The 127351-nt window shown below is 54.2% G+C and overlaps 3 protein-coding genes and 1 long non-coding RNA gene across 7 annotated transcripts; all 4 read left to right on the plus strand.

Annotated features, from left to right (window-relative positions):
- The first annotated feature begins 41625 nt into the window (after window positions 1-41625).
- RPL38 (ribosomal protein L38) lies at window positions 41626-48545 on the plus strand. Of its 4 annotated transcripts, none has more exons than XM_032319566.1 (5): window positions 41626-41695; window positions 41911-41949; window positions 42115-42175; window positions 47292-47414; window positions 48471-48545. In XM_032319566.1, exons 2-5 carry the CDS (start codon window positions 41947-41949, stop codon window positions 48494-48496), a joined length of 213 nt encoding a protein of 70 aa, XP_032175457.1. In that variant the 5' UTR covers window positions 41626-41695; window positions 41911-41946; the 3' UTR covers window positions 48497-48545. The 4 variants fall into 4 exon arrangements, with proteins under 4 accessions (XP_032175457.1, XP_032175458.1, XP_032175459.1 ...); XM_032319567.1 differs by having other exon boundaries at window positions 41667-41728; window positions 41909-41949; XM_032319568.1 differs by having other exon boundaries at window positions 41670-41756.
- On the plus strand, window positions 44081-45526 carry LOC116576972. Its single transcript, XR_004280347.1, has 2 exons — window positions 44081-44223; window positions 44423-45526. It is a non-coding gene; the product is annotated as an uncharacterized LOC116576972 (long non-coding RNA).
- Window positions 48546-53575: 5030 nt separating the features above from the next.
- TTYH2 (tweety family member 2) lies at window positions 53576-91007 on the plus strand. The gene is made up of 14 exons (XM_032319537.1): window positions 53576-53772; window positions 61217-61389; window positions 66165-66276; window positions 71133-71353; window positions 75313-75408; window positions 75952-76024; window positions 80282-80351; window positions 80612-80667; window positions 80896-80988; window positions 81216-81308; window positions 82870-83012; window positions 83641-83826; window positions 84298-84376; window positions 88651-91007. Exons 1-14 carry the CDS (start codon window positions 53644-53646, stop codon window positions 88729-88731), a joined length of 1605 nt encoding a protein of 534 aa, XP_032175428.1. The 5' UTR covers window positions 53576-53643; the 3' UTR covers window positions 88732-91007.
- Window positions 91008-96982: 5975 nt separating this feature from the next.
- DNAI2 (dynein axonemal intermediate chain 2) lies at window positions 96983-124464 on the plus strand. The gene is made up of 13 exons (XM_032319526.1): window positions 96983-97076; window positions 103094-103287; window positions 104685-104846; window positions 105863-105984; window positions 108761-108903; window positions 109870-109983; window positions 113398-113537; window positions 114617-114739; window positions 116961-117184; window positions 120328-120463; window positions 120952-121098; window positions 121883-122110; window positions 123168-124464. Exons 2-13 carry the CDS (start codon window positions 103105-103107, stop codon window positions 123252-123254), a joined length of 1809 nt encoding a protein of 602 aa, XP_032175417.1. The 5' UTR covers window positions 96983-97076; window positions 103094-103104; the 3' UTR covers window positions 123255-124464.
- Window positions 124465-127351: the final 2887 nt, after the last annotated feature.

Raw genomic sequence — 127351 nt, forward strand, 5'->3', positions numbered from 1 at the left:
AGACGGATGTGTGCAGGGATCCCAGGGAAAAATCCTCCCCTTTTTCCCTTCTCCAAGGGCAGGAAGAGCAGTCATCAGAGCTCTTACTCAGGGGTCCACCAGCCTGGAAAAGAGCTCACCAGGTGTAAAGAAAAAGCGCATCTCTACTTACCTTGAGACGGCGGACCTTAGAGATTAGGCATGGGGGCCCACCCGGGGTCAAATTCTGCCCCCTTCCCTAGCTTTGCAAACTTCACAGGTTTAACTGTGGTGAGCCTCAGTTTACTCATCTGCAAAATGGGAATGTTGATACCAAGCTGCAGGGTTGTCATAGAAATTACATGGGATCATGCTTGTAAAGGAGATGTCCACAGTGGTTGGGGTCACTGTGGCAGAGCAGCGAGGGGTTCTCGGCTGCATCAGGCGCCCCCCACCCACCCACTTAGGGACACAACATGGAACAGCTCAGTCTCTGGGTGGCCCAGTCTCCCCAGAAGGCATGACCTTGTGAAGCTGGTTCTGGCATTGAGGGGGGAGGCGCCTGACCCTGGCCATGCTGCTCTCGCTCCCCAGCTTGGTTCATGGACACACAGGGCCTGAGGCTGGGGAAATGGGCCATTCTTACGTGGTCTCTGCATGCAGGAATTTCAAGCTAGAGATGGGGAGGACCAAGGACCTCCCGACAAGTACCATAAAAAAGGGGCTCAGGGCCCTGGGAACTCAGAGAGTGAGGTCACGTCCAGCTGAAGGAGACTCCCAAGGGGCTTCCTGGAGATGAGCCGAGGGTAGGCTACCAGAAGGGGGAGGGGTATCAGCTTGCCACCCTGGGTCCCATGCAGCACAGCAGCGGGCAGGGATGTCCCCATCCCTGGGCGATGGCGTGGGAACCCAGCTCTGTGGCTGTGAGGAAGCACCTTGTCCTCACTGTGGGGAGCCGGACCCCACCACTAAAGGGTGGTGGCCCCACCCCCAGAAAGGCCCAGCCTGGCACCCACGCCCACTTCTGTCCGCATAGCACTTACCACAAGTGTGCATACCCCTGGGTGGGGAGCCTGTCCCCAGATCAGGCCGGCTGGGGAACACTGAGCACGTGCAGAACAGGGTTAGCTCTCAGGGCTGGGATCAGGGTGAAGGCCAGAGACATGAGGTCTGAAAGTGCAGGCTCCCATCACGTCTCTATTTAAATTTTGATATTTTGTTGGTCATAGCTTTGGAGGGGCATTAATTTTGGCTCTTTAAAAACAATGACAGGAAAATAATATTTATGGTGAGTACTCGTCTTGGCACACCCTCTCCTTTTATGCCTAGGGGGTGCCTCCCCCACCTCCCCCTCGTCCCTGCCCTCCAGAGGCCGCATTTCCCCGGACCAGCTTTGCATCCCTTCTCCAGCTGGCTCCAACCTGCCGCAGCTGTCTGCCCAGTCTTCTGTCTTGGGTTTCAGGGCTCCAAAACCCCCTGGATCATTAAGAACCGTCATATCTGGTGGTGTAGGAAGTGGGGGGAGGTGGACATCGCCGAGAGATACCTCCCCCCCCACCACCCCCCACCCCCGCCAGGCACTGCCTGGTCCCACTGTCAGCCCCAGGCTGCCCTCACTGACATCCAGCATTACCTCCGTCTCCCCAGATGGACAGGAGGCAGCATTTATCCCATTGGACAGGTGGGGACCCCAGGGCCCAGAGAGGTTACCCAGGGTCACACAGGTGGTGATCCGTGGTCGGGCTGGAATGGGGCCAGAGCTCAGAGCCCGAAGGAAAGTGCTTTTACGCCAGAACCCAGAGTCGTCCCTGGAAGCCACATTCCACGAGCCTCACGGTCAGTGAAGTTTACCCCGCCGGAAGGCCAGGAGACTACCGGGTACATCAGCAAGTTCAAGGTTTGTGCAAGTGTTGCATTTTTTAAAAATTATTTTGTCGAATTCAGCCTTTTCCAAAATTATTGGCTCCAAATTTTTTTTTTCTCCCCACGGAGCACTTCCTGGGGTCGGTGTTCTGCCTTCTGCTCCCCAGGAATCGCTGGCCTGTGTTTAGTTTGAGAGTTTCGGGGCAGGTCGAGGTGACCCCCGCCAGGATCCGTGCCTGAGCCCTCACCTCCACGCTTCACCCCTGTTCCCGGCTCAGTCTACCCAGCAGACGGGGAAGGGAAAGGTGGGAGGGTGCTTCAGGAGAAGCCAAGGGTGGGCTTTCAAGTCTTGCATTAAATTTTTCGATCCTGTTTGACCATCTCACAGTGGGCATGAATACTTCGGTGAGGAGGGAGGCGCGGAGTCGGGAGGAGGGAGGCAGAAGGGACAGAGGGAGGGAAGACGGGACACGCTTCCAGCCCCTGCTGTCCGTCCTCTTGAGCCAACGCCAATCGGGCAAGGCCAATATCAGGAAGAAAGGGAAATCCTCCAGGCAGTTGCCTGGGCTCCTGCCCCTCCCACCTTGCCCCACAGCCTGGCCTGCCCAGCCCCAGGGCTGAAGCCCCAACACACATTGCCACCCATCGGAGGCACAGGCTAATTAAAAGTCCTTCCCCGGCAGAGGCTGTACCCCTGCCCTGTGCCTCCGCCACACCAACCTCAGCAAGTGAGAGTCTCCCCTTCTCTGCCCAGAAGGGGGAGGGGTGCATCAGGGTCCTGGGAGCCTCGGTCCCCGCCCCCCCACCGACTCAGGCCCAGGTGCCATTAGTATTCTGCCTCTTCAAGGCCATGGGCCCTCTTCATGCCAGTTTGATTTTATTATTATGCCAACACACTTGCTTAATTCTCTGCTGTCTTTCTTCTGCACTGTTGATTTACACTGTTAGTGTTTTAATTATACAATTCAGCACTCCTTAAAACATGAAAAACTGCTCAACTTTTCAAGCAATTAAATGGCAGCGGAGTATATCAGCAGATCCGAGACGAGATAAGTAAATCAAGCAATTAAAAAACTCATTTGGTGAAAATGCAGCAAGCCACCCAAAATGGGTGAGGTTTCCGGGGACCCTCTTGACGAGAACTTCCAAAAGAGGCCCCTCCCCCATCTCACCTTGCTTTTCGGGGCCTCCAACCTGCTCCCCCTCACCGACCGCGTCCCCTCTGCTCCCGGGACCCCCACCTGCCAAGAGGCCTGAGCTGAGAGCGGCTCAGGGCCGAGAGCCAGGACTGGGGCAGCCCAAGTCCAGGTTCCAACCTGGCCCTGGGGCAGCTCGTAAACTTGGCTGTGTCGTCCCCCTCTGGGCCTCTGTTTCCCACCTGCCAATGGGGGCTGCCTCGCTGACATGGTGTTCTGTCTTTGTTTTTATTTTGATCAAATACACATAACATAAAACTTACTGTCTTGAGCATTTTTAAGTGGGCAGGTGGGTGAAACTAGGCGTATTGATACCGTGCAGCCGAGGCCCCTACCTCCAGAACCAGCTCCGTCTTGCAGAACTGGAGCTCCACACCCATGAAACAGGAGCTCCCCAGCACCAGCTTCCTGCATCCACTAGGTTTTGAACTGGCCTCTGAGGAGATCCAGGGGAGCATCCCAAGCTCTGGAGGCTGCCTGGGAGGGAGCAGGTCAAGGGCAGGATGAGTAAGCAGGGCTCTGTTCTAATAGAAGTGGGCAGGCAGTTCTATTTCCATCCATTTATGCTACCGGGTTTCTGGGTTAGGTTTCATTTGCGTAAAGGACTGCAGATGATTTTGTGAAGTCTGGAGACAACGGACCTCGAAGCTCTCCCAGATTGGAAAGAACCCGACTCAGGGGCTTAAGATTCTCTGAAGGAAAGCTCTCTCCCCTGCAAGGATCTGGGACCTGCTTCTCGGGGTCCAGAGCAGACCAGAACAAGTCCCCCAGAGCGGGCTGGCCGCACTCCATGTCTTCGCCTATTGCATTCCCCACACGCACTTGGCATCGTGTCTCCAGGCTCCGTGGGACCCGTGCAACCTGTGACTTACCACTGCACTTGGGAAGTGAAGGTGGGATGAGGTAGGAGTGGGGACAGGAGGGGCACAGCCCACTCATCCATCACACTGGAGCCCGGAAGGCCGGAGGTGCCCCGGGAGGCTGCTGGGAGGACGCTGGCCAGGGCGAGAAGGGTGGGGAGGTGGGGTGTGCCCTCGGGCAGGTGCTGGAGGAGGACATGGAGAGGCAGCATCTTCGGCAGCATCTGGTCCAGGACAGAACCGCCCTGGGTGGACGTGCTTTCCCCATTCCTCAACCTGCACTGACAGGATTATAAATGCCCAGTGACAGTGCCTGGAATCTCAACCATGTTGGTCTCCGCAGGAAGAGACAAGGCCAGTGACCCAAGCATTTGGCTCTGCAGCTGGGGTTCAGGACTCCTACAAGAGACAAACACGCCCCAGAGAAGAGCCTAGATCCAGCCCTCCCCCAAATCGTCCCTGTGAAGAGGAAGCTAGACGGGGCAGCCTGGGTTTCTCTCCTTCGAGGAAACAGCTTTGCCACCACTCTTTTCAGGCTGGGTCCCCTCCCTTCCACAACAGCCCAGGGACCAGTCAGTCAACCTCCGCAAACATCGTTGCCCTTCCAGACGAGGTGGTTTGCTGCCGTCGGTGTCTCTCCTCGCCAGGTCTTTTCCAGAACCGGATCCCCCGGCCACCGAGTCAGGCCTTGCTGCCACAGGTGGGAAGCAGGCCCAGGGCACGACCAGACGCAGATGAGCGAGGACAGGTGCACCCAGAGGTCCAACTTTGCTGACCCGTGGCAACCCCTCTGGCCCTAACCAGGTCCACACCTGGGCCCACCTTCTGCTGGGCCCCTGCCCACTGCTGTCCCCGACCACAGCTTTCTTCATCTTCTCTCTCAGGCACTCAATGGGTCCCAAACTGTCCTGAGGCCAGGCCCACACTCTCCTCAAGGTTATTCCCCCTGAACTGTTTCTGTCCCGAACTGTGCCTACTGGTTGCTCTTGGTAATTCCAGAACCCCCATTAATCATTCTTAAGCTCTCGGAGTGCAATATTTGCTCTAAGAATGGAAATTCCTTCACAACTCTGCACCATCCCGCCATCTCCAATTACCCGCTCTCATCAGTCATTAACATATAGCATTAGCATATCTGTGACTTCCAGCCACCTTGATTAATCTGGCTCCCAGTTTTCTGCGGGGGAGCCCTAATGGGCTGAGGAGTGACCAGGTCTGGGGGAGGAACGCATGTGGGGGAGGGTTAAAATATTAGAGCACAGAGTCCTGAGGTTATTAAAACCAATTCTTTCTTTTTGCAGACAAGGGAACTAAGACCTGAAGAGACAAAGTAGCATCCCTCCTCCCTCCCCCTCCGCCTTCTCCCCCTCCCCCTCCCTCCCACTCCCCCTCCCTCCCCCTCCGCCTTCTCCTCCTCCCCCTCCCCCTCTTCTCCAGGCAGCATCTCTCCTCAAGTGTGTTTCCTACAAAATAGCTTCCAGGGAAGCTCCGCAAAAAGTAAAAGTGGGAGGAGACAAGAGAGTAGGTAGAGCCCAGAGGATGTGCGCTCAAATAAATTTTGGAAAGTCTAAATATTACGTCACCCTCTTGGATATTCATAACATGCGGTGGCATAATAAATGATTTTGAGAAGTCTCACGGTAAAGAAATCTAACTTTGTTTAATCCTAAACACCTTTAGATACTATCCATCTACCTACGGATATATATGAATACAAATATAGTTCTCTACTGCTGTGTAAAAAAATTATCCCCAAACTAAGGAGCCAAAACAAACCAAACATGTATTATCTCCCATAACAATGTAAGCATCAGGAATCTGTGCATGGCTTAGCTGGGTGGTTCTGCTGAGTCTGGTGGGTCTCTGGGAGCTGACTGGGTCATGGAGGTGGGGTTTTCATGAAGGGTATTAGTACCCTCATGAGTCACCAGAGAGCTCATCTCGGCCTTCTGACCTGTGAGGACTCAAGGAGAAGATGGCCATCTGTGACCCAGGAAGCACGCCCACCCGACACCAGCTCTGCCCGTGACTTCACGGTGGATTTCCCAGTCTCCAGAGCTATAAGAAATACATTTCTGTTGTTCATAAGATACGCAGGCTGTGATATTCCATTTTAACAGCCCAAATGGACTAAAATAACTATACTGTATAATTTACATGAAATTCTAGAAGAGGCAAAGTGATGTGACAGAAAGCAAATCACAAGTGGCAGTAGGAGTAGGAAGAGCATTGACTAAAAGAGACACAGGGAACTTTTAAGGGGTGATGGGGATGTTTTATATTTTGGATGTGGTGGTAGTCACATGCATAATTACATCAGTCAAAATTGGTAAAGTGTACACTTAAAATGGGTGAATTTCATTTTGTACCATTTATACTTCAATAAGCTCACTTTTAAAAATCTGTGGGATACCACTAAAACACTGCTTACAGGGAGATTTATACCTTTAAATGCCTTTATTAGAAGAAGAAAAGTTTAAAATCAAATATCTAAGATTCTACTTTAGGAAGCTAGAAAAAGAAAAGGAAATTAAAACCGAAGTAAGCAGAAGAAAGGAAATAAAAAAGATAATGAAATATATAATGTAATAGCAGGAATCCGTGAAATAGAAAACATTTAACAAGGTACAAAATTGGTTTCTTCTAAAAGATTGATACAGGGCATCTGGCTCAGTTGGTTGGGCGACTGCCTTCAGCTCAGGTCATCGTCTCAGAGTCCCAGGATCAAGTCCTGCATGGGGCTCCCTGTTCAGCGGGGAGTCTGCTTCTCCCTCTGACCTTCCCCCTCTCATGCTCTCTCTCATTCTCTCTCTCTCTCTCTCTCTCAAATAAATAAATATTTTAAAAAATTTTTAAAAATAAGACAAATAAAAGATTGATACAATTGATAGTCTGCTACCAAAGCTGATGAAGAAAAAAAAGAAAACACAATTTACTGATATAATGAGTAAAAGAGAGGACATCACTACGTATCCTACAAAAACTTAAACAGTAATCATAAACAACCTTATGAAAAATATGTATCCACTTACATAAAAAGGACAAAGTCTTTCAAAAACACAAATTATCAAAACTAACTCAAGAAGAAATAGAAATTAAAATAGTTATATACCTGTTTAAGGGGTGGAAATCCTTCTAAAAAAATATCTTCCAACAAAGAAAACTCTAGGCCCAGATGACTTCACTGGTACCAAATACATAATAAATAAATACCAAATTTGGTATTATGTACCAAATACATAATAAAAGAAATAATATCATACATACATAAAATTTTAGAATATAGAAAATAAGGGACATTCTTTAACTCTTACTATGAAAAGAGCATAACCTTGTACCCCAAACCCATAAAAGGCAATATGAGAGGGAAAATTATAGATCAATATACCTTATGAAGATAGTTTTAAAAATTAAAACCTATTTATAGATGTTAGCAAATGAGGGGCACCCAGGCAGCTCAGTCGGTTGACAGTCTGCTTTCTGCACAAGTCATGATCTCAGGGTCCTGGAATCAAGTGCTGCACCAGGCTCTCTGCTCAATGGGAAACCTGCTTCTCCATCTCCCTCTGCCACTCCCCCTAGTTGTGGTCTCTGTTCTCTTTCTTTCTCTTTCAAATAAGTAAATAAATAAATATTTAAAGAAAAAATGTTAGCAAATTAAATACAGCAATATATAAAAAGGTATAACGCATTTTATGTATATAAATGTATAAACTCAACAAAATATAATTTATCCTGAGAATGCAGGATTGGCTCAACATTCTAATATTAAGCAATGTAATTCAGTATATTAATGAATCAAAAGAGAAAATGCACAAAATCTCAAAAGATTCAGAAATCTAACTCCCACTCCTGACATAAAACCCTCAGCAAACTAAGAATTGCAGGATAAATACTTCAATCAGATAAAAAGCATGTGCAACGAAGCTACACCTACAATGATACTTAAGGGTAAAATGCTTTCATCCTATGATAGGGGAAAACACAAAGATTTCTGCTCTCAGCACTCTGACTTAACATTGTACTGGAAGTTCTAGCCAGAGCAATATGGCAAGAAAAATAAATAAATAAAGTACATACTTCTTGGAAAATAAGAAAACTCTTTTTCTTCTCTTTTTCATCTCAATTGAGATGATTGTTTACATTTTTAAAAAACTAAAAAAATCTACTAAAGAAATACTGGAACTAAAAAGTTAATTTAGCAAAATGGTAGAAAACAAATCAATATACCAAAATTTGTTTTTTTCTCTATATACCAAATAACCATTAGAAAATGAAATTTTAAAATCCCATTAATCACATCCAACTATGGAAAGTACTTAGAAATAGTTCTAGCAAAGCTTTGCAAGACTTTTATATTGAAAATTACAAAACACTGCTTAAAAAAATTTAAAAGACCTAAATAAATGGAGTAATATACTATATCTGTGGATTGAGGGCTTTGAATTTTAAGATGGAACGTCTCCTCAAATTGATCTACAGATACAAAAGAACCTCTGTAAAAATCCCAGCAGGCTTTTCTGTAGAAAATGACAAGATGAGTCTAAAATTTATATGAAAATGCAAAGGAGATAGACTAGCCAAAACAATTTTTTACAAGGGATAAAATTGGAAGAACCATATTACATGATTTTAAGACTTGTGTAAAGCTACAAGACAGTATGTTATTGATAAAGGGTCAGACAAATAAATCAATGAAATAGAATATAGAGTCCAGGAATAGACTCACACATACATAGTAAATTGATTTTTGAAAGACACCAAGGTAATTCAATGGGGAATATTTTTGACAATCATGTTAGAATAACTGGGTATGTATATAGGAAAAAAAAAAACCTTGACACCCCCCACACCATACACAAAATTATTTGAGAAGTTTTACTGAAACACAAAAGATAAACTACAGATCTTAGAGGAAGAAATCTTCTGTGAACTTAAGATAGGCAAAGATTTCTTAGAAAAGACACAAAAAACACTATTTTTTAAATGATCAAATTAACCTTAACAAAATAAAAAAATATATATATTGCTCATCAAAAGACACCATTCAGAAAATGGAAAAACAGTCATCACAAGAAAAAAACTGCAACTACATGTGGTGATGAATGTTAACTAAAGTTATGGTGGTGATCATTTCACAATATATTTATCAAATCATTATGTCATACACCTAAAACTAATACAATGTGATAGGTCAGTTATATCTCAATTTTAGAAAGAAAACGAAAAGCCTAATCCTCCCTCTCCTCTGCCCCTCCCCCCACTCAGATGCTCTCTTGCTCTCTCTAAAAATAAATAAATAAACCAAAAAAAAAAAGAATTGCAAAATAAGCCTGGGAGAAGATTTTCAATATCATGAGTCATCAGAGAAATGCAGATTAAGACCACCATGAGCTGTTACCACACATTCACTAGGACAACTAAAATCCAAAGAGCAATCACCAATGTTGACAAGAACGTGGGGCAAATGGGACTTTCACACACCAATGATGGAGTTTTATAAAGTGGTCTGATCTCTTTAGAAAACTCAAGCATTTCCCTATCCAATGGACCATCATCCCAGCATTTACTAGGACAAACGATGACAAAGGTCCACAAAAATACTTGTACCAGAAAATGCATAGCAGCATTACAATGGAGGAAACAACCCAAATGTCCATTCACAAGAGCCGAACTGACAAAGCGTAGAGTGTTCTTGTGGTGGAGTAGTACGCAGCAGTGTAAAGGGTGGAACTACTAAAACCTTGCAAAGTATGCATGAGTCTCATGGGTCTTCTCAGTGATGAAGAGAAGACAGATGCAAAGGAGTACTTAGAGTAGGATCCCGTTTATGTCGAGTTCAAGAACAGGCAAATCTCATCAGTGGGGATAAGAAGTCAGAGCCATGATCACCTCTGGATGAGCTAAGTTTAACTGAAAGGGGGCGTGAGGGAATTCTTACATTCTGATTGGAAAGGGGTTCAGACACACCAGTATTTTCGTTCATCAAAACTCATCAGACTATACACTTAATATCTGTGCATTTCCCCCTTATGTAAATTTTACCTTTAAATTTTCTTTTTTAAAAAATCACACATGAAAGAACAAATGGAAAATCATAAACTCTGCCTGGCCTGTCTGACCGTACAAGATCAGGCCATAACTAGACACGGGCTCTGTTTTGCATAACTCACTCCTTCACTCACCCTGCTCTCGCCCAACCAGGCTTCCTTCCTTCTGGTTTCACATACGCAGCAAGCTCAGACCCCCCTTAGCACCTTTGCATTTGTGTAGCCCCAATCCCAGAGTTCTGCCCCAGACTTTTGCATGACTGTGTTCCTATAAGAAGTACCATCAGTCAGATTCCTGACAAAAAAAGAGGTGGCACAGTCAAACTGGGTAAACTGGAGGCCAGCTCAGTAAGAGGACCATTTCCGAACCCAAGGGTGTAGGAAGATCGCCAGGTATAATGCAATGCTGGGTACTAATACCAGCCTGGGGCCTGACATGGGGGGCAAGGAGATGGAACCATTTCCAGAACGTGTTGATCTGCCAGGGTGAAAGCCAGGGGATAAACCCAGCTTCCCCACCACCTTACTCCCTCTCTCATCCTTGTCCTTGTAGTGCTCCCCACGGAGGAACTCAGCCCCCTGGACAAGGAGGGGAGAGAGAATCCGGGGAAGCAAACAGAGACCATCCAACACAGACACTGTTCCCGGCTTCTGACCTAAACAAGCTTTCTGTCCATTCCCTGCTTATTTTCTCCATAGAACATTCCACGATCCAAACTCTTCTTATTTATTTATTTGGTTACTTGCTAATTGACAAACTCCCTTCCTCTGAGTGTAAGTTCCAGGAGCACAGGGACTATGTCATATTTATTACTGTCTCCGTAGAGCCTAGAACAGAGCTTCCCATTTAAAACCAATGTGGAGCACTCCCACAAACTCTTGAGAGAAAACCAGTGGGCAGGTTATGCTGCCCCCACCAGGCTGGGATACTCTTGTAGGCTCCTACATTCTTTCCATCATTTTTTTTTTTTCCAAAACTAATAAACTTTCTTTCTTTTTTTTTTTTTAAAGCAGTTTGTAGAAAAATGGATCAGAATGTACAGAAAGTTCTCAAATACCCTCTCCATCCAGCCCCATAATATTCCTTATTCTTTATATTTTGTATTAGTGTGGTACTTTTCACAATTAATGAACCAAAACTGATACATTATTATTAACTAATGCCCATAGTTTATATTGGGGTTGACGCTCTGCAACAAATGTACAATGACATGTGTCTCTCACTACTGTCTCATACAGAATCAATTCACTGTCCTAAAATCCTCTACACCTCACCCATTCATCCTTCTCTGCCTCCCCCAAGCCCTTGGCAACCACTGACCTTTTTACTGTCTCTATCTTCTTGCCTCTGTAGAACGTCATATACTTAGAATCCTGAAACATCTCCAGGGTTTTTGATCTCCATGGCCAGGCACCGCACCTATCCCGCAAGTGCTCTCCAAATACACAAATGAATGGATGAAAAGACTCAGGGATGCCCACATCCTCCCCAGGACTCTGGGTACGTCAGGAAGGAATGAGCCCAGGCTCCTTCCCTCTTTGGGGTGAGAAGCCTCCATTCCCATTCCCTTTTGCCCTGCCCCTCCCCCAGCCTCACTCTATTCCCCATCTCCTTTAAATTATACAGAGATTTCCCCGTATGAAAGCTAATTTAGGCGCCATAACAGAGACTATATTTAATGTAAATGGAAGAAGTAGAAGCAGAAGGATTTATGGTAATAATAACCTGCTTGTAATAACACAGAGTGGGTCACCTGCTTAAGATACAGTGGATTAAAAAGAAGGAAATTTACCTCCCCAAAGAACATGGTGTCACCAGAAAACTGCAGTAGAGCAAAGTCTTGGATAATCTTATTAAATCCCATAGATCTTATTATGCTTTCCTACTGGAGAAGGCTACTTCTTGCCCTGGTTCAGGAGAATGGCCAGAGTGAGGCCTGAGTGGAGCTGGGGGCTGGAGGGTAGAGAGAAGTTCCCAGAAAGACCTATTGGGCAGAGGCTCCTGTCTGCATAGAGCCCATGTGGAACACCATGCTGCTGGGCACAGCACAGTCCTGGGGGTGAAAGGGAAACCCCTGGTACAGGGGCTCGGGAGAGCAGGGGAGCATGCAGAAAGCAGGAAGCTGTCATTTGTGAGGTTGGCTCCGACGTCATGGATCCAACCCTCTTGGGGCACGGGTGACAGGGAGGCCATCAGCAATCTTCCAGACAGCAAATGCAACAAATGCTTCACCCCCAAAGTGTTTATCCATAGCAGGAGACTGCGGGGAACCAGTGAGCTCTGCATAGTTGAAGACACTTGGATCCAAATTCCAGCCCCCTTGTTCACAGCCTGGGCAATGCGGAACAAACCTAGGCTTGCTTCATTCGTTCCTACCACTGGAATTCTCAATCAAGGTTCATTCCCCTTTGGACACTGGCCTGGCGTCAGGTCTGCCCTAGCCAGGAGGCCTGGTTCAGAGCCTGGATGTCTTCCTGGCGACGGTAGGACCAGTCAGCCCCTCCTTGCCTCATGAGAGCCCTCGTCCCCAGGAGAGATGCTAGCCCCTCATCTCTCGCCTCCTCCCCACATTGGAGAAGCAGTGGAGGGTGCAGAACCCCATCTGCTGTTAGCTTGAGTTGTGCAGTTGGTTGCCCTTGCCTCAGCCCCTCCCTCCTCCTTCCCTCTTCCCCTCCCCACCTCCTTTCTGTGTTAATGGTTTGTTAGGAAATGGGTAATCTGGGGAGGATCATTAATGCAGTGAACAGAGATATTGCACAAAAGGATTATGGCAGCTTCCCTAGTGCACTGCGGCTTTTTTAATGTGTTTGCATGAAATCACCCCATTACGAGAATGTCCTCACGGGGGACGATGGGGGAAGGGGCACCAGGCCTGAGAATGGAGGCAAAGCCACATGTGCTGAGGGGAAGGGAGGCTTCCAAGAGGCCCCAAGACTCCAGTCTGAGACCCCTTAAATGACCATGTATGTTTCTGAGGTCTCATGGCAAGATGGATGCTATGACATCCCAGACAAGAGACTGGTCATCTTCCTGCAGGGAAAGGACCTGGACGTCAATGGACCTGACCCTGGAACTTCCCTTCCCAAGGGACTGAGTAAAGATGGTGGGGGTCTGAGATATCATTTCCCCATAAAAACAAAGAATGGACCACCCCCAGAGCTCCCATGGTAAGCCCCAACTCACCTGCTCTTGCCCACGTCTCTCCTTCCTGAGTCTTCCCCGACTGCTTATTTAATCTGCACCCCACCCCCCACCCACACCTCCCCATCTTCCCACCCGCCTTGGTTTCTGCTTTTTCTCTTCTTCGTTGGCTTTCATGGCCTCCTAAGGTACTATGAAAGCTACTCAGATGTGACTGTCACGTTCAGCTCCCCAGAAGAAGGTAAGCCCCCTGAAGGAAAGCGCTGTTACCTGCTTTGTCCATTGAACAGATCTCCAAGGACTACAGTCATTTCTGGAACATAGGAGAAGTTCAATAAATGCTTCTTGAGTGAATGCATGACTCGGGCCCCTAAGGAAAGACGTGGGTTGTTGTCCCACCTCATTTGCTTCTATTCTGCATGCTCTCCAGGTCTCCAGAGTAAGCCAAACCTAAACCACATCTCTGGCCTAAACAGCATAGGGTCCCTCCTAAACCTGATGAGTCACCTTGAGAAAAACCCAGCGTTTGCTCAGATTCCAAACTCCGCTATCAGGGCGCCTGGCTGGCTCAGTGGGTAGAGCGAGCGACTCTTAATCTTGGGGCTGTAAGTTTCAGCTCCATGTTGAGCAGAGAAATTACTTTCAAAAACAGAACTCTGCTGTCTCACCTGCCTCACTTTCTGGGGTGGCGTCCTGCCCCACCCCCCATACACCCCTGTGAGAGCCTCACCGGCTGCTGGACACACATCCCTCTCTGACCAGGACGTACTTTGTCCTGACGTTTAGATACTTTCCCTGTCACTTCCCAGCCAGAGGGCCCTGCTTTCCCCAAGAAGAATGACCAAAAGGATTGGCTTGCCAGGACCAAGGAGGTTCCAGGATGGGGTCATCCCATACCCAAACCAGGAAAATCCCAGGCAAACCATGTTGGTCACTCTATTTCTAGGTTAATAGGATACCCTTCCCAGAATAGCTAGAGGCTATCCCAAAGACCAGGTCATCTATTGCTACATGAGGGGTCACCAGCCAGGAGAAGGAGCTGGATCTACATATGACTTGTCATTGAAGCACTGTCTGCTCCTCTGGGTCTTCCCCCAACCCACTGATGGGCACCACCTTTAACCAATCATTCAGGCATGAATGAGCAAAGCATCCTGACTCCTCCTTTTCTCTCATTGCTCCCCACAGCAGTGCCTTGCCTGTTCCATGCACTCCCTACCTCTCTCATCTGCTCCCTCCTCCCTGGCCATCCTGTATAGCCACCATATTAGACTCTAGGCTAGGGGAAGTGAGAGTAACACATTGGGTCAGCCCAAGCCAGCCCAGGTACAAATGCCAAAGAGTGTTACAGGTTGAATTGCATCCCCCAAAAGATACAGTGAAGTCCTGGCCCCCAGTATCTGTGAAACTGACTTTGCCTGGAAATACGGTCTTTGCAAGATGTGACCAAGTTAAGATGAGGATATTAGGATGGGCCCTAATCCAACATGGCTTCATTCCCTATGCAAGAGGGAAATTTGGATGTAAATATACACACAGGTATAAAATGGTCAGGTAGAGATTGGAATGATACACCCACAAGTCAAAGAAGGCCAAGGGATTCGGAGAAACATGGGCAAAGGGAGAAGGCAAGTAGTGATCCTTGCTACGGGTTTAGAGGGAGCGCGGTCAGCTTGACTTCAGACTCCCAGCCCCTAGAACCATGAGACAACGCATCTTTGCTGTTTCAAGCCACCCCGTCGGCAGTTCTTATTCCAGCAGTCCTAGGAAACTAATGCGCTGACAAAGGAACAGATCAGACTGAGAAACCAGAAGGAGAGTTGAAGCCAAAAGAGACAGTGGGAGCACGGGAAGCCATCCTGGCTCAGTGTCCCCACTGGACCACGACCATGTCCCAGAGATAAGACTCGGCATGTTCTCATGCTTGTCCAGGCCGGAGTGTGCCCTTCCTCCACAGCCCTGCCTCTACAACATCAAGTAGCCAGGCCGTGGGCCACCCCCTGTCCCTCCTGAGCCCAGGTCCAGAGGTTCAGCTCACTGTCACTAAATTAGGAGAGCCAGGTAAGGTCACTACACACCTTTTCAACTCCTGCTGCTGCATTGCCCTGTAAGAGCATCCCAGCCCAGAATGATAATTGACCTGGACCTCAAAAACCTTAGCTCCTCTCTATTGTTGACCCTCTGAAACGTAGGAGTCTTAGCCTGGGTTCTTCCAAAAGCAGAGCTAAGATGAGGTCTTGAATGCAGAGGTTTTATTTGGAAGATGGCCCCAGGGAGCAGGAAGGAAAAAAAAAATTGAGGCAGAGACAGACTAAAGCAATACAAACAAAGCAGGCTACTGACATCAGCAGACCTCACCGTCTCCAAGAGGTCCTAAGAATGGTACGGGCTGCCCCCTGGGGTTGTGCCCCAGTAGCACTAGTGGCCAAAGCTTTGCTGCATTGCCCTAGCACATCCCCAGCATGCTCCAGCAGGAAACAAGTCCCTGCAGAGGTCTGCTGGGTCTGGCATCCACAGCTTAGCAGCCCTGGGGCAGAAATCCTGATCTGTGCCCTTGCTTGAGGCATCACAGCACAAGGAAGCCTGCCGGGACCGTCTCCCGGCTGGTCTGGATCAGAGGTGGGGCAAGTGGATGTGGGTCAGGTACCAGACTGCGTGCTCATTAGATGAATCTTCCTCCAGACCTCTGAGGAATGACTCATCACTTCTACCAGGTGGAAAGTTTGTCTTCCCCTTCTGGGTCTCAGGAAAGAAAGAGAGAGAGAAGCGGGTACAAGACAGAGCCTCTTTCTCTTATTTCCCCGTGTTACGAGCCCAAGGAAACCTCCAGTGGCCCGTGGGCCCACACGGGTACAGAGCAGGGGAGCAATCCATCCGGGAGACAGCTGAACTTGGAACAGGGGTGCCTGGAACAGTGAACTCAGCAACAGAGTAGCTGGACAGGAGAGATCCTGCAGGGCCGAAAGCCCCACTTGCCTGTACGTGTCTGTCTTTCTGAGCCCAGAAGCCTGTCTGTCCCCAGCCTGGAAATAGGCTGGGCTCCGACAGTGCTTTGAAAAACCTGCTGTTTGGAGCTGGAATGCTTGCAGCACATCTTCCCATCAAAACAACAACATGCAAGGTTCCTAGGGCCCAGCCCTGCTCCCAGAAGCCTAAAGAGCATGAGCCCCCAAGTGCAGCACCATCGACAGGTCAGTGCGTCCCAAGGTCCCAGAGGAAAGCCCAACTGGGGCTACAAATGGGGGAACCAGAGCACAGTCCCCTGGGCAGCGAGGTCAGGGGTTCTCCCCTCCCAGCCCCTTAACCACGGACAGCAGAACTAGGTAGTTTCCAAACTCCAGATTTCCGGTCATGAGTCCTAGGGCTGGGGCAAGCAGTTCAGCAAACGGGCAGGACGAAGCTGGTGGAGACTGAGCCTCTCTTGAGGTTAGCAATAATCTGGGACTGTGGGCACGAGGGAGAGTAGGGGAAAGGTGACATTATGACCTCTTTCTAGCCATGTCCAAGGCTGATGTGGGCAGCCCCTCCCCCAGGGCTAATAATCACCACACAGTCACCAGCTCCCTGGGGCTGATTCTGACTCCCGGGCCTCCTGGAGTCTTCACCTTGCTTGCTGATCTTGGCTCCTTCTTTAAGATCTAAAGAGTTCCTTCTTTAAGGTTGCTGTGCTCCATTGGGATTCAGTCCCCACACACCTTGCTTCCCCAAGCCCCCAGCATAGCCTCCACTTTTCAGATGGGCAAACTGAGGTCCAGAATTAACCAGTAAGTTGGCCACAGGACCTAGACTAGGACAGAGAGCAGGAAACCCCTAGCCAGTCTCCCTGCTCACCAAGAAGGGGAAAGGGGACCCCGTGGCCATGAGGTAGTAAAGGCAGCTCAGCCTCTGTCTTGGGACTGTCTCAGGAAGCCTGGAGCACATCTTTGAGGAAATTACAGGTATCACTTCATTTTCCAGGGGAAAAATAACCGTGGAAAGCGTCTGCAATTACAGCTCATCACTGCTGACTATGTAACCTGCAATCTAAGAACCGGGTAATCAGAAGACCGGAGACAATGAGATTTTGGCTTTATTTAGCACCTTTCCTCTCCCCTCCCTCAGGCCTTCCTGCGTGATGTGACAGAAGGAGCTAGGTTTCTCAAACATTCCATGCAATCTACCCCCCACCGACCGGACCCTGACCCCCACCCTACCCCTTCTCTCTATACAAAGATCAGACCACTGACCCTTGGCAGTGCTCAGAAATTTCAACTCCTTTTCCTTCCCCAGCAGTCAGGCTGAGTGTCACTGGGCCACTTGGCCCCTCTCCACCCCCACCATCCATCACTCACGGAGAAGGGGGACAAGTAGCGCAGCAATGGACAGTGGACATGCCCGGCCAGCCTCGTCCTGATACAGATGATAATCTAGGCTGGGAGACAGACCACATGACTGTATGACTACAGGAACCACAGCACGTCGAAGAGCATGAAGAAACGCAGGGGTGGGGAGCAGAGGGTAACGCTGCAGGGACCTTTAGGTGGCATCGAAGCCACCTCCAAAAAGGTGACATGTGACTGACACAAGAAGGATGGAGAAGACCCAGCTGTAATGGAGCATAAAGGAGCAACAGGTGCAAAAGGCAAATAAAAATAAGTTTACAGGCAAGAGCAGCAGCCATCGTGTGCACCCCCAGATCCGCTGTGTGGTATTCACAATAGCAAAGATGCAGAAACAGCCAAAGTGCCCATCGATAGACGAATGAGTAAAGAAGGTGTGGTCTCTGGGCGCCTAGGTGGCTCAGTGGGTTAAGCCGCTGCCTTCGGCTCAGGTCATGATCTCAGGGTCCTGGGATCGAGTCCCGCATCGGGTTCTCTGCTCCGCGGGGAGCCTGCTTCCTCCTCTCTCTCTCTCTGCCTGCCTCTCTGCCTACTGGTGATCTCTCTGTGTCAAATGAATAAATAAAATCTTTAAAAAAAAAAAAAAAAGAAGGTGTGGTCTACATGCACCCTGGAATATTACTCAGCCATGAAAAAGACTGAACCCCTGCCGTCTGCAAACGTGGTCATAGCATCCTCACAGACCTGCAAACACAACAGCGCCAGTCAACCAGCGCCCCCTAGTGGGGTCCGAGCCTGGCTCCAGGCAGCCTCTTCAAGCTTCCAGGGTCAGGAATCCCCAGCCTCCCCCACTTTGTGCTGTCAGCCCTGGAAGCCATGGCTTCTCTTATAGTTACTATGTCCTTGCTACTCCAGTGTTCTTTCTCTTTTCAATCTTCTAATGCATGGGTAGCCAATTCTCCACATTAAATTCCTTCTGCTAAAAGAACTGACGTAGTTTCTCTTTCCCTGACCTGACCTTGACTGATACCAGCAGACAACAGTAACTTTTTATTATAAGCCTCCTATACAATTGGATTTTTTTTTTTTTTACCTCTAAACAGGTGCAACTAGTTGTTAACCTCTTATAACTCTGTGATATAAGTGTTCTGAGAGTGCAGCACCGTGTAGAAGGAAAACCTTGTGTACCCTGGATGGGTCACGGAAGACTTCCAGGAGGAAGTGACATCTAAGCTAAATTTGAAAAATTAATTGGATCTTTGTAACCTTGGTGAGGGGCTAGGACATTTTCCTGAGGACTGTGGAGACCGTTCAGGAGTTTTCAAGAGACGAGGGGTGCAATTGCATTTGCTGACAGCAGACATCCCCAATGTCATTGTGCTGACCTTGGCACTCACTCTCAACCAAGTCACATCTGCCCCATGTGTTTGCCCAAATTCCAAACCTCTGTGTCCCCCCAGGTACCTCCTCAAAACATATCAGTGCTGTGTCTCTTCCTCTCAGGAAACTTGTTAGGGCACTAGTTAGTGTGATAAACTAATTCACAGTGAAGTGTTAGCAAACAAAAAATGGTTTATCTCTCCTCGGGGTATTTTCATTTTAATGGAGACTCAGTTGACAAATATTTACTGAACGGTCTATTACATGCAAGAAACTATGTAAAACTCCTGGGGGAGGTAAGGGGGTGGAGCTTGACCTAAATAAATCAGTCTCTAATAATAGAACTCAGGGCTCCTAGGGAACATATTGTAGGCAGCAGATAACTTTCTTACCTCTGATTAAACCACGTAAGCATCTACTGGGTGTACCCCAAGTTGTCCCAGTCACTCACAATGGAGGTGACGTTTACCACCTAAGTGGTGTTGAGTCATCGCTGCTATTCTGGGGACTCAGGAGCCAATCCCTGCCTTCTGTTCCAGAATACTGAGGTCTACCCCCATGCACTGAGGGGCTCACCTCCCATTCTTGGCCACCTTCTGCCTGCTCCTTGATCCCTCGGTCTTCACAACTTCCACCAGGACAATTACCAAGGACTCTCTGGGCACCCAGCACCATGACAGGTCTGAAGGACATGGAGGGCATGGAAGGACGGATCCCCAAGATAAATGAGACGCAGACTGCATTTAATTCAGTATAGGATGGAGGAAAGTAGAGCTTCCTCAAACTGGCTGGCTCCCTTCTCTCTCCTGCTGCCTCCTTAGCCACACAGACCCCCTCCTGGTCTTCCCACTCCATAGTAAGACCACCCTCACCCCTCACCAACGTGGCTCACCAGTACCATCCCTCCCCTCTAACATCTTCCCACTCACATGTCGCTGCTCCCTTCCTAGGCAATCCTGTAGAAGAAGGTGCTGAAGGAAGAGGCTGAACCTAGGGTCCTTTGACTCGATGCGTGTTATCCAGAGAAACCCTTATTTATGTCTTGGCTGTGTTCCCTGAACTCACTGTGCCCATCTCTAAAATGGGCACGACTCAGACTGTCATCCTCGAAGACAGTCTAGAGCCTCCCTCTCCAGCATCCGCCCTCCAGACTCCCACCCTCTATCCATTAAGAAACACCGCCATCTAGTGGTTCTGTGGGGGACGTGCAACACACAGTCGTCCTCCAGGTAGAGGGACTATAGAAGTATCTAGAAACAGGGAGACCCCTATCCCAGGCTTCCCTCCGCAATTTCCTTCCCCAACCCCCTAAAGTGCCCCCTAACACCCCCAGATAGTGTAAGAGTCAAGAACCATTGTTGAAAAGGCCTTGCGTAAAAAAAGAAAAGAAAAAAGACATGTGAGGCTTAAAAGATGGCCAGGAAGCATCCATCCTGGGAGGCAAGGAGAGACACTTGGATGGAACAGGCCATGGGTAAGCCACAAAGTGAATCACAGGAGCTGAGTACAGGCCAGATTCCAGGAGCCGCGCAGGGGCCCCACCCCCTGCCGCCGTCTCAGGGAGAGCCACGGACAGCAAGATGGATGGAAGCAGCTCTCTTGCCAATCATTCATCTGCCTGCCGCTCCATCGCGGGGACCACAGATGCTTACTCAGCAAGCGCAGGTGCCCAGCGCCATACCAGGCAGCTGAGTGTGTGTGTGTGTGTGTACGCACACGCGCGCACACAGGCACACGCTGAGCAGCAGGTGTGCTAAGGAAGAAGACGCACACAGTGTGAAAAACTGGTCGACCTGAGCAGGTGAACCACACAATAATCTAAACTCACTTATTCAACAAATGCTTTCCAGGCACCTGCTGTGTGTCAAGCATAGTCACCTCCAGAGCTACAGAGGGCTCCCACCCCGCCACCTGCTGGCTACCTAAGCTTCCCCCTACATCCTCTAACTGACCTACTTTACATAAATGCAAGACAACTTCACCATTTTCTTTCATCTCTGAATCCCCAGAACCTAGCACACAGGCAGTGCTTAATAAGTGCTTATTGAAACCATGAGTCTGGTACAGCCTCCTGCCCAAAGCAGGAATGCTGTCTGATAATGTCACTGAAGGTTGCTTACCCAGCGTCCCTAATGCTGCCACCGATGGCTACTGATTAATTCATATACTGAAATATACATACACTGTATGTCTCATAGACTTATATGCTGTTCGGCCATCAGTGCTCCGTGGCAGTGGACAGAAAAGCAATTCAAACTCCCTGGAGCAGAGAAGGGGGCGGCAACGGCCCCCACAGCTGTGTGGGGAAATAAACAGTGGAGTTGAGTGTGGGCAGGCTGGATTCGGGGAGGATGGCGTCAGGTTTCTCCCCGTTTCTCTCAATCTGTCTTTCTTAACCCCACTTGCCACATCCCCCTCTTGCTGTGATGCAATATGGTGGAGGGAGATGGTCACGGGCCTCTCTAGGCAGGCGTGATCCTGGCTCAGGGTCCCGGAGGGCTCTCTCTCCCTCTCTTACGGAAGATACCCTGAGGAATACGTCAGGGGTGGCTCTGAGGGGACCGGCTCTGGTCCCCCGCCCTGGGATGCTTTCCCACGGCCTGGGAGACAGGTTCAATTGTCCAGGCATCACACGTCTGCCCTTGCGGCCAGGCAGATGAGGAAGGACACCAGTAGTGACCGCCCACCAGAATCCTGGGCTACGGGGGCATGGGATGGGTGATCCCCAAATGAAGGTGGGTGAGTTGCCAAAAAGAGGCAGGAAGAGATTATAGAAGGAGGGTGAATGGGACAGCATCCTCTGTCCGGAAGCGAGAATGTCCTGTCCTCTTCAAGGTCCTTGTAGCCAGAATAAGAATCAAGTTGACACGAGACAGATTAACAGGAGAAAATCAAATTTAATAGCATACGTGCAGGGAATCCACACAGACACGGACATTCCAAAGATAGTCAGGCACAATGAGGTACATATGTCATCCTGAACGAAGGAGGAGTGGGGAGGGCTCTGGGACTTCAAGCAGAAGGAATGCACTTCACAGGAAAATGAAAACCAGGAAATGTTTGTGGGGCCACTTGGAAACAATGGGACAGAGAGGACTTGGATGCACCAGACCTTGCTAGCTTCCTCCCTGCCTAGCCTCCCTGTTCCCATCCTAACGAGGTTATCCATGCTGACAGCTCTGTCCCTGGAACAGGTCCTCTGCCCAGGTTCTTTGGTGGGAGAGGAGGGAGTAAAGAGCTTTGCTTGAATCTGCTGGGTTTTGGTAGCGTTTTAACTCAAGCTAGTCTTCATGCCAAAACAGCCCCTCTGGGGGCAGGGTTGCCCTCACCCCTATACCCCTAAAAAGTTGTGTCCCCCTGGAACCACAGAGTGTGACCTCATTTGGAAACAGAGGCCCAGATCACTTCCCAAAGCCATGCCCACTGTCTGTGGCTGGATGCTGGACTGCGGGTCAGGTGACCCCTTCCTCCCCTGTGTGTGTGTCCTGGGCATGCACAGGTGTGACGCGGTCGAGAAGGAAAGGTCCTAGGGGTTTTCTAGTTTAGTGCCCCACCCCCAACCATGGCCACAATGTGTAAACTGAGGCCCACAGAGACTAAGCAGCCTGTCCACATTCAGACTGCTGAATAAAGAGAAGAACCCTTGATAAGTGAGCTATTTCTTTGTTTTTATCTGATTAATTAGGAGAGACTGGAGTGTTCGCTAATCACTGCTGAGAACACTGGACTGTCAGAAAGCGAAGAGCTTCTGGGTAGCGGCTGAAGTGCTGGAGACACCGCTGCCTGTTCTTTGGCCTCACAGTGTGACGGGGCCAGCAGGACCTAAAAGCCCTAATGGGCTGTCACCCTCCCTGTTTAATTATTTGGATGTTGGAGACTGCAGTCACCGTCTGGTCCGTTCTTCTCCTGCCTGAAATTCTTATTCCTAAAAACATTCCTCTCCTTGATAAGGTTTCCAGACCTTCCATCTGCTGGTTGGCCGTTTCTGTCTCCCTGGCTCAGGCCTCCCTCCCACCACCCAGGGGGCCAGGCTGGGGTAGGTGGGGAGTACAGATGAGGGACAGGACAGCCTGGAGGCCCAGGGAGGGGTGTACTCCATCTTCCCCATCAGACAGGAGCAGAGATGCGCAGGAAGCTCAGTCCCAGCCCTCCCCACTGCCAAGAGGGACCCCAGCCTCCCCCAGCCGCGCCTGGACAACAACTCAGAACCACTGACCAGCAGCAGCTTCTCCGAAGCTGGCTGTCCCACCGCCTGATTCAGGACCTCTGATCTGCTCCTGGTCCCCAGTTCTCGGGGCTTGGAGCTGCTGAAGAGGGGACCCCCGCGGTGCTGTCCTCTCTCTCTCTGATCACAGACGTGGCAGAGTCCAGCTGCTTCTCGGGCCACTTGGGACGCTTCCTAGGAAACGTTCTGAAGCCTCTTCAAAGCCAGCAGCATTGTGTACAGTCACCAAGTGGCGGAAAAGCCCTGCCTCCCCACCCCGGGACACCTCCAGTTACCAAACCCCAAGGGCAAATAGCAGCCCCCGTGGCTCACTGCGCACTAACCCTCAGGGTGACAAAGTAGGGCCCGGGCCCCGCGTGGGTGGGGTCAGTCCCTCAGGGGCAAAGCGAGAGCAGAGAGACTGTGATTTCAGGAAAACACGTCCAGGGGCCCTTTCTCTGAGGCCAAGCTGCCCCAGTGGTGGAGGCGCCACCCCCTCCAGTCACCCTCCCACCGGAGCCGGGATGCCAGGAGTTTCTTCCCAATAACAAGCAATTTCAAAAAGAACTCGCTCAGGAGCTCAGGGCCAGAAAACCACACCGTGGATCTGAGAGTTACTAAGCACGGGGTGACTGAGTGCTGCCCAGGCGAGGCCCCCAGGAATACAGGCATGCTGTGCCTGGCTGCGCTCCTCTGTGCCTCTGGCTCGGCCCCTGAGCCCCTCGGTGGGGGGGCCTCTGGTTCTGGCAGCCTGGAGAAGGGGCACAGCTCATTGATTCCACCACAGCCCAGCGAGGGTCTCTCGCAATGGCTCCTCACCCAGCCCCGCCCCTTGCCTCCGCCTCATTCCCCCAGATCCTTAGTTAGGAAGATGCAAATACTCCTTGTCCATTAGCGGGGATAATTCCAACAGATGCCCCCCCCCCGCAGGGCGAGCGCCCCAAGCCTCCTCCTGCCCACTCCCCAACCCCGGACAGTGAAGTGTGTTGTGCAACTGTATAAGGGGGATGGGGGGGACCCAAGAGAGCACGGCACCCCCGAGCCATCCCTGACCCACCTGCCCCCTTAAGAACCAGAGCCCCCTCCCCACCCTCGGGCCTTGGCTTCAGAGCCTGGGGCTGAATCTCATCAACAAGAAATTTGAAACCATTAAAATACAATAAAAGAGAAATTAAATGTAATCGCTCTGTAAATTATAACTAATTGAAACATCAATTGTGATTTTTATGATCTGCATTCGGAGTGAGTGATGCTGCCGAGCACGGAAGGAGAGTTAAAGGATGGTGGGATGTCCTGAAATGCCCCCCACCCCCAGCCACCCCTCTCCTCCTGCTGGCTTCCTTCCCTTTCTTCCAGACCCTGCCCTAACGCTCTCTTCCAGAAGCTTCCCCAGTGTAGCTGGTCTTCACGCCTTCATAGGCTTCGGTTTGTTCTTGTTTGGAAAACTTTCTATGTAGGGCCTCCATAGGCCCCCATGTTTCCCTGAAAACCCATAAAGGACTGGGTCTTCTATGTCCTTCCTGGTTGCCCACATTTGAACCAAGACCCCGGTTCCCACCCAACACACACTGGGTAAGCAGATCCCGAGCTCTGCAGTGAAGAGAGCGTGCCTGCCAGCCAGACATTCTCCCAGAATTTCCTTTGTGTCAGTCTCGCTGCTGCAGACTCAAGTCCAGAGGGACTGTCCGGCCATCAGGTCCCAGCTGGGTCCTGGGGGTGTTAGCACCGGCGCTGGCTTCCCTCCCCTAGGTCTGCCCAGGCGGGGCCGTGGCAGGAAAAACGTGAGTGACCCTCCACGGGCGTGGACACCCCACAGCGTATGGGCGGCCCTTCCTGTCTGTCCCCCTCTGCAGACTTGCTCCCCTCCACCGGCTCCCAGCCCTCCGCTCAGTGCGCAGACACAGGAGGGCACAGCAGGTGCAGGGGTGTGGTGAGCCGCCCTGCGTTCAGGGCTTCACTGCAAGGTTGCTGTGGGAGGCGCACAAGCCACTTAGCTTCCCTGGAAAACTGGGTTTTCTCGGGGGACCCTAGAAATAGTAACACCCACCGAGAGGCTTGGGGGAGCTATGACAGCATTCGTAACGTCCTTCGCCCAGAGCCGAGCCTGAAGCAGGCGCCCACAACTCCAGCAAGGCTCCTCGTGACCACTGTCGTCATTTACCCCGGCTCCAGACTGATTCCGTCCCGCTCTGGGACCGGCAGACCAGGTGCTGAGCAGGCAGGGAGCCCTGACCGTGGTGCTGCCCACACCTTCTCACGCCCACAAGCTCCTCTGGATTGGGGGAGCCAATGGAGCCCCCTCCAGGCAGGGAAACAACAAGCCCCTGGTCTCCACTTCTGTGAGACGGAGGGAACCAGGTCTCTGGGGTGGTTGACTCCCAGCTGAAGAGGCAGGAGAGATACGGCCCCTCCCCTCACACCTTCCCCAGAAAAAGCCTCTTCCTGTAGAGGTTTGCTTTGAGGTGTTTCCGGGGTGGGGTGTATGGGACAGACTTGCCGAGCTACAAGGACACCTTTGTGCCTCACTGTGGATGAGCCGACCGATGCCCAGAACCGCTTATCGCAGAGCAGAGCAGACATGGGCTGAGCTCCCCACTGGAACGCAGGGACCTGGGTGCCCACCGGGACTCCCACTGGGATGAACCTGGGTCCCTCCTCCCCCTTGGCTGGAGATCAGTGTCCTCATCTGAAGGTGAATTAGGTCAGTACCTCTCAGCCACTGGTCGTACAGGATGAGCTTTTCAGTGGCCAGCCCGTGGGGGATCAATACTTTAGAAGAAATTTTGTAAAGATTTTATTTGTTTGTTTGTTTGTTTGAGAGAGAGCAAGAGTGAGAGATCCCAAGCAGGGGGAGCAGCAGGCAGAGGGAGAGGGAAAAGCAGGCTCCTTGCTGAGCAGGGAGCCCTAAAAAAAAAATTTTTTTAAGCTATAATTCACACACCATGAAGTTTGCTCTTTTGAAGCGTGCATTTCAGGGGTCCGTGGTCTCTTTGCGAGGCTGTATGACCCTCACCACTGTCTAATTCCAGAACGTTTTCATCGCTCCGAAGGAAACCCATTCCTCATTAGCGGTCACTCCCCGGCCCCCAGCACCCACTAAACCTGCTTTCTGTCTCTAGACATTTGCTGATTCTGGACATTGCACCAAACTGGGATCCTACATCGTTGGGGTCTGACTTCTCTCGTGTAGCAAAGGATGTTCAAGCTTCAGCCGTGTTGTGGGAGTAGTTGGGGTTCCCTTCCTTTGTACGGCTGGAGAATATTCCAGAGTACACAGAGACTGCATTTTGTGTATCTAGAAATTCCTTAGCTGATGGACATTTTAGATTGCTTCCCTTTCTAGGCCATTGTGAATAATGCTGCAATGAACATTTGCTAACGATGTATATTTTCAATTCCCTGGGGCAAATATAAACCTAGAACTGCCGCATCATATGGTAACTTTAGGCAAAGGGGTCATGTGCCTAACGTTTTTAGGAACCGCCTAACTATTTTCCAAAGTGGCCGTACCATTCCTACTCTGTACAAATAATATAAAAATGAGTTGCTAGAAAAATAACATTTAAGTAACTCCCAGAAAAGAAGCCTAGTTCCTGTTACTGCTGAGTCAACAGGTATAAAATCACCTTGTTGAGGGCTATGGAAATTTCTAGACGCTTCCTCTCCACTTCTGCCCTTCCTCGGTGGTGGAAGGCCAAGGAGGCACTCTGGGACTGGCCCGGCCCATGGCCACACCCTCCGTCACGGCTTCTCTAGCCTTGCCTTAGATCCGTGCCGTCCCCAGGTGTCTTCATGGTCTCCTTCGTGTGTACCTTATGGTCTAAGCCAGGACATTGCTTAGAGTGAAAGGGACAGCCACTAGTTATAATGCTGGGACACTAGACATCAACCAGACCCTTCCTGGGCAAAAGAGGACGTGCAGTCGCTCCATCAAGAAACCAAACCCCTCGCCACAGGGAGGGTCTGTGGAAAGGAGGAGACAAGAAAACAGGGGACACTGGAGAGGCTTCGAGCAACGGGTCCCCTCACTCAGGCCCCAGCTGCTCCTCTGCAGGCCCTCGGCCCCGGTCCTGGTCATCCTCCTCGGAACCCCTGCCCCTGCCCCCTTCTCTAAGTGTGGAATGTGTCCCGCCTCCTAAGCGGTGTCACCGAGCCCTACCTCCTGGGAAGATATCCTCCTCCCGTCTCAGCTGCACAGTTCCAATCGTCACGGCCAAGTCTTGGAGTCATGGAGACCCCAACAGAAGAGAAGAGGGGACCTCCTGGTGGCCCTCTCTCCTGAAGGGGGGCACGAGGGCATCACGCACCTTAGCATCTCTCCGAACGGAGTGTTTCCTCCATGTACGAGCGAGCGCTCCCTGAGTACCAGCCACGTGCCTGGAGGGAAGGAACCTTGATGCCCCTACAGCCACCAGTTAGACGTCCTCGAAGCCCAGGATGCTCAGGCTTCTCCGGGGCCACGGGGGGCGGGGCGGGGGGTGTCAGTCTGTCAGCCTGGGACTCATCTTTTCCTGCTGAAAACTGGAAAAGAGAGCAATGAGAAGCAAAAACGGTGACGGCAAGAGCTCCCCACGCTCCCGGGTTACGGAGTGGCAGGATCTCCCTGGGGCTGAGATTTGTGGTTCCTGGTTAAATGCCGGGGTTTAATGGGCTTGCTAGGGAAAAATATTTTTTAGTGAGCGGTAAATGTCTCCCCAGCGCTTGCAGCGGTAATTACTTCAGTGGGACAATCGCTCCTTAACACACGCTTAGCGGGCAGGTGGGGAGGGGCTCTGGATGGAGGGACCAGGTCAGGCGGCTGAGGGCTCCCGCACACAGGGGCCAAGCGAGGGTGACATTGGCCTGGGGAACCAGGGTGTGGGGCAGCCAGGGTGGGAGCGAGCTCACGTGTGGGAATGCCTCCGGCTAGGTTATTCAGTCATTCAACAAACTTGAACTAAGCTGCTAATAATAACACAGGTCAAGCCCCTGGGGGCCAGGCACTGTGCTAAGTAGACACTTTATAGGCATTATTAAATTTATTGCGGAAAAAATATTTTAAAACCGTATGCAGCAAATATCATTATTATCACCTCCTTACAAAGGAAGAGCTGTCTCGGAGGGATTAAAGGTTCCAGACAAAAGATACAGAGGATGTAGAAATAAGTGAGACAAAGTCTCTCTCTGGGTGTGGTTAAAATCAAGGGCAGAGTGGGCCAGAATGAACAGAAACCAGATCTTTTTGATCCTTCTGTTGAATTATAAAATACACGCATACTTTGCATAAGACACGCAGAGCATGGCACATTTTTGCAAAGCAGACAGTTCTGCGAACCAGCCCTTACCCCCAGGAGCCCAGAAGCCCCCTCTTGACCTTTTCCATCACCGCCTTCCTCAAAGGTAACCATTGTCTGGATCTGTGTCATTATGAGTTACTATTTCCTGAACACTAAGGTTTTGTAGGAGATGAGAAATGGTGCAGAAACCATATGCATGTGTACTCTGGAGGGACGGGGCACATGTCCCCGGGCATGAAGACTCCGAGGATGTGATGTCTGACCCAAGTCTTGAGCAAAGGGTATGTGTGCCCATCCAAGTCTGTTGGCTCCAAATCTCTCACCTCTGGCCACTAATGTCCTTTCTGTTCCGCAGAAATAGATGAGTTCAAGCAAGACTGCAGTCTGTGCAAGGTCCCCCGACCCCCACACTACTTACTGACACTTGGGGCCAGATCACTACTGGTGATGGGAGCCATACTGGACCCTGCTGGGTACTTAGCAGCATCCCTGGTTCTACCCACTAGATATGAAATATCCTCCCAAGGTGGGATACCCAGAAATGTCTGCAGTCACTGCCCACTGCTCCTGGAGGAGGGGGACAGAGCCGGCCACTCCTCGTCGAGAACCCGTGGGTGAGCCAGGGAGAACTGTCCAGTGGCCAACAAGAGCTGGGAATAAGGGACCTAGTGTGCACTCCCAGAAGGACTGTGCCTGGATGAAGGGAGATAAACAAGCTTAGCTTAGCTTTGGGGGGGGGGTGTCCCAGCACTGGTCTGCATCTCCCAGCAACCACAGGGCACACGGGAATTCACAGGGGGTCAGCCCTAGAAGCAAATGTCCCTGAGCCGGCAGCCAGCCAAAGGCAGGATTTGCTCTCTGCTCCAGGGAGATAAGAGGAAGCCCGCCACTCAGAGGAGCCTTCCCGCTGCTGGGATCGGATTTCAATTACAGTGATTAGTACCGTTTATTTAGACTCCGCATACAATCTACTGTGCATACAATCTACTCTGCTTTATGGTGAGTTTAAAGAAATCACGGAGGGGTGGAGGGGGTGGAGGGGAGGCGATTCAGCCCAAATTGAAAAAGTCCTTCTGTAATTACGAGATTGGAGAATATCCACTGAGGGGATCAATAACAGGAAATCTAAGTGCCACTGTTTGCGGAGATTACAGTTTGTGAATCGCTCCTTCTTGGATTTTAATTTTCTCTCTCATTGTCATGTTACCATGAGCAGTGATTCCAGCCTCATCTCCTAGCTTGAGAGAGGCGGGCCATGGGGCTGGATGCAAAGCAGGGTCCAGCCAGGCGTGTCTGACCCTCTGTATGAATTTCTTATGGCTGTGTAACAAATTGCCACAAACTCAGTGGCTTAGAGCAACACACATGTATTGTCTCACAGTTCCCGTGGGTCAGGAGTCTGGTCATGGTTTAGCTGGAGACTCTGCTCGGGGTCTCACCAGGCTGCACTCAAGGGGTTGGCTGGGACTGGGATGTCCTCTGAGGCCGAGTCCTCTTTTGGACACATGTAATTCTTAACAAAATTCACGTTCTTACAGCTGTAGAACCCTGACAGTTTGCTTACACAAAGCCAGCAAGAGAGAGGGCTCCTGATTCTCAGACTGGTTCTTAAGGAGTTCCCCTGATTGGGGCAGGCCCACCCAGGATAATCTCCATTTTAATAAGCTTAAAGTTAGTGGTTTAGAGACCTTCATTACAACCACAAAATTCCTTTCACCTTTGCCATATTCTATGGGTTATAAGCAAGCCATAGGTCCCAGCCACACTCCAGGGAGAGGATTATATAATAGTAGGGTCAGTGGAGTCATTTTAGAATTCTGTCTTGCACACCTACCATCAGAGCTTGCTCTCCAAGCTCTACAGATTCCCAGAATCAGGCCAGGGAAAGATGTCTCACCCTGAGCCAGCCTCACATCTGCAGGCCTCCCTAGTCCTAGCCTGAGGGACTGCCCCACAAACAACCCACCAGCCAGCCATGACTGGTAGAAAGCCTTCCCACATGGGAGAGGAAGTGGAGAACCCAATCTGACTCCCTGCCCAATGCTCTTTGTTGCAGACCAGAGTCGCAACTCACTGGTCTCTAGTTCTCCCTATATCCCAAACCCCAGCAAGGATTCTTAGCTGCTTGACCCAGCAGCCTTGGCCAGCTGTCTTCCTTCTGCCAGGATGCCGAGCACAGGACAAGGTGCAAGCAGGTCCTCCAGACTGGGAGAGAGGAGGAGCCCAGGATTTAGGAGCCCTGTCACCATTCTTACAATTACCACACCATACTACTTCTCACATGCTTCCATCCCCCTGTAAGACCTAGCTTAGATGTTACCATGAATTAACCTCAGGCAGCCTGCTCAATGCTAGCTTCCACTGTTTGCATTGTGCTGGTTTGCTCTCTATTTTTATGTTTGAATCTCTCTTTCACAGTGGTACATATATTACATAAGATTAGGTTCAGCTGATCATTAAAACTTAAAGTAACAGGAAAAAGAGAGCTTTATTTCTTTCTCCCATTGCAGTTGGGTTGTTAGCAGCCCAGATCTGGTCTAGAAGGCCTCTTCTGCACAGTCCTCAAAAGACTTAGCCTTTTTCTGATATGTTGTTCCAAGCTGGCTGGCTTTCAAGTCCAAGAAGGTTGCTCCAACTCCAGCCATCACCCCCATAATTCAACCAACAGGAAGGAGGAACCGAAGGAAAAGAGCAGGAGAAAGGCATGCTCTCAGCCTTTACGCCAGTTGTCCTTATACCTCATTGGCTACAATGTAGTCACATTGGCTACAATGTAGTCACACTGCAACTAATTGCAAAGAATGCTGGAATGTGTAGTTTTTATTCTGGATAGCCCTATATGATGGAAGAAAGGGGGAGTGGGTATGGGGATTTCTGGAAATCTCCATTCTAATTTCCCTGTCTTGTGTAGACAACCTAGGGGACAGGATGTTTCTTTTGCATCCAAATCCTTACCCACCCCTTCAATAGCCTGGTCATGATTCTAGAACCATTGATTGATTTTCCAAACGCTTTATTCATGCATTTTTTCCCCTTTCTCTTCTTCTATTTATTCATTTATTCACCGGTCCATCCATTCATTCATTTCTCAAGAAACTCTCTCACGGCTTACCGTGCTGGGCATGTGGTCAGTATTCAGGAGATGGAGAGGATAATACATACCCTGCACTCAAGTTGCTTACAAACCGGAAGGGAAAACAGCCAAGGAAATGTAGCACTTTAGCATATTGCTGGCGGTGCTAGGAGAATGTGCAAAGTTTGCCATCCAGACACTCTGGGCCCTAACCCTAACCCACGTGGGACAGCATACAAGGTGTCCAAAGAGAGATGACCGGTCACCTGAGTCTTGGTAAAATGGGGAGCAGAAGCAGCATGAAGGACATTCCCGATGGTAGCCTAGAACAAAGCTGTCCCCTGTCCAAGGTGCTGACCCACCGGCCCAGCCAGGAGCCCTGTTTCTAGGTGAGGTCAAACAAGTCCCTGCTTCCCAGCTTTCCCGGACCCTGGGTTGACACTGTGGGTGGGCAGGTGGGAAGGCAGAGGGGTGGCGCTTAGCTACACACTCATTTTCAGAACGACCTTCCCGTCTCCCCTCTCTGTCTCGCCTGTCAGTCTGTGACCATTAAATCTCTCATTAGTGAACCAGATTTGGATAGGCTCATTAAGATGAGGGATGGCCCCAAGCTGCGGCTGGCTAGGGGATAGTTAGAGCTCCTCTTCTCTTTGTTTATCAGAAAATAATACACCTCACATTCTGCGTCCCCTCTCCAGGCCTAATACCAGGCTCAGACACCCTAGGGGCTGCTCAGGGGACCATTTTAAAGAAAGGTCAGATCAGAGGACAATGAACAGTGTCCAGCTGCTGATTCCCACATACCCACAGTCACCCACAGTCACCCACAGTCACAGTCACAGTCACGACCACAGTCATGAGAACCTGGGCTTCTGCACTTCATATAGAAACTCAGACTCCCGAATGAAACATTCCAAATCCTTCCCAATCACGTCTCAGTCCTCCCCTCCATCCTCTCCTCCCACCCACCCACAGGTGCCCCCAACTTGGGCAATGGCCCATGACCTCATGTGTGTCCTGCTGGAACTGGCCTGCCCCAGCTCATGAAAGCTGCTGCCACACATTCAAAATTCCACATCACACAGACAGCTTGAAATCAGTCATGGTGGGAGTATTTACACCATAGGAATTGGCAAGTTCTATGGATTAAGAATTTTTTTTTTTGGTCAGTAAGCCAGATTTTTAAACACCTGCCAGCCTACCTGTCAGAAGGTCCCTGGGCATGTCTTTAGTCTCTCCCCATCCTTGTATGTCCGTCCCTCTGCTGGATTCTCCTTCCACTCCCTAGCCTCCTGCCTCTCTTCTCTGCCTGCTGAGATCCTGGTCACCTGCTGAGGTCCCCCAGGCAGGATCCCAGCCCTAGTCTTCTGTGACCCAGCAGTACAGGGATCACAGGTCCTAACCAGGACTTCTATCTTAAGGACCATTCAGTTTCTAAAAGTGGGAACCAATTCAAAGCAGTTGCAGGAAAAGGTAAAATCATGTGGCGGGGACCTCACAGTACCAGGGGCAGAAAGTCTTCCCCCCAAAGAGCCATTTGCCTGCTCATTTGCACAAAATCCCAGACCAATCCACCATAGACTAGAGCGTCTAGATTTTGTTTCCAACCCCAGGATGGTCCCCAGGTAGTCCAATTGTCTGAAGCCACAGGGTACAGTCACGTAGTCACGGGGAGTAGAGCACAGCTACCCACACCTCCTCAGCAGGAGCCCCAGGGCTGGCTCTGAGAAGGACAAAGGGCAGCAAGGCCATCTCCCAGGCTGGAGGGCAAAAAACGTGTTTGCGCCTCTCTAGAACACCAGTTCCAGGGCCAATGAGGTGCTCGATAAATATTTGCAGAATAAATGAATCGTCTCAGTTTCGGCCCTTCTTCAATAATCTGTGACCCACGTGGTCCCTGGAGAGAGAGGCAAAAAGGCTTTCCACAAGGGACCCCTCCAAGCCCAAGCAATGAGACATTCTTTGGTCCTCTCATTACTAGCTGTGTGACCTTGGGCGAGTAGCTGAACCTCTCTGCGCTTCAGAGGCTCCATCAGTAAAATGGGGATTGGAATTTCGCTGCATGGAGGGTTGTTGCAAGGAAGACAGGAGTTGATCTTCCTGGACCAGCTGGTATGGCTCCTGGCACACAGTAGGTAGTCCACACTGTGGTAGCTTTTACTGCCTGGTCTACCTGAAGCCACAATGAAGGTTCCTTTCCAGTAACCCACACACAACCAGGCTCTTCCAATCCAACCCAGAACTCTGCTCTTAGAAGGCTAAATCCAAGGGTTGGACCATGATGACCATGGACTGCGGCCACCCCGACCCTCTCCTGGGAGGTCCGGGCTGAAGATGTCAGCCGCTGTAATTAACAAGCCAACTGCACCTGTCTTGCTCCATTAATAGATCAGCCTGTCGGGCAAGGGCCCAGAGGGAAGTTCTGAACGGGAAGATGGGAAAGAGTGTACAGGAGCTGGAACATGACCAGCCAGCCTCCAACCCCCTCCACCTCCACTCCACCCCACCTTCTATTGCCTTCTGTCCCTCAGCCCCTGAAGCTGCCTCTTTCCAGAGGCTATGGGCTACATCTAAGGGAAGGAATGACAGAGTGAAGGAACAACGTGTCCCTTCCCCAGGTGCTCAGCGAGCTGTGGGGTTGGGGAGGAGAGAGGAAGCAGAGTCGCCACAGGATGTGGGCAGAAACCTCTTCCCAGAGACTCAGCCAGGCAGGACGTCGGTCAAGACCTTTTCTGCCTCTATCTTTCCTTCTCCAAAGATGCTGGGATCCCAGTGACAGGGAGTGTGTGGCTGCCAGGAGCCTCTGGGGAGAAGATCGTAGCAGAGCTTTCTCACCACGGGACCCCTGCCTGTTGTCTCCTCCTTCCTCACGAGGACAGGCCACTTCCTCCAGCCCCTGAGATCAAGTCTGGCTTTGTACAGACTGTTTTCCCTGCCCACACACCCCAGAGAGGGACCCAGGGAGGACATGGGATAGTGACCCACTTCCCACCCTGCCTGTGGGGCTGCTGGCCTCCATGGCTGAAATCCTGGTGTCTCCCCTTCCCCCACCCCCGATTCTGGCTTCCTCTGGGGGACTCTCGCCCTCACTTAGAGCTCACGTGCTCCAAGACAGGTGCCATGCGCACACACACGTGGTGCCTCAGACACAGGCAGCCCACAGACCCAGAGCCCCCACTTCCCGCCGCGCGGTGGCCTTGAGCGTTGTCTGCAATCTCCTCACCTTGGGAGGCATTGCGCCGCCCCGGTAATTGCTTCTGGAAACGCGGTCACCAGTTTAATTGGTAGAACTTGTCCCGGGTGATGTAACGCTGGGAAGCTTCGGGCCTGTTTCTCTGGAAGCGCAGGCGGCTGGCTGAGTGGCTGTGCACGCTCGCAAGCGTGGCTGGGCGTGCTCGCAGGTGCACCTGTGCGCGGGAGGCATGCGGGCGGGCTCACCTGTGCGCCGGCTGGACGGCAGTCACTGCAGGTCCGTGCCTGCTGACGGGCACATTAACCTGGAGACCCGGCCTGGGTTTGGGAGATCAGGGAATGTGGGGGCTGTTTTGGTGATAGGATAGGAGAGAGAGCCCCAGGGGCTGGGTCTGCCTTGGGACCACGAAAATGACAGATGGTGACAAGGCCACGTTAGGTCATATGGCCACCCCGGGGTGCAGGTTGATCTCTGGGGAGGAGTAGTGGACGGGGTATCTTGCACTGTCTCTAAGTCCTTACATCCACCCTGCTCTGTGCCCCAAGGAGGACCACCATGACCTTGCAGGGTTCAGCCAAAAGGGTGGCCTGGCAGGAGACTGGAAAGAGGGAGGGAAGAGGGAGGACCAAGGGGAGGAGAGACTCATTCTCCAGCTCTGTCCGAGGGGTTGCTGCAGGTTGAGCTCTTTCTTGGGCCAAGCTTGGCTGAAGGTCTGAGCCTGTCGGTCACACAGCCCCTCCCTCCACACAGCCCCATCTCTAGTAAGGTGACACCCCCTCCCGCCTGTCTCCCTCCTGGTTTCATGCACCTGCCCACACTTTCCAAACCAGTTCCTCTATTAAAATTATCCTCCAATCACCAGTCATGCTGCACCTGTTTCCTGTCAGGACCTAGAAGGATGCAAAGGTGTGGGGGGAGGAGGCCGGCGTGGGCAGCGGCCCTCTCCCGGAGCCAGCACCGGTCTGCTTCCCACACCCCACACCCCATGTGGGCCTGACTCTGGGTTTTTCTTTTCTGTCAGCCCTCCCTGGGCAGGTGAGTCTTGGTGGGGGGGGAGGGGTGGCGGGGGAGCAAGTGTGGGTGGGGAGAGGCAGGGGTGCAGGCACCTCGCCCACTAGCTCCTGTTCTTCCAGAAGTCCCCAGAGCAGCTGGCCAGCTCTGGGAAGGACGTGAGGACATCCTCAGGCTCCCCCACAAGCTTGCCAACCGAGGGCTGGAAGGAGGGGCTGAAGCAGCCCCCAGGCCACGGAGGAGGGGAGGGCGCACGGCAACCGTCTCTGGGGCTGAGGGGAGAGCGGGCACCCAGCAGGCAGAGCACAGACTCGAAGACAGCAAGAGCCAGAGAAAGAGAGAGACGAGCAGGCAGACAGACAGGGACAGAGAGGGGAGGTGATGCTGCGGGGGAAGCCAGAGCTTCACGGGAGGGAGCAGTTAGGGAGCAAAGCGCCGCCCCTGCCCGTGTGCAGTTCTGGCAATCCACAGGCCTGCCCCCGACCCAAAGGACCCCCGCACCGCCCCACCCCAGGATATGGGGGTATCAACAGAATCACTCGGCCTCCTCCTCCCTCTCCCCCACCCCGGGCTCCATTAATGCCGCTAATACGAAACGCCTGCCCCCCCCACCCCAGGACCCCCACCTGGCAGAAGGGGCCCTAGACCCAGGGCTCCAGGAGATAAGGGTCTCCTGTCACTCACACCCGGGATGCTCCCTGGGCCTCAGGATTTATGGACTTTAATTTCCCCAGGTCCTCCGTGGCGTCCCTTCCTTCCCTCTGGTCTGTCAGGGTGTTTATCTCCCACCCCTCCAGCCCCTCACCCCCTCCCCGGGTTTTTAATTTGGAGCATCCGTCTGGAGCATCCCGAGATGGGGACATCTGCCGTGGGAATGCACTGAACCGCTGACAGCTCTATTGATCTTTCCTCTCCCGCTGCATAATGCGAGATATATACAAGCCGATAGGTTGGCCCCTGTCCCTTACTTTGAAGGGACCGTGCCCTTCCTCTTTCTTCCTCTAACGTCCCCTCACCCTGGCACACACTGACAGATAGGAGAGGAGCTCATCCTCTAAGCTCGAGATGGATTCCCCCCGCCCGAGATTGTCTTCCTCACCAGAGCACGGTGTCTAATCTATCCTTTTTATGGTAGCAGAGGGGACACCGTCAAGCAGCTCGTGGACCGAGAGGGGCCAGTGGAAGGGAGCAGGGGAGGTGATGAGGTGTCATCAGTCGTTCCCCCCTCCCCCTGCTGGAGAAGCCCAGGTGGGATGCTCTTCCTTAGCCGGCCTCGCCCAGCTCTGGGGAAGAAGGATGTCTGCCCCTCTCCCCCAGGCTGTGGCTCTGCAAACACGCCGGCCACTCCTGCCTGGGACTCACATTTGATGACCAGTTCCAGAGCCAGCTGCCGGGCTAAGCACGTTCTGTTCCTCGTGTCTTCTGGTTTCTCCAAAGCAGGGCAGCCACAGATGGTTGCATAGGCTATGCACAATGGGCAGAAGGCCCAGAACTTGGAAGGAGCGAATAAAACCCCTCCAAAACAGAGAACTACCCCGAGATCAAAATATGAACTGATATCAAGAGTTGGACACTTAACTGACTGAGCCACACAGGTGCCCTGAAACAGTTTTCTTCCCACGCTATATCACAAGGTCTCCTCCAAGAAGACCTCCTGGATTGATGCCCCCCAAGTCTGATTGCTTCTTCCTTCTAGCCACCCCGGAACACATCTGCCTTTGTTTGCACATTCTGGCAGGCTGCTTTGAGGGTGCGGCGTGGGGTTCCTCCTTTGGGAATCAGCATTGTGGTACTTCCTCTTGGAGGGCTTCCCCAGGCCTGCCCCATCCCCAACCTGGATCAGGCCCTCACGGCCCCCACCTGGTCCCACTTACTGCAGACACAGTTGTGACTCGCCACTGCCTCCCCTGCCAGTCTGGGAGTTGCTTGAGATGAGGACAGAGACAGGATCTGGTTTCTGTGTCGTCACATGTGTGCAGGGCCTGGCACAAAGCTGGAGCGCCGCAAGGTGGTGCTGAAAGGATAGCGCCCAGCACGGTGCCTGGCTGACAGCCGGCTCACTCGCTGAAGATGGCTGGACTCCATGTCATCACTGAGCTCTCAGGCCAGGGGGCTGTTTGCCTCTTAAGGTGGTGGGGAGGTGGGGGGTGGAGCCTTTTCTCCCACCCCACCCACCCCCTACACCAGGCCTCCAGCCCACCGAGGAGGAGAATCCTGGTCCTTAGCTTCTGAGTGTCTGGCCCACAGGCTGCCATGTGTTCCCTGTGACCACCTGCCCACACCTCACCCGCCGCAGACCAGAGCCGGGAGCAGAAGCAGCAGAGGGAGGAGGGACCAGTCCTTGGAGCAACCCAGACAGAGGGCTAGCCTCCAAAATGAGAAATGACTGTGGGGTGCAAAGACAGTGGCCTGTGCCCAGAAGTGACCTGGCCACAGGCCCAGACGGACCAGACGCCCATTATAATAAAGAATATTCTGCTAGTCTTGTCATTCTTGGCCAGCGGTCCTCAACAAGAAGTGAGGGGACATTTGGTGATATCTGGAGATGTGCTTGTTTGTCAGGATCGTGGAGGTCTGGCCGCTGGGGCGGGGGGTGGTCAGGGACTGTAACCATCCTACAGCATACAGAGCAGCCCTCCGCCCAGCCCCAAAGGTCAGTAGCACCCAGTTTGAGAAACCCTGTTCCAATTTGACCAGTCGTGCTTTGTGGCTTTTAGCCCAGGCCCTGAGGTTCTCTCCGACTGTGAGGGAGTGGCTAGAGGAGGGGAGATACCCACATTCCTTTAGTCTCACCATCTTGGGTCCCCCCAAAAACCACCAGTCCCAATGCCCACCCCAGGCTCCTTCCATCCCTCCGCATCCTTTTTCCAGGTAACCGTGTTCAGCCAGAGGGACTGAAGACTGATCCCCACTGAAAACCGGCAGGGTTTAATACAACCCCCCACCCAAGGTGGCTTGAAGGCCAGTCCGGCCGGCAACCAAAAGCACGGGCCTCCTGGGGGCCGCTTGGAGATTATTAAATGAGATAGTTGATATGAAAGCACCCCATCAGGTATTAAATACCATACAAATATTACTTGTCATTTATATAGGTCCTGGCCGCCTGGGATTTCAGAAGGCGGCAAGCAAGGGGCTGCACCTTTGCTTTCCAGTCGGGGCCTTGGCGCCCCCTTCTGTCCACTGTTGGGCACTACACCCAGGGCAGGGGGCTGTTTCCAGACCTCCTGGGGCAAGTCAGGAACACGGGGCAGTTAGCTTCTTCCCTTATCCCTTGGAGGCTTCCCAGCAGCCCCTGAGGAAGCAGAGAGGTAGCATAACCCCACACGCATCGCATTAGAAGCAAGTAAGTGAAGGAGGCAAGACTGGAACCGGCCACGGGCCATGTGCCCTGATGCCTACAGTGAGCAAGTCCAGGGTGCCCGGCAGACGCACAGAGCAGCTTGGGGAGCCGCTCCTCTACCCCCCATTCTCATGCAGACCACGAGCTCCCCCACCAAAGCCCCACGAGGGCCCCCGAGGACCTTGCTCACCATCTTACCCCTTACTACCACCCTGGGTTCTCCGGATGTGTGTTGGATGCAACGCCAAAACCCACCAGCCTTTCACGGCCGACACGCTGACTTCCGCTCCAAGTGGGTCCAGCTTACTGACTTCCCGCAGGTCTGAAAGGCCCCCGAGCCCAAGGTGTGCATCTGGAATGGGAGAATGTCTGGGTCCCCAAGGATACAGGTAAGACTGGGACGAGACCACCAGAGAGCTTAACCTTCCCTGTTCCATGCCCCCTCCGACCTCTTCTCCCCACCCCCACCCCCAGAGCCTACCTGCCACAACGGTCTATTTCCAGAAGCCGTGCTATGGCTGGACCATGGGAGCCTGGCTTTCAAGTCTGGGGGCCTTCATCTCCTACAGGGAGGGCTTCCTGTGTTGTGTGTATATCAGCACCATCCAGGAAGGCTCTGTCTAGTGCAGCCCCGGGCTTCCCCTCAGAGATGCAGGCTTTGGCCACACCACGGTATCTGGGGCTCACCTGTCCATGAAGCATGGCAGATGTCCCTCTAGGTTCCTTGCTTCACCTTTCAGAGGCTGCGGTTTATTTTACTATTTGTGCCTCTTGGGGAGTTGGAGAGAATTTTTAGTACTTGAGCAAATTTGCCTTTGTGTTTTGTTAGTACATGTCTGTGTTCTCTTATTATACAACTCAAGAGGGTGAACAGCTGTCTCTCTGGGATTGCTGCCAAAAGGAAGTTGTAGTCCCTCCCCCGTCCCTTGTCCCTCCCTGTCTTGTAGGTCCTATAGAGGGGAGAAGCACCAAGCATTCATTTAACAACTCTTTTGTAGATCTATTATGTGCTTTGTGCTAATTAATTCATCCACCCTTCCCCCTCTCCAGCCCTTGGTCCATCCACCCTTCATTTAGTGAGTGATCTCAGATGGAGCGTCCAGTTTGAGAACCCTATAATGTCAGCAGGGAGTACCTGTGACAGCTAGATAGAAATATTGAATTTCTAGAGTTATCCAAAGAATGCTGAGCCCCATTCTTGTCTTCAAAGAAAAGTTGGCACAAATGTCTCAAAAGTTTCACACTGTCACACAGTTTATCGGGAGGTCTGTACACGTAACGGCTGCACAAGTGACCAGTGACAGGAGTCAGAGGTGAAGGGTCCTGCCCCAGGGGGAGGTGGAAACTGGGCGGGACTTAGTAGTGGAGGGGGACAGTGCGGGCAAGGAAGGACATGCAGCCAAGAAGTGTCAGTGGGTTGGGCTGAAAGGGTGGCTGCTTGTGGCTGAGCAGTGGTGGACCAAAGACCAGAGAGTCATCAGCCTGGGATGGAGGACTGACAAAGTCAGACTGAGGAACTTCGGGATGTTTTTCTCAGGTCAGAGCTAAGGCTCCCATGATTCCCAGATGGGACCCCGACCTTCAGGCTCCTACCAATTAACATTTCCTTCTGTTAATACCCAGATCCATCTGTAGTTAGCACACGCGGTTTGGCTTCTTTTAAAAGGCTCCCTGCGCAGTTGGAGCACCGTGGGATCTCCCAGGGGCAAGGATCACCGGATCATCCCTCCCTCAATCCCCAGTACTCCTAGGAAGCTGGGCTCCTGGAAGGGAAGGAAGGATGGGGGCAGTGAGTTCACAGTGAAGTTCGAAGTTCGTGGCGACGCACTCTGTCTCTTCAGGTAGGCTGTTCTGTGATAATAAACACATGGCAACTACTTTCTGTTGTGCAGTTATTAAATTTGGGGGGAAGAAATATAATAAAATGTAGACATTTGTAGAGAGGTTGAAAATAGAATAAAAGTGGACGATAAAAATAAAATCGATAACCTCAGGTGTCCTGGAGTCTGCCGAGAGTAAGCAATGTCAGGCACAGGGTGGAGCTGGGAGGAACCACAGGGACCAAGGAATCATGGCCTCCTCCGAAAGCAGGGGCCACCTGCCCCGCCCGCTGGGTTCAAATCCCGACTTCGGCTCTCCCTGCAAGCACAGTCTTCATTCTCAGCTCCCCTCCCCCTGGCTCCGATTAAAACTGGGGTACCCACAAGACCGATCTCTCCCAAGTGCGCCTAAAGATCCGAGGTCCCAGGGGTAAAATGCTTAGCACAGGGGATGCCCCATATAAGTGCTCCTTAAATGTCAGTTGCTGGAAGTATGAATTTACCCTTATGTGCACCGGTTTTTAAAGGAATTGGAAGAGGCAAGTGGAAAAGCCCCAGTAACTGGAAACGAGGGCCTTACTCATGCCAGATTAGATGTCCGCGGAAAAGGGGACCAGAAGGACGTGTGAGAAACCCCCACAAAGAGGTTCTAACATGTGCATAGGAGGAGTATCTCTGCGCAGATACTCAATGCACACATCTAAAGAAAACGGTAGGTAATAAGTGTTCGGTCTTTAAACTGGATCGGAGATGAAGCTCAGCAAAGCCAAGGTGGGGGTTGGGCGTGGGGAAGGAAAAGGAAGTGGACGGAGGTGGAAGGCGGCCGGTTTTATTCCCGATCCGCACTATTAATCTGGGCCAGGAGGGGGCAGAGGGCTGCAATGGGAAGGACAAACGCTTATGTAATTCTTGACCCTTTGCAGACACCGTACCCAGCTTCCTTCGGGGGAGGGTTTAACTGAGCGGAAACGGAAGTCTCGCTCTTTTCCGGCCTCTTCCTTACGCTTGCTGTGAGTGTTTCGCGCGGTGAGTGGGGCACTGAGGGGGTAATCCGGGGTAATCCACGATTGGGTGAGATCTGGGGACCTTGGGTGTGGACCGAGGGTGCGGGAGGGGAGGATGGAGTGCGAAGGAGTGGGCATTTCGGGGGGAGGGTGGGGAGGAGAAGCGGGGGTCGTCGCCACTGCCCGCGCCCCGCTGACGCTAACATCGGTCTTCTCCGCAGGTGCCGGCCGCGCGCTCCCCTGCTCCCTCCGTAGCCATGGTGAGTATGACCCCTGCTGGGGCTTTCTCGGGGGAGGGCAGCGGGGGCGGGGCCGCCTTTGCGCGTGTCCCGGCTTCCTGGGCATGAGGGGCTGGTGGCGGGGGTCAAGTCACGACCGTAAAGAGCGTGTCAGTGCAGCTCACGGGCCTGTTCTTTGCGTTGCAGCCTCGCAAAATCGAGGAGATCAAGGACTTCCTGCTCACGGCCCGGCGAAAGGACGCCAAGTGTAAGTGGTGGACCTGGACTGCAAGGGTCGGTGACGACGGTCGCGTGCGCCTGGAGAGGTCCTTCCCTGAGCCTTCTCTGAATCTTCCCCTCGTCCTTCTCTAGACCTTCCCCAGGTCCCTCTCCTAATCCTTCTCTAGACCTTCCCCAGGTCCTTCACCCTTGATCCTTCTCTAGACCTTCCCTTGGTCCTTCTTTAGACCTTCCCCTGGTCCCTCCCTGATCCTTCTCTAGACCTTCCCCAGGTCCTTCCCCTGGTCCTTCTCTAGACCTTCCCCAGGTCCCTCTCCTAATCCTTCTCTAGACCTTCCCCAGGTCCTTCACCCTTGATCCTTCTCTAGACCTTCCCTTGGTCCTTCTTTAGACCTTCCCCTGGTCCCTCCCTGATCCTTCTCTAGACCTTCCCCAGGTCCTTCCCCTGGTCCTTCTCTAGACCTTCCCCTGGTCCCTCCCTGATCCTTCTCTAGACCTTCCCCAGGTCCTTCCCCTGGTCCTTCTCTAGACCTTCCCCTGGTCCCTCCCTGATCCTTCTCTAGACCTTCCCCAGGTCCTTCCCCTGGTCCTTCTCTAGACCTTCCCCAGGTCCCTCTCCTGATCCTTCTCTAGACCTTCCCCAGGTCCTTCCCCTGGTCCTTCTCTAGACCTTCCCCTGGTCCCTCCCTGATCCTTCTCTAGACCTTCCCCAGGTCCTTCCCCTGGTCCTTCTCTAGACCTTCCCCAGGTCCCTCTCCTGATCCTTCTCTAGACCTTCCCCAGGTCCTTCCCCTGATTCTTCTCTAGACCTTCCCCTGGTCCTTCTCTAGACCTTCCCCAGATCCTTCCCCTGGTCCTTCTCTAGACCTTCCCCTGATCCTTCTCTAGACCTTCCCCAGGTCCCTCTCCTGATCCTTCTCTAGACCTTCCCCAGGTCCTTCCTCTGATCCTTCTCTAGACCTTCCCCAGGTCCCTCCCCTGATCCTTCTCTAGACCTTCCCCTGGTCCTTCCCCAGGTCCCTCCCCTGATCGTTCTCTAGACCTTCCTCTGGTCCTTCTCTAGACCTTCCCCAGGTCCTTCCCCTGGTCCTTCTCTAGACTTTCCCCTGGTCCCTCCCTGATCCTTCTCTAGACCTTCCCCAGATCCTTCCCCTGGTCCTTCTCTAGACCTTCCCCAGATCCTTCCCCTGGTCCTTCTCTAGACCTTCCCCTGGTCCCTCCCCTGATCCTTCTCTAGACCTTCCCCAGGTCCTTCCCCTGGTCCTTCTCTAGACCTTCCCCAGGTCCCTCCCCTGATTCTTCTCTAGACCTTCCCCAGGTTCCTCTCCTGATCCTTCTCTAGACCTTCCCCTGGTCCTTCCCCTGATCCTTCTCTAGACCTTCCCCAGGTCCCTCTCCTGATCCTTCTCTAGACCTTCCCCAGGTCCCTCCCCTGATTCTTCTCTAGACCTTCCCCAGGTCCCTCTCCTGATCCTTCTCTAGACCTTCCCCAGGTCCTTCCCCTGATCCTTCTCTAGACCTTCCCCTGGTCCCTCCCCTGATCCTTCTCTAGACCTTCCCCTGGTCCTTCCCCAGGTCCCTCCCCTGATCGTTCTCTAGACCTTCCCCTGGTCCTTCCCCTGGTCCTTCTCTAGACCTTCCCCAGATCCTTCCCCTGGTCCTTCTCTAGACTTTCCCCTGGTCCCTCCCTGATCCTTCTCTAGACCTTCCCCAGGTCCTTCCCCTGGTCCTTCTCTAGACCTTCCCCAGGTCCCTCCCCTGATTCTTCTCTAGACCTTCCCCAGGTCCCTCTCCTGATCCTTCTCTAGACCTTCCCCTGGTCCTTCCCCTGATCCTTCTCTAGACCTTCCCCAGGTCCCTCTCCTGATCCTTCTCTAGACCTTCCCCAGGTCCTTCCCCTGGTCCTTCTCTAGACCTTCCCCAGGTCCCTCTCCTGATCCTTCTCTAGACCTTCCCCTGGTCCTTCCCCTGATCCTTCTCTAGACCTTCCCCAGGTCCTTCCCCTGATCCTTCTCTAGACCTTCCCCAGGTCCCTCCCCTGATCGTTCTCTAGACCTTCCCCTGGTCCTTCCCCAGGTCCCTCCCCTGATCGTTCTCTAGACCTTCCCCTGGTCCTTCCCCTGGTCCTTCTCTAGACCTTCCCCAGGTCCTTCCCCTGGTCCTTCTCTAGACCTTCCCCAGGTCCTTCCCCTGGTCCTTCTCTAGACCTTCCCCAGGTCCTTCCCCTGGTCCTTCTCTAGACCTTCCCCAGATCCTTCCCCTGGTCCTTCTCTAGACCTTCCCCTGGTCCTTCTCTAGACCTTCCCCAGGTCCTTCCCCTGGTCCTTCTCTAGACCTTCCCCAGGTCCCTCTCCTGATCCTTCTCTAGATCTTCCCCTGGTCCCTCCCCTGATCTCACCAAGACCTGGAGCGTTGGTCCTGGGGCTGCCAGCCTATCCTGGCTGCCTGGGAGCAGGGACTTTATCCCATTTACCCAAAGATAAGACTTTTGGGGGCAGTGTGTTCCCTTGGGCTGGCTGTGAGCATTTTGAAAACCATCCTTAGTTCAGGAGAGTATGTGTCTGAGCAGAGTCCTTACCAGGTGGAAGTCTGGAAGTGTGGGTCTCGGAACCCTGACCTTGGTGCCCCCTGTCGGGTTCTGGGCCCATTGCTGCCTCAGTCCCGGCCCCGCACGGTTAGCTGTAGGAAGCGGTCTGCCTCTCACTTGTAGGAAGGAGTTAGTTTCCTGGGTCTGTAAATAAGAAGGGAACGATGTGCCAGAAGCCTCCGACAGCAAAGCTTTCACTGGGTGATGTACCGGCCCCTGGTCCCCGAGAGTTCTCGCTGGTGTGCCCCATGGGGGAGGGAGTCCTGCTGGCACCGTGTTACTACGGTTGAGGGAGGTGTGGGGGCTCGTGCTTTCTACAGAGTAGATCTTGAGTCCGTACTGGGGAGGTAGTCCAGGGTCCTCATTTTTCTGCCTCATCAAATACTCCTTAAAGCTCCCTTTTCCACTCAGAGATGTGTCCTCAGGAGAGTATCAGATCATTCGTGAAAGCAGAGCCATGTCTACTGACGGACTGAGGTGGCCCCGACTCTCACACTCCGTCAGTGGAAGAATGAAAAGATGGTGGGGGCTTGGGAGAGCGTTCTAGTGGGTCCTGTGCGTGTCGCTGTCACCTTTGATCCTCTGGGACTGTTGGAAGTGGTGGCCACCTGTGGGAACAAGGAGGAAGGTCTACCCTTTCTGGCGTTCTGGGGACCGCTGGTGGCACTGTTGGCGTACTGTCATGCTGTAAAGAGATGTGATGGTGACCGTCCTCATTCAGGCCAGGGAATGTGAGGTTACAGCCTGGTTCAAATCCTAGCCCTTACAGCGGGCGGCCATCCTCAACAGATTAAACCAACACTGTCTTTTCTCTCTTGAAGGTGGGGCCGGGGTGGGTAATAGCATCTGTCCCACGGGATTGGTGCAAGGGTCACATCAGAGGATCCTTTGGAATCCTTAGTATCCTGAAGAAATGGTACCCAGTCCCCTCAGATCAGTTTACTTGGGAATGCGGGAGCCTGGTTTTACACAGTGTGGTCCCCTGGACACAGTGTGTTTAGGACTTACTGGGTAAACTTTAAAAAAATATTTTTAATTACAAATATGCGTAGCAAAACCTTACTATTTTTAAGTGTACGGTTTGCTGGCACTGGAGACGTTCACTGGGCTTTTTTTGATCTTGGGATCTTGCGAAACCGAAACTACACCCAAGAAACACAACACACCATTCTCCCTCCCATCCCTGGCTTCCACCGTTCTGTTGCTTCACTGATGTGACTGCTCTAGAAACCTCCCGTGGGTGACAGCAGCAGCATCTGTCCCTGTGGCCTGGCTGGCTTGGTTTAGACAGTATCTCCGGGCTTCATCCGTGCGGTGACATTCAGTAGCGTCTGTCAGGATTTCCTTTCTGAGGCTCAGGGACCCTCCATGGGGGCTGCCGCAATTGATCTGTGCGTCCGGCAGTGGTCACTTGGGGGCTTTCTCCCCTTCGGCTGTTTCAGATCCCCTTGCCCTGAGCAGTGGTGTACGGACCCTCTCGCTACTTTCGGTTCTTGGGGCTGGGGCCCTTACATGGAGGGACCACACAGTAGGACAGCGTTGAATAAACGTTTTTTCTTAAAGAGCTCCTCGCGTCTTACCTTGAGATTGTCAGAGGCGCAGGGCAGCTGCTAGGGACGATGCAGTGTACTTAGATTTAAGAGGAATATTAAGATAGCAAAGTAGGTTGTTTGAATGAAGACCTAGTTTGCCAAATCTCCTAAAACATAGGCTAAGGCAGCCATTGCCCTGGGCAGGCTCAGGTGCCGCTTCTCGTGATGCGCCTCATTTCTTCAGCACCTACCGGACTGGCAGAGATGGACGGAGTCGTGGGTTGTAAGTCCAAGTGAATTCCGTGCTGCTTCTGTGGGGCTGAGGGCCTGTGTGCCCAGCCATCTGGTCAGATGCGCGGGCTGACCATGTGCAAACCTGTGTGTGGCCCCTGGCCACTGGCTCGGGATGGGCACTAAAGTGCGCTCATGATAAGGAGTTCTCGAGAGTGTCTGAGCTGGTTTTAAACTTAGAATGTAGAGTTTTGATGGATACATGAAATGTCCTCCATGGAAACGCACTAACACGTGTCTGCCGACAACAAAACCTCAGACCTCGCACCACTGAGCTCGAGTTAACATCTGGGGCTCTGTTGTCTGAGCTGTGGTCCTGAGACGGGCTTTGGAAGTAGGAAAGAACCTGGAAAATGGGTTTCGTGGGCTAGATGGAGGATCCTGAAGGAAGTAGTTACCATCGCCCCGGGGCCCCAGAACTGATTCCCAGGAGAGGGGAGGTGGTTACAGAATGTTCTCACATGCGTTCCATGTGTCAGATACAGCAGGTAAAATTAAGCCCTAGGCTCTGACATACTCATAAAAGGGAAGTGTAGGTTTCTGATGCTGCTTTAAATATTGAAGTCCTAGAGGGCTTCTGGCTTTCTGTTTCTGCAGAAGGGATGGTCCAGGGAGGGGAGCAGAGCCCTGAGCGTGGTTGCCAAAAGTGCCACTTCGCTGCATAAACAGCAGGTGAACTGTGTGATGTCTCTTCTGTGATACCATTTAATTCTTGATTCCGGTCTCTTTGGTAGCCGTCAAGATCAAGAAAAATAAGGACAATGTGAAGTTCAAAGTTCGGTGCAGCAGATACCTTTACACGCTGGTCATCACGGACAAGGAGAAGGCAGAGAAACTGAAGCAGTCCCTGCCTCCAGGTGAGCGAGCCTGGGCTCCCGAGGGGCCGACCCGAAATGTGGAGGGCTCCTGTGTCGCTGTCTCGTTTCTTGGCGTTGTCCCCAGACTTAGGAAAGTGCATCTAGTGGCTTGTCAGAGTATCTGTTCTTGCTGTTGGTGGTGGAAGGAGTTATTGGTGTGATTCTCTGAGTTCATCCCGTTCCAGAAGTAGTTTCCCTGGCCCGAGAACAGTTTGTTTCACTCCCGTCTGTGCTTTTCTGACATAGAATAGTAACAGCGAACACTTAACTCTGGGTAACTCTTCCTTCTCCCGACAATCCTGCGAGGTGGGTGCTGTCAACCGATCCCCAGTTTTGCAGGTTGGAAAACTAAATAGGCTGTGAGCCTAGGTGAGACTGAGGCCCATCCTGGGCGGGTGGGGGAGAGATGGCGCAGAGCGGGCTCAGGCCGCCCCTTCACACTGGACAGTTGGCCGGTGCGGCTTGACATCATAGGGACTTCCGAGATCTCTTCATGAAGGCTGAGACATGGACTGCTTTCTGACAGTGTTTTTGTTTTTAATTATCAAACACTAACTTAATTTTTAAGGTTTTTGTTTGTTTTTATTTTTTTAAGATTTATTTATTTTAAGAGAGAGCATGCGGGGGGTTGCGGGGGCAGAGGGAGAGCGAGTCCTGGGCAGACTCCTCAGCTTGTTGCCACATGTGGGGCTCAGTCTCACGACCCTGAGATCACAACTTGAGCTGAAACCCAAGAGTTGGATGTCTAACTGACTGTGCCACCCAGGTGCCCCCAACACTGACTTAGTATTTTCTTATTTTTATTTCTTTAGATTTAGAGAGAGGGCTTGCAAGAGGTGCAGAGAGAGAGAATCTTAAGCAGGTTCCACGCTCAGTACAGAGCCTGACATGGGGCTTGATCTCACACCCCCGATTAACTTAATATTTTAAGCAAAACTGCCATGGTATGCTTAATTTCTGGGTTTGTTAACTCTCTTTAGTTTAAGTATAAAGTCCAGACAAACACGAGTAAATGTATGTCCTGGGTGACTCAATTTTATATCTCTTCTCCTCTAGGTTTGGCGGTGAAGGAGCTGAAGTGAACCTGATCCACTGATTTGAACTGTATTAAAGTTTTAGAAATTCTTAAAATGTCCTTTGTCTTTAAGGGCAGGAAGGGAAGTACCACTTGGTCGGCACTTCCGGTGGGATCACCATGGGAATCCCGGTTGCTACTTTCATCCCTGATCTTGGGCTGTGATCTCAGTGGACAAATAAAACCATCCTTTTTTTAGCTTAAGTTTGAAAATAAATAGATGGAAACACACAGAAGAGGCAGATATTTATGGAAGGAAGCCAGTATGCCCTTGTGGGATTTAAAAGTAATTTAGGTAAAGTGAGCTTCCTAATAATGAAAATGGTAGTTACGGGGTGGAGTTGATTAGCTTCTTGGAAATTGCAACAGGCTGAGCCATCCTGTCCTCCAAACACTGCTTTCAGATCCACCAGGGGGAAGGATTCCTGGATGCAGGAGTAGCAGACTAAGACACTTTGTTTCCTAAGTGCTGCTTGAGGTGAAGTGGAGCTTCAGAACCTGTAGGGTGTGAGGAGATTACTGCTAAGAGCAGATAGTGTCGGTCTAGCAAAATGGGCCACGCTCTCCAGGGGGAGAGGGAGCGGGAAACAGGATCCTGGGACTGAGAGACCCAGTAAATGCAGCTGAAGGTTAGGGGGAGAAGCCAGGGTTCTTGCAGAGAGCTGACCCTAGACCTCAAGACAGTGGGGTGGATGTTGAGTTCACAGGGGTAGGCAGGGGGTATGAGTGCAGCCCACTGTTCCAACAGGCCTGTGAGGGCTCAGGTCCCAGCCAGCCCTGACTCCTTGGGGATCCAGCTTCTACTACTTGTCAGCCAACATGATCTTGAGAAATTACCTCACTGTTGAGCACCATGCACTGGTCCCAGCCCCTGGGAAGAACTGCACACCTCTGCCTGTAGAGTCACCATGGGAAAATCAAGCAGGGATGGGACAGTGCTGAACAAAGAGACCACAAGGTCAGCTCTCATGGTGGGCATTGGTGCCCCATGGCCAGCAGGTGTCCTATGTGGCGGCTGGGCATTCACCCTCCTAGGATCCTCTTCTCCCCTCCGAGGACAGCTAAAGGGGTTGGGCAAGTGTCCTGTGATGCACACGGTTTAAGCAGAGAAAGCTGCCTCTATACAGCGTGGCCGGTACAACTTGTGTTGGGCTTGTATGTGCAGGGCCAGTTCTTAGGAACCTGAGCGGGGTCGGCCAGATTGCTTTCCCCACATGGCGTGAGTTGCCGCACAGTCACGGCACGTAACCCATAATCACACTGATGCTGCAGCGGTCTAGCCGAACGGTGAATACACGAAGAGAAAGTTCAGTGGCGTTTCCGGCACTGGGCAATTTTGAGATGCATGGGATCATATCAGGACAGACCGCAAGGTGGCGACATCCTACAAGTGAGCAGTCTCCAGTGCCGGTCTAGAAATGGTTCACTTGACAAAATGCCCAGAAGCCTAGTGCCTGAATTCATTTAGTAGAGTTTTTTCCTATAGAAATTGTAAGGGAGTTTGAATCCAGTCACGAGAGGCATGGATTTCCTCCAGAAGGGGTCCTCAGGCGCTCGGTGACCAGCCCAGGACTTCACAGGTTTCCCAGGAAGAGGGAGGGCTTGCCACTGGGCCCCCTTGGCCCCGGCATCTTCTGCAGAGACAGGCCCCTGCTCCTAGGAGACAAACCCTGTGGACATTTGGCTTCCGTACCTGGAGAAGACACCCTTTCAGGCCACGGCTCTCAACCCCGGCCCTGGTGGCCTAGGCTGATGGCAGAGAGTCTGATTAAGTTGGTAGGAGGCCTAGGTACATGTTGAGCCCTCGGGTGGCCTGGGTCAACCACTGCTTTGGGTTGCTGATGTCCACTTACCGGTTTGTAATAAAACCGATCACTGGCTGAGTGGCGAGGCGGGGGCCGCAGTTGCTGGTTTGGAATGGGCTGGAGGGCTCTTCTCACTTCAACTCCCGTAAGAGTCCCTGGGCGCTGGTCTCCTGTTCCTGTTCTGCTGCTTTGCTCGCCTGCTCCCCTCCGACAACCACATTTTGGGGCACCTCACCCAGATCCCCAAGCTGGAAATTCTGGAGTCCTCCTTAGCAGGCCTCTGGGGAAGAAGCTAGAAGGGTCACTGTCTAACTGGGTGCAGACTGGGAGGCAGGTTCTGCTGTTCACTGCTGCCCCCAGATGGCTGCTGCGCTGGCCCTGAGGGTGTGCCTCCGTAGTTTGTCTTCAAGCCTGTCAGCAGGCCTGCCCCTGCCTCACCCCCGCCCTCTGGGGCTGAACCCTGGCCCCCCAACCACCAGGTCAATCCCCAGCGTGACAGGACATTTCCCGGAGGCAGGCCCTCCCACTTGGGATCTCTGGTATCTTGCCCTCCCTTCTCTCCCTGGAGCACTTAGAATCACCGTCGTGACTCTAATCTTCTAGAGGAATGCCAAATCCCCAGACTTCCGGTGTTCAGGAGGCGGGATCAGCAGCTGGAGCCTCCTGTGCTGTCACTGTAGAGGGACCAGGAGGGGGAACTGTGCATGTGGCACCAAGCAGGGCCCATCACAGCAGTGCTGGGCTGTGTCCTCACGCCAGTTGTCAGAGCCCACCTGCCGAGGGCCTCAGGACATTCAGGTACATTTTCCTGGGCAGGCACCAGGCTCGCCTCAAACACCACAATCCTTAACAGGCCTTGGGCAAAATGGCCCTTGCGTACCACCCCCCACCCCCACTCCTTTTTTTTATTTTTAATTTTTTACTTTATTTTTTTAAGATTTTATTTATTTATTTGACAGACAGGGATCACAAGTAGGCAGAGAGGCAGACAGAGAGAGGTGGGAAGCAGGCTCCCTGCTGAGGGGAGCCCGATGTGGGGCTGAGGCTCGATCCCAGGACTCTGGGATCATGACCCAAGTCCGAAGGCAGAGGCTTTAACCCACTGAGCCACCCAGGCGCCCCTCCTCCTTTTTTTTTTTTTTTAAATAAAAGTATTTATTTGAAAGTAAGACTGATTGAGGGGCACATGGGTAGCTCAGTCAGTTAAGCATCTGACTCTTGGTTTCGGCTCAGGTCATGATCTCAGGGTCGTGAGATCGAGCCCCACATCGAGGTCCATTGTCAGCACAGTGTCTGCTTGAGCTTCTCTCTCTCTCCCTCTGCCCCTCCCAGCTTTCTCTCTCTTTCTAAAATAAATAAAATCTTAAAAAAAAAATAAAGCAAGGCTTATTGGCAAAACTTAGAGTGAAATTCACCCTCCTTGGTGTCCAGTTCTGTGAATTTTGACAAACATTCACAGTTGTATAAATACCACTGCAATCAATGTTTCCTCTCCCAGAAATTTCCCTCTTACACCGCCCCAGACCCGGGACCAGTCAGCCTCTGCTCTGCTTTCCCGGCCTGCAGTTTGCTCCCCAGCCATGGTGCTGTACTTCCTTGATTCTCCTTTTACGCCCTACAACCCCAGCTGGATTGCGGTCCGAGCTCATAATGTACTGTCTCTCTGCTCAGAACCCCCACCCAGGACGCCCCGAGAAGCTCGCCCTCACCCCTCTACCACCAGGAGACTCGTGAAAGCACCCAGCTGGGTTTGCGGCTCATCACTGGGGCGGGTAAAAGCTGCCTCTCCTCCCCTAATAAACTCTAGACCCCATGCAGACAGGAACGTGGGGGTTTTACTGGTCCCATTTTCCCTAGAACGGAGAAGATGCTCAGCCAAAGATAGTTGAATTAATGAAAACCCGTAGGAGGAAAGGAGGTGTCTCCGGCCTTCAGCGCCCCACTGGGCGCCTGAGCTTTGGGCATGCACGGATGAGATGGCCGCAGTCAGAGCCGGGGATCCCGACCGCAGGACCGGACTCCCTCTCCTGGCCCCGGGACCTCTGACAGTGGTCATGGTAGGGACGTCTGTGGTCCGCTCCCCTCCAACAACCACATTTTCAGGGCACCTCACCCAGATCCCCAAGCTGGAAAGTCGGGGGTTCCTCTGGAGTCCCCTTTCTCCCCCATGTCTCTGCGCCCTCTTGTGACCACCCCCAGATTGCGTCCAACTCCAGCCTGATCCAGCAGGACCCCTAACTCCTCCACTCCCACCTAAACGTCAGGTGGCCCTTCACCTTGACCTTGTCCTTGCCTCAAGCACCACCTCCACCTGCCAGCCCCGCCCTGCCCTTCCATCCCATGGCGCAGTCTGCTGTTCCCCAACCCGGCCTTTGCACGCCTGGGGCCTCTGTGAGCGCTCAGCGTACCCCAGCCAGGTGTTCACAAGGCTTGACCAGATCAACCTGAGCGCATCCTGATCCACAGACCCCGCTCTGCTCATGCTTTTCTCCAACGCCCCTCGAAGACAGCAGTTTGCATCTTTCTGTGTGTGCTATTACCAGCCGCCCGCTGAGGCGCCACACCTCTGCTCTGTTCCGTGCCTGGCACATAGGAGGTGCCTGGTGAACGTGTGCTGTGGACAGTCCTGTGTCTCCCCGAGATGTCCAGCCTTTCCGGGCGCTCCCAGGGCTCTCCTCCCCTCCCCTCTGGTCAGCTCCACGGTCCCTTCCTCCGGGAGGCCTGCCCGGTGCCGCCTACCAGGCACAATCAAGCTACTTTTCTCAGTCCCCAGGGCTTCCAATGCCGCATCTGTTAGTTGTTTGGGCAGATAGGCTGGGCGCTCACAGGACAGAACCACTCACTGCTCTGAGTACACGTGGTTTACACAGTCGGATGCTCGATAAACGAGAGTGAACTTAGAACTAGTGACCCAGGGGCAGACTGTCTCTCCCTGCCGCCCCCAAACTGTGAACTCACTACCCGCCCTGGAAGCTCTAGGAAGGACCACCTCGCCTCGCCAGGACTGCCCTGCTCGCAGCACGCATTGACAATCTATATCCTGATTTGATAATTAGTCACGAGAAGCCCGGGGACTTAGAGACCGCTATGAAGAAACAGGGGCGTTGGGGGAAGTTTTCACTTCTTGCATCTCTTTCGCCCGCGGGGCCAAGACAGAATGCCGAGCAGGAAGAGCCTGCTGGTTCCCGAGCACCAGCCGCAGCAGCCCGAGGGCGTGCCCAGGACTGGGGTCTGGCCCGGGAGGGGCGGGGCCTGAGCCGGGGCGGGGCGGGGCGGGGATGGGCGGGGCGCGCGTCCCGGGCCGAGTGGCGGCGGCGGCAGCAGCAGGCGGGAGTACTCGGGCCGAGCCATGCCGGCTGCGCGCGTGGAGTACGTCGCGCCCTGGTGGGTTGCGTGGCTGCACAGCGTCCCGCACCTGGGCCTGCGCCTGCAGCCGGTGGACAGCACCTTCAACCCCCGCGATGAGAGTTACCGGGAGGTGAGTGCGCGCCGCTAGACCCGGGCCACGGCCGGCGCCCCAAGTTCCCGCACCACCCCGTCCCCACCCCCTCCCTGCCCGCCTCCCACCCTGCCCCGTAGTCTCGTCACCCCTCTCCCTTTCTCCCCCGGGGCTCTTGGCCACGGCGCTCCCGTCTGGGAACCTCGTGGGCCGGGAAAGCTGCAGAGATGGGAGTTCTGCCAGCGATGGGGAATGGGGAGGAGGAAGGGCGCGGGAGCTGCGTGCGGGGCGTGGGGGCCGAGCGCCGGGGGAGGAGGGCTTCTGTGCCGGTACCCGCGTAGCTCCCTCGAGCGAGCTGCGGGGATGCCAGGGGCGCCTCGGGCTTTTCTTCCGTCTGCGGTTCCAGGACGGGCGCTCTCTTTCCGGGTGCCTGCGGCCTGGGAGAAGTTTGAGCAGAAACTGGTCTCTCCTGAGTTCGACTGTGCAGCCCCCCTCCTCCCCAGCCCCTGCCCGCAGGGTGGGAGCCGCTGGCAGCCCCTTTGCCTGGGCCTCTCCTGGACGGCTGCAGGGCTGGGGGAGGCGGCTGCGTGGGGGGCGGGGGTGACCAACCTCTGGTGCGCCCAGAGCCCGCAGCCACATGTGGAGATCCGGGGGAAGGGACGTGTCCCCGGTCAGCCCGATCCTACCCCAGCCTCACCCTCCTGCTCAGTACGCACAACACAGAACAAGGCCCTGGATTGCTGGGGTCTTGGCTTCTCGGCCGGCCACTCTGCTCATGCTTGCACTTCGGCCCTTTCCTTGCTCCTTGGGCCCTTCCCTCTGCCCCTTCCCACCGCCCTGTCTCTACTCCCACTGGGGAGGGGCTCCCCCGACCTCCCAGCCCTGCGGAGCTTAAGATTCCCCCAGCCTTCTGAGGTCTAGCCAAGCCTGCTCCAGCCCCTGAGTCAGTCCACCGTTGGGTCAAAGATTCAGGCCGAAAAGCCCAGAACGGGACCCGTTTGTTGAGAGCTACCCGCCCATGTTGGGACTTTGACCCCTGGTGGCCTCTGCCTGCAGAGTGTCAGGTTCTCGGACATGATCTGCCCGTGTGGGGCAGGTTGGGGCAGAGCCGGGCCTCTGCTGAGTCCCGGGAGGCTGAGGGGGAGGCTGAGCCTGGAGTCAGCTGTTAGCCTTCCCCGACCAGCCCTTCTGCAGGGCCTGGGATCCTGACTGGGCAGGGCGTGCAGTGCACTGGGCTGGGGAGTCTAATAATAGCCCCTAGTGTCCCTGTCAACCTCAGGCCCCAGGCACTAGGTGCCTGCCCTTCCGGAAAGAGGAGAGAATCGGGGACCCCTTCCTGCAGTCTGAGAGGCAGTGGGGTGGGTTAGCCTGGCTCTCTCCTCCTCTGGGTCTGCCCCTCCCGCTCCCAGCGCTCTGCCCCTGGAAGTCAGCGTTCCCTGAGAATGCGGCCGCCTGGGGATAGCTCCAGGGAATCTTCCTCTCCCAATGAATGCATGAAAAGAGGCGGATATGATTTTTGAGACAGCTGTGTTGTTGGTGTGTGTGTGTGTGCACACGCATGTGTGTGCACGCCCCTGTCTGTTGATGTGTCCCCAACCCTGCCCCCAGATCCTGTACTGGGGGGCAGGGAAGGTCTCCAACCATAATTTTCTTCTCTCCACGGGAGGAAATCTAAACTGGCTGGGTCAAGAAAACCTCCAGATGCCCGAGGGGTGGTGGTAGGGCACTCCCCGACCCCGGTGGCCCCAGAGACAGCACCTGTCCCGCCAGCAGCTGTGGTGGAGCGGGAGTGGGGGGAACTGCACCTCCCCCACCCACTCAGTCCTCTGGAGAGGTGGCAGCTGAGCCAGAGGGCCCCCCACCCCTGCTCACAGTCCCTGCCTCTCTCCTCTGAGGGGGTAGCCTCTGGCTCACTGTGCTGGGCACCAGATGACTCCAGAAGGCATGCCCTTCCTTTGGGTCCCTGTTCCTGGGCAGCCGGACCATGGCTCTGGGTGTTAGTTAAGGGGGCTCCTGCTTGGTTAAGTCCTCCTGTTGTCTGACCATGGGTCCCTCTTGGAAGCTCCCTTCCTCCCAGTTGGCAGGCCAGTTAACATCGTGGATGGGGCACCTTCTGCTGTCAGTCATCTGAGTACTTAGCAAACATGATGGAAGCCAAATGTTGTGCCAGACGTGGGGGTCACGTGATAACCAAGGCTGCCCAAGGCTCTGGCAGCTGAGTAGGTGGGGCTGGGGCTCTGCTCTCGGGCTGTCTTGGGTTGGAATCCCCGTTTTATCACTTACTGTGTGTCATGGCAGGTGTCCATACTTCTCTGAGTCCCACTTCCCTCATCTGCAAGTACTAGGGCTTAGTACCTAGAGGGTCCCAGAGCTCGTGGTAGGACCTGTGATACAAACCATTAAACGGGCTGCCCTTGGGGTTCAGTAATGTGTCCAGCGACAGTACTTTGTATCGGGCGATACAGAGGGAAGAGATTTCCTTCTCCAGACACTGATCAGAGAAGAACTAACCCATGCCCCAAGTGTCCAAATGAATGACACCGGCTTGTGCGGATGTGTGTGTGCGCGCTCACCAAAGACTCAGTGGGAATGGAAAGGGGCAGGTGCAGTCCCTGAGGAAAACTCAGGAGGGACCAGCTGTGCAGGGATCTGGAAGAAAAAGGGGGTCCTACAAGAGTGGATATGACAGACGAGCAGCTTGCCTGGTGACCCAGAATATCCTGAGCAAATTCAGCTCCCAGAAAGTTCCTGCAGAAGCAGGGGTTCCCACTCACTGTCTTCACTCTTGGGGAGCAGTGGAAGCCCGCCAATGTTTGATCCTTTCACCACCCACCCACCCCCACCCCCGCCAGTGGACTTGACCCTATACCCCCAGCTCTAGCTTGCGTGTACAGAGGGGAAGCAGCCCGGACCTCCCAGCGTGAGTCTCTCTCCTTGGATGGGGGAGGCACAGAAATGGAGAGAACCACCCCCATCAAGGAAAGGACCCAGTAAGTTAGGGGGTCTAACGCTTGTGACTGGCCCCCAGCTGGCCAGGTGTCCACAGCGAGGACCTCTGGCCCTGCACCCAGCCGTGGCTCTCCCAGAACAAGCCACTGGAGTTCCCACCTCCAGCTGCCCACACCACCCCGCTCCCCGCCACGGCGGAAAGACCAGGCGCTGAGGAACGAATGTACGTAAACTCCAAAACACCATGCAGATGTTAGCAGCTGCCTCTGCCGAAGTGCCGGAGCCACACAGGGTTTCCTGTTCCCTGGCTCCTTTCCGGCTTCTGTAGACCAGCCATTCTTTGGGGACACGCGTGGCGAGATAGAGGAGACGTTTCTAACTTGTTACATTTAGACGTGTATTTTCGTGTGGTAACTGGGTGGCTCAGCTCCTAGGCTCCCCAGAGTCCCAAGTGTGTCTTCAGGCCAGGGGAGGGGACAGGATGGGGCTAGCCCCAGAACCATGGGGCTCCCCCCACCCCCCTTCCTTGGGGGCAGGTCTCAGGAGGAAAGGCCAGGCTGGGAGCCCAGCCGAGAAGCCCAAGCTGGATGAGGAAGCCCCATTCATCTAGCCTCCACACTGAGTCATGGTCATCGGACAATCACGCTGGGCCCCCCTCCCCTGCTGGGGGGTCACTGGGGGGGCTTAACCCTTTCCTCCCAAGTGCTTCCAGCTCCCCTCCCTGGGGTCTCGCCCCAGGCCAGCCCACTCTCTAGCTGTCTCCTGACCCCTTGGGTGGGGGTGGGGTCTCCCACTGCAGACCCCCTCCCGCACCTAGTGCAGAACCCCCTCGTGGTGAGCGTTCCCAGCGTGCATATCCGTCCCAGCCTGGGTCCTGGTCAGCGTTCCCAGCGTGCATACCCATCCCAGCCTGGATCCTGGTTTCTTGCTCTGGGTTTCCCATTACAAAGTGGAAAACCAGAACTAATTGAAGTCACTTGGCTGAGGACGGAGGCTGGAGCCCAGGCCTTGTTGTGGGCTGTGGGCACGGTGGTGGCTCGGTGTCGGGCAGGGCGGGGAGGGGTGGCTGCTGGGCCCTGAGGTGGTCAGCTGCTTTCTCGGCTCTGTCAGAGCAGGGGACCTGTGAACAGAGCTCCCAGCTCCCTTGGGAAGAGAGGTTTGCTCTCCCCCACCCCTACCAGCCATGCACATGGGGACCTGCAGTGTTAATTAGGGGCAGGAAAATAATTGCCTATTAGAGGTTGGCAGGTGCCACTACGGTGGTGGAAGGGGGTGGGGGGGGTTCTGCTATTTGGGCTACTGTTCCCTCCGCCCTCCTAACTCCTTCCTCCTCCTCTCCGCTCCCCAACTTCCTCCTTTCCTTCCCTGCCCCCCAAACCTGCCCCCCTTGTCACCCAGCACCGGTGCTGGGGAGAGATCCAGAGGTGAACTGCTAACCAAAAAACCCCTGTTGGGCTTCGCAGGGCCGGCCTCTCCCGGACGGGACTTGCACCTGCTTGAGGCCCGCTGCACAGGTGGGGAGGCGGCCGAGGGGTCTCTGAGAGCACAAAGTAGGGGAGCCGCCACACAGACGGAGGGGGGCAGCTGGCCGAGCTCTGGGGGGACTGACAGCACCAGCCTTCTTGGCGGTGCTTCCTCGCCGGGTGTGGACACATGGCATAGTCCTAGATTTTCCTGTTTGGGGAAAGACTGGGACTGTCCAGACCAGCTGGACGTCCAGGGTAGCTGGGAGGAGTTCTGGACACAAACCACTCTCTAGAGTATACAAAAGGTCCGTCTGGGGTTTTATTGCATTTTTTTTTTTTTTCATTAGGAGCGACTTGTAGAAAAGTGCACGCTCTTTTATTTTTTTTTATTTAAAAAAATTTTTTTTTAAGATTTTATTTATTTGAGACAGAGAGAGCACAGGGGACAGGCAGAGGGAGAGGGAGAAGCAGACTCCTCACTGAGCAGGGAGCATGACGTGGGACTTGATCCCAAGACTCCAAGATCATGACCTGAGCCGAAGGCAGACGCTTAACCGATGGAGCTACCCAGGCACCCCAGAAAGTGCAGTTTTAAGTGTCTGCCTGAGTACGTGCATGAGAAACCATCCTGACGGAGTATTCCCGACCCCCCAGGAGCCCCTCACGGTCTGTCCCTTCGCAGAGGCGTTTCCTGTGCGCACCTGTCACTCACCGTAGGCGGGCTCCTCTGACTGCCGTTCGGCTTGTCTCCCTCACCCTCCCGTCTGTGAGATCACCCGCGCCGCCGTCTGTGGCCGTGGCTTTCTTCCCGTGGCTGCCTGGTATTCCTGCTTCTGATGACAGTGCATTGTATGTGTCTGTTCTCTTGTCAGTGGACAGTTGTGTCCTCTCTGCTCTGGGGCTGTTACCAGGGTATTGAGCTGCTGGGGACATTCAGGGGCATATCCTGGGTGGGGGGGACACCGGCCTCTTTTCTGTAAGGTAAAAGACCAGGTGTGGCCTTGCTGGCTTGTGGGGTAAGGGCATTGCGTAGTGATTGGCCTATTAGTTAGGGGGACCCTGGGTTTTAGCAGAGGGGTCTCGGGGGCCTGCACAAGGGTGGCCAGGACACAGCCTGGCATGTCTATCCCCTCCTCAGTCAGAGGAGGCCCTGGAAAGTGGGGCTCTGCTAAGCGAGTCTTTGGAGAAAAGCTTAAGCTTATAGAAAAGGTTTGAGAAAGTCTGTGGACGCTCCTCGGCGCCCCCCAGACTTGCGGGACACCGACCTCCTGGGATCATCTCTAGACATCCTTCTGGGCCCGGAACAAGGCTTGAGACCCTGCATTTCTAAAGGTTCTGCATTCTGAGAGATGGCGTACCATGCCGGGTCGGTGAACTTCACTTTGCGTAGCGAGCGCCTGTCACCCGTCTCTTTGTCCTCCTTGGTCGTCTTCACCTTGGTCTGGGGCTCCAGGGCACTCCGGTGAGGGGGCGTGGGGGCAGGAAGGTGGCGACTCCTTTCCACCTTCTCAGCAGGGTGGGCGGCCTCCTGCCCCGGTCACGGGACAAGCCCAGTGCTCCAGGCCGAGAACCCCGGCCCCGCCACGCCGTGAGGACATCAGGGACACTTCCGCTGGGCTCATGTGTTCAGGTCCACTGGGGGCGGCCACGCTGCTGACGGAGGAAGGCGAAGCCACGCCACACACCTCCACCATCCTGGCTCCCAAATGAGCCACCTCTCCTGCCTTCTTCCGGGCTGTCCCTGCCACTTGGGCCATTTGTGGGTGAGGCTCAGAAGCCTACAGGTTCGGGCGACAGGAGGAGTAGTTTGAATCAGGGCTCCGAAAACCAACCCGAGCCCTCACAGACCTGGGACAGGACAGCGGGGACCCAGCAGGTGCCTCACCCCGGTGAGGCTCCGCCCCGCACCCCCCACCCCCCGAAAATGACCCCGGCCTGAGGACTGCAGACCCCAGCCTCTCTTTTCATCACTGTCTCCTCTGTGCGTGCGTGGTCTGGCACAGGAAGTCCTAGCATCTGACGACTCTGCCTCACTACCACCAGCACCGGGTTCCCCAAAACAGGCTCCCACCCCAGAAGCCCAGACTAGAGTGCCGGGGGCTGTGGAGCCGGAATCACAGGCGGGCACGTGGGGAGCAGGGTGAGGCTGACTGACGGCCAGGTCCAGCCCTGGCTGGCGGCCACCAACCCTGGTGCCATCTGGTGTCCATCTGGCTGCATCGGGAGACTAGAGGGCAAGGAAGGGGTTGCCTCCGGGCCTCCTGACAGACAGCAGCTCGCCTCGCAGGACCCCGAGGTGCTCTGCTGGCCTGAGGCAGCCCCTCTTGCCCTCTCCAGAATCGGGGGCTTGGCTGCTTCCCCTGGCCTGTGGGGGACGGCGCTCCCTCTCCGGCTTCAGTGAAGGGGACCCCATGGTACATGTTCTGACTCTGCCCTACCCCCCACCCAGCCTTCCAGCCTAGAGCTGCCTTCTTGTTGCTCTGGAGGGACCCCAGCATCTAGAACAAGGCTCGGAGGAAGCGGGTGCGCCCGGCGTCCCTTCCTGGCCCTGTCCCAGGTTCCTCTCAGCTTCCAAAACATCCTGCCCAGACCCGGTGTCCTCCAGGAGGCCGCGGCCCCAAGACCCTCATAGACGCCCCTCCCCTTGTCTGTCCCGCAGCCACGCGGCTCACCCCCCACAGCTGCCGGCTGGCGGTTCCTGCCCGGTCTCTTGAACGGCTCAGAGGAACTCATCAGGCAGGGCCTGGTCCGGATCCTAAACCACCAGCCGGGGCCCAGCCTCGAGCTGCTCCTTCTCCCTCACCTCTGCCTCAACGGCCCAGACTGCATCCATTCTTCTCCTGGCCTCTGCCCGCCCACCCTGTCCGCACGGAGGCGCCTTCTGCCCCGGCGCCCCTGCCCAGCCTGAGCGCCAGGCATGGTGTGTTCGAGAGGAGGAGGAGGCAGGAAGGGCAGAGGAGGGGATGGAGGCTACCCACAGCCCCAGGGGGAGCTCGGGGCCCCAGCACAGGGTGCTTCTCGAACCCCACCGAGGGACCGAGTTCTGACCCCGGGCCTCTCCTCTTCAGTCACTGCTGTTCCTGGGGCTGGTGGCCGCCATCTGCCTGGGCCTCAACCTCGTCATCCTCGCGACTTACGTGGTCTGCGTGTGCTGCTGCAGGCAGGACGAGGCCGTGCAGACCAAGCGGCGGGACTCCTGCTGTGTCACCTGGACGGCGGTGGTGGCCGGGCTCATCTGCTGGTGAGTGTCCCTATGCACTGGGCTTGGTGTGTGACTTGTGGGGGGGGAGGTTCTCTGGTGCCCACAATTGGGGGAAATCAGGAATACAATGGGCCTGACCGCCAGGGTCTTCCTGGTGGTCAGCCTGGTCTTTGACACCCCTTCCTCTCTGCCTCCAGCCCTCCAGCCTCCAACCATAGGGGCTCCTCTGCTGTCTGGCCACATTCTCCTGCCCAAGCACTGGGTACTGTGACGGCAGAGGCTTTCCCAGGGTGAAAGCTGTCCCTTTCCCCGCCCAGGAGCAGGAGTCAGATGGGTGGGGTGGTGACAGGGGTCTCCCAGTGTGCCTCTGCCCTGGTGCACTGCTGGTCAGCCTGGCGGGGGGCAAGTCTCGCAGACCTGGACAGCCTTCCTGGACAGAGGGGGATGTCGGCCGTTTGCTTCCTGGGACCTTCCCGGCTGCTCTGTGAGGCCAGAGAAAATTCGACTACAGTCTCCATCAAGTCCATTCGTCTCAAGAGATCAGTAGCTCTTAGTGCCATCCTGTGGGCCTTCTTTGCTCTGGACAGCAAATGAGGGTTCCTAACCCGACGTGAGAGCCCATGTTGCCCAGACAGGATCCGCACGCTTGCTGGCTCTGTTTTCAGGAAGTTGTGTTGTTCTTGTTCTCCTGTCCACAGAGGTTTTTCCAAAAGCCTCAGGTCCTGCCGTGAGATGCTCCTGGGGGTGGTCCCTCTCGAGGGGTAGAGACCTCCTTGCTAAGTGTCCGTTGCATCCAAGATCCCACAGCGGGACTTGGCCCTCTGTCTGGGCAGCAGGACAGCGGGGGCGGGGCGGGGGGTAGGGGCAGGCGGGGCGCAGCGGTGCTGGGAGTGAAGACGCCTGGGCTGTTAGCCTCACTTTACTCCTGTGGTTTCTTCTCCATTAGCGCGTGCTCCCGTCCTGGTCCTGCCTGCTGCATAAGGGTCACCTAAGCCAAGATAGGAAGGAGCCGGAAGCAGCATCGCGGTTGTGCCAAAGCGCTAAGCGCTAGGGCTGGCTGGAGGGCGGGGGGTGGACAGGCCGCCGGGTCCTAAATCATAAACAGAAAGGAAGGAGTTCTAGTCAGGAGTTCAAAGACAAGTCTGACTCCAGCAGAGAGGAGCTTCCAGAAGTAAATGGAATAAAAGCTTCCCGCGGGGGGTGGGCAGGGAGAGACGGGAGACAGCGAAGCAGCCAGGAGTACCTTCGACACGGCGAGCCCTCTCCGTGTGAACTCAGACTTTTTTTTTTTCAAAAACACTGCAAATGACAGAAGAATACTTTGGAACAGTAAGAATGACTTTGGAGGGCCAGTTCCAGTAAGTAATAATTACTGGCCATTTGAGGAAAACTCAGAACAGAAGGAACACATGTGGCATGATTCATTCTCCAAAATTCTGCAGGCTGTTTGCACCAGGCAAGCGCGAGTCCGCGGGAAGCCCAGGCACTAATTCTGCCTTCTGTGGTTCGTGGTGTATTGGGAGAGGCGGAGAATCACACATTTGATTTGAGTAACTTTCAAACTAAGGAGTACGTTTGGAGGAAAAGAACCAGCATAAAGGCGATGGTGTACTTGAGTCGGGCATTCCTGGGTCACAGGCTCCAAGATCCATAGGATGACCAGGCAAAGGTGGGGGCAGGGTAGGAGGAGATACTTCAGGCAGAAGAAAGAGGAGTATGTGCAAAGGCCCTGTGGCAGGAGAGAGCAGAGGACGTTTTAAGGAACTGAAAGAAGCTAGTGTGGCTAGAGCAGAGAGAGCAGGTGAGGGGTCTGGGGTGGGGCTACTACTCTGGGTCTTGGGGATCAGCCGTAAGTGGAGTAGTCACCAGTCATCTTCGCTGGAGTTGTGCTCAGTTCAGAATGAGCTGGGGGGAGAGTCAGGGAAAGGGAGTAGAAAAGGCGGAAGTAGAGGGAGACCAGGGGAGATTGGGGGGCGTGGGGATCGGGAGGACTTGTTGGGCTCTGACAGTAAGGATCCTGGAGAAGAGGGGAGATTCATTCCATAGAAGAAAGTCCCAAGAGCAGGTTCCCCAGACAGTCAATGGTATAGGAGGAGAGCTCCTTGTGCCCCTCTGTGTGGGAGACAGAATTTTATCCCTGGGAAAGGTATTCTGTCTTTTCCCTCAAACAGAAGGTCTGTGTGGCCCAGGCAGGACCGGTGACGCCCGGAAGGAGCTGCGAGGTCCTCATTAAACAGCCAGGGCGATTTCCGGTCTTGAAAGACCAGGTGCCCTCCGGGGCCAGCTCCAATAAACCCAGACTAGGGGAAGGTAGAAAATGAGACTACCTCCAGGCTCAAAAACAGGGCAAGGGATGGAAAGGCTTTGGGTTGACGCTGAATCCTCAGAAAACACTAGATCAGGACACTGAGAACTAGAGGAGGTTATAGAGAAAGTTATAAACACAAGGAGTCAACAAGAGGCATTTTTCAGGCATAATAAAATTTTTTTCAAAATAATAAAGTCACCAACTAGAAGCTCCTAGAACTCCGGCGCATCTCACGTTCGAGCATCTCGGCTAGATGTGTGGTCCGGTGGGTGCTGGGGAGAGACACCGACCGGACAGAGGTGCGGTTCAGTGGAGTCAGAACGAGTTGCACTTGCGTTCTGGTTGAATGCACAGAAGACTCGCAGGACACCAGACTGTCGCCAGCGCGTGTGCACGTCTGCGTTACACACAACAGAGGAGCCTCTGTGCACAGGCTCAGAGCACACGGCTGCCATGGGCGCGGGGGGCAGTGCCCCTTATCTACACTTGACAACAGGCACTTGGGGTGACTCTGTCCCGTGGTCCACGGACCCCTTCCTGAGAAATGCTGTGCTTGGGGCCGAGCCCATCCTGGGAGAAGATTTCTCTAAAATCTCTAGGTTGCATCCTAGACTCTTCCTCGTGAACAGAAAAAGAAGACGTGTAAGTGTGTGCACGTGTGCATTCGTCTCCCCACCCCCCGCCCCCGAAGTTAGTGTTCTGGATGAAGAGTCAGCAGGCGGCTTAGTGAACCTCCAGATGTGCGCCCCCCCACCCCCTCCCCCGTCCCCGGTGGCGCACGTCGGATGAAATACAGCGGATGATGTAGGCGAGATTCGAGATGATTTGTCCAGGCTGGAATGTTGGACGGATACCAACTCGATGCAGTTTCACAGGGATAGATTTTAAAAGTTCTGCTTTCGCTTAAAACAAAAATTAGTGCCGTGCTACAGGAAGGAGGAGAGGCTGGGCTTGGCGGCAGTTCCGGCGAGGAAACCCAGGGGTGCTGTAGACCACGGGGTCAGCGGGGCGGAGAGGGGGTGCCGGGGCTTAGCCGCCCAGTCCTCCGAGCTGGATGGACACCTGGCCGTGGAGGCCTCGCCCGGAGTGACAGTGACCAGTTGGAGGAGCGTTTGAACCTGGCGGACCGTGATGACGGAGACCGGGGTCTGGGTGGAGGACACGCATCTCACTTGGAGAGCGGGAGGGAAGGGGAATGGGGAGCCACGTTCTGATGTCTAATTGGAGGCTTATTTCGGGCTGCTCCCAAGGACAGTCAAGAGACAGGAGATGGGCTTCAGCTCCATGGAGGAAGGAACTTTCTATCAGCTGGCCAGCCACCTTGTGGGTGCTGTGAGGAAGCAGAGGGCAAGGGTAGAGAATAGGGGAGGCCCCCAGCTTCTGGAGGTTTTAGGAGAGACCTCGGTGGTCCCTGAGCCTCCCCCATGACAGTCCCCAGGGGAGCTGTTGAAGGTGCGCGTCCCAGGCCTACCGCAACAGAATCCCAAAGGCCTGACCAGCGGTCTTTGCCACCTTTGGAGCTGCTGGGTTTAAAGACAGTAGTAGTATTCCCGGCCCACAGGAAATGTGCCATAGAGGTAGTCAGCCAGGCCAGGGACAAGATGGCTGTGAACCTTCAGCCCTCCCCCTGGGTCACCTCCCACACCCCTAGGAAAGAGCTCCTTAGGCAAAACCCCACTTTCCACGGATGTTTATAGCAGCTTTATCCATAATCACCGAAACTTGGAAGCAACCAAGATGCCCTCAACAGATGAATGGGTACGTACACTGTGGTCCGTCCACAGAGCGCAGTGACTTTCAGCGCTGAAGAGAAAGGAGCTCCTTAGCCATGGAAAGACACGGAGGGAGCTTGAATGCATATCACTCAATGGAAGACGCCAGTCTGAAGAGGCTCCATGCTAGGACTGCAGCCATAGGACATTCTAGAAAAGGCAGAACTATGGAGACCATAGAAGGATAGGGGGGTTGCAGGGAGGGAGGGGTGGGTAGGTGGAGCACGGGTTTTTAGGGCAGGGAAGCTACTCTGTAGGATACTTGAATGGTTGATGGGTGCCATACATTGGCCCAGACCCATGGAACGAATCAGAGCAAGGGTGGTCCTTAGTGGGAACCATGGACTCGGGGGGATAGTGACATGTCGGTGTCGGCGTATGCGTGTACAAAGGTGGTGAGGAGTGGTGGGAACAGAGGTGGCTCTTAGGGCGGCAGGGGCTGTGTGGGAGATCCCTAGACCCCTACGCAGCTGTGCTGTGAATCTGAGACTGCTCTAGGGGCCCCTGGGTCTCTCTGCGAGTTAAGCATCCAATTCTTCATCTCAGCTCAGGTCTTGATCTCGGGACTGTAAGTTCAAGGCCTGCCTGGGGCTCTACACTGGGCATGGAGCCTACTGAAATTAAAATAAAACAAAATAATAGGATGAAATAACATCTGCTCTAAAAAATACGTATTTAAAAAACAACAACTTTCTCTTCTGCTGTCACTTCTAACCTTGGGGTCTTGCCTGTAGTGCCGCGGTGGGCGTTGGTTTCTATGGAAACAGCGAGACCAACGACGGGGTGTACCAGCTGATCTACTCCTTGGACAACGCGAACCACACCTTCTCTGGGATAGATGAACTGGTAAGGCGCACGGGCGGCGCCGGGCCGGGCCGGGTGCAGCCCGTGAGGTCAGTGTGCTCAGAACAAGGGCCCCAGTCACATCCCAGCCAGCTTGGCCCCCCGGGGGTGGGGTGTGGGGGGTGGGACTCCCCTTGGGGCTACCATTGGTCCTGCTGGGAGTAAACAGGCGATTTCTGCTCTTCAGGCGGGGAGGGGTGGTGAGGACAGGGGTGAGGACCAAAGGAGAAAGGCCGACTGGGTCCTGGGGGGTCCCGGAGGCAGCCATGGAATCCAGCCCTGTGGACTTCGGGAAGGCCGAGCCTTCCCCCGTTTGTCCAAGGGCAGACCGAATGTGGGAAATCACCCTCACGCTGTGCTCTGTTTGCTTCAGCTGCTACATGTGGAGTATCATGGGGTCCAGACAAGGTCAAGGTGTGAGTCTTTTCAAATCCAAGTGAAACAGGCCAAGGGGTGGTGCATCGAGGTGTCGTGGGGGTTCTGGCTTCCGGCTGGGGGCTCAGGGCAGAGGACTGTGCCGGCTGGCCAGAGGGGGTGTTGGCCTTTTAGGGCAGGAGCCACTCTGCTGGGCATCTGGCCTGAGTGAGAGACCAAGGTGGGGGTTGGGGTTTTCTCAAACACCGACCTTGGCCTCTTACACCCCAGGTGCTTGTCCCCTTCATCATAAGGGGCAGGCGTTTGGGGCTGGTTTCCAGGTAGACCCCATGCCCGCAGGAGCTGGGCTCCAGAGGAAAAGGCAAAAGGTGCTTCTCAGGGAAGCCGATCCTTGGACATCCACTCTGTTCTCCATCCCCTCTGGACCAGGTCCCCTGCCGCAGCCGGGAGGGGGCAGTGACCTCAGCACATGGCCAGTTTATGTCATCGGGCAGCCTCAAGCACAAAATCCAGCCCCAGCCAGAGCATTTGGACATTGCCCTGGTACTTGCTAGAAGAGGATTCTGGAAGAGGATTCCCTCTTATTGCCCCCTCCTTCTCCCTAAGCTCCTCTAAGGCCTTAATCCATCAGCAGCCCTGGGGTGGGGGTGGGGGGCACACCTTAAAGAGACAGTCCGGCTGCTCCTCCGGACCCAGGAAGGCTGCCTATGGGGCTCTGGCCTCAGGGAGAGCCCTGCTGGGGAGCGATCGGTCACAGGCCAAACCGGGGCCCGCCTGTCCTGCAGCACGTGCCTGCTGGCACCCATTGCTGGGAGACTGAGTCGTCCAGACACTGGGCGGAGGCAGCTCTGTGGGGCGAGGCAGGGACAGCTGGGATGGGGAGCTGAGGGCAGCCTCGAGGCTGAGTATGGCCCGACCAGCCCTGGAGGCATGGGGGGACCTCACCTTCAGGGTCCCCTCTGCCCTACCTCTGCCCTACCTCTGCCCTGAAAGGGAAGGGGCTCTGGCCTCTGGGCTCTACCTCCTGCTCTCCCTCTACCCACCAGCACCAGACCCACTAAGAGGAGAAACCCTGCCCCGAAAGGGGAGTCCCCTGCCTGGGGCGGCCCCAGAGCCATGACCTGCACTGCTTGACTCATGCCCACTGTAAGGAATGGCCCTTGTCTCTCCTAAGGACTGAGAAGAAAGAACCCCAGAGCCATCCTCATGGGAAAGTTTGAGTTGTTTGTGTCCTATCCTGTGAGATGAGAATGGACAGGGAAATAGCTAGAATGAATCCCCAGGATGGCCTGTCCACCCCGAGGGCTGAGTGAGGGCTCCAGGCCAGGTCTGGACATTCTAAGGCAAGACCCACGTCTCCAAACTCCATGTTACCAAAGGGAAGAGGTCTGTGTGTCCCTGGCTATCAAGCCCTTCATGGTCTCTGCACCATGTCTGAAAGTCGCAGGATCCCCGGGGTTTTGTGACGGTCGAGCCAGCTGGGAGCTGCCTCCATCCCGGTGAGGGCCATGGCCTGCCTCCCCTGGGTGAGCGAGGTATTTTCTCCCAGTGGAGAGATGGAGCTCTGGGCCCCTGCTGGGTGGGACCTGTGAAGTTGGTTTGGGCCTCAGGGAGGGCACCTGACACTCTGGGTCCCGAGGGCTGCAAGGGAGGCAGCAGCCTTTGGAGGGCTCCCCAGATCTGAGGGGTGAAGGCCAAACACCAGAGAAATGGTGTTCGATGAGATAATGTGAGTGAAAGTGCCTGGTAATCTACAAAGTCCCCCCAAGTGGGGGTCACTATGACAATGCGTGTCCTTATTATAATTACTGTCGTTATGTGTGTTCCTCTAATCACCTTGAAGAAGACAGGAGGCTTGGGTTAGTGGGGCAGAGGGAGGGCAGGACTGGAAGGACAGGTCAGAGTGAGGGGGACCCTTCAGAGCTCCCCCTCCTGGACCAGAAGCCCCACACCTGCACCCTTGCACCCTGAGGGCCCTGCCGCTGTTCAAGGCTCGGGGATGCCTGGCAGGCTTCTGGATCAGCTGCATGCTTTGATTTGGGGGGGTCAGAAAGGGTCATTGGGGAGTGCCAGGTGGGTCCTTTCTCTGGCCCAGTGCCCTCCATCCAGCTCCCCTCCTTCAGTGGGCGGGGCCTGAGCTCTGGCGAGTGACTCACACAGGGGACCAGGCATACCTCTAACTGCTCAGGGTCTTAGCTTAAAGGTCCCCAGGAGCTTGGCTGACTCAGCTCTGAGCCACACGTTCCAGTGGCCAGTGTGGCTCCTCTGGGCTCTCACAGGAGAGCCAGCAGCAAGCCTGTGGGCAGACGTGGGTGAGGAATAGGGCATGGTGAGGTTGCGTTCATGTTGTAGGACTGGAAGCTAGTGTGTTCTGGACCAAGAACCTGAACCCGGCTGTTCTGGTCTTCACCGTTCCCTTCAGGATCTGAGATGGGGTCCCTCCTCACACTGGCAGAGGATCCACGCCTCTGTCCCCTAGTATGGCTGCCCTTCTAGAAAACCTCAGAAAATAGAGAAGCTTCCTCCCCACCTGGAGGTTTTCAGACTTGAACATGTATCCCAATTCCCCGGAATGCTTGATTAACACAGGCCGCTGGGCCCTCCCTGAAGTTTCTGGTTCTGGGAGTCTGGGACAGGGCTGGGAATTTGCTCCTGGTCACCCTCCTGCCGGTCCAGGGACCGCACCTGGAGGACGACTCCTCCATCCTGGGGGACGAGGGCTCCCGCACCTGCTTGCTTGCCCCACTCCCCCACCAGCCTGAGTCGCTGAGCTGTCCCTCTTGCGCACAGAGCTCTTCCCCGGGGGAGTCTCTGCCGCATCTCTGGGGCCACCTTGTCTCTTGGGGGCTCCGGCGAACCCTCTGAGGACCGGCAGTGGAGTGGGGAACAGGGGGCCATCCATAGGTCGGCGTTGTGGTTTTAATTTTTGTTTGTTTGTTCGTGTGTTTCCTTTGAGAGGACATCAAGAGCGAAAAAGGGAGCCAGGCAGATGGTTACTGGCTTTGGTTTTTTTCAAGGAGAGATGGAAGAAATGAAGAAGTTAAAATCATGAACTAGGGAAGGAGAAGTCGTCTTGCAGAAAAACATCGTTAGCAGCCCTTTGCTCCAAAGTTCCTCATATATAATACAGGAACATAAAAAGACCCCGATCTCAGCACTTAGTGACGGTGCCTTTCGGATCAATGGTTCTAAAGCACTTGTATGTTGATCTCATTGAACGGAAAGGAGGGTTGATTGGGGTGATTGCTGTTAGGACTTTTTTCTTCCGCATGAAGCTAGAAACAGCCCAACCCGGGGTATCTCTTAGGCCTTACCCAGCGTGTAAGAACGGAGAGCAAGCCTGGAAATGGAACAGGCTGCTGACATTGAAAAAACAAAGCCGAACGGAACAAAGAGGGCCATTCTCTTGTCTGGAACCGGGCACCCGCAGAGGAGCACAGATGTGAAAGGCCACAGAGTTGCCCCAAGTCTCCCTAACGCACCAGCAGCGGAGTTGGTCACCAGGAGTGTCATCTCCCGAGGCCTCTCAGGGCTGCCTGTGGGATGACGCCCCTCGGTGACATTTTATCTTCCTTCCAGCCCCAGGGGAGGATTAGTGCACGCGCAGCAGCGTTCCAGCCGGTGCTACCTGTTGGTTCGGTGTGACAGTTTCGGCAACAGAGCCTTTCTTCTGCTTGCGGCTGCTTGAGGCTCAGAGCAGGCTTGGATTGGAAGGGCGAGCTGGGGGTTCCCAGGCTGTGTCCCTGGGTCCGGCAGGGACCTTGCATCTGGATTGTTTGGAAGCACCTCTCCAGGACCAGGCTGTCCTTGGGCTCCTGGTTGGAAAGCCAAAGCCAGTCACCACCTTTGTCCTTCCCTCTGTACCTTTGGAAAGAAAGTCGATTCCTTCCTTCTGGAGCTCCCAGCTCCCGGCCCTTGCAGCCCAGCCAAAGGAGGGAGCCTGTCCATCCACCTGGCAGGACAGGGTGGGGTGGGGGCGGAGGCGGGGCCCGAGTCCCCAGAGCAGGGGCCGACCTCCTCCTGCCACATGTCCAGGCTCTTTCAAGGCAGGATCCATCCGTCTGCGTCATTTCAGAGTGTCATTGTTCTGGCTTCACGCAGGCTCCAGAGGCCGGGAGCTGTTGCTGGGCCCACAACAGAGCCTTTCTCTTGGGAGGTGTTTAGAAACCCCACTGTGGAAACAGAAGGTCAGGTAGCAACAGAGGAACTTTTCCATTCAGCGTTCTGTCCCTTGGTCTGAAAAAGAATTTCCGATCCAAGGTGTTTCGAGTTTTAAGGGAATCCTCTTCAAGGAAGTAAAACAGATTCTCCTGTCTGTTTCCGCATCTGGGAGCCCCGGTCCTGGTTTAGACCGGATCAGGCCTGCCCCCCAACCCTGGTGCAGGGATGTGAGGGCTGGGGTACGGGAGGGCCTCTCTGTCCTCCTGCGGCTTGCACGCCTCCTGCCCCTGGAGGCCAGATTCACAACCCTGGCCCCTCCGCAGGTGTCCGGAACCACCCAGAAGATGAAGGTGGACCTCGAGCAGCACCTGGCCCGGCTCAGTGAGATCTTTGCCGCCCGGGGCGATTATATCCAGACGCTGAAGTTCGTGCAGCAGATGGCGGCCAACATCCTGGTCCAGCTCTCGGGGCTGCCCGTGTGGAGGGAGGTCACCACAGAGCTGACCGAGCTGGCCGACCAGACTGGCTACGTGGAGTACTACAGGTGAGGGCCCGAGGGAGGGCCAGCGGGGGCTGGGGCGGCTTCCTTCGTCCCAGCCTCCGTCTTGGGGCCCAGGCAGGGCCTTAGTGAGCCATTCCTGGGACCAGAGGAGTGTGTGTGCTGAGTGGTGGGCGTCCAGAACTGCCTCCTTGGGCAGGCCGGTCCCAGAGACCCAGAAAGGGGCAGACGGAGGGCGGTGTGCCAAGATCCTGTGTGAGAGGCTGAAGTTGGCCTCCAGGGACCCCTGGAACCAGCATCCTTCGTGGCTCGTACTGGGTAAGATGCCAGTGGTTTACGGGGTTTGTGGGGCGGGCTTCCCTACATCTGCAGGCTCGGCCACGGGTGCAGGGGGTCTGCACAGAGCCTCCCTTGATGGCAACTTCTTAGCAAACCCAACTTCTTGTACACAGAGAAGTCTGAGGCAGAGGGGCACCTCGCCACCTTCACCGTACTCAGAAGTACAAACTCATACGTCCGTAAGCTTTGGGAGTCCGTGTACATTTCTCCTGCCCTCGCAGTCCCCAGACCCCATCCCAGGTGAGGGCGCTGGACACAGGCCCACTGACCAGCGACCGGCTGCCTCCTTCCATGGGCGGCATCTACTGAAGGTTACTTTGGGGAGAGCCAAGGAAGGAGGCGGCTGTCTGGGCTTTCGGGGACTCCTGGCCAAAGGGAGACTTATACCCCCCAAGTGCACATCTCTCTGCCGCCAGGGCCCAACGCCTTGCACGGAGGGAGGGGGGACCTGGCGAGGAAGGGGTAGATGAGTCCTGAAGTATCAGCTCTTCCGACCTGCCCCTTCCCCAAATGCATTGGTTCCCCATCAGGCCATTTAGCAAAGGTCAGAGCCTTTACCCGCCCTGTTGCACAATTTACTCTGGTTTTCTGGATTCATTTCTCCTTTATGAGGAAACCCCACCCCGGGCTGACTAAGAAGGACACAGAGGAAATGCTTCTAGTGGGACCCCAACTTGTCCAGAGCTCTCCCTTTCCCCCTGGGTAGGATCAAGCCGGACCTTGGCAAGGGAAGCGTGTGAAGTCAGTCCCCAGCTCAGGCGGGCGCTCCCCACTCCTCGGTCCCACACCCCATCCAGCCCCTGCACGCCTCAGCTATCACGGATCCGGTTTCCCACCAGACGTTTTCCCCTTTTTTCTTTTTTTTTTTTGCTCACGTTCAAAATGGCCTTTCTTCCCAGACACAGAAACTCCTGATTCCGAGGATGGGCTGTGACTCGTGACCTAAAAAAGTGGCATCTGATGAGTCCTGTGACCTGAGGGCCATTCTTCCTCTGAGCGTGTGAAAGCTTAGTCTCGGGGGTGAGGGACAGGTGGAAAGTGGGTGCCCACGTTGGCCCTGCTTTTCTCCGTGAGCGGCCCTGGAGTGGGACCGTGTATCCTTAAGGGCCCCCCATGGGCATGAGACACTGTAAGAGTTGGAATAAGTCAGTTTACATATCAAAAGGGACTTATTTTTAAGGTGATTCCATTAAAAATGGGCGGCAGGGTGGTGACAGAGTGCATCAGCTGTTTTCAGTGTGGGTGACCAAGGGGTGCCCTCTGACCCCCGTCCCAGCTCCCTTGGTCAGGCTGGGGCAGAAAAGGCCCAGTCTGAGGACACTAGCACCAGTGGCCCCTGACAACCAATGGTGTTCTGTGCCTTCCTCCCTCCGCTGTGTGCCGGCTCCTTCTCTCCCCTGTTGTCCCAGGACAGAGAGGGGCCTCATTCCTCGAGCTCACCAGCCTGAGGGGCTCGTCCGAACAGACTCCCCATCTTTGCTTTCCAGATGACTCTAGAGCAGAGCCATCCAGCTAAGCTCGTATTTTTTTTTTTTTTTGGCACTTTTATACAAGACCCAGCTAAGTATTGGAGGCACTCAAAAAAGCCAAGCTTCTCTGAGAGGTTCAAAAGGGGTGTGACCAAGGCGCCTGCGGAGGCCGTGAGAGCCCCGGGAATCAGGGCCCGCGCAGCTCCTGTTCCTTAGAAACACATCCCAGGTCATCTCTGGGCTCCTCTGGGAAAACACATCCGCCTCGCAGAGCTGTTTCCAGGAACTCCTTACAGCACGGGGTGTGGATGGGGAGAAAACACGGAAACATGATCATGGAGAGTGAGTGAGAGGCGATCCTAACCTGATTTCCTGCTGGTGTACCCAGCAGGGAGAAAGGCAGGAAGAAACCTTTAGGTTTGAAACATGAAACCGGAATTTTGAGAGGTCCCTGGTGGTTGGCGGCGTCTCCTGCAAGAAGACTCACAGAGGAGCGGGAAAATCCAGAATTCCTGGGCTGGGCTCTCCTCCCACGGGCCTCTGTCTGTTTTCCAATCTGCGGAATGGGGTCGTAGTTTCTGAGGCCCCTTCCTGCCCTGACTCCCATTCTAGGAAAACTGGCTCCTTGGTGGAAGGGGGGTCTCGGTTAGCGCCCTTTCTTGGCACTCAGCTTCCATTCACAAAGACGGGAAAAACCTGGCTTGGCTGCCAGGGGGCCTCCGCGTGCTCCCTCCCTCTGGGACCCTCGTCCTTTTGTATAGCTGGCGCTGTTCCCACCCACCCTCCCAAACTCCTTCTCACCCTCCTGATGGTGTTAGTGAAGCATTGCTGGAGAGGAGGGGTCCCTGAATTTAACTGGCTCTTGCAGCAAGAGAAATCATAATGATCCAAAGGCTTCCGTCTCCAGGGGCTTGGAGCCGTCCCTTCTGTCTGTCCCCGCTACCTCCTGTGCAACCACAGGCTGCTAGGCGGTGGCTGCTAGGTGAGCCTGGTGCTCACTGGTAAGGCCCTCTCTGGGGATCCTGTGTAGAAGAGAAAGGAACTCTTCGGGGCTTTGCTTGGGACCACATCAATGCCTTTGGACTTTAAGCCCTGTGGATTCCTCAGCCGGTGCTTTGGAGAAGCAGGAAAGCGGGGACTTTGAGATCCCTTGGTGGCATGCCTTATTAACCTTTGTACTTAGTGAACATTCAGCTTTCCACCCAGCCCTGAGAAGGCTCCAGCAGTAAAGATTTGGAAACTGAGGCCCAAGGGAGGGAGAGGCAGCTTGTCAGGGTCTGCCCGCTGGTGTGTGACGGCCTTTCCCCATCTGCGCAGCTTGGGGGTGGGGGGTGGGGGGAGGGCAGTCAGGCCCAAGGAGTCAAGGAGTGAGGAATTTCCCTGGGGCTCCCTCGCCCTACCTGAGCTCCCTGGTGGTCTGGGAATGAGCCCGACCCCGCGTCTGGGCACCCCGTACCTGGCACAGATGTTGCTGAGACGAGCCTGTGTGTCCTAAGCAGTGGATCCCAGGCAGCTGGGAGGGCGAGACAGGAGGCCTGAGGGAGGCCAGGCTGAGCCTTCACCATGGACCTGGACATCTTTGGGGCTTTCTTAGATCCATGGACATAAATGTCAGGCCTGATCTGATGCCGGTGAGTGTTCTGAAAGCAGCAGGAGGGTCCGGAGCAGTACCCGTGGGAGGCTGCAGAGACCTCGTAGGCCCATTCCGCCCAGCGTGTGGCCACTAGCACACGTGGCACTGGCTTATAAATGAATTAGAAGCAGCTCAGATGAGACACACGTCTCTTCCGTTGCCCGGGCCACGTCTCCACTCCCCCGAGCCATGCGTGGGCAGGGCCAGGTGCACTGGGCAGCGCAGAGATCAGAACGTGCCCGTCACTGCAGGAAGTTCTGGCCGGCAGTGCTGGTTTAGATGCTCGGCCTAGGTGGGGAGCGTGACCCCTTCGTTCAGGCACAGTTGGGGGTGCAGTGCTGGGAGTCCCCGAAGAGCCCGTCTGCCACGCGTACTGGTCCTTCCCGTCCAGGGCAGGGTGTGCAGCCTCGTCTCCCTCTCGGTTGCTGGCTTGGGGCAGCACGTCACAGTGAAGGGTCAAGCTGGCCTGGGGCCTGCTGTTCAGGCATCCCCCGCTGGGCACTGCTGGGTACCGGTGCGGTGACGCACCCCCCACCCCTGACCGTCTCTCCCCATTCACCCAGATGGCTTTCCTACCTCCTGCTCTTCATCCTGGACCTGGTCATCTGCCTCGTCGCCTGCCTGGGACTGGCCAGGCGCTCCAGGTGTCTTCTGGTCTCGTGAGTATCCCTGCATGTGGGCCGGACAGCCGGGGGGTGACAGTGTCACCGTGAGAGAGAGCTGGGGGCCTGGCCAAGCTCTGAGCGTGTGGTGGGGGCTGTGGCCGGAAGCTGCCCTCTGAGCCCTCCTCGGCTGGCAGCGGAGGGAGACGGCAGCCGCTGATGCAGCATCTGGACACCTGGCAAGGACCGGGCTTTGCCTCCATGTGTCCTACACATCGCTGGGCCTGGCTGCTGAGCCGCTGAAGGAATGGGACCCAAGCATGAGAGCCTCCAGGGTCTCTGATCAAGGCCTCCTCATAGCCTGTGCTCTCACAGCTGTGGCTTTTCGGCCGAGGGACCGATGCTCCAGGCACTGGGCTCCGTACCTCTCAGCCCACAGTCAGCAGCAGATAATTAGGGACCGCTAGAGTCTCGGGGTCCGTGGGGGGACAGGCTGGTGGCTCAGAGGAAGGTCACTAGAAGGTGGTGGGGTGACGGCCCTCACGGGGTTCCCACCTGCCGGCCTGCGCCTAGATCCCACTGGCTGTGCCTCTCTCCCAGGACACTGTGCTGTGCGGCGCTGGGCCTGTTCCTCAGCTGGATGTCTCTCGCTGCCGACAGCGCAGCTGCTGTGGTGAGTCGGGGGTGGGGGTGGGGGGTGGTCCGACCAGGACCGTCTGTCTGGAGGCGTGTTGAGGTGTCCTGTCCAGAGTCCCCAGGGCAGGGCTGGCTTCTGGTCTCTGTTCCTAACCTAGACTCTCAGAACCGAGAGGGCTTGGATCAGCCTCACCAGTCCCCTTGCCCTTCCTACGGGGACAGAGGCCCAGAGAAAGGAAGAGGCTTACCCAAGATCATGAGGTATTTAGGGACAAGGGCAAGATGAGAAGCCTGATTCCTGATCCCTTTCCCAGCCCATTGGCCCATTCTCAGCCCCGGCTTGTGACACCAGGCTTGGATGACCAGGTGACTCTGTGCGCGTGAAGAACTAACCCAGTCTGATGGGGACGGGCGGGGTCTCAACCCCAGGCTGGCGAAGCCTCGGGCTCCCGAAGCACCCTCCTGGGCCACCTTCCCCGGGCACTGGGAACGTGGAACATGGTGTTTAGCTTGTCTTCCGTCCCCTTGCCTCGGACTCGCACACACGGCCTGAAACACAAGGGTGTTCATGTTTCTGGCTGTGATGCCCCAGAATGTTTGTAAAACACGCACACGCAGGGCGGGGGATGCTCCCTGTGTAGGTATGTTTGGTCGTTGAGAGACCTGGCGCTCAGGTGGAGCCACGCACGGGTCTTAGATTCAGCGGACTCTGGCTCTGTGGCTCTCGGCCGCGCCGGGTGTCTAAGGACGCAGACACCAGGACACGTTGTTCGCGTGTGAATGGATACCAGGGAGGCCCAAGCTGCATGTGTGTGAGTGTGTGTGTGAGTGTGTGAGTCGGGGGGAGCAGGCAGGATTTACCAGGGGATTTCGGGGAACCCCTGCCTGATTCAGGGGCCACAAAGTCAGCCCATGGCCTGCATCTGTGCCGCCTTAGTTACCTGGGCGTAAAAGAACGAACGAGGACGCTCCCTGAAGCCCTCTCCCTGAAGTCACACCTTGCCCTGGGACTTGGGGCTGGCCGGTCACTCTGGGCTGTGACAGTCTGCCTCCACGGGGCCCACCCTGGTGCCGCCTGGCTCCCAGCAGCTTCGGGCAGAGTTTGTCCTGGAGAGAGACAGGCTGGGGGTCTCCTCTTTTCTTCCCTCTGCCCACTGCGTGGTGTCCGCTTTGGGTGCAAGGGAGGACTAGCCAGGCATGAGCCTACAGCCCAAGGGCTGGGCCGCCCCCACCAAGATGCAGGGAAGGGCAGGACAGGAGGGCCCAGGTTGTGCCGCAGAGGATCCTGGGGTCACCAGTAGCTGAGCGGGTACCCAGTCCAAGGGAACGGCGGCTGGTCCAAGCCACACGCTCAGCTGCCTGGCCGGCTGCCTCTCCTTTGGGGACGCACAGGGAAGCCTGCACGAGGCCAGCTCTCCGGGGGGGCTCTCCTGCCCCTCGCGCAGCCTCTGCCTTCTGGAAGCAGGGGAGGCCTCCAGCTTGCCGCCTTGAGCGCCAGCTTCCTCCCGGAGGGGGCTTCTCCCTCACCCCTGGCTGCAGTGTTCAGGGGGACCAGAGGCCATTGAATCTCCCAGCTGGGCGCCCTGGGCTGCCAGTACGCTGGCGAGGAAGGCTCCGTATCCCTAATTGTTGAGTCAGGCCTGTGTAAGAGAGGGCTGTGAGGGAGCTGAATGCGCCTTTGAGAGGGCTGCCGGCCGCGCTGCATTCTAATGGGAAGTGGGGTGAGGACAGGAGGCAGGCGGGAGGCAGGCCGGGTCAGGCTGTTGTGGAAGCTTTTGTGTGGTCCTGCTGTCCCTGCCCTGGGACGCCTGCTCTCTTTGAGCGCTGTGGGGCCCCTTTGAGGACAGACGCTGAGCCCCTCCCAAACCATCCCTTCCAGTCCCGGAAAGAGGACCTCCTCGGGGAAGGCGCTCCACCCCTGGGAATCAGCTCCCGGTGGGAGTCTGGGGAGCTGAGCTCTGGGCTTTGGCCACCCTAGCCTGCTGCCTCCCCGCCCACCCACCCTGAGAGGGTGAGGGGCTGAGGGCAGAGAGGAAAGAAAGCACCAGAGAAGAAAGAAGGGGGCCGTGGAGGCTGGGGATGGGGGGTAGGGGGCCATCCAGACACACTGGGACAGCTAGGCAGTTCCCTGCAAATCCAGCCACCAAGGGGGAGGCCGGGCCCACCGGACTGAGTCAGGGTGAGGGAGTAGGAGGGTGGCCTCTGGGACCTCCTGCCTGGTCTGTGTCTCCCCTCTTTGCCCCTTCCCAGTGGGGGGGTCCTAGGAAAGTTCTGGAGCCCTCCAGACCTCAGTTTTCTCGAGTGTGAAATGGCAAGAAGCATAGCACTCGCCCCAGAGGGATCGGGTGGGTCGGTGAACCCCCGGGAGGCATGCAGGAAATGGCCAGGGAGCTGTAACCTCATTGTTGGCCACGCGTCTATGTTGTTACGTGAGGGGCGCGGGGGGACACCTCCAGATCGTCCCCTGTTCTCCGGAGCTGCCTCCGCTGGGTTGGATCCTGGACGTCTCTGCCTGTGCTCCGTGCCCCCTGCCCCTTCCCCCATCCCCAGCCCTGCTGTGTGAGTAAGGCACATAGGGGCCTTGGGCTACGTGGACAGGGAGAGAAGGTTGAGTCCTCACTGCAGGGTCTGAAGGGCCGACCTGGCCTGATGGGGGTAGGAGGCCACATCCCCAGCGGAGCCTCTCGGACAGATCCCAAACACTTTGGGACCCAGGCCAAGATGGCGGCCTCCCTCTTCATTATTCCCAAGGCCTCCTCCTGTCAGCTCAGCTCAGGTCTGGCTCCTCCCTCTTCGCCCCTCCAGCGACAGGAGTAGGCCTGCTGGTCCTGTGGCTCTGATTTATGGTAATGAATCAGTCTGATGGATGTATGGTCGTGATTTGCATATAGAGCAATTCTCCCAGGGTCCCGAGCGTGTGGTCGTGTGTGTGCATGTGTGTGTGCGTGCATGCGTATACAGAAGTGACTCTGGGGGAGCGGAGTCTGGAGGGAGATCTCGTTCCCCAGCCTCCCCATACACACATGTTCTAGACCATAAGTACCGCGATAGAGCTCACCCCTGGATCTCATCCCTGGAAAGGCACATGGTATCCAGTAGGTGCTAAATAAATGCCGACCGACTCGGAATGAATGCGTGACGCTCCAGCGTGGAGCCTGATGTCACTGCTCCCAAAGGAGGACAGAGCTCCAGCAGTGCAGGGCCCTGGGGAGGGGTCCCCGACTCAGGGAACCCCTAGAAACGGGTTGGAGCGCCAGAGCTTCCCCTGGCTGTTCGGAAAGATGGAAGCCCTCCTTTCCCCAGGGGACCCACTGTACCCCCAGGCTGGACCTGAGAGGGGCCTGGCTCAGGGGATGGGTCCTTGCTCCCACCAATCCCGGGGGGAGGGTTCCTGCTCCCCCACAGCCCATAGCCCCTTAACGGTCACTTCTTCAGGCCACACTATGGGGTCCAAGCCTTCCAGCTCACCGGTGGGAGAGCCTGGAGTCTGTGTCCCCCTGACTCCCAGCCCCCCACTCCTCCCAGTCCTCCATCTTATCCTGAGCAGGACCCGTACCCACAGCTCAGAGATGGATTCGGGGCCAACGTAATTCTTTCAATGTTGTTGTTATTGGTTTTTCGGTGTTGGTTTTTTGTGTTTTTTTTAAGATTTTATTTATTTATTTGTCAGACGGAGGGAGAGAGAACACAGCAGGAGGAACAGCAGGCACAGGGAGAAGCAGGCTCCCCACTGAGCAGAGAGCCCGATGCGGGGCTCGATCCCAGGACCCTGAGATCATGACCTGAGCCAGAGGCAGATGCTTAACCCACGGAGCCACCCAGGCATCCCTGACATAATTCTTTAGGAAGAGAGTCCCGGGGATGCTTCATAGATCGGCACCCCAAAGCATGTGAGGCTTGATAACAGCAAGGCCAAAAATAAAACCAAAATGAACGAAGGCCACGGTGCAGTCACGCCCCCACATGCCTGGCGGAGGTGCAAGGGCCCTGGGGTCCGTCCCAGAAGCAGCATTCAGAGATAGAGTATGAGCTGACGCTGCCGGGAACCTGGCCTCCATGTTTTTTACATCAGTGAATTTATGAGGTAGGTAGTGTTTTCTGTCCGAGTTCAGGCAGCTGGGACACAGGAAGAGTAAGCGACTTTCCCAAACTGACAGAGCTAGAAAGGGACCGGGACTCGAGCCCAGGGAAGACGGAGCAGAGGGGTCTGAGCAGCTGGGCCTGAGGGCACCGGCTCCAGCAGGGCTCTGGTATCAGAACTTTCTTCCGTCCCTCCTTGTCTCCCCTGGCTCAGGGCACTGGTGACTTCTGTTCCGATCCCGACACCTTCCTCCTGAACATCACAGAGGGCCAGGTCCGCACAGGTAACGAACCTCGGGGCCTCTCCTGTCCGAGCCGCTCTGGAAACTCAGACCAAGCCCCCGGCCGGCCGGACCTCTCCACCCTGTCGTCCCTGAACCCCTCCCCACCCCCAGCCCCCCGACACTTTTGCTCCAGCTGGACCTCTGGGGCGATTGTTAGAAGGGCCCTCCTTGGGGCGTTCGGGGCCTGGCTGGGCCACTGAGGGGAGTGAGGGCCTGGTCCCTCGTGAGCTCCCGCCTGATCCCCCATCTTCGCCTTGCAGAGGTGACCCGTTACTACCTCTACTGCGGTCAGAGCGGAAGCAGCCCCTTCCAGCAGGTATCCCACTCTGCCCACCGCCCCCTTTGGACCCGAAGCCCAGCACCTGTAGATGGCTGGGGGCTTTTCCCTTCCTTGTGAGGCCAGGGCTGCTTGTCCGGGGACCACACTGGGAGTGGCAGGAAGCCCGAGGGGTGCAGGGTGGGGCAGGCATCGGGGGCAGGGCTGCCGGGGAGGGAAGCGGAGCCTCAGGGCAGGACTGCGGTCTCTCGGGTCTCTCCTGGCCAGGTGCTGACCATCTTCCAGCGCTCGCTCACCACCATGCAGAGCCAGGTGGCCGGCCTGCTGCAGTTCGCCGTGCCTGTCTTCCCCACGGCCGAGGTAAGGCGGCTGCCTCCCGTGGCGTCTGTGCTGGGAGCAGGGACACCCCCCGCTGGACCTCGACAACCCTCCCCCTGCCTGCACCTCCCTGTCCTCAGCCCCAGGGCTTCAGCCAGGCTGAGGAGGGCCCTCCCTGGCCCCTTTGCCCACCCGGCTGCCCACGGTTTTCGCCACAAGCCCGCCCCTGCTGCTCACTGTCTGCCTCTCTGCATGTCTGTCTGCTTCAGAAGGACCTGCTGGGAATCCAGCTCCTGCTGAACTCCTCCGAGTCCGGCCTCCACCAGCTGACAGCCATGCTGGACTGCCGAGGGCTGCACAAGGTGCCGGGGCGGGCCCGGGTGGCAGGTGGGACAGGGTACCCCGGCAGGCCACATGTTCTGTTCCCAGAGACCAGCCAGTAGGGGCCGGGGGAGTGATTGTCGGGGCTCCCCGCAGGCCCCTGCATGGCACAGAAGCCGAACAATAGGAAGGCAGGAGGGGTGTCTGGCTTCTTGATTCTCCCAAGTAGCCAAGACAGGGAGAGTCCTTGAAAGGTACCAAGGGATGGGGTTAGGAGGGTTGGATCAGGTTAACTCTAGAACGTTGGAGGATCCTGACCTACATAAGGGAGGCCCTTCTCCAGACTCCAGACTCCCAGCCACCTGGTCAACCCGTCCATCTCCCTGGCTGAGAGTGGACATCCCCCCCCCAACCGATCCTTGCCGGGGTCACCTCTCCAAGAACTTGGAATGCCAGACAGCCTCGAATGCAAGGAACACTCTGGGTGTATGTGCGTCCCCCTCCTCCCTCCGGCAGTAAGCCAGTGCGTGTGGACACTTCTCCCATCCCGTATGGATTTAGCATGAAGGCTCATAGGATGCTCCTGGCTGCTGTATGAGGACAAGTGCTCACCCTTGTTCTGTGCCGGTTGTATCCACGATATCATTAGTTGTCCCAGTTAATGTCCTAAAACACGTGTTATTTCATGGACAGTTTTATAGGTCAGGAAACTGTGTGTGGGGTGGATGGATGGATGGATGGATGGATCGATAGGTAGATACCCATAGATCTATAAAGTAGCTCATGGAAGGTTCCAGAGCCCTCAAGTCAAGGGCTTGGGGTTGGACCCTGGCACCCTGACTAGAGCCGAGAACATGTACCCTCTCTCCCTCCCAGACACCCACATCGGATCCCTTAGCAAGTTGTAGCATCCAGACTCTCAGACGTATCCTGAATCTGACCCTGCTCTCCTTAACCCACTTCCGCCATGATCCAAGGACCATCCCCCCTTCCCCGGGTGACAGCCATGGCCTCCTGGCTGCCCCCCCCTTCTCTTGCCCCCTGAACCTCCCATGACCTTTCATTCACAGCAACCACAGCGGTGTTTGTAAAAGCTGGTTGGGTCACCTCCCTTCCGTCACGCCCCATCACCTTCTGATCAAATGCGAAGTCCTCACGTGCCTGCAAGTCTTAGCGTGACCCAGTCCCATTCCGTCCTATCTCCCGCTGGCCTTTCTTCTCTCCTGAATGTGCCCCTCTTGTCCCCTTCCCCCGTCGGCTTAAGGCACAAGCCCTTCCTTCTCACCATGCTGGTCTTAGATTAAATGTCCCCTGGCTCCTGGCTCCCCAGCCCTGCAGCTGTGTCTGTCTCGCTCAGAGCTGACTCTAGCATGCTTGGCACACAGTAGATGGTTAGCATCTGCTTATGGAGTGAACCCAAGAAGTCCCTTCTTTGGGCCCCAGAGTGTGGGCCCTGTGTGGGCTGTACAGAGTGCTCAGGAGGGGGAAAGATAGACAACTGAAGCACAGGCTTGGGGAGACGGGCTCTCAGAGACCCGCTCAGACCCCAGGCTGTGACCCGACCTGCTTTCCGGCTACCTGTCCCTCTTCCTCCTCCTATAGGACTACCTAGACGCCCTTAATGGCATCTGCTACGATGGCATCGAAGGCTTGCTGTACCTGGCCCTCTTCTCCCTCCTGGCTGCCCTGGCCTTCTCCACCATGATCTGTGCAGGACCGAGGGCCTGGAAACACTTCACCACCAGGTGGGCTGCCCGGGGCTTCCAGGGGGAACAGGCAGGAAGATCTGCTCTGAGACCGAGCCCGGAGCTGGTAATCTGGGACGATGGCAGGAGGGGGCCTAGCATTCAGCCCCAGCAGGCTGGCTGGATCGCTGCGGAAGCTTCCCTGAGAGTCCAGACAGACTCCCAGAAGGAGGCTCCAAGGGGCCAGGGCAGGAGCGACGCTGACAGAGGATGGTGACGGTGTCATACCACAGCCTGGCATCCTTTGCTTGTCCTGTCTTCCTCTGCAGGACATTGTGGTATGAGATGATGAGGGCTCTGGGTGCCCCCAGAATACCAAGAGGGATAGATTGTGAGCAGGGCACCTTCGTTCGCATTGAGGAGGTAGAGATGAGATGGTATTTCAGTGCATGTGGATAGATCGGACAAAAGGAAGCAGAGAAGGGAAGGTCGGTGTGACGGGGTCAGCACGGGGGGCTACCTGGAGGAGGTGGGCATGAAGCTGGGAACTGGTGATCTCTGTACAGGAAGCTGATGCAAACATGTGTAGCCACAGAGTTCTGGCAGCAGAGATTGGGAAGCCAGCCAGGATCCCACTGCCTCTGAGCCTCCGCCCTCACAGCCGGCTGTGTCCTGTGTGTTATTCTAGGGACAGAGACTACAATGATATCGACAGTGATGACCCGTTCAACCCCCAGGCCCGACGCATGGCAGCTCACAACCCGCCCCGGGGGCAGCTCCGCAGCTTTTGCAGCTACAGCAGCGGCCTGGGCAGCCAGACCAGCCTGCAGCCCCCGGCTCAGACCATCTCCAACGCCCCGGTCTCAGAGTACATGTACGTCACGGGGTCCCCGGTGCCTCCTTCCTGCCCCCGCACATCGCGGCTGGGGCCCCGCCCTCAGGGAGCTAGATCCGAGGACCACACGTGGGGGTTCAGAGAGCCATGTGGGGAGGAAGGCATCAGAGGCCAGCAGCGGCCCCCCACTGCTGCCCCAGGGCCCACCCCAGCACTTCTGCCTGAGGAATAACCCTCGGTAGATACCAAGCCTTTCCCCGCAGACCCTCTGGGCGGATCACAGGGCCCAGGAGCCGCATCTCTCCAGGCCGTGCTGCTGCTGGCCCCTGGCACCCCGGCCGCTGCTTCTCCCCTGGGCCTCCCCGAGCTCTCCTGCCCACGCACCCTCCGTGGTCCGTTGGCACCCCCTCCTCGCACGTGCGCACCCACGGGCCCTTCCTGTCCAGACGCGAGCACCCCGCCCCCATCCCCATGCCCTCCCCTGCTGAGCGCTCCCCTCCACTCCTGCAGGAACCAGGCCATGCTCTTCGGCGGGAACCCACGCTACGAGAACGTGCCCCTCATCGGAAGAGGCTCCCCTCCTCCCACGGTAACCTGGGCTCTCCGGGCAAAATCACAGCTGTGGCCCTTGAGGAGAAATGAGTAAAGATTAGACTTCTGCCAGTCCAGGGAATCCCCCCCACAGAGGTGGGGAAAAACGGAAGAGTTTAGTTCCTGGGCCAGATGGCCACGCAGGTCACAGACAGGCCGCTAAAGACATTGCAGAGAGAGAAAGCTCCCCCCCATGGGGCCAGACGGCCTCACCCCAGGGCACGCTTGTCCCCAAGCAAGACTCCACAGCACCTTTTTCCACCAGGCCATCCCAAGTACGTGCTAACTAGGGTGGCCGTCAGTGTCCCTAATTGCCACAGTGATGGACGGTCCTCCTCCATGCTTACCTTCCAGTGAGATGCCTCCCAGACCCTAAGGAAACATTCCTGGATTGTAAAGCTGGCAAGAGCCCGATTTTGCCTTTGAAAAGGTTTATATACATCTCAGAGGGACCAAGAAGTCATTTACAGTGATAAGTTTGCTAAACAAAATAATCTAGAAGAGATAGAACTAATCTAAGAAGAGAGAGCGTCCCCTTTTTGCTCCGGGGATATTGTTGGGTCTTTGCCCCGGGCTGCGGCCAGAGCCCGCTTGGTGGCTGCGACACCAGCCTTCCTCCAGCCCCTCAGCTCTGCTGTTGGTAGGGACGTCCCTACGCCCACGCCCACGCCCACACCCACGTCCAGCCAAGGAACCGAGTCCCTGCTTGGGGCAGGAGCCGGTGGCGTGAGGGGGTCACATTCGAGAGAAAAGGCTCTGTCCTCTCCCAAAGGACATGACTACCAGTAGAGACAGTAGACTTTGGGGTTCAGACTCCCGTGCCAAATGCCTGGGTTCACACCCAGATCTTGGTTTAAGACCTCTGTGACCTTGGACAAGCACTTCTGTGTGTGCCTCAGTTTTCCCGCCCGTGGAGTGTATGGGGCACACCTCAGGGTGATGGTGAGCGTTGGAATCTCGGTCACTATAAATGGGGGAGGAGGGCCCGCAGGTGCTCTAAGAGGAGCTCCTTACTGTATCTTTCACCACCTTCCCCACAAGCTGTGGGATTTATAGGAAATGGGCGTTAGCGGGAGTGGAAAACAAGGTCGAAGTCTGCAATGGGGGCGGGTACCCAACAGAGTCCTGGAACCAGGTGTCTATCAGGGAAGGACAAGGCATTTGAATTCAGGGGGTCTGGAAGGGGCCGTCCTGCTGCCGAACTAGAAGCACTGGACTCTGGGACACGGGGCTGCCGACACGTGCCTGGATCCCGAGAACCAGGCAGGCACATGCGGTGAAGCAGCCCCAAACACGGCACTGGCGGGAAAGAGGAGGACATCTGGCGTCTGTCTCCGGCAAGTGTGCAACCTGTCGCTGGGGGAGGGGGAGGCCCAGGAAAGCGGCTCCTGCAATCAGGGCTTTTGGGAGGAGGGAGGAGGTGTCCCTGCTGCACTGTGCAGTCGCAGGAGGTCCTGTGCTGCAGGTGGCATTTCGGCCACACCTTTGAGGATTCTCACACAAAGGCACTTTTGCCCCCAGGTGACACTAGGCCTGTCTGTAGGCATTTTTGGTTGTCACAGTCCACGGGCAGGTGGTACGGGCGTGTAGTGGGCCAGGGCCGGGGCGCCGCTCAGCATCGTAGGGCACCCAGGACAGCCATAGCACAAAGAATGACTCAGCCCCAAATGTCCCCAGCACCGTGGTTGAGAGACCCTGCTCTGACCGGTCCCCCATCTTTTCCACCATGACCCCATCTTGCTCTTTGTGCCCAGGGCACCCCACATGCTGTCTTTCTATGCACAGCCCTAGACCCAGGCATAGCCCTCGCTTCCTGAGGTCCTCAGGAAGGGATGAGGGGGCCGGTCGGAGCCCACAGCTCCGAGTAGGCACCTCTTAAATCCCAGCCTGGCTTTCTCCACCCGGAAGCCTCCTGGGTTCCTTTTCCTCCCCACAGCTGCTGTAGACCCATTAATGCACAGTGATTGTAATAATCATCTGAGCAAAACATCACTGGGGGAGATCTGCTGTGAGTAATGAATGACTCTGTGCGATGCCAAATAAAAACGATTTTTGGATTACCTTCTATTTTGAAAGATCCAGGCCACTCTCCCTGCCATTCCTAGAGATCAACAAGAACTGGCCTTATTTTCGAGGCTGGAGGACAGAGGTCACTTTTCTCCCTAGAGTCACCTGCCCGGGGACTCTCACTGCTTTCGGGGAATTGGCAGCCCAACTGGCCCCAGGGCGGACCCCTCCCCCACCTCCTGCCATGCAAGGGGCTCGAAGAGGCATCAGCAGATGCTGCTGACCAAGGAACCCCCAGCATGAGAATATGGACATCCACCCCAGTGGACAGCACGGCCGTCCGCCCCCTGCCCTCCCCCTGCACCTGCTCTGTACTGGGCAAGTGTGACGTTTGGTTGGATCCCTTCCTCTTCCAGCCCCATCTCGGGGACCAATGGGGATTTCGCTCTGGAGGATGATGGCAAACCAGGCAGTCAGAATGGACGGCCCGTTCCGCTGGCTGGAAACATGCCTTCCCTCAGTTCTCCCTTTGAGGAACGCCTCGTGTCCTCTCAGGCACCGTGTCCTAGACTTGACGGACACGAATGAGCCAGGCAACTGTTTAAAATACCAATGCTAGGACTTCACTCCAGGCTCACTAGGGCAGACAATCCCGGGAAGGTGCCTGGAAAGTTCTGAGTGTTATCAAGCAGCCAGTGGAGCAATAGTGCTTCAAGGAGATGCTCACCCTTGGGTGTGCACCAGAATCACCCGGAGGCCTTGTTGCAACCCAGGCCCCTGTACACCCCCCCACTTCTGACTCGGGAAATATGGGCTGGGGCCCCGTCAAGGTGAGGCTGCAGGTCTGGGAAGCTCCGCGGAGAACCTTGGGTCTGGGTCTGGGTCTGGCATAGGCTTCCTCTCCCTCGACACTATTGATGGGCTTGGTCCTTCTGGAGGACAGGGCTGTCCTGGGCACGGTGGGATGTTTACCTGCATCCCTGGCCTCTACCTTCTTGATACCACTGAAGTCTCCCTATTCCCCAGTTGGAATAGACAAAAATGCCGTCAGACATTGCCAAATGTCACCCCTGCTTACCAACCGCTGGGTTAAAGGGCTTCTGCCAGCCGGGAGCATGTGCTCCCTTCTCTGCTATGAACAGTCTGGACCTGAACCCCCAAAACTTCCCTGGGCCAGGAGATACTCAGGGCCCTTCCTGCTGGACTAACCCTGCTACTCCGAGTCAGCAGACCCAAAGCATCTGGAGCCTGTTCGAAATGCAGAAGCAGGGACGCCTGGGTGGCTCAGTGGGTTAAGCGTCTGCCTTCAGCTCAGGTCATGATCCCAGGGTGCCGGGATCGAGCTCTGCACCAGGCTCCAGGGAGCCTGTTTCCCCCTGCTTGCGCTCTCCATCAAATAAATACAATCTTTAAAAAAGAAAGAAATGCAGAAGCAGGGTCTAGGATATGGGATGAGGTAATGTGGGGAGCCCTGTCTCCCCGCTTCGGAGCAGCAGCTAGCTAACATCTGTTGAGAACTTTCCATTAGGTCACTGATTCTCCAACTTGGCTGCATTTGGGAGAGCTTAAAAAAAAAAAAAAGTGCTGGTGGCACTTTGAAATGCTGAGTTTTATGTGATGTGGGTTTTACGTCAATAAAAAAAAATTACTGGTGGGTATGGCCGGGGCATCAGGGTGTTTTTTTAGATGCAGCCAAGTTTGTAACACAGCCGAGCGTGAGAACCGCCGTGCGAGGGGTCTCGCCGGTCTGATGGTATCCATCCTCTTACGGGAACTGCTGAGGGCTTTCGGGTCCCTCTGCCAGCCGGGGAAACTGAGGCTCACAGCGGTCGGAGAGCCTTAGCCAAGGTCATAGGATGAATAAGCCGCATAACTGAGATTTGAACGTGGGTCTCTGATTCTAGGAACCTGTGCCCGTCAGCCTGTTCACTAGGCGGGCTCCCCAGTGCACTGGTGCACCCTCACACTGTCCCATGCCCTGAAGTGGCTGTGGCTGTCCCAGCAGGGGGAGGGTGGCTGATCTGTGTGTGCGCCTTGCATTTAAGGCTGGGAGCCCCATGTCCTTGGTGATCCCAGGACTGGAGGCATCACCAACAATGAAGCCTGCCCAAGCCACTCTAGTGTCCCCCCAAAATGCCTATGACAAAGACTGGCTCCCTCTCCCGCTCCCCAAGAAGTGCCCGCACCTTTGTGAGCACAGTGTCTGCTCTGACTGTACCGAATGCGACCCTGTTCTGACCGTGCCCCTCCCCCTCTCTCCCACAGTATTCTCCCAGCATGAGGGCCACCTACCTGTCCGTGGCAGATGAGCACCTGAGACACTACGGCAATGACTTTCCAGCCTAACGCACTTTTCTGCAGAGGTTCCTGCCTCCTTGATCCGTTTTGGTTTTTAACAAATCCTGGCACAAGCTGCGTTTCTTTAATAGAAACCAAAGGCGTCTGGAGGCCGGGGGCAGGACCGCGGGATGGGCAGGCTGCCTCGGCGTGTCAGCGATTCAGGGAGAATCCGCCTGAGCTCGGCTGAGATGCCTGACCCAAGGCCTTGGCAGACAGAAGACCCGTGACCCCGGGGCCGGCCTCTTCCTCTTCTGCCCTCCTGTCCACGCAGGCAATGCCCCTCCGGGTGCTCGGCTGTGCCGAGGGTATTGGAGAGCTGTGCAGGGGGTGGCCCCAGGGCTGGGGGGTGGCCACAGCCGCATCCCCGGCAGGCTTTCTGCAGGGAGACCCCTTGGGAAGGTGAGTGACAGTTGCCACAGCCCACCCACCCTCTCTTCTGCCACCCTCCACGGCCTCTCCTCCATTCCAGAGTGGAATTCCAGATGCTGTGAGTTGGTTCACTATGGATAGGGACAGTCTCAGGCATTAATAGACACTTTGAAAGCGACACTAACTCTTCCCCCCACCCCAAGTGTTTTAAATCTTGTGATTATCCAAAGAATTGAAACTCCTAGCACATCCAGTTTTTACAAGAGGTCTGGGGCGCGTTCCTTCCCCCTGGATTGAATACCATTCTTTGGCAGGTGTTGCTGGCCTCAGTTCTTTGAGGGTCTGGAGGAAGGGAGGATTGTTCAAGTACTGATCCCTGAGACCTGCTGTCCCAAGCTGCTGCTTGATGGGGAGGTGGGTTCATCCCATTTAAGGAGGGAGGCCCTTTAAGACACAAAAGAAGCTAAGAGGGACCCCTGCACGCACCCCCCTGTTCTGGGGACTGCCCAGGTGAACTGCCCCTCCCTTTGGTCTTCAAGCAGTTCTGTCTTAAAAGTTTTAGCAAGGTGGGATGGTCGTGTCTTGACCTGAGGCAGGCCTCTTCCCCTCCCCCAGCCCTGTAGCCAGCCCTTTGTCCCGGGCCCCCATAAGCTGTACCTGCTCCGTGAGAAGGCGTCTGTTGGCCAGGAGGAAATAATGACCCGCCGTCCTACCTGCTGAGGGTCCAGGGTTAGGGTCTCTGGTGCTTCTCATCTCCTGTCAACTCAGAGTGCACAACACTGATGCCCCCACGGTCTTGCACACCCAGAGCCAGGGACATGGGGTGACCCTGCTGGGGACAAGGGTTCCACTTCCGTTTTTGAAGACCTCCTTTCCCATCAGAATGCTGACAGCAGTGGCTCTCAGCGCCCAGCCAAGCCTCTGTGACCCAACAGGGCCCAGGACCGCCCGGACTCTTACCTCACCTGCGCTAACTTAGAAGTACCATGTACCATAAATGTGTCCGTGTATGACCCCATCGCATGCAGATAGGAAGCCCGCAACGCCATGACGTTGCTTCTTAACATTTTGTTGCTGGCGACCGTAGAGTTGTTTTTAATGCATGTAAACTAAACTAGACTCCTTCGGGTGGTTCCTGAAGGACCAGGTGGGCTTGCCTCCGCTTGATACGTGTGTGCCCTCGCCTGGGGAGAAATAAACCACTTGTACTAAAATGTGCGCTCCGTCTAACTTCCTCCACGGCGGCGATAATGAGGGTGCCGCACGCTCCCCGCCGGTGGGGTCACGGGCCAGAAAGAGGGCTTCTCCGCAGATCTTGGTGATCTCAGGGTAGGGACTAAAAGTTGTGACTTGGAGCAAGTGGCAGAGCCCAGGTGTCTAACCCAGGGCCCAGGCCAGGTGCCCCTGGACAGTTCGGTGGGGTTGGGGCACAGTCACATGGCTGGCCATGTCCCCCAGCTGCTGGTTCCCCAGCTTTGCGCTCTGTACCTGAACTCTGTCTCCATGGGGTGCCTCTCTGGGCAGGGGCACCTGAGATGTTCTGCACCCTTCGTGCAGGGCAGACTCCAACTCTGTGCCTGTGGCTCAACGCCCTGTTAGCGCCTCCGTGCCTGCCACAGCCTCGGCTCCTGGAATTGACTGCATTTCGAGGAACTTCCTGGAGGGAGCAGCTGATGCGTCCTTTGGGAGCACTTGAGGCGTGACCCAGAGGACTGTGCACAGTAGAACATGCTGGGCTCAGAACTGCTCATCCCTCAAAGTTGAGCATTGGAACTGGGGCGTTCCTGAAGTAAGGATGCTTCCCCTCACCCCATCTAGTAGGACAGGTGCCTTTCTCCCTCGTCTTAGGAGACCGAGAGCAGCGAGGAAAAAGGCTTGGAGCCATAGAGAAACCAATCTGGTGTTTTCTTGTAGATTTATCTGTTTAGGGTGACTGGCTGGCTCAGTTGGTTAAACAACTGCCTTTGGCTCAGGTCATGGTCCCAGAGTCCCGGGATTGGGTCCCACGTCATGCTCCCAGCTCCATGGGGAGTCTGCTTCTCCCTCTGACCTTCTCCCCTCTCATGCTCTCTCTTACTCTTTCTCTCAAGTAAATAAAGAAAATCTTAAAACAAACAAAAAAAGATGTATTTATTTATTTTAGAGGGGAGAAGTGGCAGAGGGGAAAAGGAGAGAGAATCTTAGGCAGACTCCCTGCTGAGCAGAGAGGCTGACGAACTTGATCTTATGACCTCAGCCAAAATCAACAGCCAGATAGATGGACACCTGAGCCACCCAGGTGCCTCCCCTACCCCCACCCAATCTTATTTGTTCAAAGGTAACTGCAGTTCAGTACTCAACTTTGGGGGCATTCATCGTCTCTGGGATCTGCAGGAAGACCTGAGTAGAAGGCGGCCCTGCAGGAAGCAGGAAGCAGGCCACGTGAGAGCACGCACAAGCTCAAGGGCAGTTTGGCTCCCCACATATGTCATTCCGCGACCTGCATTTCTGTCCTGGGAGCCACAACCTCTCACCCAAGGAAAGAAGTTGGGGGAATAGGCCTGTCTGCCAAGCAGGCAGACATCCACCTGTTGGCTTTACCATTTCTAAACCTCTCTGAGCAACCCCAACCCCAGACCCAGGAACCTGCTCCCAGAGGGGAAGTAGTGAACTCCACCAGGCCCCCATGTGGAAGAAGCAGAGCTTCTGCCAGGAACAAGGTCCTGTGTTTGAGGCTGTCATTCGGGGCTCCCTCAGCCACGGGGGGTGGGGGGGGGTGGGGGCAGTAACAGAGTGATCCCTGTTCCAAAGCTGGACCATCTCCAGTCTTCCTAAACAAGGCTGTGTGGTGCATTTTTTCTCTTCCAGAGCTTCACGGTCTCTCCAAGCCACAGGGGCAATATCCCTGCCTCTTGGCTGTAAACTGCTGACGCAGCAACACTTGAGGCACCTTGTGTCCCCACGACAGATAATACCCAGACCGGGGGCATTTTCTTTCTTCTCCCTTTCAGATTTCTATTTTCCCCTTCAAAAGTGCATGGTTGGCTTAGCACAGGAGGCAGCAAACGACCATCACCTGTGAGCCCCATCTGACCTGCTGCCTCAATAGCCAGTGAGTATAGATTCTATTTAAAAAAAATAATAATAAAATATTTGCAACAGATTTTGACAGTAGAGAATACTAACTCTGAACCTCAGTAAAACCAAGTGTTGTCCCCCCTCCAAAGAATTCCATCCCTCTCATCAATAGACCCGTATGACAGAAAAATTCAACTTGATATAATATTTTTAATTTTGTTAATCAAATATTTTTAATTTTGTTAATCAAATTTAATTTTGTCAAATCAAATGGAAGCAGCTACAACATGTCTTTGATTTTCTTCTCAACCTGCAGCCTAAAATATTTACTAATTTTTTTAATGATTTTTTTTATTTATTTGACAGAGAGAGAGAGAAAGAACAAGCAAGGGGAGCAGCAGAGGGACAGGGAGAAGCAGGCTCCCTACTGAGCGGACCCCCCCCCCCATATGGGACTCGATCCCAGGACCCCGGGATCATGATCTGAGCTGAAGGCAGATGTTTAACTGACTGAGCCACCCAGGCACCCTACTATTTCTTATAGTAGTGTGTAGTTTGCTGGCCCCTGGCCTAGGACATCACCATCTCTAAATTCTGGGGCTATGGGAACATCTAAGGCAGTTGTGGCCCTTGACTTCATGGAGTTTACAAATAGACAAAGTTTCCCGGGTTCATAGATGGTGCCTCTTCTCTGTGTTCTCACATAGTGGAAGGGGCTAGGGAATTCTGTGGGGTCTCTTTTGTAAGAGCACTAATCCCATTCATGACCACTCCATCCTCATCACTAATCACCTCCCAAAGGCCCCACCTCTGCACACTATCAACATTGAGCATTAGGATATCAACATATACATTTGAGGAGGGTATAAACATTCCAGCCGAAGCAGGGATATGTGGGAGCTCTTTGTACCATCTTTACAACTTGTCTGTAAATCAAAACTAACAGTGAACAGTCTGAAAAGGAAATTTAAAAAATAATTATATTTATAATCAAATCTTAAAAAAAAACCTCCTTAGGAGTTAAAGAAATGAAAGTCTTGTACAATGAAATCTACAAAACACTGCTGAAAGAACTGAGAGAAATAGATACATGGAAAGATATCCATGTTCATGGATTGGAAGACTTAATATCATTAAGGTGTCAGTACTACCCAACGTGATCTACAGATTCAACACAACCCCTATTGAAAAATAACATTTTTTGCAGTATAAACAGAAAAACCAATCCTAAAATCTGTACGGAATCTCCTTGAGCCCAAAATAGGCAAAAGAATCTTGAAAAACACACCTGGCAGACTCACACTTCCTGTTTCAAAACTTACTACAAAGCCACAATAATTAAAAGAGTAATGTTGGCATGATGTCAAGACATGAGTCCGATGGAGTAAAACAGAGTCCCAAAATAAACCCTCACATGCGTGGTCAAATGATTTTCAACAATGGGGTCAGGACCATTCAATGGGGGAAAGGGCAGTCTTTTTCTTTCTTTTTTTTTTTTTAAGATTTTATTTATTTATTTGGCAGAGAGAGCTCACAAGTAGGCAGAGAGAGAGGAAGGGAAGCAGGCTCCCTGCTGAGCAGAGAGAACGATGTGGGGCCTGATCCCAGGACCCCGGGATCATGATCTGAGCCGAAGGCAGAGGCTTTAACCCACTGAGCCGCCCAGGTGCCCCGAAAGGGCAGTCTTTTCAACAAATGGCACTGGAAAAACTGGACATCCACATGGAAATTATGTCGGTCCCTTACCTAACAGCAAATACAAAAATTAACTTGAAATGGACAAAGACCTTAATGTAGGACCTAAAGCTATGAAACCGTTAGAAGAAAGCATAGGGTAAAAGCTTCACAACATGGGATTTGGCTATGATTTCTGGAGCATGACCCCAATGGCAGACAATGAAAAAAAAAGTAGACAAGTTGGATTCACAAAAATGTTTAAATTGGCGACACCAAAAGACACTATCGACAGAGCCAAAAGGCAACTCACAAAACTGGAGACAATATTTGCAAATCATGTATCTGATAAGTAATTAATATCCAGAATTGATAGAGAACTCAACCACAAAATAAAACTTGATTCAAAACTGGACCAAGGCCTTGAGTAGACATGTCTCCAAAGAAGACATACAGGTGGCCAACAAGCACAAGATGTTCACCATCACTCATCGCTGGGGAAATGCAAATCAAAGCTATGGTGAATTGAAACATGGCTTCACACCCATTAAGAGAGCCACTACCCCAGGGGCGCCTGGGTGGCTCAGTGGGTTAAAGCCTCTGCCTTCGGTTCAGGTCGTGATCCCAGGGTCCTGAGATCGAGCCCCACATCGGGCTCTCTGCTCGGTGGGGAGCCTGCTTCCTCCTCTCTCTTTGCCTGCCTCTCTGCCTTTGTGAGCTCTCTCTCTGCCAAATAAATAAATAAAATCTTGAAAAAAAAAAAAAAAAGAGAGAGAGAGAACCACTATCCCAAAACAGGAAAGAACAAGTGCTGGAAAGGATGTGGAGAAATCTGAACCCTTGTGCTCTGTCAGTAGGGATGTAAAATGGGGCAGCTGCTATAGAAAGCAGTATGGTGGCTCTTCAAAACATTAAAACTCAAGAAATTCTATTAAGTCAATAGAATGACCATAGAATCCAGCAATTCTACTTCCCAAAAGAATCGAAAGCCAGTCTCAAAGAGATGTTTGTACATTCACGTTCCCAGCACCATTATTCACAGTCGTAAAAAGTGGCAGCAATCCTAGTGTCCATCGGTGGATGAGTGGATAAACAAAAATGTCCTCGTACAAGCAATGGAATATTATTCAGTCTTAAAAAGGAAGAAAATTCTGACACAGGCTGCCCCATGGATGAACCTGGAAGACATTTTGCTAAGTGGAATAAGCCAGGCACAAAAAGATAATGTGCGATTCTCCTTATAAGAGGTGCTAAGAGTAGTCAAAATCATAGAGGCAGAAAGTAGGATTATGGGCGCCAGGAGCTGGGGGAGGGGAAATGAGAGTTAGGGTTTAATGGGTATAGAGTTACAGTTATGCAAGATGGAAGAGTTCTGGAGATGGATGGTCGTGATGGCACAGCAGTGTGAGTGTACCTTGGGCCTCTGAACCGCACTCTTAAATATGGTTACAACGATCCATTTTGTGTTATGTGTATTTTACCGCAATAGAGAACAAAATTGGAAGAAGAATTGTGGGGGGTGGACAGCAGTGCGGTGGATCGTGGACTGGCCTGGGGGTGGCCAGGGCGGGGGCTGCTCTCAGCAAAGAATCTCAGTAGCCAGTTCCCCTGGGATTGGGCAGAGATCAGAGAGACACTGAAAATTGTTTTTATCCGGATGCCTGGGCATACTCCTAATTATATGACCTCATGCTGGCTTCCCAGGGCAGCTGAGATGGGCCTGCCCAAGGGTGATGGCTGTTTTGCCAGAGAACAGAGCTTCCCAAGGCCCTTGCAAGCACACAGGTCTTCTGAGTGCAGGTGGGGGTGGGGAACCTGGAGCATATCATTGCAATAAAATGAGAAAGGTAACTGGAGAATTCCTTCAACTTTTCCCATTTCCCTGTTCTTCCCTACTCACTACCCTACTTCCCCACCTGGGGACTCGTGTGTGTGTGCAGGGGCTTAGCCTTCCAGGGCTCGGGGCAGGGTAGGAGGATGTGTGTGTTTCCAGTCCCAACCAGCCAGTGCTCCACTGGGGAGCCAATCTGTTTCTTTTGGATGCTTTGTTTGGGTCTAATTTGCCTCTGACTGTACAGAGCCAGTTCAGTGGGGTTTGCAGATCTTCCTGCCCCCCGCCCCCATCACCACCCTCAGCGCCCACCCCAGATAGCCCTTTACCTGGAGGCACTGGTGGGAGCAGGATCCAAGTGGGGGGCGGAGAGGTGTTGGAGGCTGTCACTTTGGGGCTTGTTAGTATGGTTGGGCTAAGTGCCATCTAGGGAATTTTGTTGCACCTGCCCAGTTAAAGGCAGATGGGTAGAAGAGAAGATGCATTTGTGAAGAAGTTGGGGAACCAGAGTGGGGGAACATTTGCTTTTTTCCTGTAATTTCACAGCCCCCCAAAACCCACAGGAAGCACTCCAGGTGCCTTAGCCTGCCTTTTGGGACACCCCCCCATACACACACACCAAACTGGCCTCAGCTGACCTTTTCCAATTCCTATCTCATCTTCTCCCCCACAGGGACTGTCACCTCCTGCCACCATGATGCATCCACCTCTCCAAAACATCTTTTTCCATCGCAACCACCCCTCCCTCGCACACGCCAGGCCCACCCCTCAGTCTGGAGTCCTCTCCCTCATTCCTTCCCCTGCAACTCATCACCATTTTTCAAGACCAGCCCCAACCCCCAGGTCCACTTTTTGGCTGACACGTCCCCTGCCTACTCCAGTCCAGATCTCCAGTGCCCATCCCTGAACTTGGTTAGCTTGCTTCCCTGTGGTGGGAAGTAGGCGGCCGGCTTGTGTCTGGGTGCAGACATAATTCCCACTGAGTGGACAAGGAACCCGAAGGAAGGGGCAGTAAGACAACCTGCCAGATCACAGACAAATAATAGCAGAGCCTGGCATCACCCCTCAGGGCGCAGGATTTCGCAGCGCTGACTACAGTAATGTGCATGTTCTCAGGCTCTCGCCCAATGCATTTTTGGAGATTTGGACAAGCACCTTGGCAGAGATCCCACAAACGTTTACTACCATCGGCGTTTGCCTCACTTGGTTCCTTTTCCTCCTGACTCTGGAGACCTCCGCAAGAAGCTGCGGGATGGGCGGTCACGTGCTCGCCCTCCGCCCCGCCCCGCGTCCCGGCCCAGCCAGGGTTGCTAGGCAACAGGTAAACTCCGCGGGGCTGAGCCGTTTGAGAAGCGCTGGGGCCGGCGCTGCGGTTCCGGTGTTTCCCTTGTGGCCTGGAGGCGACAGGAGAGGACCTACGGTAAGGGCGCGGGGCTGGAGAGGGGAGGAGACTGAAACGGGGAGCCCCAAGAAGCTCCTCGTGGGGGCAGCCTTTGGGGACAACTCCTCCCGGGAGGTGGGTGTCAAGTGTCCCCACTCCATCCCTCTGGCTGCCCTCAGCACTCTCTCGAGTCACAGGACCCTGCAGGTTCTGATCACCTAGACTCCTACACCCCGAACTCCCAGTTAGTCTGCTCCTGACCCCCAGTCTCCTGGAGGGACAGGAGGTCTCTAAAGGGTTCACAGCTGGCTGGCTGGCTTGTGCAATCTGGGCTGGAGCGGGGGAAGGTGGGCTTTCTGATAAAGGGGGGCGGGGAGGGAATCCATAATTATTGATCACGGACTAGGTCGCATGGTTTTATTTACTCCCTAACCCGAGGGGGACATTCCTACGCCCACTGAGATACCATGCTCAAGGTCACACGTTTACTTTCACCTTCCGGCAACACGTTCAAAGTTGATCTCAATCTCTGGAATCACAGAAGTGTGTTCTTGGCTTTCAGACCCTGTGTGCTTCCCCCTGTCACATCTTTGCATAGCTGTGCTTTGTTTTTCTGATCAGAAATGGAAGAGGGAGAGAGTTCTAGGGGAGAGCCCTGGGGGACAGGGCTAGTACTCAGCATGGGACAGAGGGAGTGCTGGGCTCCTTCCTGCACCGGGAGATGGGGACAGGGGTGAGGGGAAACTCCGCAGTCTGTCCTCAAGGAGACAGCGTTGTAGGGGGGAGAGCTGGTGAACCTCAAAGCAGCACGCTTCAGTCCTGGGGACCTTCTCCCACCTCTGCCTGTCCCTATCCTCCATGTGCTTGAAGCTCAGCTCGGGTTGACCCTAGTGTGCCTCGTGTTGTGCTTGTGGGATCCCATGGTAGGGGGCGGGTTGGATTCCTAGGGAGATCTGCCTCATTTGAAGACAAGTGAGTCCCTGAGGACCCCACATTCTAGAAGGTGCACAAGGACATAAGAAAGAGGGAAGGAGGGGCACCTGGGTGGCTCAGTGGGTTAGAGCCTCTGCCTTCAGCTCAGGTCATGATCTCAGGGTCCTGGGATCGAGCCCCAGGTCGGGCTCTCTACTCAGTGGGGAGCCTGCTTCCTCCTCTCTCTGCCTGCCTCTCTGTCTACTTGTGGTCTCTATCAAATAAATAAATAAAAATCTTTTAAAAAGAAAAAAAGAAAGAAAGAAAGAGGGAAGGAAGCGCCCCACCTGCATTCCTCTGCCAGGCCAGGTGCCAGAGAGGCCGTCAGTCCCTGGCACAAAAACTGGGGGCTGCCCTAGGGACGAGGAAGAGGAAAATGCTTTTGTGTTTATGTTAGGTGGGGTCCAGCACGGAGGGAAAGCAGCCCCCTCCTCTCTCCCTACTAAGCTCGAAAACTGCCACCCCTCTCTCAGCCCCAACCCAAGCTTAGAAAACCCACTTTCTCTTATTTTTTTTTTTTAAGATTTTATTTATTTGACAGAGAGACAGCGAGAAAGGGAACACAAGCAGAGGGAGTGGGAGAGGGAGACGCAAGCTTCCCACCAAGCAGGAAGCCTGATGCAGGGCTCGATCCCAGGATCCTGGGGTCACGACCTGAGCCAAAGGCAGAAACTTAACAACTGAGCCACCCAGGCGCCCAAAGCCCACTTTCTCTTAAGTCAGGGAGGTTCTTTCCAGGAATCACTTTGCTCATTATCATCGCACAAGAGGAGTTTTTAATCATTGGTGAAGGTTCCAATCCGACAGCCCTGGGACGTGGGAGACAGTTGTCGCTTTGCTGTTCGCCAGCCCTGTGTGTTCTTGTGTTTGAGACTCCCCGCGGGGTCCTGCCTATCCCTGGGTCTCTAGGTTCCCACGGGTGGGGGCCCCCTCCCCCAACGGCCCCAAACTGGCAGCAGGGCTGTCCCCGCCCCCCTCGGAAGCCCGCTTTGCAGACAGACAGCACCGCCTGGGGACGCCCAACCATGGGCCCTTGTCCCACCAAGCGGGAGAGACCTCCTGAGACCCCCGTGCTGACCCTGCTATTCATCTTCAGGCCCCGCCAGCTTGTGAGAAAGAGCCTGCTCTGGATCCCTGAATGAGCTGTCTTCCCGTCACCGGGCCAGGCTTTAAATGTCCCTTCTGTCTGCCTCCAGATAGAAAACAATGCCTCTGTTCTCGCTCCTGGCTTGGCCTTGGGAGGCACCAAGAAGGAAAGCAAAGCTGTTTAAAATATGATCTGTGCAAAAGAGGTTATTTTTGTGCCTCTGGAGTTTCCTCCCGCTCGTAAGCCTCCTTGTATCTCCAAAGAGCTGGCTTTTTCAGCAACCGTCTTTTCGCAGAGGGAGCACCAGGCAGCCCGTGACTCTGGGGACCCCGAAGCAGCCCCGTGGCCCCTCAACGCTCGCCCATGTAGAACGCACCCATTAGGGTCACCTCCTGCAAGTCGTGCTTCTGCTCCTACACTCTGCTGTCCAAGCCGTCGCTTCTACGTCTCTTGGTATAGGAGAGTTTCCAAACCGCGAGAAAGAGCGACAAATTCTGTTCTCTGCCAGTCGGTCTCCGGTCCAGCTGTTCCCGGGCTGGGAGTGGGTTGGGTGGCGCGGTCTTCAAGGAACAATGTATGTGGATGCAAAGGGACCTGGAAATTAACCCTCCCACCCTCAACCCTTGCCCCTGCCTCAGCTGCTCCAAGGCCAAGGCCACCCCAGGCACGTGCTTCTGGGCTATCCCACAGTTCTTGGCCCTGTATCCCAGGGGCCAGCAGCCAGGACCCAGTGGTCTGGTTCCCTGCAGACTGGGAGGGGAGGGGAGGCAGATGAGACAAGTGTCTGATCGTAATATTCAATCTGGGGGGGATTGTGAAAAACACAAATTGCCAGGTCCTATCCCAGGCACAGGGTCAGCATTTGCAAGAGGGGGCCTGGGTGTCTCCCATTTTGCAAAGGAACATCCCAGGTTTGAGACAGGCCAGCTGAGAGATTAAGAACCATCACTGTAAATCGGTGGTTCTCACCTTGGGCTGCGCACTGGGATTACCTGGGGAGTTTGGAAAATCCTGTGGAGAGACCCCGATTTCATTCATCCGCAGTTTAACCTAGGCCTTGTGATTTTATAAAGCCTTCCAGGAGTTTCTAAACCTAGAGCCAAGGTTAAGAATCACCGCTTTAGATCCAGATGGCCCTGGGCACTGGCGCTGCCTCAGCTTAAGAACTGTGACCTTGAACAAGGCGTTTGAGGTCTCTGGGCATTGGTTTCTTCATACGCAGAATGAGAACTGTATGTGGGGGGCTCTGGGAGGCATGCAGTGAGAGAACCTGCAAACTGCTCTTCACAACACCGGGGACCCGCAGGTGTCTGTATATTCTGGATGGAAGTCTTTTATCAGACACGATTTGCAGATATTTTCTCCAAGTCTGTGGCTTGTCTTTTCATTTTCTTAATGTTATGAGTTTTTGTTGTTGTTGTTCATTTGTTTTCTTGGTTTTTTGTTTTTGTTTTCTTTTTTTTTTAAGATAGTTAACTTTTTTCTTTTAAGATTTTATTTATTTATTTGACAGAGAGACAGCGAGAGAGGGAACACAAGCAAGGGGGATGGGAGAGGGAGAGGCAGGCTTTCCACTGAGCAGGGAGCCGGGTATGGGCCTTGATCCCAGGACTGGGGGATCATGACCTGAGCAGAAGGCCGTCGCTAAACGCTAAACGACTGAGCCACCCAGGCACCCTTTTGTTTTGTTTTGTTTTGTTTTGTTTGGGTTTTGTTTTGTTTTTAAGAGAAAGATTGCCCATAAGTGTTTGTGAGCTGGGGGTGGGAGGGGCAGAGACAGAATTTTACAGGGTCTCCACACCCAGTGTGCAGCCCAACACAGGACTTAATCTCATCACCCAAATATCATGATCTGGGCCAAAACAAGAGTCAGACGCTTAACCAACAGAGCCACCCAGGTGCTCTAATGTTATCTTTTGAGGTGCAGAGTGTTTAATTCGAATGAAGTCCAACTTACTATTGCTTTTACTCTTATGGGCCATGCTTCTGGTGCCATATCTAAGGAATCTGCCCTATCAGGGTCACGAAGATTTCCTTCGGTATTCGTCCCGCTTAGTTTTATAGTCTTAGTTCTTACATTAACGTCCGTGATGCATTTTGCGTTAATTTGTGTGTAGGGTGTGAGGTAGGGGGCCATGGTCATTCTGACCCACATGAACGCCCAGCGGGCCCAGCACCCTTTGTTGAAGAGACCATCATTTCTCCATTGATCTGCCTTAGTACCTCTTCCAAAAATCAGTTGGTCATAAATATAAAGGTTTATTTCTGAACTCCCAATGCCATTCCATTGACGGAGTATCCATGGATGTCCAAGGATGTCATGTCCATCCTTACACCAGTACCACGCCTTCTTGATTTTTCAGTTTTAAGTAAATGTTTGCTGAATGAGTTAGTGAGAGAATGGAAACTATAGGAACAAATACAAGGCATTAAGTCTGGCATTCACAAAACCTATGAATTCCTAGAAAAGTCTATGTAATTAGATTTCCTTTTTTTTTTTTTTAAGATTTTTTTGGAGATTTTTATTTATTTATTTGACAGAGAGAAACAGCACAAGCAGGGGGAGGAGGAGAGGGAGAAGCAGACTCTCCGCTGAGCAGGGAGCCCGATGCTCTATCCCAGGACCCTGAGATCTTGACCTGAGCCAAAGGCAGATGCCCAAATGACTGAGCCACCCAGACACCCTAGATTTCTTTTTTTTTTAATAGACTCAAGTTGGGTGCCCCAGAGGGCATTCTTGGGCAAAAACTCCAGCACAACATTGCTTGGTAAAATGAGGCACTCTATCATCTCTATTGCATTTTTCATCTGTTTCCTAAGTTTGGACATTTGTCTGTGGGTTTTACTTAAAGCAGGACCCATGTCCTCCAAGTATGTTCCCACCAGGTCCCCTTCCAGTTCAAAGGTAGCAACATCTGTTCACAGGCAAGAACCTAAACTCTGGGTCACCAAAGACCTTTGGTTGTAAATTCAAGCACGGCAAGGCTCCTGTCCAGACGTCCTCCCCACAGCTCCCACCCACTCATCCAAGGGTTCTGGGCAGGCCCATGAGCCTCATGGACCCACAGTCTGAGTCCTGGGGAATTTGCCATCAAAGACCCACTTTCTGAGAGTTAGGAGTGTCCAGCAAAGGGCGACTCTGCTCACCTCCATAGTACAGTCTTGTAGACAGACCTCATTAGCTGGCCAGCCATGGAAGTCACCAAGCTCTCAGACCCCACAGAGTGTCCTGGTGTAACAGGGGTCAGTGAAGAGAAGAGCCATCTGTGGGAACTGCTCACTGCATTTCTACAACTCCCAGTTAGCATTTGTGAGGAAACCTTTCTGTGTGTCTGATCCTTGCGTTCCCGTGGCCGAGCAGCCTGAGAGCCGTCAGGTGTGGGAGTGACTGAGTGGCCCAGCCACAGTCAAGCAGCTGGGAAGAGTAGCAGGACCGGAACTTAAAGTCAGTGTCCAGCCCAGCTTAGAACTCTAGGAAGGCAGTTGTGGACAATCAGCTGGTTGGGTGGGCGTTTCCAGAGAGGCCTGGGGCTCTCAGATTCGTGGGCTTTTTAGACATGTCCAGCATGTGGCAAGGAATTTAGTCCAACATGATCGCCTTAATATTTCTTCCTGCCTCCCAATAACTGTATTAGTTCAGTAAACAGTACTGTTGGGTAAGTAAGGGCTGTGGCGTCAGGCAGAGCGGCTGGACCCCTTATGAGCCATATGGTCCCAGGCAGGACACTCAGTGTCTCCAAGTATGAGATTCCGCCAAGTCAGATGGGGATGCTATTGTCCACCTCAGGGCAAATGCAAGAACAGAACCAGATATAAAGTACGTAGTCATTACTCGATAGATGGTTTTCTTTAAATGCAGATGTGGCTTCTCAACAAATCCCCTAGGACCCCTCCTCTCAATCAGACTGGGAATCTGGAACTAACCCTGATGAGGGGAAGCAGCCAGGTGGGGTCCCTTACCGCACACCGCCCTCTGCCCCCCACCCCCACCCCACAGCCGCCAGGACCATGGAGATCGTGTACGTGTACGTCAAGAAGCGAAGCGAGTTCGGGAAGCAATGCAACTTCTCCGACCGCCAGGCCGAGCTGAACATCGACATCCCACCCAACCCCGAGCTGGCCGAACAGTTTGTGGAGCGGAACCCGGTGGACGTGGGCGTCCAGTGCTCCACCAGCATGTCAGAGCACGAGGTGGGACCCAGCCCCAGGGCCTGGGCCAGTGGAGGTGTGGCTGGCCAGGGTGGGACGGCGTGGCTCCATCCCGGTGACTAGGAGCCAGTGAGAGTGGCCCAGGGCGGGTGCTGGAAGGGTGAGGACAGAAGGACCCTGTGACCCACCACAGTGTCCGGGGCAGGAAAAGACCCCGCACCAGCCCTTCCCCAGGCCAGGTGAAAGTGACTCAGGATGCTGTCTCTCCTGTGGGCTCTGGCCTCACCCCTGGGACCCTTGTTAGAGTTGTCTGGGGCATGTGGCACACCTGGGAGAGGTCAACCTAGGGAGTGGGGATTTGGATCTCCAGGCACGTGCTCCGCTTATGAACGGGAAAGGGTGCTATGGAAAGTTCTAGTCAGAAGGGCCCCCATGATAGGAGAGTGGAGGGCCATGGTGCAGTTCGAGCCCCCTGCCTGTCTAAGGGGAGGGTGAGACACCTCGATTGTGTTAGGCGCTGCTGAGAGAAAACGAGTTTGAGGGAGAGAAGCCACTTGGTCATGTCCCAGATCAACCCAGGGAATATCACACTTGATTTGGCCAAACACAATTCATGGGCAGCTCCAGTTCCTCCCGGCCCAAATGCACTGAGTTCCTTGCTCTCCCGGGGCTCACTGCTATCATGGGGACCGGGGGCATTGTCCTCGGAGTAGCCAAATAGACAGGATGGCCTTCGGGTCTCCACCCCCATGAAGACTAGTTGCTTTTGTGAGCCCTGGCCCAGAAAGGAAAGAAGGAGAGTGGCAGCTTCCCGGGTTTGGGGTCTCCATTTGGGTTGATGAGAAAGTTCTGGAACTAGATGCCAGTGATGGTGGCACAACATCGAGAAGTTCCTTAATGCCACAGAACTGTACATTTTTAAACGGCTAAAGTGATAAATTTTATATGTATTTAACCACAATTTTAAATGGGGGTGGGGACAGAAAGGAGGCAAAGTGGCAAGTTTAAGGGGTAAACTATGACTGTCCCTACTGTACTCCCCGCCACAGAGAAGATGCAGAGCAATCCCTCCCTCTCCATCATTTCCATCTTTCGGTGCCCGTGACATAGTACAAGGTAAGGCGCAGCAGGCTCACTCACTTCTTTTCCTCTGGGATCTCACAGAACAAATGGTGGGCCCCTCTGGTCCGTTAGGGTTTAGATCAAGTCAGAACTGGATTACCCATGGCAGCGGCATCACAAAGCTGCTAGCTCTGTAGGGCAGCACTTCCGTCGCCACCTGTGACCATCTGAGGACCAGAAAGTTCCTTGCTGGAACCAGACCATATTGCGACTTTGGCCAGGGGATCGTCTCCAGGGGACGGGGGGCCTGGGATGCGGTCATGGCCTCGTGTTAACACCTGGGGCAAGCATGCTCTCACCCGTGCCTCTCTGTTCAGGCCAACACGGAGCGGTTTGAGATGGAGACCCGGGGGATTAACCACGTTGAGGGGGGCTGGCCCAAGGATGTGAACCCCCTGGAGCTGGAGCAGACGATCCGGTTCCGGAAGAAGGTGGAGAAGGATGAGAACTACATCAACACCATCATGCAGCTGGGTTCGGTGAGGCTTCCTGCAGCTCCAGCCTCCACCCCGGCTGGGCGTGCCTGGCGCTGTGCTCAGCTCCTGTGGTTACTCAGGGCAAGAGCACGGACTACCTTCAAGAACCTTCTATCTGGGATCAGGCAGACCCATCCACAACAGCAAACCAAAGGGGAAGGCGGGAGGGTGTGAGGGCTGGACAGACTGTAGGAGGAGTGTGACAAGAGCTCCCCTTGAGCAAAGAGGACCCCAAAGAACCCCACCCAGCAGCCACCTGCCAATAGGGATCATTCATTCATTCAGCACATGTGGATTGAGCTTCTAGCCTCTGCCAGGCCAGCAGAGATGGCAAGAATGAACTGCAAAAAAAAAAAAAAAATCGCAAAAATTTCCATACATCCTGCCCCAAAGAGTTTATAATCCCCTAGAGGTCAATGACAAATACAGAGATAGCGCCCTGTAAGGTAGAGGACATGCTGTAAGATGAGGGATGACTTGCTATTTTGCTCCGTAAGGCAGGAGATTCGACTTCCTGCTGAAGGGATCAGGGAAGGCTTCCTGAAAGAGGAAGCCCTTGAGCTAGGCTTTTCCTTGCTGGGCATCTGGGAAAATGGTGAGGGCCTTCTGGGTTGCAGAACCAGAACATGGGTGTTGTCTATGAAGCGATTACCAATTCTGTTTGCCTGGAGCAGTGTTTCTTCACCTTTTTTTTTTTTTTTCATTGTTGTCCCCAATGAGCCTTTTTAGACATTTTTTTCCTAATTGCCTCCCCCTGAAGTTTTAATACCATACGTACATTGTTTATGTACTCTATGTATATCTGTGCATTCTACATAGAAAGTAATATTATTTTACCCCCCAAAACCAATTTTCACCCCCTTGGAGGTGATGGTGGCCCCATGGAGAAGGTATGGATGGGCAGGAAGAATAGGAAAAACCACTGGGTATGTCTTGTCCCTCCCAGACTCCATCCCAGTCCTGGTTGGGCTGCAGGGACCTCCCTTTCCTGCTAAGAACTCCCGACGTGTCCTCCTCAGATCATGGAGCACTGCATCAAGCAGAATAATGCCATTGACATCTACCAGGAGTATTTTGATGACGAGGATGAAATGGAGGTGACAGAGGAGGCCCCTTCAGCTAAAACCATCAATGTTTTCAGGTACCTCTCCAGCTAGGCAGATGTCTGGCTGATCTCTGTCACCCCTACGGGTGGGTGTTTCCAAAGGTCACTCCTTGCCTATCACTCCATGCTGTGGGTACAATGCCATCTGTGCTCCGACATGGTAAGAAGCAGAGCCATAGAACACGCAGCAGCCGACGGGTCCTTACCTTGGGGGTAAGGTCTGGTTGATGGAAAACGAAGACAGACTCAAGGGAAAGACTAAGGGAATTTGCAAAGCTGAGTGCAAGTCTAGTTGACTCAGGCAGGGCCGAATGAGCTCAAAATACAGGACATTCGTGATGCAGCAGCACTGTGAGCAAACAAGACCCTCATCCCACACTCACGGGAGTGCACCTGGTAATAACCCCCAAGGATAGCAGTTTGACAACAGGACTTTGTCCTATAGATACGTGTGTGTGGAATCACTGTGTGTGTGGACATTCACTGAAGCGGGGCATGGGCTATAGCCAAAGACCAGAACCAAACTAAATCCATCGGTAGCAGACTGCTTCTAGCAATTCTGGTAGACCTACACAGTGGAATACCATGCAGCCATCAGAATGAAGGAGGCAGCCCCTTCCATGACAAGATTTACTTTGTGAAGCCAAACCAGAGAAAACAAGGTACAGAACAATATGTAGGGTAGCACTATTTTTTGTTAAAAAAAAAAAATACACACACACCCCTGTGATTTTGGAAGTGGCCAGCCTCAAATGCCAATTCTGAGGGATTCATTGTGCAACCGGGACCCTCTGAAGGTCCTGGGAATTACTAGACCCTGTCCCAGCTCAACTAGGAAGGACACTTTTGTGATCCAGGACAGAGTCGTGATGTGTGAAGTGGACCAAGGGCTGCGAGGAGAGGGTCCAGGGCGGGGCGGGGGCTGTCCCAGCTTCCTGGGGTCTGACCTTCCATAGGGACACCTTAGCAGGATGATGGGTTAGACATCATCCCATCCCAACCTCTACGTTTGCCAGATGAGGGGACGGACCCCAGGGAGGGGATGGTGCCCAGGATGCACGGTGGGTGGGCGACCCAACCAAGGATGGGGCTCTGGTCTTCTGGATCCCAGCCTGCACTCCTCTCACTCTAACAGTGCTCCTAGGGAGGAGGGAAGTGGAGGAATCAGGGAGTGAGAAAGTCACGTGGCTTTCCATGTTCCTTTGTTCCTTCTGATTTCTTCAAGGACAAAGTCTCAGTTGGGACCTTTTCTACTTCTTACTCATTCTGCTTCCTGCCCCCCCCCTTTTTTTTTAATTAAGATTTTATTTTTCAGAGCAGTTTCAGGTCCACAGCAAAACTGATTAGAAAGCACAGAGAGTTCCCACATGCCCCCTGCTCCCTGCACCCCCACAGCCTCCCTGCCATCAACACCCCGGCCCAGAGTGGGGCCTTTGTCACCATCATGAACCACTGTTCTGATACAGCACCATAACCTGGGAGGCTTACAAACAATAGAAGCTACTTTCTCACAGTTCTGAGGCCGGAAATCCCAGATCAGGGTGGACAGGCTCTGCGCCAGGTGAAGACCCACTTCCTGGTTCACAGGCGGCCATGTTCTCACTGAGAACTCACATGGCGGAAGGGGTGAGGGAGCTCTCCGGACTCCCTTTATCAGGGGCTAATCCCATTCTGAATGGCTCAGGACTGAATTACCTCCCACAGCCACTCCCCAATACCATCACACCGGAGAGGTTTCAACCTATGAATCTGGGGGGCACAACAGTCAGCCTGTAATACCCCCAAATCCACCGTTTGCCTTAGGGTTCACTCCTTGTGCTGTACCCTCCATAGGTCTTGACAAATGTATCATACAGAGTGGTTTTACTGCCCTCAAAGCCCTGGGTTCCACCTATCCATCCCTCCCTACCCCCAAAACTTTGGCCAACACTTGACCTCTTTACTGTCTCTGTGTGTTCCAGAATGTCACATAGCTGGAATCATACAGTTTTGTGGCCTTTCACAGACAGGTTTCCTTCGCTTAGTGATGTGCTTTGCATTTCCACCCTGTCTTTCCATGGCTCAATAGCTCATTTCTTTTTCATGCTGATTAATATTCCCTTGTCTAGATAGTCCCCGGCTTATTTATCCATTCACCTGCTGAAGGATGTCTTGGTTGGACATCCTTCAAGCTTCACCTTGGTTGGTTCCAAGTCAGGGCGATTATGAGCAAAGCTGATGAAAACATTCATGTGCAATGTTTTTTGTGGACAAAACTTTGTACCTCTTTTGGGCAAATACCAAGGATTGCTGGATTCTGCTTCCCTTTTTATTTCAGTAGTGATGGGAAACCAGAGCCAGATCAGAAGCAGAAAACTCCCTTCACTTCTGGATCCTTGATCAGGTTCAAAACTTTCAGCAAATGAAAATATCAGACTAGAATTTAGTATTTTTTATTTTCATGGGTTTAGTATTTATCATTGTCTTCTGTTTATGGCTGGCGAGGGTGGATTTTTGATTAAGAGAGTCCTATAAACTTTGTTCTTAAAATAAATTTCTCTGTGGAGCATCTGGGTGGCTCAGTTGGTTGAGCATCTGACTCTTGTTTTGGCTCAGGTCATGATCTTGGGGTTGTGAGATCAAGCCCCGTGTTGGGCTTGGCACTGGGCATGGACACTGCTTGGGATTCTCTCCCTCTCTCCTGTCCCCTGCTCTCATGCTCTCTCTTTCCAAAAAAAAATTTTTTTTTTCAAAAAGAAGTAATTGAGTAATAAGAGGTAAAGAGGTGTGGGAAGGCTTCAACCTCCATTCTTCCTTTTCCTCTCCTGTAAAGGGACCCCCAAGAGATCAAGCGGTCAGCCACACACCTCTCCTGGCACCCCGATGGCAACAAGAAGTTGGCAGTGGCATATTCTTGCTTGAATTTTCAGCGGGCGCCTGAGGGCATGAGCCATGAATCATACATCTGGGACCTGGGTGAGAAGCGGAGGAGTCCAGGTGGCCAGGAAAGCTGGTGGAGGTGGGGGCAGGGGAGAGGTCAGAAAAGCACAGGAGTGGAAGATAGAAACTGCAGACCCGGGACTCTCACGGGGCTGGTCCCTCATAGGAAGGGAACAAGGACCCCAGGAAGCCACCTATCCCTTCCCTATCTGGGTTCAGACGCAGCCAAACCAGAGCCATAGCAGAAGCAGGAAACTCCCTTCACTTCCAGATCCTTGATCAGGGCATTCAAGACCAGACCCCAGCAAATCCCAATTCAGACAGACTCCCTTCTGTGCCACCTTTCCTGGCATCTGTCCTTCACCTATGGCCAGGAGGAACAGTGTGTCCACTTGGAAGCACAGACCCGTTGTCTCTCTCTAAGAGCGTGAGCTTGGCTGGGAGCCGGTGTTGGGGGGCTATGCATGGTCGGACGTCCTTTCACTGTCACCAGTGTGAAAATAAACGTTAGCCGCTATGAGTACGTGTAGGCGTCAAGCTCAGAACCGAGCACACAAAGCTCTTGGAACAACCCAACAAAGGCTTACAGTCACCCTGGGGGCTGGACTCCACCATTAATCCCCTTATACAGACAAAGAAACTGGTTTGGAGAAGTCAGGGAGAATTGTTTTTATGTAAAAACCTTGTGGTCAAACCTGGTTTCCTACCAAACCCACAAAATGGACACACACACACACACACACACACACACACACACACACCACACTACTGATTACCAAAGAGAAAACCACCAGAAGAGCCCTTAGGGTCAAGAGTTCCAGATTCTGGTCACCAGGGCCTAGAGGTTGCAACCTGGAGGAAGACGGGGGCGGGGGGGGGCGGGGTTTCCAGGCTGTCCCTCGCCACCTCTCACTTCTAGAAGGGTTAAACTCTTTGACCCTGTCCTTCGTTTTCTAGACCATGGTCCCCGATGGGACCATTTCTTGTGTGTTTGTTTTATAGAAAACCCCAACAGGCCTGAAATTGTCCTAAAGCCATCTTCTCCTCTTGTCACCTTGGAGTACAACCCCAAAGATTCCCACGTGCTTCTGGGAGGCTGCTACAACGGGCAGCTTGGTAAGGAGGGGCTCAGCCCCCGCCGCTGTCCACCAGGGCCCACACGCCTGCTGGACCTCCCTCAGGGCGCAAAGGGAGGTGGGGACTTCCCACAGCGGATGGGCTCCAGACATCCGGGCGAGCTGGGGTTTGCTGATAGCTCAGCTGGGTCTCCAGTCGTAATAGTTTTACGACTATTAAAACTCCGATTTTAATTATTATTTTAATTACGATTATTCAAAACTCCAAAAGGAGGTTTGAAACCAATTCAGAATAAAAAGTTTTAAGAAAATTATAGGTCAAGTATAAAGACAAGGAGCATTCACCACCCACCTGCCCTAGCTGGGATAGAGTAGCTAGGGGGCAGAGGGATAATGAGACCTGTGAGGAGCTCCATCTCAGGAAAGGCAGGCAGAGACACCTGTATGGGATTGGGTGTGAGTGATTCCCGCCATGCACAATGAGTGGTGACACGTTCCCTCCTCCTTTGATGATCAGGAACATTTGGTACGAATTATTTAAATGTTCAGTAGAATTCACCAATGAGGGCATCTGGTCCTTCCTTATGGGAAGTTAAAAATTGCTAACGAAGAGGCGCCCAGGTGGCTTAGTGAGTTAAAACCTGTGCCTTCGGCTCAGGTCATGATCCCAGGGTCCTGGGATCGAGCCCCGCATCGGACTCTCTGCTCAGCGGGGAGCCTGCTTCCTCCTCTCTCTCTCTCTCTGCCTGCCTCTCCACCTACTTGTGATCTCTGTCAAATAAATAAATAAAATAAAATAAAAAACCTTTTCATTGCTAATGCAATCTCTTTCTTAATTAATTCATTCATTGATGGTTGGATTAGAGAGTACAAGCTGGGGTAGGGGCAGAGCGAGAGGGAGAGAGAATCCCAAGCAGACTCTGCACTGAGCGTGGAACTTGATGCGGGGCCTCATCTCACATCCCTGAGATCATGACCTGAGGCGAAATCAAGAGTCAGAGGCTCGGCTGACTGAGCCACCCACGCGCCCCTCTGATGCATCTTCTTCATTTGTTCTGGATTGCTCCACACTTTCTAGGTCTTCTCGAATCAGTTTTGGTAGATCCGTTCCTCTTTCTTTCTGTTTCTCAGATGGGTCATCGCAAACGACCTCCCTCCAGCTCAGGGCGGGGGGTCTTCTGCCAGCTCACGTATGTTGCTGAGCCCCTCCACTGAATTGTCATTTCAGTGAACATATTTTTCAACTCCACAGAATTTCTATTTTGTTCTTCCTTTTAAAAAGAATTCCTATCTGTTGGCGTGCCTGGGTGGCTCAGTCAGTTAAGCGTCTGACTCTTGATTCCAATTCAGGTCATGATCTCAGGGTCATGGGATTGGGCCCCACATCAGGACCTCCCTTGTTCTTCCCTGAGCATATGCTCAGCTCTGGGCATGCATGCAGCCCTGCCCAGGCAGGTGGCCTTCCAGATCTCCAAGAATATGCTGGAGCTTTTCAAAGCCCCTCTGGACATCTTGTTCTCCATGCTTACCTTTTAAGCTTTGTGATTAGTTTCCTGTTGGCCCACCTTCAGGAAGCTGCAAAGTTACTCAGTTGCCTGTAATTATCACCGTTTTCAATAGCTGCCTCCATAATAAGACATTTTTTCCACTCATCAAGCTCCAAGTCAAGCCGAATACAGATAACTTGCAGGAGAACCCCCAGGCAGGTCAGGTAGTCGCGGTTCTTGGGATGGGAGACTCTGAATGAGCTCTGGCTGCATTACCCCTCTTGTGGCTGCCCAGCTGCAGATTTTTACCAGGGAGGTGGAATGTTCTTTTTATTTTTTTGAGGCTGCTCCGTGGGACTTGGAGAGTTGGGGTCTTAACTTGGGCAAGTTAAATTGCCCCAAAACTCACTGTCCTTACTAACATTCAGCTTTCTTCTGAACACTCTCTGGATGGCTGCAAACTTTCGGCTAATTTGTTCTGAAAAAGTTGACCTATAATTTCTGCCAGTTTTCTCATTGCTTTTATGGAGGAAGAGATTTTCAGAGGTCCTTAGGCTGCTGATTTTGCTGATGGAACACCCAGAAAACTGGTTTTTGGATCCCTGGGGAGCTTGGAAGGATGCTTCCCACATGGGTCCCGCCTGCCTGCCTGCCCTCCATCTCTGGCCCCCAGACAGCAGCCTCTGGCCCTCAGCCTCTGTGGCTGCATCCCAGGCCTGACTTGACCTTGGCCCTAAAAAGTGCTCCCTACCCTCCTACCTTCACATGTTCTCTTCCTTTCCCTTCTTCCTCCCAGAGTGGGAGCTGGATGGCAGGGAAACTTCTTAGACACTCTTCTGAGGCCTCTGACTCCTGCCCCCTCAGGCCTGCTGCTTCCTCCCCAGGATCAGTCATGGGATCCCACAAGTCTCCTGCCAAATTACCTGATGCCAGGGCTCTAGAAAACAAACGGAGCCACTGTGCATGATTTATTCAGGAGCCTTGCCTCGCTCATTATTCATAACCGCTTTCAGGGCTCATCCCACCAGCTCAGAACAGCCTGGGGTTTGGGGGCTCTGCTGCCTGTGGGAGGTGCTGCAGGGGGACCTACCCTTGAGCACTGCTCTGCCCAGACCAAGCAAGCTTATCTAAAAAAGCCCATATCTGGGCCAGGCCGCTCCAGGGGCAAATGCCCTGGAGTTCAATTCCATAAATCAAAACATGGATCGTGTTTTTGTTGATTTCCTAGAAATAGCTCCGGGTAATAGAGTGGGTCCTTGCTGCACACTCATGGTAAAATGAGAACACAATCTGTCAAGACAGAAACTAGATAAGTTTCAAAAGTAAAGCAGCAGAGGTGAAGCCCCAGTAATGGGTGTGAGTAATGGTTCTGTGAGTTGCATTCCCAACTCCCAGCAGGGGCAGCCAAGGTGTGGAAGATAAAAGGGAAGGAGTGTATGCAGCAGGAGAGATTTGCCTCAATGTTCTTACTTTCAGGAGCCTTTCTCTGGGGGTGGAGACACTCTTCTCTCTGGCTGTATATATTGTCTCACCCTAGGCTCCTCCTCAGTCCGTCGTCCTTCTCACTCTTTCCAGGAAGCTTGCCCTGACCACCCCCATGTGTCCCTCACCAGACTGATCCCAGCATGAGCTGTGCTTGCACCATCCCCCTTCCTGCCTCTCAGGAACAGGAACCATCTTATCCCAGAGGCTTCCCGAGGGTCTAGTGTGGTGCTCAACACATAGTAGGGGCTCAACAGAAATGAGTGAAGCTTGCACTTCACACTATGGGAGTCTTCCCATAGAGATCGTGTGTGAACTTCAAGGGTCGGTAAGAAACTCAGGCAGGTTGGGACCAAGCCCCGATTCTGAAAAACCACATTCCTGCCAAACCAAGAGAAGCAGCATTCCTCCATCACCTCTCCCTGTAGCCGGAAAGGGAGTTTGGGCTTCTGCTCACCTTCCCCTCATTCCGCACCCCCCTCCAGCCTGTTGGGACACCCGTAAGGGCAGCTTGGTGGCGGAGCTGTCCACCATTGAGTTCAGCCATCGAGATCCTGTGTATGGCTCCATCTGGCTGCAATCAAAGACAGGAACTGAGTTCTTCTCGGCATCCACAGATGGGCAGGTACTGGCCGGCCACTGTGGGGGGCAGGGTTGTGGGGAGCAATGACACTTCCCTGGTTCCCCTTCAAAATCCCAGGGGGAATGTTTCCTTTTGCATTTTATTTTAAAATTAAAGAGTAAGTAATGCATGCGCATGGGACAAAATCCAAAAGGTACAAAAGGGCAGAGAGGGAAACACCTTCCTCCCACATCTTCCCACAAGCCTCCCAGCCCCCCTTCCCATAGGCACCCACTCGCCTCAGCTTCTTATGGCTGCCTTCAGGGGTGGTCTCTGTATACAGGAGCAAATACATCCGTCTTCTTCACTTTCTTCCTGCACACCTTAGACGTAGGTAAATACCTGCACTTGATATTTTTCATTTAGTCTATCTTGAAGATGGTTTTATACTTCATAAAACACTGCCCCGTGCCCATTAAGAACTCCATTAGGGGGGTGCCTGGGTGGCTCAGTCGGTTAAGTGTCTGACTCTTGATCTCAGCTTAGGTCTTGATCTCAGGGTCATGAGTTTGAGCCCTGTGTGGGGCTCCACACTGGGCATGGAGCCAACTTAAAAAAAAAAAAAAAAGAACTGCATGGCTATGCCATAATTTATTTAAATGGATTTCAATATGTTGTCATTCTAAGAATAATGTAACAAAGAGTGTGCTTGTATATAGGTCTTTGCACACGTGTGAAGGCACACCTATAGCATACAGTAGGATTTCTGGATCAAAACATGTGGGCATTTACAACACCGCTATGTATTGCCATATTGTGGGGAGACTTTAAGAGTTCAGATCCCAGAACCCACATTTGGTGATTTTGATGCAGTAAGGTCTGGAGTGAAGCCCCAGTTTCTAGATTTTACGAAGCTTGCCTGTGACCCTGATCGTGAGCCAAGCTTAAGACCATGGGCCGGAGTGGTGGTTCTCCAAAGCATGTTTGTCCTGCAGGTTGCTGGGCACCCCTTAACACTCACCCCTTTGGTCCCAGGGATGGACCCTGGGAAAGTGGCAGGGGGTGGGGGGGGGGGTAGGGAAGGCAAAAGCCAGGAGAATCGAGGCGCCTCTGGTCTCACAGTTGCCCTGTCCTCCCATCAGGTCATGTGGTGGGATATCCGAAAGATGAGCGAACCCACCGAGGTGGTAATCCTGGACATTACCAGAAAGGAGAGGTTGGAGAACGCCTTGGGGGCCATCTCCCTGGAGTTCGAGTCCACTTTGGTGAGTGTCCCAGCTCTTCCTTCCCCGGCTTTCCATCGCTGGGGCAGCCAGAGCCAAGGGCGGGGCAGGCCAGGACTACCTACCCTGCGCTCTTTGCCGCTCCATGGAGGGCCGTCCCTCCCTCCGGTGGTCATCCTGGACCTACGTGGTCTTTTCAAGGAATCTCCAGCAGGGGGCAGCAGAGCTTCTTGCGGAAAGACGCCAAGCCCTCTCGTTCACATAAAAAGTCACTGCCTAGTGGCCCTCGCTGAGCAGAAGGCAAGCTTTTGCAGAGGACAGGATTCCAGAAAGGCCTCACTCTGTGGGAAGAGCCCTGCCCAGGACCAACAAGGAGAGGCCACGCTCTGGCCCTGCCTCGTGTGGGTCGCTTCACTTTCTGAAGGGAAGGAAGAGATATTGGGGAAGCAAATGAGGCCAGAGAAGTCTCCTTGGAAAACCAGAGCACAGGCATGATTCCAGTACTAGCGACGGGAAGGGATGGTAAAGAAATACTGAAACTGAGCAGTAATGTGAATGTGTCAGAGGATAGAAGCTTCTGGAAGCAGCAAACGAAGACACCCCCCTCCCCCCCCCACCACCACCGCCAAAGCAAGAAAAACAACTTTCCCAGATGACTCTCTGCCTTGGGCTGGTTCCTAGTTTATGTCTTGCTGAAGCCCAGGCCTGGCTTCCGCTGGGGATTATCCCTTGTTTGCTCTCGGGTCATGTGACATCATTCCCAGGCCCTTGGGGCGTGGAGGTGCTCTGGCCTCACCCCTGCCCTGGGCGTGCTCACCCAAGGCTGGGGAACCAGCTGGTGAGATGAGGTAGAAGACACGTTAACAGACCCCCACCGCTGGGCATGGTGGTCACAGCAGAGAGGACGCAGAAAAGCCTTCTGTCCTGAAACCAGGGGTGTCTAGAGTAAGTGCTGGATGTGGTGACCGTGCCACCACTAGTCTCCAGCGCTCCCAGGCTTGCAGCTGAGCACAGGCGTGTGCCGGACGTTAGTAACTGTCTTGCGTGATGAGCTTGCGTCCTCACACACGACGGTCTTGTGAGGTAACGTTATTATCCCTGCTTTCCAGATAAACAGATGAGTCTTAGTGGGGAAGTCACGCGCTCTAGAACATGGAGCCACCCGGGCTCAAACCCAGGGCTCTGACTCCAGGCCCAGGCTCGCCAGGCCAAACCCACCAAGAAGTCTGAAGCTGGTGGCATGGCGGCCCATAGGATCCGGGCACTTTTCCCCGTGACTCCCCTGCGGTTTCCGGATCCGGGCACTTCTCCCCGTGACTGGCTTGCAGGAGTCTTGAGGTTTCCTTCATTACTCATGCTTCTGGGCCTTTCAAGCTGTGTCTCTTCACTTTCACTGGAGTCCAGTTGTTTCTTTTCTTTTTTATTTTAAGATATTTTTTATTGTATTTTTTTATTAACATATAATGTATTATTAAGATATTTATTTATTTATTCATCTGAGAGGAGAAAGAAAGTGCACGTGCACACGAGTGGAGGAAAGAGCTAAGGGAGAGGGAGAAAGAGAATCTCAAGCAGATTTCCCACTCAGCATGGAGGCCCATGCAGAAATCGATCGACCTCCTGACCCTGAGATCATGACCTGAGCCTAAATCAAGAGTTGGACACCTAACCTACTGAGCCACCCAGGCGCCCCCTGTTTTTCCTGTGTAAAGCCATGAACTAACTTCCTTTTTAAAGCCAAACAATCTTCCACTGTGTACAGAGTACACCCCGTGCATCCATCCAGGGTCACTGGGGTTGGGACACTTGAGTTGCTTTGACCTCTTCGCCTCTGTGAATAAAGGTGCCAGGAACAGTTCTGCCCAGTTCTGCAGGGAGCGGCTGGAGCCTGGGTGAGGGGGCTTTCTAGATTCTGTATAGCAAAATGCCTCATGGACACAATGGTGCTCCGTGAAGAGGTGCTCATCACGTGACTGCTGATGAGTCTTCCCGGGACCAGAAGAGTCGAGAGAGCTTCATTAAGATGGGGCGCCCTGACGCGAGGTCTCACGGTGGTGGGGGTCTGATGAAGCTGGGAAGTGGGAGGGACAGCTCCTTAGCAGGGGCTGCGGAACAGCCTGAGCAGAGGCTTAAACCAAAGGCCCTCCCAGCACCTTCAGCCCCCTCCGCCCAGATCCCAGGAGGCTGCTCGCCATGACAACGAAGCCCCGAGATGACATTTCATGGCGCCTTCTGCTCCTGTGTCACCCCCACCCCCCCACAGCCAACCAAGTTCATGGTGGGCACCGAGCAGGGCATTGTCATCTCCTGCAACCGCAAGGCCAAGACATCAGCCGAGAAGATTGTGTGCACCTTCTCAGGCCACCACGGCCCCATCTATGCCCTCCAGAGAAACCCATTCTACCCGAAGAACTTCCTGACCGTCGGTGACTGGACCGCCCGCATCTGGTCAGAGGACAGCCGGGAGTCATCCATCATGTGGACCAAGTAAGAGGGAGGGTGGGAGGGGACAGAGGGGGCCAGCCCAGGAGTGCCCCGAGCCTCCGTATGCCCACCCATAACATGGAGAGACCGCCCCTCCACACACACCAGAGCTTGTGCTGGGAGCGGCCTAATCCGGCCACTTTATGGAGGAATGTGGTTCCAGCAGCCTGGGCTGGCAAGAATAACAGCCTTGGGTTCATTTTCAGGACCTCAAGACAATCCCACAAGTAGGTAGCACAGCTCCTCTTATCCCTCGTGGTCTGTGTCAGGGGACAAAGGCATGAGGAAGTAGAGCCACTTGTTCCTGGTCCCTCAGCTGGTGAGGAGCAGAGGTGGGATTTGAATCTAGGAAACTTGGATTAAGAATCCGGACCCCTCAGCAGGACAGCTTCGTGGGTTTCCTCTCCTGGGAGGGTGGGCACATAGGAGCAGAGCGGGACAGAGCTATGAGCTCTGGCGTTGGATCAGAGACGCTTGTGGAATCGCCCAGTCTGCCCAGAGGAAAGGCCAAGGGGATGCCGGAGACTGAGCCCCCCAGCATGGTCCCACTGGCCCTGGAGGAGCCGGGGAGAGCCACATCCCTGGGGATGTTACAATGCAGGCAGAGCCAAGAGACCAGAGCAGAGGCCTGAGGTGGGGGAACATGTGCTTTCTCAACCTTCACGTGTGTGGATCTGGGGTTCCCTTCCAGCTCATATGGTCACAGGTCCTGCAGTGTTGGTGCCACTGTGGACCTGGATGGGCATCTTCTCTTCCAGGGATTCCCAAATCTGGGGGCATCAGGATCTCCTGGGAGGAGTTGTTATTATTATTATTATTAACTCTGGACTCCAAGGCTGTTTTATGGGATCTTGCATTTGACCAAGGAATGGGCATGAGAAGGATTTCCTCAGGGGCTTTATGATTCTGGCTACCTCTGCTTTTGGAGCAGAAGTCTGGGCCAATCTCTCTATTCTCCAGAGGGTGCAGAGGGTAACACTTTGTTCCAGGTCCCATGGGGAGTTAGAGCTCAACACCACCTACCCAGGTTCTGACTTTTTCATCATATATATATATATATATATATTTTTATATACATATAATAAATATGTATATAAAACATATATAATTGTTGAATATATATATACATATATATTCAACCATTTTATGGAGGTGTCATCGACATGGAAAAGGTTGTGCTGAATGCACACAGGCTCCATGAATCGGGATAAGTTACACAAGTGCAACCGTGACCACCATCAGAGCCATAACCATACCCATCACCTCTCTCCTGCCCCCTTTATTATAATTATTCTTATGGGGGGGGGGATGGTAAGAACAGTTAACATGGGTTCTACCCTGTTAGCAAACGTTACTAGTTGCTACAGTGTGGTTAGCTAGAGGCACTACTAGATCACACTAGATCTCCAGGACTTATGTATCCCACATAAATGAAAGTTTGTACCCTTTGACCATCACCTTCCTGTTTTCCTCCTCCCCCCACACCCCCAGTCCCTGGCAACCAGAGCTCTACTCTCTTGCTGCGTGAGTTTGACTTTCACGATTCCACATAGAAGTGAGATCATAAAGTATTTGTCTTTCTGGTCTGGCTCATCTCTCTTAGGATAACGTTCTCCGGGTCCTTCCACATTGCTGCAAATGGCAGGATCTCCTTTTTTCGGGCTGAATAACATCCCATTGAATCTATAGACCACATTTCCTTTATTCATCTACCATCTGATGGACACTTAGGTGGTTTCCATCTCTTGACTGTTGTGAATAATGGTGCAATGAACATGAGGGTGTGGGTATCTCTTTGAGATGCTGATTTTAATTTCTTTGGATAAATACCCAGAAGTGGGGGTGCTGGATTGTTGGCTAGTGCTATTTTTAATTTTTTGAGGCCCCTCTGTGCTGTTTTCCACCGTGGTTGCATCAGTTTGCATTCCCACCAACCGTGCACGAAGATACACTTTTCTCTGCGTCCTCGCCAACACTGTTTCTTGTCTTTTTGATGACGGCCATTCAAACAGGCATGGGGAGCTATCTCCTCATGTGTGTGGTTTGGTTTTTCTTTTTTTTTTTAATCTCGTTGTGCTTTTGATTTGTGCTTCCCTGATGACGAGTGATGGTGGGCAAGCACCTTTTCATGAACCTATTGGTCATCTCGATGTCTTCTTTGGAGAAGTACCTGTTCAAGCCTATTGCCCATTTTTTAATCGAGTTACTCCCTATGAAATTTTTTGGTATGAGTTCCTTATATATTTTGGATATTAACCCTTTATCACATACGTGATTTGCAAATGTTTTCTCCCATTCCTAAGTTATTTTTTCATTTTTCAACTTAGTTGTATAGAAGCTTTTTACATCAATGTATCCCACTTGTCTATTTTTGCTCTTGTTGCTTGTGCTTCTGGATTTATATCCAAGAAATGGCTGCCAAAGCCAATATCAAGGAGATTTTCCCATGTTTCCTTGCAGGAATTTTATGGATTTGGGTCTTGTGTTTAAGTCTTTAACTCATTTTGAGTTGACATTTTGTATTTCTTCCTCATAGCAGAAATCTTGGAAAGTCTAAATCCCACCAAGTAGGAAGTATAGCACTCGTCCTATGTCAATATTAGGAACTTCTCTGCACACACTCTTCCTCTGACTCCTTTCTGTGAGTCCCATGGCTGGAAGACTGGGCCTAGATCCAGTGGCATGCACCTGTTCCAGTGGGGAAATACCAGTGGCCAGCCCCTTGGCAGGACTGGAGCCTTTTTTTCAAGATTGATTGATTAATTGATTGATTGGAAAGAGAAAGAGCATGCAATCATGGGAGGGGTTGAGGGAGAGGAGACAAGCAGACTCCCTGCTAAACACAGAGTCCAACGTGGGGTTTGACACCAGGACCCTGAGATCATGACCTGAGCTGAATCAAGAATCAGATGCTTAACCAGCTGAGCGCCCCAGGCCCCCCAGGACCGTAACCTTTAAAATGCAGACTGTGAACTGCTGGTGAGCAGGTTGGCATGGCTAGACGTCAGACAGAAGAAAGAACTTCCTGCCCAGCAATGAGTCCCTGGAGTCCAGGGAGCCTGGATGAGCAGAGCCATTGCTCAGCACCTCTCTGTGCCCCCCAACCACAGTAGTCCTTGACCAGTGACACCCCCGGGTCCCCCCAGGTACCACATGTCTTACCTCACCGACGGTGCCTGGAGCCCAGTGAGGCCGGCGGTCTTCTTCACTACCAAAATGGATGGGACCCTGGACATCTGGGACTTTGTGTTCAAGCATTGTGACCCTGCCCTCAGCCTGAAGGTCATGTATATCCCACTCCCCATGCATGGAGGCCTTTGGGATCTGGTGGCTCAGCAGAATCACCTGGGGGAAATTTAGAAAGAAGAGAGAAGTAGAAGGCCTGGTCTCCCGTCAGACGTACGCCTCAGGCAGCCCGGGCATGAGCTCCTGGCAGGAGACCCTTCCAACCCAAGCTGATGTTATATTTGCATAGCTGGAGCCGAGCCCTGCTGGCTTAGACCATGGAAGGGCACGGGGTTTGGGACACGGCAGGATGGCCGTGGGGCTGGACGGAAGGGGTGGAGGGTGGGGGGTGGGGTGGACAGTGAGCGAAGGGGGCAAAGGGTTCTGACAACCCATCTCAGAGCGTGACCTTCATTTTGCGAGTCAGGGGAGTCACCAAAGGTGTTTGAATACAGAGCTTGGTGAAGCCCCCCCCCATCCCCGGGGGGGCCAGACCGTCAATGAATCTCTCCTCCCCAACCGGGTCTGCTGGGACCTTCCAACAGGTGTGTGACGAGGCCCTATTCTGCCTCCGGGTGCAGGACAATGGGTGCTTTATCGCCTGTGGTTCTCAGCTAGGGACCACCACGCTGCTGGAGGTCTCCAGTGGGCTGTGCACTCTGCAGAGGAATGAGAAGAACATAGCTTCTTCCGTAAGTATCCTGCACAGACCCAGCCCGCGGCAGAGCAGGCTAGCCAGAGTCAAACATCAGCCCCCCCCCCCACCTCCCGGGAAATGCATGGACCTTTGGGGAGGCGGCGTGGTGTCCCCCACATGAGCAGGTAAGTGGGGTCAGGATGTCTGAACTCACCGTGACCTGCCCGTACATCAGCCCGGGGTGAATGACCTCACCCCTCTGGGCTTGTCGCTGTCAAAATGGTTTGATAGGTCAGTTTGTCTGGCTTCACAGATGACATCTCTTTGCAACAGACCCTGTCAAAGGGTCAGAGATGCCCTTAGAGAAGACACAGGGAAGGCGGGGATCCTGGGGAAAGGGGTTGGGAGGCTGAGATCTGTCACTACACCCCCCACGCCCCCTGAGGGACCCCGGCGGCATCTCCCCAGCACCATGGGCACACCGGGGAACTGGAGGCTTGGTGCTCAGGCCTGGGGCCAGCCCCCAGGCTCTGCTGGAACCGTGGGCCCGCCCCCGGGGCAGGTGCTTCCTTGGGCCCAGGGCCCCACAGTGCACAGCTGTAAGGGTGTTCTTCACGCTGCCATCTTTGTTCTGGAAACCCCTTGGAACTGGGCGACTTGGCAGCTCTGCTCCTGCCTCCCGACCTCAATGTCCAGCCCTCCTCCCTTGCCCTTAGTGCTGAGAACAGACCCCTTTGGGACTGCACTGAGCAAAGAGAACTCAGCTTGACCCCATGCTGAGAGCTGGCCGCCGGCTGCTGCCCTCCTCCCGCGGGCCTCCCTGTCCCTATGTGCCCCAGATATTTGAGCGGGAGACCCGGCGGGAGAAGATTCTGGAGGCCAGGCACCGGGAGATGCGGCTGAAGGAGAAGGGCAAGGCGGAGGGCAAGGACGATGACCAGAGAGAGGAGGAGACCACCCTCAACCTGGAGGAACTGGTCACCAAGGCCGAGGAGGAATTCTTCGACATCATCTTCACGGAGCTGAAGAAGAAGGAGGTGGAAGCCATCAAGAAGAAGCCAAAGCCTGTAGGGCCCCAAGCAGGGGCACTGGGTGGGAGGGGCTTGGGGGGGAGCCCCAGGCCTGGGTTCCTCCTACTGGCTGACCTCTTGGGTGACCTCAGGCAAGTGGCCTCAGCAAGTGGACCTTAACTTGTCCATCTGGGAAATGGGGGGAGTGACACTCTTCCTCCTGAGAAGTCTTAAGTCTCCAGGTGGACTGCCCCGCTTTCGAGAGATGGGTGGTGGGCTCCTGGGTGTCGACGGAGCGGGCAGGTGGCGGAAGACAGCTAAATGCTTAGAGAGGACAAACCGGTCCCATGTCACAAGCTCTTCCCGCTCTGTCTCCCTGTGCTGGGACTGGGCCCGGCTCTGATGTCTGTCATTCCTTTTGCATCTGGAAGCATTTGGCTACGAGGGGCCTTATCCTCACAGTCTGTGTGGCATGGTGGGGCACAGCCCTCCCGCCGCTTACTGCAGAGGTGGGACTGGAGTCCCAGATTCCGGCCCATCCCGCCCTCCAGCAGGCAGCGCTGACAGTGGCCACCCTCCACGGAGCAATGTACCCGGCAGACAGCGGGCTTGGTGCTGGGGGTCCCGAATGGGGCTCATCCCGCTGCTCGAACATCCCCTCTTGGAGAAGCTGGGCCTCCGCAGGGAGTGCGGGGCGCAGGACAACCCCACTTCGGCCTGCCTTTCTCTTAAGTTTTCTGTGGTTGGCCAGAAATGCTGGGGTCAGGGCTGAGAAAGAGATGCGGGGTCCTTACTCCTGTTGTTTCTATTCCGGGTCACAGCCCTGCGAGGAATCATGTCCATTTTACAGGTGAGGGGACCAAAGAGACTTCCCGAGGTCACCCAGGAAGCACAGCAACAGACATAGGACTTGTACCCGAGTCTGTCAGGTGCCCTAGACCTTGCCCGCCCTCTGCACCCGCCAGCTTGGAGCACCCACTAGGCCCTCGAGGCCACGGAGCTGGTAGCAGTCTCCTGAGCACCCAGCAGCTGTTTTGGCCTCGGGGGATTAACTTCCCAGGGGGCAGGGGAGGCCTGCCCCCGCCCCCACAGCGATTCTGCACTGTTTCTGCAGACCCATCGGCATCTGGAGGCAGATGAGGAGATGGAAGGAGAGGACCAAGGGGAGGAAGAAGACAGCCGTGCCGGGACTCCGGCCTAGAAGGGTCAGGCCGGCCTTGCCCGCAGCCCCACTCGCTCTGCACCTTCGTTTCCCTCCGTTTCCTGGCACAGCGCTGGCTTCCCAAGTGGGCACTGAGCGCCTCCCTTAAAGCATCAACACAGGGAGGGCGGGGGGAGCAGGGGGCCCTGATGCGACCCGGAGTCCCGCAAAGGATGGGACCTCACTGACCCGCTGAGCCCAGTCCCACGGGACCTGTTGGAGGGCGGGAAAGGGCAGGGCTCCTGGCGGAGCTGGGGGACCCCTCCTCTCAGCCAGTGGAGCACACCCTGCCTTTCAGCCAGGCCCTGCCTGTTCCCTCCGGTTCAGCTCCCCGCAGGGCTTTTCGGGCAATCATTATCCTGTGAAGCCTGCAGACCTTCTCCAAGCGGGCTTGCCTCAGCCTGGCGAAGCCTCAGAAAGACCCGTGAGCGGGGAGAGGGGCTTCTCCTTCTGCCTTTCTGAACCTCCCCTCTCCTACAACTCAGAAACCTGGTCCGTCCGCTTCTAAAATGTTTCTGGGCGACCCCCCCGCCCCCCTGCCCTGGCATGTTTACCTCGGGGAGGAGATGCACGAGCGAGTTCGATTATAGCTGTTTGCCTGCAAGCTTTCCACTCTCTTAATTCTTACAAAATTAAATTAATAACAGTGCTACCAGCGAGTGCTCATTGTACGTCCTGTGCCGAGAGCTTTCTGTGTTCTCTCATCTAATTCTTTGTGCAGAATCCCTGGAAGGCTTGGTCTTTGATTGCCCCTACTCTCCAGAGGAACAATCAGATTCCAGGAGAAGTGGGGAGACTGGCCTGGGTCACAGAGCTAGTGCAGGGCAGAGTCGGGACAGGAGCTCAGACACGCAGTCTCCATCCCCCCTGGCAGGCACATGCAGGGCCCGTAGCGACAGCAAGGACCGTGGTACAGCAGAGCACTCAGTGACCATTATCAGAAACGTCCAAAGCCAAGAGGTCTCCTCAGAGCCAGCTGTGCACCCAAAGTCCCCCAACCACCATCCATTCTGTGGGTGTCAAATAGTCCTAACGGGGACCCAAAATACCCTTTAAAATCTTGCCTGAGTTTAGAATCTTACTGGAGAGGGACTCAGGGTCAGCCACCCTTTGTGACCAAATGAAAAACAATATAAAGTTGCCACTGTGGCCAGACTTTAATACGTGGGGGGGGCCTTGGTGGCTCAGTTGGTTAATCTGCCTCCGGCTCAGGTCATGGTCCCAGCATCCTGGGATCGAGCCGCACATTGGCTCCCTGCTCAGCAAGCCTGTTTCTTTCTCCCTCTCCCACTACCCCTGCTTGTGATCTCTCTCTCACTCCCTCACTCTCTGTGTCAAATAAAATCTCTATTTAAAAATATACTCATCGTGGGACCTATTTATCCAGTGCCTGAACTTTGCAGCGGCCCCATCTTCAGTCCCCAAGTCACCGATGCGCCACGTGAGGCACAGAGAGAGGGGGCAATGCCTGAGTCCCAGGAAGAGGAGTGGGCCAGCTGGGTTTCTGCCCCCTGCCTGGCCTTGCCATCTGAGCAGAGGGCACCGACACCCCAGGTGTCTCGCTCTGTATTGTCTCCTGTGAGAGGCGCCTCAGTATGTGAGGACACGGGCCCCAGAGATGCCCGGAGAGCTGTGGTTTCAACTGGGGGCGATTTTGCCCCTGACAGGACGTTTGGCAATGTCTGGGCACATTTTGGACTGACCTAAGTGGTAGGGGGTACTCTCAGCAGGACCGTCGGGTGAGGCAAAGTTGACTACAGGTCACCCCCCAGGGTCAGACCAGCACCCCGCATGGCTCTTCCCTGACTTCCAGAACCAGAGACCCAGGAGCCGGCACCTCCACATGCTAAGGGCCTACGGGATGGAAACATCATGGTGGACAGGGGCAGGTCTCTAGGGAGCTCACTGGCAGGCAGAAAGGGCTGAGCTCTGAGGTCTGCACCCAGCCCTGAGCCGGGTACCGACCCCAGAGTGACGAGCAAGCAGACGCCGACTCTGCTCTCCGGGAGCCTGGACATCCACGGGAGAGACAAGAGCGGACAAATCCACAGGGAAATAGAGAAACACGGTTGCACAGAGGGACATCTTCTGGGAAGTCCAGGGTGCTCAGAGGGATGACAGCAGGAAGGGAAAGTCCTCGGTGGATGTCTTGTGTCCCAGGGGCCCTTTCATTTCCCCTCCTGAGCTAGAAGTAGCCACAGCCCCTCAAAAGCAGGGGCGGACTTAGGTCCCTGAGGCCCCAGAGGGTCATAGGGCTTGGAAAGCACTCAGGGCTCATCGAAAGCATTGGTTCTAGCTGCAGGCGACTATGGAGGAGGAGGAGGAGGAGGAGGAGGAGGAGGAGAAAGTCACAGATCCCTGATTGAAAATACCATTGCTTTGTGCAAATAGTGGTCATGGATGACGACATTTGAGAGAGGAGCCGTGGCCTCCTCAGAGGGGAGCTTTTGCCCACTAGAAGCTTCAGGTATGTGACTAAAGATCTCAAGAAGTCAGAAAAGGGGGGGGGGGAGACATGTAAGAGGAGTTTTGAAGAAGCCATTTGTCTGTGCTGCCCGCCACACGAGTCAGTGAAGGACAGACCTCCAGGACAGACAGACAAGAACAAAGCCAAAAGCCAGGCGTGACGGAAGGGAGCAGCCCATCCAGAAGGCTGCCCATGATAGAGCGCGGCCAGAACAGGGGTGGGACGAGGGCAGGGGCCAAAGATGAGCCGGAGAAGGCCAGGACTCCAGGCTAAGTAAGGGGCACGGTCCGCGTGAAAGGCCTCGGGGAGCCACGGTGGGATCTCAAGGGAGGTAATGACGCCAAACTGTCTTTTAGAACGATGATGGTGGGAGCCTGCGTGTGTGGAGCAGATCAGGGAGATGAGGCCGGGAGGAGGCGCGAGGAGGCGTGGAGAGCGAGGTAGTTGGGTCTGCTTATACGTTAGGGCGGGGAAGACAGCGGGCAGGGGCAGAGCAAGCGGCCGCGTGCTGCTCAGGGGAGGAGAGGTAGAAGCAGGCGCCGGGCATGTGGATGGAGAAGAGAAACACCTGCAGAAGCAGAGCCCCCAGGATCTGGGTAGAGGGGATGAGGGGAGAGGGGTCGCGAATGGTGGCTCAGCGGTGTCGTCGACAGAAACACAGAAGGCAAGCGGAGGACTCAGTTTGAGAACAGAGACAACCTTGTGACAAGTCTCTTAAGTAAAGATGGGCTGTGGCCAGAAGCTCAGAATCTTCTCTGGTGTTCACCTCCGTGAGCCATCCTGGGTGGGATTCATGCACGTGGGGGAACAGAAAAGAAAGAAAAAAGAACGAGAGGCCGAATGACCAGGGGTCTCCTGTGGCTGATCCACACAGATGCGATTCAGGGTCTGGTACGCAAGCCTGGAGGGTGGTTTCCAGCCACATCACGCTTCTTCAGACTTGACCTGATTCTCCCAGCAGCATCCCCATTGGCAAACCAGGCAGCCTGGGTGTGCAGCCTCGGGGGCAACCTGGGCCAGAGAACAGGACAAAACTTTAAGGGAACCCCCCACCCACCAGCCCAACACAGGAGTATCTGGTTTCCACCAAGCCTCCCTTGGTTTATCTATGTATCCAATTGAAGGGCACGGGTAGCTTCCTGCCACTGTTTATTAGTAAGTACACCTAACACTAGCTCCTCAGGGGTGGCGGGGGAAGCCAATCCCAGGGAGCCGCCTGGCACCGTGCTCTGCCCCTGGATGTGTGCCAGGCTGTCTGAGACAGCCCTGGGGGAATGAACGAACGGCTCTTCCTTACCCAGCGCCTTCCACGGGAAGATCCCCCGTGTGCTTCCCTCACACAGTCTTTGCAGGGGGGCTGCCTCGCTCAGCTTCCCAGGTGTGGGGGGGGTGCAGGAGAAGATGAAGAAGACGGACCCTCAGGACCAGGAGGAGCTCCTCCACCACCACGGGGAAACCAAGCCCCGGAGCAGGGACCGGAAACACCGGCTCTCCGTGGTTCAGCAAGTTGGATGTAAATTCGAGCTAGTGGTGTCCACGGAGGCGGGCTCTTTGTGAAACACCCCGTGCCATACGCAGGTGCTCCCCTGCAACTCTCCAGTGGGCAGACTGGGCAGAGACAGCTCGATAC

This window comes from Mustela erminea, chromosome 18, assembly GCF_009829155.1.
Source record: "Mustela erminea isolate mMusErm1 chromosome 18, mMusErm1.Pri, whole genome shotgun sequence".
In the NCBI taxonomy this organism is placed as follows: domain Eukaryota; kingdom Metazoa; phylum Chordata; class Mammalia; order Carnivora; family Mustelidae; genus Mustela; species Mustela erminea.

Excerpts from the sequence above, each read along its gene's own strand:
- RPL38 (XM_032319566.1), top strand. Across the intron at positions 42,176-47,291 it reads CCGGCGAAAGGACGCCAAGT|CCGTCAAGATCAAGAAAAAT; the intron begins GTAAGTGGTGGA and ends TCTCTTTGGTAG. Across the intron at positions 47,415-48,470 it reads GAAGCAGTCCCTGCCTCCAG|GTTTGGCGGTGAAGGAGCTG; the intron begins GTGAGCGAGCCT and ends CTTCTCCTCTAG.
- TTYH2 (XM_032319537.1), top strand. The coding sequence starts at position 53,644 with ATGCCGGCTGCGCGCGTGGAGTACGTCGCGCCCTGGTGGGTTGCGTGG. Across the intron at positions 71,354-75,312 it reads GGCTACGTGGAGTACTACAG|ATGGCTTTCCTACCTCCTGC; the intron begins GTGAGGGCCCGA and ends CCATTCACCCAG. Across the intron at positions 83,827-84,297 it reads GCCCCGGTCTCAGAGTACAT|GAACCAGGCCATGCTCTTCG; the intron begins GTACGTCACGGG and ends CCACTCCTGCAG.
- DNAI2 (XM_032319526.1), top strand. The coding sequence starts at position 103,105 with ATGGAGATCGTGTACGTGTACGTCAAGAAGCGAAGCGAGTTCGGGAAG. Across the intron at positions 105,985-108,760 it reads AAAACCATCAATGTTTTCAG|GGACCCCCAAGAGATCAAGC; the intron begins GTACCTCTCCAG and ends TCTCCTGTAAAG. Across the intron at positions 109,984-113,397 it reads CTGCTACAACGGGCAGCTTG|CCTGTTGGGACACCCGTAAG; the intron begins GTAAGGAGGGGC and ends ACCCCCCTCCAG.